Genomic DNA, 121786 nt, shown 5'->3' on the forward strand with positions numbered 1-121786 from the left:
AAGGGAGGGAGGAGAGAGAGAGAGGGAGGGAGGGAGGAGAGAGAGAGAGGGAGGGAGGGAGGGAGGGAAGATGGATAGAGAGGGAGGAAGGAGAGAGAGAGAGGGAGGGAGGGAAGATGGATGGAGAGGGAGAGAGGGAATGGTCAAAAACCCAGAGGATAAAGAGAGAGGAGAAAGGTAATTGTGGAAGACACACACAGGGATTAATAATAGTCTTTGCATTTGACCTCAGAAGGACATCTCAAAGCCAATCGGAGATCACACACCTGTTACTCAGCAGTAGGTATTTGTTAGTGGATCGGAGATCGCTTTCCAGGGTAATAATCCCCCCAACACCCACAAAAAATTTTGGTCACTCAATCCATGACTTGTTTGTTGGACACTGTTGTGGGCAATTAGCTCCCAAGTTTCACCCACAAGTACACAGTCAATCCACTTTAATATATTCTGCGAAGCGCTTGGAGACATCTCAACAGAGATAATAATAATAATCCTCGCATTTGATATAGCGCTTTTCACGTCGGGAGGACGTCCCAAAGCGCTTCACAGAACACACTGTAAAGTGAATTGACTGTATATTTGTGGGCGAACGCGGCAGCCAATTGCGCACAGCAATGTCCCACAAACAGTCGTAGATTAAAAATGACCAATTTATTATTGTTTGGTTTTGGAGGGATTATTATTAGGCTCTGTGTGGAGTAAGGAAACTTGCCCAAGGTTTCGCCCTCTGCCTGGAATTGAACTCAGGTCTCTCACTTGCAAAGCGAGTGCTCTAACCCTGAACTACAGGACTCCACAAACACAGTCAATCAAATCCACTTTAATATATTCTGTGAAGCGCTTGGAGACGTCTCAACAGTGATCAGGATTGTAAAGTGTAGTTACTCTTTTTTGAAGTTGAATGAGGCAACCAATTTGCATATAGGAACACATTATTAATCCAATACCTAGTTTGATAGCAGTATCATTTTATTTTTGATGCAATTCATGGGAATTAAATTAGTGACACTGATAATGCTGTTTCAGATGCAATGTAACAACATTGTACTGCAAGTCTTAAAGCATCAGAAAGCATTGAACACACAAATAGGCCAATACAGACAATGTAATATCCACCAGCCCACCTATTTCATCTCCTAAAGAAATGATCCTCATAATTACTCCCTTGCCCTCAAACATAATCAAACAGAACTCTAGAATATCCATGTATTTTTGCTTTTGACCCCTCTCCCAGCAGGAAATTCTGCATTGCAGAATATTTGATTGTCAGTCCATTCTTAATCCTATTATCCTCAATCTATTTCTCTTGGCACTCAACCAATTTGTTGGGAATTTATTCCAACACTTTAAGGAACAAATTCAGATCCCTCATCTAACTTGCAGCTGATTTCATTTTAAACTTAAAAGCTGCCCTGGAGAGATGAAAAATCAAGAGAAGACATCAGGAAAATTGAGCCCTCGAGAAGCAGCAAAGTGGAGGGCAGGATAAGGAACGCAGCAACGACTGATCAGTTGTTCAGGACTTGCATATATATTTTTAAAAACTTGTTAATTTGTCCCTGTTGTTAAAGCTCACAGGCAACATTAACTGTTGAATACAAAATGCGTTAAGTGATTTTTCTAGTCTTAAATGTACACAAGAATTCACACAGCTTTACTTTCAGATATGAAATTTCTGCTGATTTTTCTGTTTTACCAGTGCCAGCAGGTATTAAACACAATATTGTCCTCTGAAAATGGCTGCAACTATTTAGATAATTGTCCACCACAGTATTTAGTGGTCCTCTGCATTTCACAAGCAATAATACTGAACTAAAATTAATGACCAGTAGACTGAAACATTCAGTTCACAGATCAATTATGTTTTGCATATCTGCTGTCTTGGAGAGATGATGATTGCTCATAAAATACTTGTACCTTTTGTTGATTTCAAAGGACCAAATGTGGAATTACAACTAACCGCTCACAACGTTGTCAAACGTGCTGACCTTACAGTTTCTTGTTTATTTCATTTGTTCATTAGCATTTCATTCACTCTGGATTATACTTGCCTTCAATAAATTATTGAAAAGCTTCTGGAAAGAGGACATTAGTCAATTTAAATGTATTATTGCTGCAACAGACAGTGGCGCAGAGGACATATCCATATTGAATGAAGCAATGTCTGGAGGTTTTGTGGAAATATGGTCTATTTGGGAATTCATACCTTTCTGCATCTACCCCGCATTAATAACTCAGTAGTAATCCCACAATAGCATCCCCACAGTAGTTCTGATGCCTGGGATTCTCAAGCTGATGACCACCAATAAGCTGTGAGGCTAGTTGCTGATTTATTAAGGATAAATTAAAATGTTATACTGCATATTATAGTAGCTTGTTCTATGACAACACAAGTGCCTTGGGTGTTTTAATTCATACATTCTATGTTGTGTTGAAAGTTCATAGATGATAATTGCGAACATTTTTTATTTTCTGTTTCAGGTTTTATGTTTTTTATTCAGCTGCTGAAATGTGACTTCAGAAGCCGTATGATTTGAATACGTTCTAGTCTGACTGTTGAAAGTTTAAATCAGGTGACAAAATCAATACCTTCTTTAAAATATGTTCAAGATGTTAAGGAAAGGTTATCCTAAAAGATGAAGTTGTGGTGACATTATAGTACATCAGAATTATCAGTGTCATCTGGGGAAAATAGGCTAAGTACTATGCGGCCAATGGGTAAAAGCCTTAATTATAATCTTCCTATTTTCCTACACTTATTCAAACAAAGTTAGCTTTAAGTCTTGCTTATAATTAGACCTTGCTTTATGTCTTGCCAAAACCCTCATGCATGCGTTTGTCACCTCCCGCTTGGATTACTCAAACGCACTCCTCGCCGGTCTCCCCAGCTCTGCTATTCAAAAGATCCAGCTCATTCAGAACTCTGCCGCCCCATACTGACCCAGACCAAACTCCGTACCCACATCTCACCAGTTCTGGCCAGGCTCCACTGGCTCCCCATCACCAAATGGATCAACTTCAAGATCCTCACTCTCGTGTTCAAATCCCTTCACTCTCTGGCACCTCCCTACCTCTCCGACCTCCTCACTCCCCAATCCACCACCAGGCGCCTCCGCTGACTGGTACCGGCCTCCTGCTCGTCCCTCACACCCTCCGCCGCAGCATCGGAGGTCGCACTTTCAGGCCACTACGCACCGAAACTCCGTAACACTCCCTTTCAATCCTTCTGCATTGCCCCCTCCCCTTTTTCAAGCCGCGTCTGAAAACCTTCCTCTTCGACTGTGCTTACAACCACCCCCACCACCCTGAGTCTGAATCAGGCTCTGCCAATGTTAAGTGCCCCGAGATGCTCCCCAGCAGGGAGGGCACTATATAAGTGCATGCTGTTGTAATTAACAGCAGGCAGTCAGATGTAACACTTTTGTGACCTAATTTCTCAAATATTTTACTTTTTCACACTTCAAAAAAGCATTGGTGCTTCAAATATCCCCCGAATTCTATGAACATTAGAAAGTCTGATGTAAGCACTCATCTTTGTCAAAAAAAATCAGCAACTTCCTGGAAAGTAAAATAAAACATATACTAGAAAAACATCAAGAAATCGGCTTTGTCAATAGAAAAACATTTATGATCCGTCAGCTGATTTCCTTAACATTTATTTTCTCTTCAGTCTCTGCACCCCATATAATAACATATTATTTGAAGTGATTTGAAGCCTTCTGCTTTCTCAAATGTTGCTCTGATCAACCTCAAAGAGGAGAGTTCCCATGAAGTATTACAGATGAAATTATACCATGAGGCTAAACAGTGGGATTTAGCCCAGGGAATCAAGATTGTTTTTGTAACAATAATTGAAATAGATTTCCTAAATAAATAGTTGTAGGCTTACCCAACTGAGGCCAAAATTCAAACTATTTTTTAAAAAAAGAAACAAACTACTGTGCAAGTGGCATAGCTTTCATAAAAACCCATCTAACCAATTTTTTTAATAATCTATATAATATTCGTTAAAAACAATACATCATTTTTATGTCTCCTGCAAAAGTTTTGCAAAGCCTTTTAATGAAGGATTAAGGTCTAGTTCTAATTGCTTTTAACACTTAGCCCTCAACTAAATGTAAACAGGGACATTAATCACCATTGATCTGTAACTGATGTCTATTAAATGCCAGCAGAATTCTTAAGCCCTGTAGGCAATTGGAAAGCGTGAAATATATAGTAACTGTTTATCTTATATCTCATATCTCATCAATATTTGTTGAGATACTCCAACAATATTTTTTGCACCCAGAATTTTATGTATTCTAAATAATTGGTTGCATGAATAGTTCCACACATGGGGGAGGGGGGGGTGGTGGTCATATATTACAAAAGAACAAACTTTAACTCAGCTGTCAGATTAAGTTAGTGAATTTAATTAGCTACAATCGCTCCGAAGTCTGTAGAATAAAATCCTACTCATTATGTTCAAATGTTTAGTGTTAAGAGAAAATGTTATCTAATATTTTGCTTTAAAAATGAGTATTTCTCAGCCAAACATCAGAACAAATGTTGATATTAGACATTCATTGGTTTCTGTAATATGCAACTTATGAAAGCACAAAACAAAAATGCTCATCACAAAACAGGACAGGATGAAAATAGTCTTAAAAGATCTTTTACTTTCTTCTCCCCTCCCTCAAACATAAACACAATAAAAAAAATGGATTCATTATAGTACCCTTCACATAGAATAATATCTGAGTGCTTTAAAACACTAGAACAGGGGATGTTAAGGCTACAATCATGGGATTTACGATCATCACTAGTTCTCCAAAGAAAGAGCATTTTATTTCTTTAAACCACAAGTTTGGAAGACAACAGTAAACATTTATATTCAACGCAACACACCGTGTTCTGTAAAATCTGTAGCAAATAGAACAAATGTTAATTAATGATTGCTTACATAATTTACTGAAAACTTACTGTTTTGTTCATTGGCAACTGTAGCCTCTCACTAAATGAGGGGAATACTATTACTATACTATAGCAAACATTGGGGTAAAAAACAGGAATACATTCAAAAATAAAACAGAAACATAATAGAGAATAGGGCACCATTTATATATTCTAGATTTGCTTAGCTAAGAACACGCAAGCAACAAAATCCACTCAATTTCTTTTAAGAAACTACTAACGTATTCCAAACATTTACACATCATATGGTTGAGCACTTCTGAAATAAGATACCTCCATTTAGAGTAAAAGAACAAGATATTTCATGCACCAATGTGTGTTTTATAGCTGACTTAGTATATATGCTTGCATTTGCTTATAGAAATACCTGTAAACTAGCACTGTCTAAAAAAATTAGTTAACTGACTTTCCTGTATTACAATTTAAGAAATTATTCATAAGGTTTTCATACTGGTGACACTACCATTTTTAAATGATTAAAAGATGCAATGCAATTTACCTCTAACAAGACATACATCCTATTAATTATCTATTCTCTTGTACTAAATTAATCCAGAGTACATTTTCTTTTAAACAGTCGACTGAATCTTCAAACGTAAGTTCCTGAAACGTCAGACAAAACAACAACAAACTGCATTGATATAGTGCCTTTCATGTTGGTAGGATATCCCCAGGTCCTGGACAATCAAGGGTTTGCATCCGAGCTGGGGGTTGGATTCGGGAGGGGTGGGGACAGGAAGTTGACCGAAGGTGCGCTCGAGAAGGAAGGAAACACTTTGTCTGGATGTTTAGTTGAAAACAATAAAACACTTTATGGAATAATTAAGTGGAATTAATAAAATTGTTTTATGGTTATTTTGTGGAAAATGATCTGGCACACCACAAATGTGATTTAGAAATCCGTCACGTTTATTCCGTTATTATTACAGAATTTGAAGTCCCTAATGGCGGTTTTTAATTCTGATCCAATTGCGCAGTGATAGCTGATGTTATGTAATTCAACTTCACTATGTCTTTCTTTACATCTACCTAATCAGAAAGTTTTTTTGCCAGATGTTAATATCATTTTTTTTAAAAACTACTATATCTAATTCAAGGTTGTAAAATAGAGTTTACAAGACCAAGAATATTTTTTTCTAAAAGGAAATAAAACATTGCTTTATATTCAATGGGCCAAGAATGTTCAGTTAAGACATTTGCAAACAAAGTTAAAGCAGATATTGACTAGATTATAATAATAATCCTCAAATGCAAGTATTATTATTATGGGATTTATGATAATCACTAGGATTATTATTATTAAAAACGATCATTAAATGAAGATTGTTTAAGGCATATCCTGGAAAGATGGTGAGAATGAGACAAAATACATGAGGAAGAAAAACATTTTGAAAAAGAATGTGTCAAACCACAAATGTATAGAACGCAAATATTTTCGCATTTAATTAATGGAAATAGATTTGCAAATACAATTTAAAAAAATCTCAATCAATCATCATTGTATATATGATAAGAACATAAGAATATTATAGAAAACAGGAAAAGGCCATTAGAAAAAGGCCATTTGATTGATTTCAACCCATCATATTCTTAAATCCTCCACTTTGCAGAAGTCCACTCAATCAATGCACAATTGATGTTTCACTGTATGCTGTGTTCTCCACAAAAACCAAATCTCTTTTCAATGATACTGTAGTTGGAAGTGCCAGATAAAAGTTCTGTCATGCATCATCTGCTTCAACCGTTTCAAAGTCAATAAAGCTAAATTAAAGTTATAAATTATGAAATCTAAACTGTAGCTCTCTGGCAAAACTAGATATATGAAAATACAGTATGTAGAAAAGTAAAGAATTTTAAAGTTCAAATTTTAAAATGGTGCAAAACCATCAAGACTACAAGTTGTCAATAAAAGTATTTATTCTGGATATACAGCCTTTTGTAAAATAAGTATTATAAACGTCTCTTCGTATAAATAAATGCAGAGTTTTTACAATTCTATATAAAACAAACAAGTTTTACATTTTACAGCAACTAGGCGACTAAAAAAAGCAGTTATAAATGTAAACACAATAGAAAGATACATAATTTTCAAATATCTGAAGTCTTCGAAAATGACTTCATTTTTCGAAAATGACTTCCAACAAAATGAAAACCAGATACTATGGTGTAGGTAACAGCAATTTGGACATTTTCCATCTAAATGTAATAATATTCTGTTGCAAAAAAGCTGTACAGTATTAACTTACATATTCATGCTTCGCTATTAGTACTATGGCTGTGCCATACAATTGACAGCCCAGTTTATCCTATTCCATCAATTTCCAAATCCAGTTAACCTTACTCAAAAAATAAAGCTTTCAGTTTTACAACAAAATGATTAAAGGGTATGCTACTGAAATTACACAACATTAGCGTTTGTACAATTAATTGTCTCTCAATCCTTGCTGATGTAAAACGCTACCAAACTGCTGATCTGTAGCCTCCAGGGGCTTCTTCTCTAGCGAAATCAAGAGACAAAACCGAGGCAAAATCAACTGATAATGTCACTGGGAAAGATATCTGCCCTGAAACTTCACTCTTGTAATATTTTAGTCTGCAATCTCAAAGCAGTACACACTGCGTCAAAATAAGTCCAAAGAATAAAATATTAAATAATACTGCATTTTAAATATAATGACCTAAGCACCCCTTTCAGATGAAACAGGAATGAATATTTAGAATACGTGACATGCATTCTGCTTCTAAAAAGTTAACCATCTGATGAAAGGGAAAGAATCATTTTGCAAACTGACATTCTAATTTTAAACTACAAAACATTAAATATTCATCTTCTTTTGTTCCGCTTTCCAAACATTTTACATATTTTCCTGGAAAAAAACATGAATTTAAGTCATGCAACAATTTTCACAGACAACATACAGGCCAACTGTTAAATTGTAACCAAACTGAGAAAATGATGTATTTTTAGTTCTGAATAAAAACATACTCTCCATACCATGGGTAATTTCTGCAAACTGGAATGTACAGTACATATCCAGGAAATTGATATTTTATTCCTATACTATTCTGCTTCAGTATTTCGCCAACAGGAGGTGTAACTAACATAGAAGAAAAGTAAACTTGTATGCTTAAAATGGGATCTCTCTAAATAGGTTTCCAAATCCACTTTATTTTAAAAATGACAGTAATCTACAGGAACTGATAAAATATAATCAGAACTTTATTTCACTCATAAGATTCAAATAGGCTAGTACAGAAGAGGAAGGAACAGTGGACGCTGATCATTCACTTAAAAGATGCATTAAGCAAAGCTCTCTCCTTTGATCGACTCCACATTATTCCAAGTGACTGACCTCTCCCAAAATAGTGCCTCATTAAAGAGAAACCTGAGATCAAAGCAATTATAAGCACCTCTTGGCCAACTACAAAACAGTTCAACAAACAATTGGACATATGTATAGGCATCAAATAACAAGGATAGGAAAGAACAAAATTTCATTTAATAATGCCTTATGTCAAAACGTCTCACTTCACCTCACAAGTAACTGGTCTTGTAAGCACATCTGACAGAGCCATTCAGGCCAGCAAGGTCCCACATAATGCCATGAAGCAAATAACAAAATAAACATGGAAGATTGTTGGCCAGGATAAATATTTTTCTTTTCCAAATAACATTACGGGATTTTCAAAATCCAATGGAACAAGAAACAGTTTTACATCTCATCTGAAACGTGATACCAACACTCTCGCTGTACTGCACTGGAATATCAGCCTAAATTCCATAGGTGGAACTTTAAACCACAAGGATACTTGACCATTGGACCTAAACTTGGCATTATATTTTTCTATGCCCTTGAAGTTGGGTTTCCCTTTCCATTACGTATACCAAAAATAAAAAATAATTTATAGTAGTGCAGGTTTGGATTTCTAAACCTTTCCTTGCTCATATTCCATTGTCAGGTACATTAGTTTGAGAAAGGAAAGCTTTCCTTGCTCAAGTTAACATATCTGGCAATGGAATATCATGTCTATCTTTGTTATTTGAAAAAATGCATTAAAAAAACGTAATAATTTGGTCACTCAATCCACAAATGTTTATGGGACACTGCTGTGCGCAATTGGCTGCCACGTTTCACTCACAAATATACAGTCAATTCACTTTACAATATATTCTGTGAAGCACTTTGAGATGTCTAGAAGACGTGATAAGGCGCTATATCAAATGCAGGGATTATTATTATATTATTTATCTTCTGTGGCAGTCTCAGTTGTCCGATTCTGAGCCAGGCAGGTTCTCAGTACTCAAGACACTGTTGATGAGACCAGTCAGCCTAGATCTTAAGCAGGAATTGGAATGGCAGACCAGTCACTTAGGGCAGGAATTAGGGGGGTGCTTAATTCCAGAATTAAATAAACAGGATGAGTCCCTCTAAAGAAAGTGCTCACTCCATTCCAGACTAATGGGAAATTTCTAGGAGCAGTCAACCTGTGTATGTGGAACTCTGTTTTTTTTGTTCTTAAGCACGGAAATTGGTTCCTGCATGTGTTCGACCTCCCCCCAAAAAAACACTGGGGTGATTTCTGTAAGGAGGCTGCCAAAATGCAGGCTGTAACAAAACATTTCTCAGGGATTCAAAAAGTAAGCAACAAATATCAATAGTTGGAAAACAACAAGGTTCACCAGAAATGACCTCGCACGGTCCTGGAATGGAAGGGTATATCTACCTGGGCTGAAAGGGACAGTACTCCAGTTTCCAATTTTTTTCTTAGCTTGTTTGACTAATTACCCATGGTATGCAAATATCAACAATAAAAAATAGGTTTAGACATTTATTGATTGTTATTATAGTTCAGATCTGGCTTAGTATTCAATACCTTTGAGTCAGTTTGAATTAAACCAAAGTGAATATCCCAAACTAAGCTGGTTCTGCCTAAATACTTAACAGGCGAAACATAATTGTATAAACATAGCTATGCATTAAACAAAGTAATGGCATATAGTAAGGATTTTTACATAATCCATTTTATACCAAGAAGCAAGACAAAGTTATATGCTAGCTATAATGGCCGGTTATTTGAGCTGGGGAATGAGATTTTGTGACAAGATATGGTCCATTCAGGCGCTATATATACAAAACATTTAATAATTGGAATTATATCTGCTCCTTAGATGAACCTGATCCATCTTTCAGGATTGCTATCCACAATTTCTTAGTTCTGCATTAATACCACATGGACTACAGTATTATTTTCAATCTTCCTCAGAATTTGTTCAGAAGGATCTTTCATAACAATTGCTTTATAACAGTCTTACTGAGAGAATATAGTTTGAAATTTTTGACATAGCATGTTGGTTTCTCAAGTTGGCATAAAATGATTTTAATAATAAAACAAAGTAGTTGGTAGCAGCACACACTAAATACACTAAATCCTTGCTGTACAATTACGCGCCTTTTTGGTACAATGTGATAATATAAAGCTCTCTGCAATGCAAATTACAGATGCATATTTGATATATTAAGACAATAATAAGATGTAAGTTTCTTTTTAAGTATAATGCTGTGAAGTGTGCAGGCACATGTAAGGGATGATTTACAAATTTTATTTAAGTCCCAAATTGCTGAGGTGCCACTTCTATCATGTCCTGCTGTTCTGTTGAAAGTGGTAATATCTGGATGACTGAAGAAACCCTTGTTCCCTTTGATCAGCAGAAAGAACCAATAACTTGTTTCCATTTTTATATTTTGATCTTCTGAGTTTCTGTGGCAAAACGTATCAATTTACAGTATCCATAACACCTAAATGTTTTCCTACAGAGATGTCTCATTTGTCTGAGGCCTGGAGTTTTCTTCTTCAAGCAGCGCTATTCTCTGTTTTAGCATTCGCACTTGTGTTTCATGTCTTTCCACCATAGCCATCATTTGTGCCTCCAGCTTTTTCAGTTTGTTTTGATGCTTCTTCTTTGCCTTTTCATAAGCTGCTACTAGATTACTGTGATTAAAACAAAGCAGTTAAGTTATAAGCTGTAAATCTGTCCATCAATCCATTTTGCAGTTTGTTATATATAAAACCACCCACCTTTCCCTTGGATATTTTAGGTTCCTACGCCTAGGCAATTCACACAGATCTTTAGATAGTTTTGCTTTAAATTGCATATTGTGTTGTTATAATAGGATGTAACCCTGAGACGACAAATCTTAAAATGTTAAACAATCAGCAAAATATTTCAAACAAATGCATAAATATTGATGCTTAATTGAATAGTTTAAAATAGACATTGTTCCTAAGTTTAAAATAGATTTAGGTTGTTTTGAGATCAAGTAGATTTAGTCCCATTAAAGTACAATTAAATGGAAGGAATGGTGAAGCAAACCTTCAATCATTGTCTTACTCCTTTCTCCATTCCAAAGAATCTTTCTTAGATGTTTCTTATTTACCCAGGTAGAATATATTACTTAATTAAAATCTCCTGCTCTTACATGATACTTTTCCCTACTAAAATCTATCAGATTGTATGTAAAACATCACCCACTTCGCAACAAGTTTTATTCTTATTTGAAAACAATGTTAGGAGTGAGCAAGCTTCATACAGAAACTAATACTTTGTTTGGTCAGCCAGGTGTCTGACACATGTGGAAACCCATCAACATGTTTAAGAGAATCCAAACCACATTGAGAGCTCCACATATGTATGTCACTTACACATGCCTGGAATAAAATGTGGACTCTACTTGGAGGGACACATCTCGCTTACCTAATTCTGGGAAGTGTTGGGCATAGGTTGACAAGAGTCAAGGCTTGGGATCCCCAGATTGTGATTTGGGGTATTATAATATCATAATAACTGTACTGGTACAGTTTAACAAGCTAAATTTTGCTTGATACTTGCAGAGAGAAGAAATTAAAAAATTAAAATTAAATCATAGCTTGCCATTGAAAGCACTATCGTGCTATGGGACTATGGGACGTCCTCCTGACGTGAAAGGCGCTTTATAAATGGAATCTTGTTGTTGTTGTTGTATCTGGCAAGTTTCTCGTTGCTTATACAGCTAGGACTACCCTACCGTTAGAGCACAATGGGAACAATCCCTGCCCCCAGTGACTAGCCTGCCCCTCCAAGACTACCAATAAGCCAGGCTGGTTGGGATGTCATTAGCAATGCCCTGGAGTTCTACAGACCCACTCAGCTCAGGAACCAGACTCCTGAGATCATTACAGACCACCCAATTCCAACATTCCAGTGCCTGGCACATCACCGAGCAGCCAGCTCAGCTCCCCCAGCTCTCCCCGAACAATAAAGGGGAAACTAAAATCTGCAGACACAGTTTACCCAGAATTAATACCAGATGAATAATAAGTTGGCAAGTGTATGTTATACCTGTATAGTTTTAAAAGGAATCAACAAAATGTAATCCAACTTTTAATAACAATAACTCACGTTTTAGTTTCTTTTAAGCTATCTATCTTTACACTGCTGTGGGAAATTGGCATTTCGCCTACAAAAACAGTCAATCCACTTTACAATATTTTTCTGTGAAGCGCTTTGAGGTCTCGATGACATGATAAGGCGCTATATCAAATTGAACGATTATTTATTCATTATTTATTACTAAAATGATAATGTAATATGTTAAGTAAAACAAATCGTGGTCTTCACATAATGAGGGCTTTGAATCTTTTGAAATTCATTAATAACTTTGCTGCTTACCAAAACAATGGATTAGTGCTCTTTACATTGTAATAAAACATTGAAAAATAGTTCTTTAAAATATTCTGTTTGCTGCCACAGACAAGTGTTTTTTTTACTATTTGTTTAATCATTTTAGCACAAGGCAAAACAGAGCCAGACTTCATGTAAGTCATAATGTCAACCCCTTTTTGGTGCTCTGGAATAGGATACGTATGTCAAAGAGTAATGCTGATGGGAAGGAATTTTGATGTGAAACACAGCAAACTGGCAGTACTAAAGGGCAGTACTCATGGCACTGCAACACAGTTGTTACAGCATGGATGAGTCAATGACTTGCAAGTTTTTCTTTGCATATACAGGATATACATTTGAAAGAAAAAATTTAAGACCAAACAAAAGCAATCATATTAGAATACAATCCACAGCCACAGTAAAACAAATACCTGTTTGCTCTTTTGAGATCATTAACAAACTCTGCAGACTGTTGATGTCGCACTTCACTGCTTTTCGTCATTCTTTCTAAAGCAGTTACCAATTCCTGCACGCGAGATTTTAATTTCTTCTCTCTGCAAGTATCAAGCAAAATTAATCTCTTCCAAATTTATTGTCATATCTGTGTGAACACACAGATGATTTACAATACCTTCCTTCAGATACATTACATCAAATCCTTATTTAGCTTCAAGATATATTGATATATTAAGTTTCATAACTAAGTCACTGAATATCACACAACAGCACATGCAACCTTTAAATCAGCCAACAGGGGTCAGACCATGTCTTAGTTTCAAAACAAATGACCGCAAAATGTAACCATCTTTGCACAAGGTAAAATGGCTATTAATCGTTACTAGTATTAGAATACTGAAGTAGACCTAAATGATTTTTGTTTAAATTTAAAAGAAGAAGAATATGAAATAATAGGCTCAATTATGTGTTTGCTACAAAACTTTTAATTTTAGAATTTTCAAAAAGTTGATTATCTTATTTAGTTAGAAAGTGGTGCTTTTTGTAAGGACTTAAAAATATTGCAGCATTTGCTCATTATTTTGCACCAAGCTGGTAATATGTAGTTGTAGTTACATTTGCAGATGACACCAACAACAAAATCATGAGTGAAGCTAACAATAAAGATTGTAAGCAATTAGATGGGGACGCACAGAGCTCAGAAAACGCCCTTGGTGATTTGTCATATTTCTAGTATTTCAAAACGCAAACACCATGAGACATGGTATTTCCACTCCATTAAATCTAAAAGAAAAATTGATGAGGCGATGACTGAACCCTGCATCATATCAGTTTCCGTGCTCCCCTCCCTTTTCTCCCGTCACTCCAAAAAATGCCGCGGGAATAAAAATGGAGTGAACAGAAAAATCACTTGCAATGTGGAAAGAAATCATTTGCATCATGGGATGAATGTGCTTTGCCCTATATTGCAGTTCTAGAATTGACTGGAGAATTCTACTTACCTTCTCAGTGCATTTGTTAACTCAACAGCAAGTTCACTATCATTATATGTTCTGAGTTCAGCTAATGTTACAGCATGCGTTACTCCTTCACCACATTCCTGATAGACAAACAAGGAGATAATCAGAAATCATGCATTTTTGGGGATATAAACTGTGAAGCGATTATATCGAAATACATGCTCAAGTCAAGCTATGGCAAATGAAACAACATAGGTCAGAACTTCTATGTGAAAGGTTTATATTGTTGTAGTGAAGACAGGCACTTCACCATTAAGCATATTATGCCAATAGCTGTTTAAGAATATTAAAATGCTTCACTTGCTACTAAATCAATTTTTCTGCAATGTTCCAGGGAAATGTTGTCACGACAATGACAAGATATCCTTAATTTATCAACCAAGGGGCTGTAAAAAGCATGCAAGCCGAAACTCACGTTTTGACACCTCTCCAAGTGCCAATTGTCCCCTTTTCTAAACCTTTCCATCCAAAAAATACAGAATCTTTACCTTCCATCCCCCAAAATAGTGCAGATATTAAAAGAAACACCATTTCAATTCACACAAAAAACTCTGAAATAGATTATCTTAAATGTTAATTTGTATAAGAACTTACAAAACCTGTATTATAAACTCAAATAACATTAACAAACAATATACCAGATCATAAATAAATAACGCAAACAGTTTTCCTTTCCTTCATTGTGCAAATGACGAGAAATAAAATAAATACTTTGGATTTTTTTTTCCTCCTCTCTCAGTTCATTATGTTTAGTAAAAGTATGAAATGAAATTATACAAAATACATGAATCATTTCAAATGAAATCTGTCTTCATTGTGTACACTTACCCAGTAATTTCAATTGGACTTCATATTGCAGAAGTCATCTCATTCCAGGAGCAAAGAGCATTTACAAAATTAAAAGTAATTTGAAAAATTGAACTGTATCATTATTTTGAAATAAAAAAATTGAGTAATTCTAGGAAAACATTTTCACGAAATTATGACAATCTCAAGATAAATAGTTGGAATATTTGAAGCTGCACTATGGACATATTTCTAAACCTTTTGTATTCAACCTTTTGTATTCAGCCAGTAAATCTGAAAATGATTTTTATTGTGGGATCACAATATGAGGCTATTATTGTCTTTGAGAGTGCACAGACAAACAGCCAAGATTATTTCAGTATAATGAATGCAAGTTACAAGTAAAGAGGAAATAAGTTGTTTTTGTTCTCTTTCAAAAAAGAGACAGCAAGGTCATATAATTGATGATCATGAAGCAGAATAATATTGATCCATGAATTGTTCATTAGAACAGAAGGTTCAAACACAAGAGACAGAAGTTAAAATTAGCAGTAAGATAGAAAACCAATAGACTTTTTATGCAAAGGACTTGTGAAATAAAATGCCAGGGGGCTGGCTGATAATGATCAATCAATACTAGCAAATCTCCATTGGCCCCAATTAAGCAAATAAATGATAGGTTAAGTCATCTTGTCCATCTCTTCACCAAAGGAAAACTTGTGCACGAGAAGACAGCTGGTGCCAAGAACAATTCTATGCACTCGTCAATATGAGCTTACATGGGGTATCTTAAGATGTGAAGAGTTTTTCAAAAGAGTTGTGCCCAAAAAAATGACATTGGCTGTCCATAGCAATTTTATAGCAAATAGGAGCATCAAACGGAGATGGTAGGGCCCAAGACAGAAATAAACTATTGTTACTTTTATTGATGTCCTTCCAACTGTCCTTTAAACCCCACATCCATTAACTGACACAGTCATCTTTCCCCAACATTATAATATCGCCCACCTCCAATCACTCCCTCTCCCCTCGGGCCACCTTATCCACGCATTTGACACATCCACAAAATATATAGTTAATCTACTTTACAGTATATCCTGTGAAATGCTCTGATTGTCTCAACGATGATAGTAATAAGGCATTATATTAAATGCAAGGATTATTATTATCCAGGCTTGACTATGCCAACTCTCTGCTCGCCAGATTACCGATCTCTTCCCTCCACATGCTTCAGACCATTCAGAATTCTGCAGCTCGTATCCTTTCCACACAAGTTCTTCGAGCCTACAACCCTGGCTTCACCCAGCTTCAATGACTCCCCACCCCCCAGATTGAGTTCAAGATCCTCACCATCAGTCAGACTCTCAGCCCATCTGTCCCCATTCTCTGAAAGTCCATTCAGGTGTCCCTTCACCTCAACCTTCCCTCACCTCCTTCGCGGTCCATCTCAAGACCTTCCTCTTTGAGCGAGCCTTTGGTCTCCTTCCGCCCCACCCCAACCCCTCGGATCCCATCCCAGCTCGAGTGCAAACCCTTAACTGTCTAGTGCCTTGGGACATCCTCCCAATGTGTAAGGTGCCATATGATTGTAAATTTGTTGTTGTAATGCTGAGACATTTTTGTACCCAAAACCCTTGCTGAGAGGCACTAACACCCACAGAGCAAGCAGAGCGAGGAAATTTGATCTGGCAGTTGGCACAACTCTTTCGGAAAATCTGACTTTTCACATCTTACCAAGATTTCCTAAAAACGGCAATATACCATGTTAATAATTACTTAATGGGACAGTGCACAGTTAAAGAGGTAGGTTTTAAGGTGTGACAGATAGGGAGGGGGCAAGACCGCGAGATAGAGAGAGCGAGTTCCAAAGTTTAGGGGCATTGTAGTTGAAGGCTTGGCCACAGTCAATACTATGAAAGGAAGGGAGAGGCACAAGGAGCAAAAGCAAACAGCTTCTCTGCCAAGCAGAGAATGTGAGAAAAAGAGTAGGGTAGGAGATCAGAGAGATGGGTGATGTTGGCGTGTGAAAGGGATTTATAGGTGAGGGCCTTGAAACTGATCAGCTGGTAAATAGGGAGGCAATGGAGTTTGGTGAAGGCAGGAGTGATGGCCTATGGAGTTTGGTGCAGGTGAGGATATGGGTGGCAGACTTTTGGATTAGGTAAAGCTTACAAATGGTGGAGCTTGGAAGACCAGCAAGGATTGTGTTGGAAGCGGGAAGTAATGAAGGTGCAAACAATTGTTTTGCTTCCAGTTATACTGTCTATTGGAGCATTACACTGTATTTAAATAGTTTCCACAGGTAATTTAATGATAAGACACTTTTGCTCTCCCTCTCTTTGACAGCACCTATAATCATCTCTTAGTTTTTTCCCCCTCCCTTGCTTGCCATCTGATCTCATCCTTGTAACGTGCTCCAAGACATTATCCTAAATGAAAGGCACTATATAAATGCAAGTTGTTATGAATTCTGAAACTGCTTATCAATTCAGATAACAATATCTTCCACAACATTTCTCCCAGGAAATAGTCTACCTTTTTAACTGCATAAATAAACAAGAACAACAAATCACATTTGTATAGCGCCTTTCATATATCCCAAGGTGTTGGGACGAATAAAGTAGTTTACTGTTGGTGCTTACTTTAGCTGGTTTGTCTTTTCCTCCACTACTAGTTGAGCTGAGAGACCGCATACGTTGCTCTTTTTGCTCTTCTACTTCTGATTTCAGGTGTTCAATGTGCACAAGGTAAGCTTGTTCTTGGGCTTCTCGAGTACTCAGCTTTAGCTCAAGCGCTTTCTTCTCTTTCTCCATCAGATAAAGTTGGGCCTTCAGTTCAGCCATTTCCTCCTTTGAATGGCAGTAATAAAATGTACATTGTAAATGTTACGTACATTTTTAATATTGAATAGCTTAACAATTTCCTCAAAGAAAATCAATTTGAACTTCAAAGGCCAAGAGAACCTCAATTTGAATAAAGAAATGCGATACAGAAAGAATGAGCCTTAAATTGAGAAAGGATATGAAATGCTTTCTTTTGATATCCATGTAAGAATTCCCTAAATTACTTGATATAAAAAGAACTATCAAATAAATTGCAATCAAACATTAAAAGTAGTTTTCATAGATTAATAACTCCTCTCCAAATAATAAGTAAATCTAATCATGATAGTGATCTTCTGATGAATAAATAAGTAAACCTAATGATGATAGTGACCTTTATGTTTTGAGTTTGTTCCATAGATCAATCAATATTAAAGAATACCTCAATGTACTTTTTACCAAGGTTCACTGGAGAGATTTTCTTTTGGTTTACCAGATTTCTGACATACAAGGAAACCCATCACAATGCTCAGCAGTATCCAATTCAAATATTAAGAATTCCACAATATGCATTGAAATTTGCATTTGTCTGGAATAGAGTGAGAACTCTCTCCACAGCGATGTGTCCTGTTCACCAAATTGCAGAAACATTAGATGCTAGTTGGAAAGAGCCAAGGCTTGGGAACCCCAAGTGGGTAGAATCCATGCTTTCAGATTTTTACAGTATACCCTGTGAACAAGCTTTGAGATGTCCTCCTGACGTGAAAGGTGTGCTACCAAAAACAATAATTATTAGTATCATTAAGTCCTGCTGATGAGCCAGGCGGGCTGATCGGTTAACAGACCTCTCTGGCTCCTGAACCAGACTTCCAAGACCACTGAAAAGAATCGATATTCCATTGACAGTCATGTCACCTTGGAGCTCAAGAAGATCTTGCTTACTTTCTCCCATGTTGGATCGTAACTGGTTAGTGAGTAGACATTTGACAAATGTGCTTTTCACTATGAAGTGTATAAAATTTTAAATGAGATTGAAAAAGTAAACGAGGATCACTACTCTAGAATGCTGCAAGATGGATGAACAAGAGGAGCCTAGGTTTAGAGTTGTAAAGCGCAATTTCAGGACAGGTACCAGAAAGGTTTTCTTTATGCAGATTGTAATCAATGATTGGAGTAGGTTGCCAGGAAAGGTGGTAGAAGTCAGGACACTGGACTCATTTAAAAAGCAGCTTGATGCTGCGATAGGGAGGGGGCGACAGTAGGTTGGGTGTTCTGGAAAGATAAGAAAATATGGGCCAAAGGACCCTCTTCACCCAGAGCAACATTGTGATCCTGCATAGTTGGATAGCAAGTATTTTGCTGCTTCATTGCTAAGCAGTGCAATACAGCATGGAATGTACTGCCACCACCCCCCCTTACCCACAGCCTAGACACAGGCCAACCCAATGAGCATTAGTTCTACTAGTTAAAAGTTTCGACCTTTTAACAGTAATTTAGTAAGTACCAAGCCCTGGCTGCACGAGCTTCAGTTAACAAAACTTCAGTTTCCTCAACAGATATTCAAGGACATCTGCCTTCAATGTGGCAGAAGAACTTCTACAGGACAACTTGTGATGTGCCAACCACCTTGATACTCCTCTAGAGGTCTAAGTTCAAAGCCATGTACCATGTTTACTCAACATACAACTGCTTAATCCAAACTCCATTGGCTCCACATCACCGAATGGATCGACTTCAAGATCCTCACATTCATGTTCAAATCCCTTCACACTCTGGCACCTCCCTACCTCTCCGACCTCCTCACTCCCCAATCCACCACCCAGCACCTCCGCTCGACTGGCACCGGCCTCCTGCTTGTCTCTGGTGCCCTCCACTCCACCATTGGAGGTCGCACATTCAGCCACTACGCCCCAAAACTCTGGAACACTCTCCCTCAATCCTTCCGCCTTGCTCCCTCTTCCCTTTAACAAGTTCCGCCTGAAAACCTTCCTTTTTGACTGTGGTTACTGTCACCTCCCGCCCCAGCTCGGAGTCAGGTTCCACCACTGTTAAGCGCTCTGAGACGCTACCCTGCGCAGAGGGCGCTATATAACAAGTTGTTGTTGTTAATCCACATCCTCATGTGAGGGGAATCAGACTATTTCCGTGAGCTACTAACCAACAGACCAGTATTGGCTAGATCTCTTTCTCCCATTAGTCACAGCCACTTTTTATCATAAATCCTACTAACATCTGACTGGATAGAGATTTAGAGCAGTATCAGAGTTGAATTTCCTCTTCCCTAGCCCAGGCCCAATTCTTCTGGCTGAGAACAGCAAACTGGGCAGAGATTAGGATTCAAACCTTGAGATATATTGGTTGATGTTGGTCCTTACCCATCCGGGGAATCCACAATCTGCCTTTGACTGTTTAATCTTACAGAAGATTTTTTTTTAAGTTTTTAAAATTGGCTTTGATAATTTCACCATCTCGAAAATATATTACAGCATTGAAATCATTTACATTTTGCAAAATTTCTACCACTGCCCAGAGGGTAAAATAACGTTGGTCATGAAGCAATAACTACAGTATGTTCAATTGCAACACAGTTAAGATTATAACAATAATGTATCACATCCTATTAAAATTTTATGCTCTTTATTCTTCGTGTCAGCTATTTAGATACTGGGATACAAATTATTTTAGACAAAATAGAAATAAACATAAAGGAAGGTTACCACCTTCTTCCCTTGACAATACCCTCTGGATTACCCTTTGTGGAATGCCCTTTAGTATCCTTGTAGTAGATGCATTTAGTCTGTCAGGCAGTCAAGCACTGCAAACACAACTGCCGACAAAGCACATTTCTCCAGAGGTGATGTTAATTAAGGTAATTTCCTCGAACTTGAGTATACCGATCCTTATAACTAGAATAACAACAACAACTTGGATTTATATAGCGCCCTCCACGCCGGATGGCATCTCAGAGTGCTTCACAGTAACGGGTCCCGTGGCTGAGCCAGGGGGAAGCTCGAGGAAGGTGACCAAAGGTGCGGTCGAAAAGAAGGGTCTTCAGCCGAGACCTGAAAATAGGAAGAGAGGGGGCAAGGCGAAGGGAGGGAGGGAGGGAGTTTACTCCTTTCATTAAATATCATATTTAAATATTAACTTGACTCCACCTATGCTCGGTTGGTTCAATTGGAACACTACAATTTGCTCCACAAATCTGGGCTAGTTAAGGGAAGAAAAAAATCAAGCCAGGGTTCCTGATTGCTATCCAATAACAACCCCATGTTTCACTTTGGTAGGAAGAATTAAGATGTTCACCATACTCCAGACGGTAGGAATTTAAGAGAGGTAAAGGATCAAATGTCTCTTATGATTTAGATTCACAAGACTATAAACGTAGCAATGTGGGTGGACAAGGCCATGAATATGCAAATAGAGTCCTTAGTTTTATGTCCAGCTGATAGTAAAAAAGTAGATAAATAAGGATACTGTTGCATTGGAGAGCGCAGCACAGATTTGCTAGAATGTTACCAGGGATGAGAGGATACAGTTATCAAAAAAAATTGCACAAGTTGGAACTTTTCTCTCTGGATTCCATTGAGAGGGGACAAGATAAAGGTGGTTAAAATTACAATGTGGACAGTAGTAGTCTGAGTACAAAACAGGGGGGTATAAACATAAGATAGCCAGTGGCCGACCTAAAATAGTTTAGTAGTTTGCTTCTTTACACTCGGTGGTGAGAATGTGGAACTCATTGCTGGAAGCTGTGGTTGAAGTAAAAAGCAAAACATATTTAAAAGTAAACTTACATGAGGGAGAAGGGGTATATGAGAGTAGATTAGGAAGGTTGGAGGCTCATGTGAAGTACAAACAACAGTAAGGATTGAATGGCCTGTTTCTGTGCTGTAACCTTCTCTGTAATTTTAATGTAATTTCAATAGAATTCTAAATACAATTGGTTGAAAACATGGCAGATTACTGATTTACATCAGCTGGGTATCACTTTGCACAAATCACATTGTCAAGTCACAGATATCAAAACTGTATCTACTCAAGTTACACCAGCAGAGACTATTGCTCACTAGTAACTAGCATTGGGAAAACAGTGCCTGTTCAGGTGGATGTTAAAAGATCCATGACACTATTCAAAAAGATAATTACAATCTGAAAAATTAAATTCTCCAGCTCACCTTCATAGCCATGAGCTCTTGCATTAGAACCGCATTCTCCAGATCAAGTCGCTGACTGTCGCCCCGAGGCTTAACATCATAACTTAGTGGGTCAATGTGAATGCTTTCCAGTTCTAACATGGTTAGCTTGACTGCTGCTCTGTCATTCTTGAGCTGCTGAACATAATCCTTCAATCTCTGCTCATCTTCTTTTGTAAATTCAGTATCGCAGCTGCTGGCAGTTGAGCTTGTGGTGCTACAAAGACACCAAATTACAACCAGAATTGATCATGCATGTGTTAAATATTTGTACTTAATTATGATCACATATCAAATGCAAGAATCAATAATAACACCCTCATATCTCAAGTACAAAGTCATGGAGTCCTGTAGCTCAGTGGTTCGAGCCCTCGCCTCCAAGCGAAAGGACCTGGGTTTGATTTCCTGGCAGGGCAAAACGTTAGGCAAGTTTCCTTACTCCACACGTTTCTGTTTACCTAACAGTAAACAGGAACCCGATTGTTAGTCGGATTGGCAAATCGCTTTCTGGGGGGAATGATACCTTCAAAAAGAAATGTGGTCACTCAACCCACAACTGTTGGTGGGACACTGATATGCGCAATGGCTGCCGCATTTTGCCCACAAAATACACGATCACCTTGCTTTACAGTATATCCTGCGAAGTGCTTTGAGATGTCTAGAAGATGTGATAAGGAGCTTTATCAAATGCAAGGATTAGTTTTATTATCATTATAAAACATCCCTACTTAGCAAAACTAAATAGTATTAAATAATATATAGTATTGCTCATCTATCTTAGTATGGGATGAGGGAGGGTCAAAGTCAAGTAACTTTGTTTCTTGCCTGGGCATTTCAGACATTTTTCCTCCTCTATCTTGGAGTGTAGGTGGAGACTGTTTCTGCAGGAGACACAATTCAAGTAGCTTTCCTGTTATGTACAATGTTCCATCTAATTACCCAGCTCAGAAACAGTAAGGTAATATTTTCATCACGAGTTAATTGTTCCACTGCTTGAACTACAGGGTACCCCCGGATCAACGTCAAGATCCTCACAATCGTGTTCAAATCCATTCCCTCTCTGGCACCTCCCTACCTCTCCGACCTCCTCACTCCCCAATCCGGCGCCTCCGCTCGACTGACACTGGCCTCCTGCTCATCACTCACACCCTCCCCTCTACCATTGGAGGTCGCGCATTCAGCCACTACACCCCGAAACTCTGGAACACTCTCCCTCAATCCCTCCGCCTTAGCCCCTCTCTCTCCTTTTTCAAATCCCGCCTGAAAATCTTTTTTGACCGTGCTTACGGTCACCTCCCCCAGCACGGAGTCAGGCTCCGCCACTGTTAAGAGCTCTGAATCGCTACCCTGCATGCAGGGCACTATATCATGACCCAACTGTGCAGCGCCTTGGGACGTCCTCCTGACGTGAAAGGCGCTTTATAAATGGAATCTTGTTGTTGTTGTTGTATATAAGTGCAAGTTGTTGTTGGTGTTGAGATATTAAAATAATTATTTCTGAGCAAATCAGATGTTATCTATAATCACCTGGATTTCTAATATTGTTTAGCATATAATAATAACCCTTGGATTTGATATCCGGCCTTATCACATCGTTGAAACATCTCTAAGACTTCATAGAATATACTGTAAAGTGGGTATGACTGTATATTTGAGGATGAAACGCAGTAGCCAACTGCACACAGTTGTGGATTGAGTGACCAAATTATTATTATTTTGTTTAAGGGATTATTACCTCAATTATTACAATCGATTAACAACCAGGTTCCTATTTATTGCTAGGTAAACAGAGGCATGTAGAGTAAGGAAACCTGCTTAAGGTTTTGCCCGGGAATCAAACCCAAGGCCTCTCGCTTGTGAGGCAAGTCCTCTAACCAATACACTACAGGATTCCACGAATATACATATTAACAATGTTTTACAAATACTGTACATTTCTAAATTTTGTAAAAGCTTGTAAATATCTTCAGTAATCAAAGGGTTAAGCAACTGAATTTTTTCTGATCCAATTATTAGAACAATTTCACTAGACACAAATGCCAATTTATAAGTATAAACATTGCAATCCAAAGGCATAAATACCATTACCATTAAAACAGCATTCAAAGCTCATTGTGTATAATTCCGTTGTGAATCTCGTTCCAGGACTCTTCAGGATTTTGTTCATTTGTAAGTGTTCTATGCATGCACCCTTATTGAAAAAACAGTCAAAGCAATGCATGATAAATTCCCGGCAGGGCGAAACCTTGGGCAAGTTTCCTTACTCCACACGCCTAATAATAATCCCTCCAAAAAAAACAATAATAAATTGGTCATTTTCAATCCATGGTTGTGGGACACTGCTGTGCGCAATTGGCTGCCGCGTTTCGCCCACAAATACATGGTCAATTCACTTTACAGTATATTCTGTGAAGGGCTTTGAGACGTTGAGAAGACGTGAAAAAGCGCTATATCAAATGCAAAGATTATTATTATGAATCTTTGGTAAAATTATTTATTTGGGTAAAAATAATACTTCAAGCTAGGTTCTACATATAAGAATTCAGAACATGTTTTGAAGGCTGTTTTTTCTGCCACCTAAAGTTGAATAATATATTTTCACCACCATTTAATATTTATAAGCATTGCAGCGATTTATAATTGGTAGAAATGTTACAGACCTTGAAAGCTGAAATCTATATAATATGTGTGACATTATTAAATGTACCAGGATGATAAAACTTTAGATGAGTCACGTTCAGGGGCAGATAAATGAATATTAGAAATTGTCTAATAAATTAGAACTGTGGAAGCAAACTGACTTTTGATAGACTTCATGAAAAAATGTTAAAGGTTAAGAGATTGTGTTGAATAATATAAAATGCTTTCTAAGTTGCATACAGGCGTACTGTAATTGTTCATAGTTCAGGGGCAATGCATTTACCAAGTGGAATGTTATACCCATTTTTAAAGCTCTGAAATTGCAGCTGCAACCTCATTCTTGGAAGAAAACCCAGTGACATTTAAGGGTGACACTCCATAAACTCAAAGCACTCTCATCAAATCAAGCCTTGTGCTGTGCACTCATGATATGAAAATTATAACATGCTGCAAATATTCAATCTTCTCGTGATCCTTAGCAGCCATCAAAAAAAGTGATTATGAGTCAATTCCATGCACTGAATTTCAACCTTTCTTCTGAGATATCATGTTTATGACAACTAGAATCATATTACATCCTAACAAACAAGCAGAAGCTTAAAACTGGTGCTGAAAAACAATATGTAATTACCTTAAATGAAAAGGGAAGTCTAAGGATGTACTTTCATATTCATATTACTGACGCTGCCCATACACGGAAGAAAAATATTTCCGTTTAATCGAATAGCATCTAGAATGAAATTCTTCAGTACCTAGAACCAACCAGTGTCTTCTGCTACTAAGCCTTTCTTCCAGTGGCATATATTAGGGGTGCCATGCATCTCAATTAATTTCATCTTTAGGAGGGAACACTGTTTCGCCAGCATGGAGTCCAATCGAGACATGTCTTGACCTTCGGAAAGCACGGTACTGTCTGAGAATTGTTCTATACACAAACCAGAAAGCTGTAGGTTCTAATCCTAGTCTGTGATGTTAACCATCTCTGCCAATCTATAGCAGTGAGTGTACTACATCAGCACACACACTTCAGGGCCCGGGAACCAAAATTAGGAAGGATTCCTCAATTGCTATCCAACAAACCCTGCTGAAAGATGCATGTGTGCAGCTATTGACAAAGACAGAATCAGGTTAGGCTGTGATGTCCAAATGTACCTGTTTCAGCTACTGATTAAGATTTTGTAAATAAATATTTCATGGTGTCTGTCTCAAACATGCCCTTCACAATCCTGATCTTGTGCACCACATTCTACTACTCTGTTGTTCTTGTTTATTTGTTAATGCTGAAAGAAAGTTAATTTCATGCATATATCTTGGGAGAAAAATGAAAATCTTGTGGTTCAGTTTATATGACATTGAACTCTAAGAAGGTGAGATCAATGGCAGCCATGTGACACCTGAGAGAAAATGTGACAACAATAAGGAGGAGGCAATATGTAGGTATTAGATTGGAAACATTTAAGATAAACAAAACATAAAGCACTTGATGTTGTTCCAAGTTAAATTCAGAAAAATAGTAACTTATACGAGTTTGGTTTTCATACTTTCTTCTTTAATATTAGATAGAAGATTCATTTAAAAAAAGACAAACACACGATCAATGTGCCACTTGGACCACCCCTACCATCTTCAAGATTCACAGTTAATCAACAGGTTGGAAATTGATCTTTTGGGTCTGAACTGACTCAATATAACCAATAACAGAGAACCTACCTGGTGTGACTGTGTGAAGACAGACTTTCCCAAGGTTGTACAATACATCCCGTTACAGTACATGCACCACCACAACTACCATCGAGTTTCATTAATAGTGCTTTTGCAGCATTCTCTGCAGTTTTCCTGCAGTCATGTGCCCGCTTTAACATCAATGTTATGTTTTCCTCACCATTTTCATCACCTAGATAGTAGAGATAAAGTTTGGATTTGTTGAAGGCAATACAGAGGAACAATTACACAAGAACACAGAAATCTTATTTTCAGTTCAATTCAATAAAACATCAAGTAAGATAATTAATTAAACAAAATAAAATGTAGATTCAAGCATGCTTTACCAAAATAAACTAGAAGCTAGAAATGAAACATTCTGGTTTTAAATATCACTGCAACTCCAATTTTAACTACATGTAACTCCTAAACTTAATGTTGGAGTGGTGGGGGGGAGGGAGCAAGGAAGGAGAATGAGATAATGAAGTGCATAGCACATTGGAGCCTCAATGTCATCCGCTAGACTGAAAGAATGCAAATCTGCACAGGGCCATCTCTCCCCCTCCCACCACCCTACCCAACCAGCCATACTAAAATCAGAGGGTATGTTACCCAGGCTGTTGTTACCAATCTCCCAGTGGCGAGCTTCAAAGCCAAATTGGCAGAGGCCCAGAATAAATTACTGGCGCTTTTAATTAGCGATGGTAGGTGGTACATGATCTTATATTAATTTCCTCAAGCCACTGCACCACCCGAGGAAAGGTTTTGCTAAGTTAGTCATTTGGTAAATTAAGCTAAGCAAAACTCCAGACCACCTATTTAGTCCAATAACACCCTTCCAAGGTCCCAGCAGCTCAGGAATCATGTTACAACTATATTTGATTATTGCTATGACTGCTTTATTCATATAATCCTCAATCATATTCCTAATTACATAACGATCCATCTCTTTCTTAGAGTTGTCAATCAACCCAGTATTCATTTCTTTAGCTGGCTGTCTATTTCACACATTCATCACTCTGGGAGAAAAAAAATTCCTGATCATCAATTCGTTGCTTGTGACCTCCAGTTATGTGTTCAGAATCCAAATGAAATAATCTGCTTCATCTACTTTATCAATTGCTCTCAGCATTTCAAACCCCAATCAGGTTGCTCTCAATCCTCTTTTCACCAACTTAAAAAAAACATTCCTATAAATTCATTTCTGAGCCTTCCTTCATAAGATCTGAGCGCTGGTCAATAAATCATCCTGGTCAATTTCAACCCTCTCAGATATAAATATCCTTTTGAAGATGGAATGGTTGGAACTACACATATTTGAAATGTGGTCTCACTGTGATCTAAACAAGATGATATAGGTGTTTTCAATTTCAGATAGATATATGTCCTGAAATATCCTGTAAGTAAAATTTTTCGCACTGACTGGATATATCCAAAGAAAGTCACTAATCACACCCAAATTATTATTATTATTAATAACTACAAGAATAAAAATAATAATCCTTGCATTTGGTACAGGCCTTTCACATCGGGAGGATGTCCCAAAATGGTTCAACTGATTTATTATGAAGTACCATGTCAAATACTGTGTATTTGTGTGCTTTCACGTGATTACTAATGTATTTCAGACTGTATTGTCTGAACGCTCCGTGTTTAAGGTTTATGCATACCCTTACATCTACCTATCTATATTAAATTCTATCCACCATTCCTTAATCCATCAGTCACTTTCGATGCTAAACTATGCATCCTGACCCATCACCTAAGTTCACTAGTTTAGGAACAGTCAATGGGTATACTTGTGACCCCATTTCTTCTTTGAACACCCACGTTTACACTTATCCTTTTATTAAAAAATAAATGGGGCTAACCTTTATAATTCTCCAATCAAGTACAGTTCACTTATGAGAATCTAAAATGTAAATTCCTTTCTCATTTCCTTAAGGAAGCAAGGTGCACGTCACCAGGTTCACGAATCCTATGCGCATTTAATTCTGAGTTTCTTTTTAACAATGCATAAAGCGTAAGCAACAGTGACAGGATTCATAAAGCCGGTTTCTAAATCTGGTTTGCCTTTTGTCAGGGATTAGTAATTATAGTATAGAATAACAAGCAATTTGCTTTATTTAATCTAATTTAATATAAAAATATGTAATGTTATGAATGAGTCCAGAATGTTTTCTTGACTTAAGTACAGATTTCATTGATTAAACTGCTAGGCAACAGTGCACAAACTGCTATCCAAAACCACACCATTGAATTAAATGTCATGTATCAGTTTTATTCCAGTATATCTGATATCTGGCTTATTTCCACGAAATCTAGTTTGTAAAATTAAATTTAGTTTTAAATATCCTTCATTTACAGTACATTGTCAGGATTCCTAGTTTAGAAGCTTTGATGTCAAGGAGTCCTAACATATTGAATACAATAATGAAACATTCTAATTTCCATGTGCCAATAAAGTCTGAATAAAGAATCTGCAAAAGTGAGAATAATAATATTGTTGACTGCCAGTAGTGTAGAAGCAAAATAATTCATCACTAGTTAAATTCATAGCAAGAGTTAGATTTAATATGTCCAACCTGAACTGGTTTACACACTGAAGCAACGACAGTATTTTAATCAGCCACAGATGACCTACAGTAAATAGACAGAATATCCATATTGCAACTGGACTAGAACTTTGTAATTTATAACCAAATGATATTACATTTGTTTCTGTCCTATTTAATGAATATGTATGTGCCAAGGTTAGAATCAGATGTTCAATGAGGCAAATTCATGGAGAGATGTTCACAATAAAGCAATTAGTTACCATGATGGGATAAGGCAATTTTATAACCAACCACCTTCACTACCAGTAACCCAAGTATGAGGAGGAGAATTGAATGATGGTTCAGAATAGGGCTTCATCCAATGCTGCTAATGCTGAACGAGCGTGTGGCTTGGTGAACATACAGTGCTATTAGATGCAAGATAGGATCGAAGATGGGCAGTGGTGAGTGGACATACCCAGTATAACCCAAGGGAAAACCCTCAATCTGTGCATCATGTCTAATGAATATGCATGTGCTAATGTTAAAATCAAAGTTCACACACCCATCACCCTAATCCTCACTCGCTTCAACTGATACTCTGTTGCCGAACGGATCAACTTCAAGACCTTCACGCTCACATACAAATCCCTTCACTCCCTCGCACCGCCGTATCTCTCTGATCTGCTCACACCCCACTCCTCTGCCAACTCCTTTCGCTTAGTTAACCCAGGCCTGCTGTGCACCCTTGTACTCATCAACAACACTATTGGTGGCCATGCCATCAGCCACATTTTCTATTTTCCTTTTTTCTATTCCTATGTTGTAGACCGTGCCTTTGGTCACTCGCCCTCCTCCCTTGCTCTGCATCCAACCCTGCCATTCTACAGTGATCTGAAACACTACCTCGTGTGAAGGGCGCTCTATAAATGCAACTTTGAACAAGATTTTGTTCTTGTTGTCTGGTGTTATGGACTGAAAGTCTGAGGTAAAGTTATCGAAGGCCTCATCTGACAGAATGGAAATCTCATATCATGAGACTTAAGCCCCATAAATGATTAGGACAGATTAGAAGTTACGATCTATTTTACTGGACCTCCTGTATTGGGCAGCTCTGAGTAAGTAGGTACTGAGACTGGATGGTAAACTCAGTTGCTCTAAGATTATGGATTCGTTTTGTTCCTTTTTTTCTTGTAATTGTACTGGTATGTGCTTGCTAAACAACTTTCATCTGACTTTCATAACCACATGGCTGAATTGACACACCTAGAAGGAGTATAATTAGAGCTTTGATAATTGCATGACTCTAACATCATTGTGTGCATCATCAGGTTATTGGTGCTAATAATACTATTTTCAGTTATAAGCAATACAAAATCTTAACTATTTCAAATTCCTTTTGAAAATCAGTTCACTTATGTAAATCGTCTGTTTGAGGTTTCTCTCTTCCCGTTAATATACAAAATTTTTAGAAGCCAACAATTTATACCTACCTACAGATCCAACACCAGCAGCTCTGAATTGCCCCAGAATAAGCCCTTGTTCACTCTCAGCCAAGGCCAACAGTAATTCATAGGCTTCAATGCATTGCTCACTGCAAACATAAGGTGCCATCAAATATTAGTGATTATATTTTATAACTGAAAACTGCTGACATGACAATTCAGTATTACACAATGACTAACAACTTGCAGTACAAAAGTAAATTCATAATTAAAGCAACATTTCTTCATGAATGTGTTCACTTCTTCATTCTGTCATTGTGAAAATGATCCTTTCCTCTCCCCAAACCACGTTTCTGGTTTGGGGAAAGGAAAGATCATTTTCACAAAGACAAAATATTGAAACATATTTTGAGATTAATTAAGTAATAGTATCATATGATTGTCCACCTTTAACAAGTTTCACTCACTCCGTATTTGTATTAATGCATGATATTACACAGAAAACTACCTGAAATATCAATAAAACACTTAATATTTATTGTGTTTACCTGTACTGCAATGCAAGCCTTAATGCTGTGCTATTGGATTCATATTTACCAACCAGCATACTCATTCTTTCAGCATTGCTTTTGCATTCTTCCAATGTTATAGTTAATAAGTCATTTTGTGATTTTAAGTGTTCAATTCGACTGCAGGAGAAAAGGACACAAAGTTAATATAACAGAGATCGTATAAACTAGATGGTTTAGCAGAAGGTCAGTTTATAAATAGGGAACAAAGAATTAAGTAGGTTTTTTTTTACAATTTTGATGTTCACTAATCAAATAACTTTAAATTTTAAAACAAAATTTTACTTCACTCTACCCCCAATAGTGCAGGAGCATGATTCCACAAACACCGGCAGTCAGAGGGCTTGGCAGGCAAATTAGCTCTAGGGGTATGATAATAATAAATAATCCTTGCATTTGAAATAGCACTTTTCACGTCTTCTAGACGTCTCAAAGCGTTTCACAGAATATACTGTTAAGTGAATTGACTGTATATGTTGTGGGCGAAACGCGGCAGCCAATTGCATACAGCAGTGTCCCACAAACAATCGTGGATTGAAGTGACCCAATTTTATTATTTTTTTCTTGAGGGATTATTCTTAGGCGTGTGGAGTAAGGAAACTTGCCCAAGGTTTTGCCCTGCCGGGAATCGAACCCAGGTCTCTCGCTTGCGAGGCAAGTGCTCTAATCCCTGAGTTACAGAACTCCTATGATAGCAAAGACCAATCCTATTCTTATCCAAAAGTCACAACAATAGAATTTGAACAGGATCGGTTTGCATTGTACTTTTCATGTTGTTGACTACGATACATGCTCAACAATAAATATACTCCTTCCAACAACACATGAGAGGGCATAACTTATTTCAACAGAATTTGTACAAGCTCCCTTTGGAAAACCCTTCCCCTATTTTATAAATCTGTGTGATCCCAGTTCATAGATCCCAATATAGCACACCTACTTCCTGGCTAAAAAGGCAAGCTGCAGGTTCTCACCATGCTGAATACCGATGGTGGGGAGAGGGGATGATACAGTTCCAGAGTGAAAAGAGCGGTCATGGGAGTAGGATTGCCAGTGATCTTAGGGAATAGCGCGTCTGAAGGTGAGGAAGAGGATCTTAAAGTTGATGCACTGGGGGATAGGGAGCCAGTGAAGCTGGACGAAGATGGGGGTGATAGATTCCCTGAGGTTAGTGAGCGAGAGGATACGGGCTATGGAGTTCTGTATGGTATGAATATTCAGAGGTGGAGCTAGTGAGGCTGACAAGAAGAGCACTGGCAAGATCAAGTCTGGGGATGATAAAGGAGAGGAAAAGGGTTTCAGCTGTGCAGGAGATTCTCACAGTTGGAGGAATCCAGGGAGTCGATACAGTTAGCATTTAAGGAATGGAGGTGCTGACAGGAGCCAAGCAGGAAAGCTTCAGTTTTGTCGATATTGAGTTGGAGAAAGATATGGCTCATTCTGGATTTGATGTCTGCTCGGCAGTCTGTCAGAATAGCAGTGATTCTGGAGTCAAGGATAATAGAGGTAGAAAGTTGGAGTTGAGTGTCATCGGTTTTAATACTGAAGTGACTCCCATGACAAGGTAGAAGTCTGCTGATCTTTCTTTGTTGGCTCTTGGGAAAGTACAATGCAGGAGGAACTATAAGGAACTCATGTAGAATGTAATAGGAAATGACTGGCATCCTTCCAATCCATCTTTGGTCACTGTGGTTAACTGAAGCTGTTCAACCCGCCTGTTTAAAGCTGTTATTGTCAGTTTTTACCTGTTTAGCCTTTCAGTTTCCACTTCAAATTCACGAATTTTGCTTTCAGAGATGGCTGACCCATGGGAATAGAGTGTTTGAAAAATTTCTTGGATATTGGAACAGTCCTGCAAAGAATGGGCCAGGTGTTCTGCTACACTACTGGACACCTATGGAAGGAGATGACAATGCAGGTTTCTGTGAGATTTGCTGTTATATGCTCCAATGTTAGTTCTGTTAATTCTTACATTAATGCACATGAAATAATAAAATACAATGTTATAGTTCTGGGACACTCAATAGCCACTTATGGAATGTTCAGAAAAACAAACATCACAGGAAACAAAAATAGCGAACTTCCAATTCAAAGAAGGCGGCCAAAGACAAACAGAAGATTTGGCAGTTAAAATTTAATGCTAAACGTGTGAGTTTATACAATTTGGGAGGAAGAATAAGGAGAGGAAGCATATGTTATCATTTTAAAATGAGTAAAACGACATTGGGAGACTGCAAGCTAATGGAAACTACATCATTTTAAATCATGGCAAAAATCTTAAATCTGTCAAAATCCAATTTCTATTTTGACATAAATACCTCGCTCAAATTGACATAAAATAAATCCCATCGAAGGGTCATTACCAAAACTATTTTCCTTTTTCAGATAGTGGTTAGGCTGCTATGAATTTCCAGGATTGTTCGTTTTATTTGAAATTTCCACAATTGTCACTTTTCTTTCTATTCCACTTCAGAATCAGATCTCATTCTGTTCATAAAGATCATGCCTATCAGACATACAACCCAAATTCTATTTTTACTTGACCCTTACCAACTACAGTAAATTTCACATAAGTCTGAATTTTATAATAAATCATATAATCGCCTAAGTCGTACATCTGCCAAGTCCAATTGAATTTCCTATAACGTATGCAAGTTTCACATAACTCATACTTTGCACAAATCATATTAAATATATGGTCTCGAGATATGATGCGAGGTTATTAAAATGGAAGCACCGAGTGGTCAGAGATGACCTAGTGGTCAGAGGGTCTACCCAATACATCACAAATCCACACAGACATTGTAGTTGTAGGTTCAATTTACATTACATGCTTTGTTAGCTGATCTCAGTCAGCAAGTAGTTCTACTTCCACAATTGTCCTACCCACTCTTGGATTAAAGAAGGAAAAATCAACTAATGTTCCCACTACACATCACTTTCCAGTGATCATGTTGTAAAACGTGTGTATGTGGATGCCAGTGAGACAACTGATTTCTCCACTTGAATCTCCTACAATTAATTTAGCTGATACATGTTTTGCTTCCTAACCCCTACTCTCTAATGAATTTAAAAGATTTTACTGAACAAAACATCACATTATTCAGAATATTCGTGTTTGCTTTTATTTTATTTACATAATGGAGGCTGATATTGCTTTAAAGGCATCTGCAAAGTAAAGACTGCAGGCCAGTGCAGGCAAATTAGTCAGTGTATAAATTAGAGTAAATCTATTGACACTGCAATGTATACATAAGTGACCTCAATTCTTTACTAATGTGTCTGTCAAAAAGATACATGAATTGTTTAGTAACTTACCAGTGAGTGGTTTGGGAAATTGAGGCCTGACCTGCAAATTATGAACCATTAAAATTGTTGCTTCTAATGGGGTTTAAATACTTACACCAATACTGCTAATCTCTGAACCAAGAACTGGCCGGTCTGAAGAAGACGAGTCTGACCTTGTTTTAGACAGCTTTACCCGTTCAGCAACCTCGTGATCAAGGAACAAAATGCTAACATTAGTAATTGCTTTGCTTGTGCAATAGCATGAAAAAATATTTGCAAAAGCTGCATTACATCACAAAATTAATTCTTACATTGATTAATGCAGGTTGACACCCTTTAATTTTACCTAAAAGCCTCCAAATTAATATTAATTTATCTCCCTCTACAATACAAGTTCATGCGCCCTTTATGTTTGCCCTAAAATACTCTCAAGAGAAAGGCAATACGATTTCCAGGCTAATTATGGAGCCTCCACAGCAGCTGCACAATGACGGTGGCTGTTATAGATAATGCAATGAGATTGCCAGAGGCCACAGAAACTCACCTTTGCAATAGGGATATCATTGCTGCTGCTGCTTGTGCTGAGCTCACCAGTACTTGGGTTGATTGGTCGATTTGCTGCAGTCAAGCGGCTTGGACTAGCTGGACCAGATGCCTGAATGCTTTGCAGACGTGTCTGCAGCTCTCGCACCTGCATTAAAAACACAAACCACTGTAATTGTATCCAACAGATATCATTTTTAGGAAATGAGTAAAATTATGCAGACTATCAAACAGATGCAAAACAAAATTACAATAACATCAGGAATAAAAATATTCAAATTATCTCCAGCTCATCAAGCGTTCGTACAAACAATTTTAGAATATTACATGTACAAACACATTCTAAAGTCTTAACAACTTCCATTTATGTAATGCTCTTCACGTAAAAAATAAATGACTTCATAAAATATAATTGATTTGAAATGAAAGTGAATGTTGTTATAGAGGCAAATGTGGTAACTAGTTTGGATTAAGAGGGGAATATAAAACAGGATAAGAATTTTTTTATCTTTTTTATTTAGCCTGCAGTGTCTGTAGAACATGTTTCACGCTTAAGTTTGCTGGCATGCTGTGCCTACATTAGGCACTGCGCACATTTAAAGATTGAGGCAATTTGTTTGATTGCAGCCCTTGAGGTGGAGTTGGGCTGCGTTGGGGATGGGGGAGGTGGAGAGAAGTGAGGTCTATATTGATTATTAGTCGTAGAAGTAGTCGTCTTGCTGGATGAGGTATTTTTGAATCAGACTCTGGTAAGATTATCTAAGTAATCCTTGCTTTATCTCTGACCTCCACCTACTCACTCTTCAATATTTCACTTTAAGAATTCAAAATTGTTTCTCTATTGCTGCTTCCAGCCTTGGTCAGTTGCCCCTCTGAGGGAGAGAGAGATTGTGTACTCGAGAACCAGAAATTCTGCTTTTGTCAATTCACAAGATCAGTTTGGGGTAAGGCCTATTTGATCGCATTCTTGCACAATCCCAAGCCAAACGTACTCCAATCACAGTATCGAGACGCTTTTAAAAATTAGTCCAGTGTCCTGACCTCAGCTCCCTTCCTGGAAACATGTTCCAGTTGTGAATTACCATTCTCTGCCAATTAGGGTTAGGGTTAATCCTCAATTGTGGTTATCGCCAGACTGCGCCTAATATTTTCCAGAGTTGGGTAGGCAGGATGCATCCATCCAGGAAAGAAGAGTGCACATTCCATTCGAACAATCTATCTCGGGAATCTCCAAGTGTAGGTGGGATGCATGGAAATCTCAGTTGGGTTTGGAGACTCTTAACCATGGTGATGGGTTTCCACATGTGTCAAGACACCCAGCTGACCAAAAAAATGCATCTGATCGACACCCAAGGGGCAGAACTTGGAAGAAACAAAGCCTGAAAAACGTGAAGGAAGGAAAATGGGAGCAGGGGGGGTGATTTTCTCAATCTTATCATCATTTGACCATAGCAGAAACCTTGAATGTTTTAGCCAAACTGAGAGCAAGTTTCATTGCCGGGAGACTATTCAATAATAAAAAATAAAAATAATTTGGTCACTTGAATCCACGACTGCTTGTGGGACACTGCTGTGCACAATTGATTGCCGAGTTTTGCCCACAAAATATACAGTCAATCCATTTTACAGTATATTCTATGAAGCGCTTTGAGACGTCTCAATGACGTGATAAGGCGCTATATCAAATGCAAGATTATTATAAACAAACTGCAGTATTGATTTGGAAAAAACTACACAATTAACACAATGCAAAAAAACTACAAAAGCAGACTCAGTACTTTGAGTTAAACCAATTAAATTGAATTGATGGAAAACGGTTGAATACCACTATTCACACCATCTGCTTTTCTAAATATTTCACAGAAGTGAGTTTTATGCCCTAAATTCCCCGTTGATGATCATCAATGGAGCTTTATCAACTCCAAAGTCTGCCAGCTAACAATCTCACAAAGAAAACAAAAACATAATTTTCCAACCAAGCAGTTTAGCAACAAATGCTTCCAGTAAAATTGTCTAAACAATGACAGAGGGGATTCTGTGTATTTTTTGTTGTTAGATTTTGAACTCTAGGCTCATTTAACAAAGGCTAATTTAATTTATAAAATTATGCCAAGTATGTCTTTCTACATGTCACTAAAATTGTACCTACAACTTTTGATAGCAAAATTTAGAATAATTTCAATGCTAATTTTTGTCTTTTATAATGGCTTGTATTCTTAAGATGTTCCTGGCTGGGTAATAGATCATAAAATCTGAACAATTGTAGTATTAATGATGGCATTAAGCCCAATGAGCCCAAGTTGTGCTCGTTCATCACTGGTGCTAACAACTCTGATCCCGATAATCTGGTCTATCAAACTATCTCTTAAACATTCTGATCTCAAACTCAAGTCACATGTGACAAAGCATTCTATGTTTTACGAATCCTATGCATATAAAGGTTTCTACTAATCTACAAAATTTACAAAGAATGTACCAAAGCATGGAAACAGGCCACTTGGCACCATCAGGCCGCTTTGTATACTCTATATGAGTCTTCACCCATTCCTTACTCCTTCACACCCTTGTATTCCTCTCTCTCTCATGGGAAGGTCTATTGTGCTCTTGAATGCATCTGCACTATCTACTTCAACCACCGCTTTAGGCAGCAAGTACCACAACCTCACTGTTCTGTGTGAATTTGTTCCTCCTAAAATTCTCCTTTTTTCCCTCTCTCCCTCTTAATTCTTCGGGTGACAATCTTAAATTTATACCTTGTTGTTGCCGATTAACCAAAGAGTAGGATAAAATATAGGAAATTATAATTAAAAAAAGGCAAATTCTCTATCCCCCAATCGTTAAAAAAATTAAATTCTGAAAAAGTATCAAGCACAGAAAATGTTTCTCCACAGGAAAGAAAGCAATGCAGATGTTCATTTACTTTACTAAATTTGTTAGTAACAAGCATCAATAACCTGGTCTTAAACTAATTTAATCTTAAGTACTCCAGAATATCCTTCAGAGAGTACTGAATTTAATTACAGAATCTTAAAGTAGATTTATTGATTCAGAAATCTCTAATCAATATTTTGTAACGAATTCAATCAGAATTAATCTTGAGGAAATGTGTAATGAAGCACAAGACAAAACAAAATCAAAATATTGTTTCTCGAGTCTCTCGCAGCCTTACTAACCTAAAATATTCTGTTCTGCAACCTCATCACCCACATTCTCACCAAGCTCCATAATGTGTTGACTTTAAGTTCCTCATCCTTACTTTCAAATGTCTCCACAGCCTTGTCCTAGTTCTTTACTTAGAGGGTAAATAGCAACTGGAGCAGGTTCCAAAGAAGGGAGGTTAAGGCCAGGACACCGAACTCATTTAAAAAGCAGCTTGATGTTGTGATGGGAGGACATTAGAGTGAGTGTTCTAGAAGGCCTTTTTCATCCAAACCAATGTCGTGATCCTAACTCTGAACTCCTGAAACCCAAATCCCTAGTCACTCCCTCTATTGTAAGATATTAAAAATTATCACATGGTATAGCAAAACTGAACTATAACATTCCCCACCAACACAGAAAAATAGCAGGATACCCAGATTATTCCATTCACCGTGCCCGCAAACACTGCTACTAATTTACAATTAGTGATGAATAGGATTTCAAACAGATTCTTACCCTCCGTCGTAACCGGTCTCTTTCTTCACGTATAGCATTCATGGTGGCCTTGGTTCTGTTCAGCTCTTCTTCTTTACTACACAACATCGCTGTGAGGCTTTCATTTTCTTCCCTGAGGCCCGCTAACTCCTTCTCCCATCGAGATCTCTCCTCGGTGAGGGTGGGATAAAAGTCACGTCCTAATACTCCCTCAATTTCCTCAACAGTCTATTAAGAATGCCAAAGATTTCAGCAAAACAATGTTTGCAAGAAAGGAAGTTAAGAAGTATTACACTTCCTAGAATTAGTGAAAAAGATAGTTATATATAGCATCTAATCCTTAAATATAGAAGCACTGAGAGCAAGTTTAGAATTTGAAATGCATGAATGCTCTATTAAATTTTTCAATCAATTAATTTCTCATTGCAATCGTGAGCAATTTAACAGAATACAAAGGTCATCTTCAATAAAAAGTCAATACCTCTGTTAAAACAAACCAAGAGGTTTGAGAACGATAAAGAAGGAGACATTAGATGGATGAGAATAGGTTATAATCAAGAAATACTAGGAGAGGTAGGCAAGCATGAAATCTAAAAGTCTCAAGTCCATAAATCATTAAAATCTATTTTGCAGGTGCAGAAAGCAATCAATAATGGTACTGAATGTTACGGTTTACAACAAGAGATCAAGAATCAAGGAAGTGTTTTCCAGTTATACAGCAATTTTATACAAGTGTTAGATGCAGTATTAATAACATTGTTTAAAAGAGAGAGAGATACTTTGGAAAATGGGGAAAAAGGAATCAAAGAGCTGGCATAATCTAGCAAACGGGCAAAACAGACTGAATAACCTCCTCCTGTTTTTAACATTAAATGATTGAATTATAGAAAGTTAGTAGAACAACTAATCACTGCAATCCAATACCTTAGTATGATGAGCAAATGCATACAGTGAAGTAGTATCACATACTTAATTAACCTTATAGGAAACCTATCAACAGGTTTTCCTAGAATATTTCATGTCAATTATTTATGATGAAATGCCTGTTGTTGCTTCACTTTAAAGTTTCTCAACCTTTGCAGTTTGTGATTTATGCCGTCATGGACTGAGTTTGGGGGGGGGGGGGGTGGTAAGTACAAATAAATACCACAAAATAAATAAAGAGGATGAATTGTACGTTAGGGATTTGAATGTCTTTTTACCATTGTACATTCAAAAATTGTGGAAACAAATCAATTGGATTTTAGTGAACTATAACAATAATAAACTGTAGTCTCTTAGCACAACTAGAGGTCAAAGAAAGATTCTCAAGACCATTTGTTGGTCCAATCTGAACTCCAGCTAACAGGATATAGTTTGCCAGTGTAACAGAACTGAACTAAACTTGTACATTTTGATATAAGAACACATGGATTACATGGATTGAATTTTCAGAAAAACATGGAAAGTATTGTTTTACGACAATGGTTAAACTAGACAATCCAAACAACAGACTAACTCGTACAAATACCTTTATGGCCAGGTCGCAGTGCTCACTGGCAGTGGTGAGTTGTTCAATATGTCTATCTACCTCTGCCACTGATAAATTGCAGCTGCTTTTCTTCCTTCCACATACCACACTCTCCAGTCCAGTTAATACCCTCTGCAGCTCCGAGTTAAGGTCACTGCATGTATCTAACATAAAACAAAGCATAAATAAACACATGTGAATTACTCGTGTCTACAAAAATTACTATATTAACAACTATGACCAAAATTTGAAAAACTATTCTACTTCAAAAGAATACATCCATGTGAAAGGTGTATACAAATGTCAATCCTCAAATTTCACAATCAACAGACATTCAGAAAATTAACTCTGAAAATAGGACACAGAATAACTAAGTGATCCGGCATCCAGTTTACTTTCTTTATGAGAAATGAAACAAAATATATGGCAATTGATTGGCAATTGGTGCTCAATAGTATAAGTAAATATGCTGCTGTTTGGTTAAAATTAGTGTGAAATTTTCAATATTAATCCGCCTCTGTTCTGTGCACAAAGCAGACGAAAATGGACAAAACTATACTGTGTGTGATTTCTCCGTACTGGATATTGATGTAAAATGCAGAAGTAGGTTGTGGGTGGAGGCAGATAGACAAGTAGGGAAAGAGCATGTGCAAGATAGCAATTTCTACTGACATTTACACCAAGATGCATGGAAATAATGTATTCTCATTTGTCACAGTAAATTACTTACATACTTTGTTATTTTAATGCTAGAAACTCTATAACTACTCCCATTTTCACTTCCCTTTTTTCTCCAATTGAACCTCGGATCTCAAGCCAAAGTATTTCAAGCAACGAAACAAGGTTGAAACAGGATAGAAGAGAACCTGCATAATAAATCTCATATGAAAGTAGAGAAAAACAATTTAAAACTTCTATTACAACATTTCAGTGTTAGGAGAGTTACTGCACTCTAAAGTAACTTAATAAGTAGCAGCAGCTGTTAACCCACATTGATGGATCACTAAAAAAATGGAAGCGACATCCACATCTACTATCCCTTGGAGAATACTGTCACATTGCATTAATGATTAAGGGACAATAACCTTATAAACAAGGAGCTTGCTAATATGGAGTTATTCTAAATTAATAGCATTTTCAAAAAAATAAAAGTGAAGATATTTCTTTAGTCTTTAAAAAGTTCTAATTCACACAATTATGTGAATAATGTGACAACACAGAATAAAAAAGTATAATAATTTGACCTAAACAGTAGCATTCTTTTAAATACAAATGGTTTTCTGTAAGGTGAAAAATATTTATATCTGAGGTGACTGAAAGCCTTGGAGCCGCTTTTGGAACACTCCACCCATTCACCAGCAGCTCCAGTTGGTGACTCGCGATTGACTCCTTCCATCTCCATCCTGGAGCCACTCGAGATACAGAAGGCACCAGTGAGTATATCCAACAGCAACCAGTGCGGCATTTTATCCGGATTAACCGATTGTTGTACGAATTAACAGACTTATTCAAATAGGTAAGAATACAACAAGTTGCACTTATATAGCGTCCTCCGCACAGGGTAGTGTCTCGGAGCACTTAACAGTGGCGGAGACTGACTCCAAGCCGAGGGTGAGGTGGTGGGGGAGAGGAGTTGACCGAAAGCATATTTGAAAAGGAAGATTTCAAGGTGTGATTTGAAAAAGGGGAAAGGGAGCAAGGTGGCAAGGTGGAGGGATTGAGGGACAGTGTTCCAAAGTTTTAGTGGCTGAAGGCACGACATTCAATGATGGAGCAGAGGGTGCGAGGGACAAGCAGGAGGTCAGTGTCAGTCAAGCGGAGGTGCCGGGTGGTGGATTGGGGAGTGAGGAGGTTGGAGGTCCCAGGGAGTGAAGCGATTTGAACACGAATGTAAGGATCTTGAAGCTGATCCATTTGGTGATGGGGAACCAGTGAAGCCTGTCCAGAACTGGTTAAAATGGGTGTATGGATTTTGGTCCGGGTCAGTATGTGGGCAGCAGAGTTCTGAATGAGCTGGATTTTTTGAATAGTGGAACTGGGGAGACCAGCAAGAAGTGCGTTGGAGTAATCGAGGCGGGAGGTGACAAACACACGCACGAGGGTTTCGGCTGCATTTGGGGTAAGGTACGGTCTGAGGTGGGCAATGTGGTGGAGGTGGAGGAAGGGACCGGATGTGGGGGAGGAAGGACAGCTGGAGGTCGAACCGGATGCCTAGATTCCTCACTGGTTCGACGAATCTGAGGGAGAACCCAGGGAGGTTGAGGAGTTTAGATCTGCAGGAATGAAGACGTTGACGGGAGCAAAAGAGTATGGCTTCTGTCTTGTCCACATTCAGCTGCAGGAAGATTGCATTCATCTGATGTCTGCCAGGCGGGTTGATAGAACATCGGTGGACCTGGAGTCGATACTGGAGGAGGCAAAATAGATTTGTGTGTCATCTGCATACATGTGGAAATTTACCCCATGTCTGCTGATGACATCGCCAAGCAGGAGCATATACATTAGGAAAAGAAGCGGGCCAAGGATGGAGCCCTGGAGTACCCTGCAGGTGACCAGACAGGAACAGGAGGAGAAACCATTTGCCAGGATAAAATGGAGGTGGTTGGTTAAGTAAGACTCGAGTGTGGTGCCACTAAGGTGGATGAGGGAGGAGAGGTGGTGGAGGAGGAAGACGAAGTCGACTGTATCGAACACAGTAGAGAGATCCAGCAGGTCGAGGAGGCAGAGGGAGCCCTGGTCACAGATAGAGAGAACGTCGTTTGTGACTTTTATCCTGCCCACAGCTGTCTCTGCTGTAGGCAGGACGAAAACCAGACTGCAGTAGCTCGAGGAGGGAATGGAGGGAGGTGTGACCGAAGTTGACCTGCAACAATGAACTCCAAGACTTTAGCAAGGAAGGGTAGGTTGGAAATGGGACAGCAGAGTAAGAGATTAGAGGGATCGAGCGTGGGTTTTTTGAAGAGGGATGTGATAACGGCTCGAATACAAATGATTAGGGCCGGAAGTGTTATCCAATTTACCCAGCACCCAGGGTTAATCGGCATTCTGTTAAAGTGGCCTCCACTGTGTACATATAGAAACCTCATATATATGCACCATGGCCCTTGTGTGTAAAACAAAACACAGCTTCAATTTTTGAAGTTTTACAGGAATAGATCGTTACAACGCGCCCCAGTTGTGTGCAAGTTCACTTAGAGCATAGTCCGTTGTGAACTGAGTATATGGGTCTACTGCCGTACCAAAAGCACGATATCCCAGATACCCGGGTCATCAGGTAACCACTGGCATCACTTCCTGTGTATTGTGTGAGGTTCGTTCCGCACAGGAAGCGTTGCTGATGTCGCTTCTTGTGTGTTGTGCATGTACATTATGTGAAGGAAGCCCTGCTGATGGCCCTATTTAGAAAAAGTGGGTCCACTGAAACGAATTTAGCTCCAGTGTGAAAGCATTTCAATTTTAAATTTTGAACATTTTGCATCCATTACATAAAGGTACACAAGAATTGTTTTACCCTTTAACAAGCCCAAATTAATATAGTTTCCAACATGAAAATTATTTAAACTGTATTCTGTAAAACTCAAACAGAATTAAATTAGATTTAGAGAATTGTAGAGATTCCCTATTGAATGTTAAATAGTGCATGTGCTAAAACAATAAAACACTTTGCTCCCACTCCCACTGTGAGGAAATGCTGACTTCCTCGTGTCCAAAATTGAGGGAGTCCACTCAACCACTGCCCTCCCAACTTACACACTCTCCCAACACCCCCCCACACTCTGACCACTACATATCCCTCCTTCCACACCTTTGAACCTGTCTCCCTCTCCTCTATCATCACCACCATATCGTCCATGAAGCCCACCACCTGCTCCCTGGACTCCATCCCCACCCCTCTCCTTAAATCCCAGCTCTACCTCCTTGTCCCACTACTCACCGACATCATCAACCTCTCCCTGTCATCTGGCACTGTTCCTACCCCCCTCAAAACAGCCATTATCACCTCCACCTTGAAGAAACCTTCCCTTGACCCACACAGCTATCGACCCATCTTCAACCTCCCTTTGCTGTCCAAGGTCCTTGAGAGCCGTTGCCTCCCAGCTTCGCTCTTTCCTCTCCTCTCACTCCCTTCATGAGCCCCTCCAATTGGGTTTCTGTGCTGCCCACAGCACAGAAAATGCTCTAGTCAAGGTCACAAATGACATCCTGACCATGTGTGACCAGGGGTCCCTCTGCCTTCTCATCCTCCTCGACCTTTTGTCACTGTGGACCATTCAATCCTCCTCCATTGCCTCTCCTCCCACCTCAACCTCCAAGCTTCTGTCCTTGACTGGTTCAGGTCCTACCTTTCACACCGCCTCCACTGCATCTCTGTAAACGCCTTCTCCTCCAGCCCCCGCACCGTCTCATGTGGTGTACCTCAGGGCTCTGTCCTCGGTCCCCTCCTCTTCCCCCCTACATGCTCTCCCTTGGTGACATCATCTGAAGACATGGGGTAAATCTCCACATGTATGCAGATGATACCCAACTCTATCTCTCTGCCTCCACCCTCAACTCCAGGACTACTGGCGTCCTAACCGACTGCCTGTCCGACATCAAGTCCTGGTCGAGGGACAACTTTCTTCACCTGAACATCAGCCAGACCGAGGCCCTCCTGATTAGCTCACGCCAGCTACTCTGCATCTCAGGCGCTGGCAGCATCAGCCTCCACGGCTGCACACTCAACCTCACTAAGCCAACTCTTCCCTTCACAAGCTGCAGATGATCCAAAACTCCACAGCTCGTGTAGTCTCGTGCACCAGGCTCCATGACCCTATCACTCCCAACCTCGCCCGACTCCCCATCCCTCAGAGGATCGAATTCAAGATCCTCGTCCTCACTTTCAAAGCCATCCATGCCTTGCCCCCTCCTACCTCTCTGACCTGCTGACTCCCTACCAGCCTGCCCACTCCCTCCTTTCAGCGGGTTCCGGTCTGCTCCATGTCTCGCGCCTGACCATCAGTGGCCGGGCTTTCAGCCTCTCTGCCCCCACTCTCTGGAACTCCATCCACAGTCCCTTCACTCTCTTCCTCCATTGCCTCCTTCAAGGCCGGTCTCAAGATTCTCCTCTTCGATCGTGCCTTCGATTGCCCTCCCACCTCTCTGCCTTCCCTCACCCCTCCCCCATGCTCGGATCCTGACCCCTGACTGTCCAGCACCTTGGGATGTCCTCCCGACGTGAAAGGCGCTCTATAAGTGTAATTTTGTTGTTGTTGCACTCCAAGTTCCACTTGTCTAATTGTTGCCTTTAAAAGCAACAATTGTTATCAAATGTTTGAAAAAGTACTTTTTTAAAATACTCTATTGAATATTTAGTATTTATAATTTGTATTATACAACAGAAAAAACAGTGATCGAAGAACATTTTGCGCATGTTCAACAATTTCTCAGATGATACTTGTCTCACCTATGTCTGCAGATACCATGATAGACTGATTCTCTGGTACTGAGGCAGATGTTTGATCCTGGTCCACACTCCTAGAATCATCATTTGCCTCCTGTTGACTGTGGCTAAGTTCTGAACGCAACTCTGAATACTCATCTTCTTCTCTGTGGAATAAACACACCACTTAGAATTCTTAAGAGATGATAGCATTCAGGATTTTCTGACTTAAATTAGAGACAGTGACGGATAGAAAGAAAGGGAAACCCAGCGGTAGGAGACACACACAAAGAAACAGAGAGGTAGACAGATAGAGTTAGTAACCCAGTCCAGACAAAATAATAATAGTTCTTACATTTGATACATTTGATACACAATCAATAATTGATAATTGATAATAATAATTGATAATTGATTATCACATAATCAAGACATCTCAAAGCACTTTGTATAAGTTACACTGAAATTTAGCAACAGCAAATGCAGCAGTCAAATTGCACACAGCAAAGTCCCACAAACAACCATGAAGTAAATGACAAATTTTTATCTGGAGAATTGTTGGCCAGGACATCGGGAGAAACTCCCTCGTCTTTTTGAATAGTGTCCTGCGATCTTTAATGTCTCATCCGAAGAATGGCAAATCTAACAATGCAGTGCTTTCTCACAACTGCGCCAAAATGAGTGTCAGCCAAGACTGATTTCAAAGTCCTGAAGTGGGACTTGAAACCACAGCCTTCTAATTCAGAGGGGAACACCAACTGAGCCAGGCTGACGAGATCAACAACAGCTTACACTTATATAGCGCCCTTCACGCCGGACGGCGTTTTGGAGCAAGATCTGAAACTAAAACTCACTATAGGATAGCAATGGCAGATGATAGGCTCTTCAAATTTGAATCTGGTGCCAATAAAAAAATTGAATAATGGGGTTATTCTTATTTTATTTTATTATTTAGGGTAAAACTAAAATTTTGCCTCTTTTCCAGTCTTCTGTTCGGTAAATATACAAAAGTTACAAAAACATTTTCCACGTGTTGGCAGTGAGTGAGATATGATGATTGTAGATAAAACGCAATTGACATGACACCCACGCACTTAACAGTCACCTCTATTAAAATGATAAAATATTAATTTTGACATTTCATTTAAACATGTTATAAATAGAACACATAATGGCTAGTGGCGACACAAACGAGAAAACTGAGGTTTAGATAGCAGCTGGTCCCTATACTTAATTGATTTGTTTTACTTATCCCAAAGAAAACATCTTATGACTAACCTCAATTGTGAATTTTTAATTATATTCTACTGCCAGCCAAAGCTCCTTACATAACTAATGGCTCCATACAATCAGCGAACGGCTTCACAAAAAAGAACCATTTGGTCATTACTGAGTAACAATAGATTTCTTATTTGATGCCATATTTAAGAGCTAAACACTTGCACGTGAAAGGCTGCAAACAATTTCAATACTGCATACACGCAGGCTCAGCCACATTGTCAGAAAGAGGCAACATATTTAGGAAGATTATGAAAGCATGCAGTAATATCATAATGACATAGTATGCATAGTGAATCAATAATGCTGTATTTAATTCAACAACAACAACAAAATTACATTTGTATAGTACCTTTCACATCGGGAGGTCATCCCAAGGTGCTTGAAATTCAATGATTTCAAAATGTAAAACTACTGGTGATTTGTACCAGTATATTCATATCAAAGGCAGGAAAATAAATGTAAAAAAGTCTGTGATAACTTCTCACAATGTAAAACAACAAGATTCCATTTATAGAGCGCCTTTCACGTTGGGAGGACGTCAAGGCGCTGTACAGTTGGGTCAGGACCCGAGCTTTGGGGGGGAGAATGGGAGGGAGCGAGGAGGGGGAAATGGTGAGGGGAGGGAAGGGAGGGAGCGAGGAGGGGGTAGAGAGTCGAGAGGGGAGCTGAAGGCACGGTCAAAGAGAAAGGTCTTGAGACCGGCCTTGAAGGAGGAAAGGGAGGAAGCGACGAAGGCACTGGGGGATAGAGTTCCAGAGCCTGGGGCTGAGAGGCTGAAGGCCCGGCCACCGATGGTAGGGCGGTTGGGGCGGGGGATGTGGAGCAGACCGGAGCCAGAGGAACGGAGGGTACGGGCAGGTAGTAGGGGGATAGTAGGTCGGAGAGGTAGGGGGAGCAGGCCGTGAATGGCCTTGTAGGTGAGGATCTTGAAATCAATCCTCTGGGGGATGGGGAGCCAGTGGAGGTGAGCGAGGGTGGGAGTGATGTGGTCCCGAAGCCTGGTGCGGGACAGTACACGAGCTGCAGAGTTCTGAATGACCTGCAGTGTGGAGGGAGGTGGCGGGAAGGCCGGCGAGGAGAGAGTTCCCATAGTCCAGCCTTGAGGTGATAAAGGTGTGGACCAGAGTTTCAGCAGCGTGAGGGGTGAGGTAATGCCGTAGTCTGGCGATGTTCCGGAGGTGATGGAAGGCGGTGCCAGTTGTGGTGCGGATATGAGGGAGAAAGGACAGCTCAGGGTCGAACAGAACCCCGAGGTTCCTGACTGTCTTTGAGAGGTGGAGAGTGCAGCCTTGGAGGCTGATGGTGTCAGCGCCTGAGGTGCGGAGGCGCTGACGTGAGCCAATCAGGAGGGCCTCGGTTTTTCGCACGTTGAGCTGAAGAAAGTTGTCTCTCGTCCAGGACTCGATGTCAGACAGGAACGCTGTCAGGACATCGGTGGTCGTGGAGTTGAGGATAGAGGAGGAAAGGTAGAGTTGGGTGTCATCCGCATACATGTGGAAGTTAACCCCATGTCTGCGGATGATGTCACCAAGGGAAAACGTTTCTTTAAGAAAATAAATCAGGCTTCCATTATAACTTCTAAACAAAGAGAAACAAAGGCAAGAGACAGTGGAAACATAAGTGAACCACAGGCAATTAATGATGCCAACAAAATTCCTTAGTCAAATTAACAAAACTGTGCTTAAGTGACACTTAAGGTTTACTCCCACGTTACAGTAATTGCTTAGATATCCTTTAAAGGGAAAACAAATCTGTAGTTAGGTTGCAAGAAAATTTCTATGATGATTTAATAATAATAATCCTTACATTTGATATAACGCCTTATCACTTCTCCCGAGACATCTAAAAGCATTTCACAATATATACTGTGAAGTGAATTGATTGTATATTTTTGTGGGTGAAATGTGGCAACCAATTGTACGCAGCAGTATCCCACAAACAGTCGTGGATTGAGTGATTAATTTTTTTTAAGGGATTACTACCCCCGGAAAAACGATCCACTAATTGACTAACAACCAGGTTCCAACTTAGTGTTAGGTAAACAGAGGCATATGGAGCAAGAAAACCTGCCCAACGGTTCACCCTGCCCGGGAATCAAACCCAGGTCCTCTTGCTTCTGAGGCGAGTGATCTCAACACTAAGCTTCAGGACTCCACAACTAATTTAATTGTATTTTCAGATATTGATATGACCAGCACTGCAAGTCACTTTCTTCTCAGGTTTTCAGGTCAGACTTCTACGTGGCCTACAATTTCTGGTGAAAATTGCATCACTGTGCCTTTGGGAATAGACAACTCTCTCTAAAACCCTTTCAAGCATTTTACCTCAAACATTGTAAGCACCAAATTAGTTGCAGCTGTTTACTGATATCAAGGCTATATAACCCAGACAAGCTGTCTTTTCTTGGTTCATTTGGGAGTTTAGACAATTAGATAATACTTGGCTTGACCTCTTAACCCTTATTACTTCATTTGTATCTTCTGCCCAACAGAAGTTGTTACAAATCTGTGGGTTATTTAATGCAGTATCTCCTAATAAGTTAAACCTGAAAGCAAATGTTCAAACAGAAAATACTGTCTGCAAGAGATATGTAATATTCATTTCAAGTCATTACAATCTTCTTACAATCTCAAGTAAGAGCTGCAGATGGAACAATCCATCTTCTTGAATGTAGCTTCGTATTCTAAATGAAGTATTTTGTATTTTTAATTTATTAATTCCATAGAATTGCATAGAATGCTACATTAAGGGAGCAGGCAATTCATTTTAACTAATCCAGGACAGTGTTTATATTCCACATGAGCCTCCACACCTCCTAATCCCCCTTCTCCCGAATGTATGCATCAAGTTCCCTCTTAAATATGTTGATGCTTGTCAAATGGACCATTTGTGATTACTCATTTGAGAATTGATGTGATAAGAGAAATTGTGGTGAGATTTAAGAAATTCCGCATGCCATTTTGCTCCTCTACACTTTAAACTAATAGTATTTATTTGCTTGGCAATTATGCTGTTTGGCAATTCTTGGCAATTCTCCTAAGTATGCTGTTTTTCTGAAGGTGTCAAAGTAAACAATATGTGAAATTCCACAGGAGAAAAATTGTGGTAGCGCTGTCCATTTGCCTCACCACAGATGAGGAGGGTAAGACTAAGAAAATGCACCACATTGATTTGGAATTTAGGGGATGGGCCAACTAAAGCATTGATGAATTTTTCTATTAACCAGGGCCAATAGAAAATTGTGGAAATTTTTGCCTAAAATTGTGGGAAAATTTGGCAAATCTTACTAAGGATTGCAAGGGGTTGGTGCTATTGAGAAGTATGTTTACTGCCAACCTATATTTTTTCACTTTATTAAGACTAAACATGAAGAAATATCACATATTAGATAGTTGCAAAAAGAAATTATTAATGCTTTCTTTAACAAAAACTGGGTGGTCCACCCGGGGGATAGGGGGAGCACTAGCGCAGGCCCGAATGGTGCATTTCCACTGTGCACTACATTTAAACGCCAATGTCCTGGCTGCGAGGCTCCAGGTCACAACCTCTGCCTCTCAGGCCTGTCACTGCACACAGCTACACACACTCACCAGCACAGAGATACACACATACACAAAGTGCTTCACAGAATATACTGTAAAGTGAATTGACTGTATTTTATGGGCGAAACGTGGAAATCAATTGCACACAGCAGTGTCCCACAAACAGTCGTGGATTAAGTGACCAAATTATTATGTTACTTATTTTTTTTGAAGGGATTATTACCCCCGGAAAGTGATCTGCCAATGGACTAAGAACCTGGTTCTACTTACCGCTAGGTTAACTTGCCTGGGAATCTAAGTCCTCTCGCTTGCGAGGCGAGTGCTCTAATCAATACGCTACGAAACATCATACATTCTATTTACAGTAACAGTCACTCCATTTTATAATTTATCTTGTGAAGAGTTCTGAGGCGACCTCCCGATGTTCAAGGTGCTAAATCAAATTCAAGCATTATTATAGTATTATTATTGACAGCAACCCTAATCCTGTTCTTAACTGAAGTCTATTTTTTTCCCCCTTACTAATTGAACCTGGGAGCTAAAAACTGTTTTGCTCAACTACTCAAATGAGTAAATGTACAGTTTTGGGGGATGTCCACATATACTGATTTGAAGGAGAGACACTCTTCAAGTGCTGTTGGCAGCAAAATTACCAAACGTGCTCGCAAATTAAATCTGTTCATTAATTTTTTTTTAATATTTATAGAAAAACTTGAGATTGTGTTGCTCTATCAAACGTACCAGTCAAACCTAAGCAGTCTGGAGACTAAAATTTACACTATACTATGAGATAGCTTAGTTAATGAAATGCAGAATCATTCCACAGGCTCACTATCATACAGATAACTGCATACTTAGTGATCTCTTGAATAATACTGGAGGAAGTACATTAATATCATAGAATTATAGAATCGTACAGCACAAAAAGAGGCCATTCATCCCATCGAGTCTGTGCCTGCTCTTTGAATAGAGCAATTAATGTCAATCCCACTCCCAAGCCCTTTCCCCATAACCCTGCAAACCTGTGCTCCTCAAATACCCGTCCACCGCGTTTTTAAAAGTAGTTATCGAATCGGCCTCGACCACCCTTGCAGGCAATGCGTTCCAGATTCGAACAACTCGCTGCGTGAAAAAATTTCTTCTCACCTTCCCTCTGCTTCTTTTAAAGACTAATTTGAATTTGTGACCTTGAGTCACCGACACACCCACCAGTGGAAACAGTTTTTCACTTTCTAACCTATCAAATCCCCTCATGATTTTGAAGACCTCTATTAGGTCTCCTCGTAACCTTCTCTGCTCCAACAAGAATAATCCCAGCCTCTCTAGCCTTTCCTCATAATCAAGGTCCCTCAGTCCTGGTACCATCCTCGTAAATCTCCTCTGCACCCTTTCCAATACCTTAACATCCTTCCTATAGTGTGGTGCCCAGAACTGGGCACAATATTCTAACTGAGGCCTAACCAGTGTTTTATATAGGTTAATTATAACCTCCTGACTTGTACTGTCTATGTCTTCCTGCAGTTGGCTACTATCCTTCTCACTGTTTACCACCCTACCTAACTTTGTGTCGTCCGCAAACTTGGAAATGGTGTTTGCTATACCCAAGTCCAGATTATTTATGTATATTAAGAAGAGCAGTGGTCCTAATACCGATCCCTGGGGGACGCCACTGTACACTTCCCTCCAGTCAATATATTCCCTTTTACACACGCGCACACACACACACTTTGTGAAGAAACTATCCAATGGAATAATAAAGGAATTCAGCATTTTGATTCAAAAATTAGTGTAAAATACACTAAATTTTGAAACAAATCACTCGTACAATTTACAAGTGCAAATTTTAAATGACAGCAAGTGCTACGGTTAGTATGTTTTAAAATGAATGACATTCCTGTACATTCTTACGTTCCCTCTGTAACTATGATAGATGGATAGATGGTTAAGCTTAATGATGTTTTTCAGAAAGGCAAGAATAGGAGATAAACTAGATCTCTCTTTATTACAACAGTTAATGGTGCATGACAGAACTGTATTTTATTCACTAAGGGTTTCATCTCCTCAGATCAGCTTCTTGAGAACTATCTAGATGTCACGTCTGAGAATAGAGTCTTACAGTATTACCATCTGACTGCTCACTTAATCATTTTCATTCCTTTTATTAAAGGCAAGTTTATCTATTAACTGTTTACAAGGATTTACAGGAATATTACCAGGGATGAGCAAACACAGCTATCAGAAAGATTTCTCTCTACAGTTGAGACAATTGAGAAGCAACCTGACAGAGATATTTAAAAGTATGAAAAGATTCAATAAGGTGGACATGATAGGCTGGTGGTGAGCCCAAAACTAGAGGGTATAAACATAAGATAGCCAGTAGTGGATCTAAAAGGGAGTGAAGCTTAGGAAGAAGGAACGTCTTCATGCAAAGAGTGGTGAGAATATGAAACTCACTCATGGAACCTGTAATTGAAAATAAAAGTATCAATGTATTTCAAAGTTAACTTGATGCATACATAGAGTAGGGAAAGGGAACAAAAGAATGTAGGTGAGAGGAATAGAAAGGTTGGGGAGCAGGGGTGGCTATGTGGAGTATGAAAACTGAATGGCCTGCTTCTGTGCCACATTATCTATGCAACTATATGGGACATCGCAGGGACTGTAAAAATTAAGAGCTTCAATGCATTCAATTAAGAACATGTGCATATTTTTGGATCAAATCCCATTTTAAAAAAATCATGCTCTTTTGAAGAAAATTCTACACACTTTTGAATCCTTAATCTCTACAAAATGTACAAAACAGGAAAATAAGCTGCTATGACCCTACCACCATAATGAATATCCACCACGAATCAGATGAATTGGTGCATATGCTAAACAGGACACCCATAACGTTTTTAGTGTGCAAATAATCTTTTGTTTTTTGACCAAGTACACAAGACAGGCCCCATACAGGTCAGTGCGTGAAGATAGTTCATGCAACTGAATTTAAAATAACTAAACAATTACTAAAATTAAAGATGCTGATTACTTTTTCACAATTTAAATCAAAGTAGTTGTTTACAGAATCCTTGCTTAAATTTTGCAACTCAACAAGATTAATAACATGCTCCATCTTTTCCTCAATTTATTCATAAATAATATATCGTACTCTTCTCATTTACAGCATTCACCTGCCGTTTCTCTCTTTGGATTATCCTGCTTTGGTTTGAACACATATCCATTCTCAGAAGGCAGACAGCAGACCTGTTGCTACATCTTTCAAATGCGTTTCCAATCAGTTAACAACAGATGCATGTAAACACCGGAAGCTTGGAAGTTACAATACTCCATTGTTTATTTATATCTTATTGTGAGGTATTTGACTTCCTGATGGCCTCAAGAACTACTTAATTCACAAACACAACAACAACAACAAAATTACATTTATAGAGCGCCTTTCACGTCGGGAGGACGTCCCAAGGCAATGCATTATGCCCATTATGCAGCACGTTGATAAACCAATCCACTGCCGTAAATGGAATTTTTTAAAATCATATCGCTCTCTTTGATTATAACTGGTGCATAGTTATGTAAGTATTGGCAATACAAATAGTAGATTGCTCAAATGGCTATTCATCATGTCTTGTTTGTTTACAATGGGGTGAATAAAAGAACATTTCTAGCAGTGATGACAATCAAGAATAAGAGCTTCAAACCGATTTTCCTCTCTTGTTCAGGGCCACTGAATCTAGCTCTTGTCCTCCTAATGTTTCCCATTCGAGATCGGCTAACTTGGCACAGACCAAGGAAATCTCCTGGTATTTAGGATTTGCCACAAGCAGCTACTGAAGCCATTACACTTAAAGGGGATTGGATAAACATTTAAGAAAGAACAACATAAAAGGTTACAGGGAAAGAAAACAGAATTGGAATCGGATCAATTAACTCCAGTGGAGGGCTAGTAAAATCTCACTGAGCCAAATTGTTTTCTCCTATGCTGTCATTTTTATGATTCTATATTGTTAGGTACTACATCACAAAAGCAACAACATGCATTTATATAGCACCATTTATGCAGCTTGGAGCACATCGGTGGGGTTACACGCCGAGCAAGGAAGAAGGGATCAGTGGAGGTGATCATAGATGGGGACAAAGAAGATTTAAAGATAGAGAGGGCAAGGCACGGAGATACAGAGGTCCAGAGGCTAGGGGCATGGCTGAAGGCATGGCTTCGGATGGTGGTGTGGAGAGTTTGGGGAACTCACAACAGGCCCACACAAGTGACGTATGAGCAGGTCAGAAAGGTAGGGAAGGGCAAGGGATTTGTATACAAGGGTGAGGATCTTAAAATTGATGCTTTTAGAGTGAGGGAGCCAGTGGAGTCTGGCAAGGATTGGGGTGATGTGCGGAATTTGGTAAGGGTTAGGATGGGGCAGCAGAATTTTGGATAAATTGAACTTTGTGGATAATAATAATAATAATACTAGCATCTAGGGGAACAAGTGAGGAGAACAAATCGGAAATCAAGGTGATAGGTGACAAAGCTGTGGATGAGGATTTCAGCAGAATTTGGGGTGAGATGGGGTTCAGAGGCAATGTGTTAGAAAGCAGCCTGAAGTCCACATAAGCACACCATAAATGTAACAAATTCAGAAAATGGTTTACATTATTTATTATTAAATATCTATAAATAGCAAAAAAAGTAGCTTTAAGAAATAAACAACATGCCATCCACTCAAACGTTCAATTAAAAGTACTTAAATGATTTTATCAAGTACTTGAAATCATTTCAAACCTGTGAGACATACGCTCTGTACTCAAACTAAAGATTCTGATTTCAATACAGTATAGTTTCCTATTCATCTAAAATTAGTAACAAAAATAGTTTTAAACTCATGAGCTGCATTATTGATATTGTTTCAAAAGTGTTTATTTCCCATTTTCACTGTCATGTATACACAAAATTCTATAAATACACAATACAAAAGAAATCATGCAAACACAATTATTCAATGTGTACTAAAAGGCAGCTGATGCAATCATTGAAGAGAAAAATCCATAGGTTTCCTCTGGGAAATTGTAGTAATGATCAAATCAACTGAGGCCACCATGAACGCAGCTCTTTGTAAAGGAACACAATTTGATTAATTGTAGATTTTTGTCAAAGATCTGCAGTTGTCAAACGCACTCTCAGAAAATGAAAATTTGTCCTCTACACACTTGATTTCTATAATTCACATTTCCAAGGTTCTAATCCCATGAGTGGAAGCTATCAGCAACTTGTCTGAAGCAATAATTTTATAATTAAGATTGCACCACCATTCTGACTAAAAACTCTGAGAAAACGAAAGCAGCTTGATGCCACAATTGGTAATCCCAAAATTAGGAGTTACCTAGAAATGTTCATTTCGGATAAAAGGTACAGGAAGAATCAGTTCAATTTCACAAAGATTATGTTTTATTTAAAAGCGGTTGCCAAAAGAATAGAAATCAGCAATTATGGAAAAAAGAGACATGGAAAATTCAACTGTTTGAAAGAAACAAATACACTAAAACCCCAGCTAGCAGGACTAATGGAGAAGTAGGGAGAGGAAGAGCCAGAATTTCCATCTTAGTGTAATTACAATAATAATCCTTGCATATTGATATAGTGCCTTATCACGTCTTCGAGACGTCTCAAAGAGTTTCACAGAATAGACTGCAAAGTGAATAGACTGTACATTTATGGGAGAATCACGGCAGCCAATTGCGCACAGCAGTGTCCCACAAACAGTTGTGGATTGATTTATTATTTATTTTTTGAAGGAATTATTACCCAATTAACTAACAATCGAGTTCCTACTTACTGCTAGGCAAACAGAGGTTTATGGAGTAAGGAAACTTGCCCAATGTTTCGTCCTGCCCAGGAATCAAACCCAGGGTTCTCGCTTGTGAGCCGAGGGCTCTAACCACTGAGTTACTCCACAATGCCAGTATCTGCATTTACCAGCGTTTTTCAGTGCCGCAAAATGCAAGTAAAGGTATTATAATTGTTTGAATCCTGCAAGCTGAAGATAGCGAGGGCTATCTGAGTACAAATTCTGGATACCCGGTGTCCAGTAAACCAGGAGTTTACTGTATTTCATAATGAGGAGAGGAGGAACTTTGGCATGCAATGTCTTCAGAATTCCAGAATTTGGAAAAATATAAAGTAAATGTCGGGTTTTCATTCTTTAATTGGTAATATGTTCCATGCATCGCATAGATTTCTTACGTGGACTCATTTAAGAAACAGCTTGATACTGCATTGCAAAGAGTTTAGAGTAGGGTAGTCATTGCTAACCTAAATAGAATCTTCAAATTCTAAACTGTGCAAGCCTGACAAAAATGTTCTATGCCACAGACTGAAATTAAGCTTGATAGCAACCCAATATGCTGCTACTGATGCAGAAAAAGAGGCTTGATTATCTCCAAGGTTCTTACTTCCGATCTGATACAGCAAACATCAGGAAACACTCATAACGTGACTTAAGTTTTCACCAAGTTAAATAATTTCCCCTTAGGGGATAGATCTTGACCTTCCAACAACAATTATACTTTACCCAAATGGGCATGTTCTGAAACTTCCAATTAAACACTTCCCTCAAGCAATGCTCAACAAACTCCAAAATCCATGGCATACCTTTTCAGTCCTAAATACATCATTAAACACATCTCTGGTCTGTACAATCACTGATTTCAAATCCCTTCATGCACTGGCACTTTCCTAGCTCTCTGACCTGCTTACTCCCCAACCCAATAACCGCTGCCTCCGACGCTTGATTGCATATCCCTCATGCCCTCCGTTCTACCATTGGTGGCAGGACTTTCAACCACTATGCCCCAAAACTCTGGAACACTCCTCCGCTATCCCATCGCTTTGCCCTTTCCTTCGCCATCTTCAGGTCACGACTGAACACCTTCCTTTTCGACCATGCCTCCAGTCACTTCCCCCCAGTTCACGTCGTCAAGCGTTCTGGGACGCTACCCTCTATCAGGGTCGCTATATAAATGCAAATTGTTGTTGCTGCTGTTGTGTTGTTGGGTTAGCTAAGGAACCACGGAAGATCAATGTGATCTTCCCCTCCTGAACCTAGAGGTCAACTATAGAGCTCCTAGTTAAGGAAGAAAAATCTAGTGCCGGTTCCATGGCTGAGATTTGCTAACTCAGCACAGACTAGGATTTGAATTTGCAATCTTCAACCTGTATAATTTATTGCTGACCTAAATAGTATCTTTATCCACTGACCAGGTTATCAAGGGAGCCCAAAATCAATGTTTTTAATCAATATTATTAATTTCTGAGTTGATATGATCCATGAACCATGTTTAATGACTAGGATTGATGTTGACAAACATAAAAATGTATTTCATGGTGGAATAGATGTTATTCCACCATTCTAACACAATGACAACAACTTGCATTTATATAGCGGCCTTCACGGTTAGCATCTCATAGTGCTTAACAGGGGTGTGGTTTGACATCGAGCTGAAAAGAAGGGAGGTGACCGAAGAAATGGCCAAAGAGGAGAGTGCGATTTGAAGATGGGTAAAATGGAGGCAAAACAGAGGAATTGAGGCAGGGAGTTCCAGAGATTTGAGGCATTGTGGCTGAAAGTGCGGCCACGATTGGTGGAGAAGAGGGACGAGGGGGTGTGCAGAAGACCTCAGCCATCTGAGCAAAGGTGGTGGGTAATGAAGTGGAGTGTGAGTAGATCGGACAGGTAGGGACCTGCCAGGGCGTGAAGTGCTTTGAAAGTGAAAGTGAGAATCTTGAAATCAATGCATTCTGCAACAGGGAAATAAAAATTGGAGTGATGAGGATGCAGAGCCTGGCATGAGTGAGGACAATGGCAGCAGAATAATACATTATACCCTTCAAAAAAATCTTGTCCCAAGGTGCAATATCTTGAATATAAAGACTGAATGTACCCTCCGGTCTGCTCCACATCCCCCGCCCTAACCGCCCTACCATCCGTGGCCGGGCTTTCAGCCTCTCAGCCCCTAGGACCTGGAACTCCATCCCCCAGTGCCTGCGCCTTGCTTCCTCTGTTTCCTCCTTCAAGGTCGGTCTCAAGACCTTTCTCTTCAACCGTGCCTTCAGCTCCCCTCTCGACTCTCTACCCCCTCCTCGCTCCCTCCCTTCCCTCACCCTGACCATTTCCTCCCTGCTCGGGTACCGACCCAACTGTCCAGCACCTTGGGACGTCCTCCCGACGTGAAAGGCGCTCTATAAATGCAATCTTGTTGTTGTTGAAGAGGACTTCTTGTTTTTTGAACAAAATATAATTTAACTGCAAACGAAAACAGAAGTCGCTGGGAACACTCAGCAGGTCAGGCAGCATCTATGGAGAAAGGAAAGTGAGTCAACGTTTCGGGACCATGACCCTTCGTCAGAACTGGGGCATTTTGGGAGGGAGAGGCTTTTAAGGGCTAACAGAGAGGAGGGAGGCAGGGCAAGGAAGGCAAAGAAAATATGGGGTAGAGGTCAGGGATGATGGGTTAAAGAGGTGTTAATGATGCAGAACAAAAAGGGGGGGGGAAAAAGAACTTGCAACAAAACAACAACAAATTTACATTTTTGAGCACCTTTCACGTCGGGAGGACGTCCCAAAGCGCTGAACAGTCAGGTGTCGGGGCCCGAGCATGGGGGAGGGGTGGTGTAGGGATGAGGGAAGGCAGAGAGGTGGGAGGGAGTCCAAAGGCACGGTCGAAGAGAAGGGTCTTAAGACCGGCCTTGAAGGAGGCAAGGGAGGAATCGAGGGGAAGGGACCTCAGGATGGAGTTCCAAATTGTGGGGGCAGAGAGGCTGAAAGCCTGACCACCGATGGTAGGGCGGGTCGGGCGGGAGACATGGAGCAGTCCGGAGCCCAATGAACGGAGGGAGCAGGCAGGTTGGTAGGGAGTCAGCAGGTCAGAGAGGTAGGAGGGGGCAAGGCCATGGATGGCCTTAAAGGTGAGGATGAGGATCTTGAACTCAATCTGCTGGGGGATGGGGAGCCAGTGGAGTCGGGCGAGGGTGGGAGTGATGGGGTCACAGAACCTGGTGCGTGAGAGTACACGAGCTGCAGAGTTTTGGATGATCTGCAGCTTGTGAAGGGAAGAGTTGAGAAGGCCGATGAGGAGGGAGTTTCCGTAATTGAGACTTGATGTGACATTGAGCCTGGATGTGACAGGCATATCAGGGAGAGAAAAGGTGCGTCTGGGACCAAGATGATGTGGTAATGGTCACAGAAGAGGGCGAGGGTGAGCTGTTATGGTCTGAAATCGCTGAAATCAATAATGAGGCCAGAGGGCTGTAAGATCCCTAGCAGAAAAATGAAATGCTGTTCCTCGAGCTTGCACTGGGGCTCATTGGAACAGCGTAGGAGGCCATGGATAGAGAGGTCAGAGTGCGTGGTCTCCTCTACACCGGGGAGACGAAACGCAGATTGGGCGACCAATTTGCCAAACACCTTTGTTCTACCCGCAAGCACAACCCCGAGCTTCCAGTTTCTTGCCATTTCAACTCTCCCTTCCATTCACACTCTGACCTCTCTATCCACGGTCGCCTGCGCTGTTCCAATTTGTTCTGCATCATTAACACCTTTTTAACCCATCATTCCCTGTCCTCCACCCCATTTTCTCCTTTGTCTTCCTTGTGCAGCCTTCCCCTTGTTAGCCCTTAAAAGCCTCTCCCTCGCAACATGCCCCAGTTCTGATGAAGGGTCGTGGACCTGAAACGTTGACTCACTTTCCTTTCTCCATAGATGCTGCCTGACCTGCTGAGTGTTCCCAGCAACTTCCTTTTTTGTTTTCAGATTTTCAGCATCTGCAGTATTTTGTGTTTTGGTTATAGCTTAACTGCCATCTTTTATACAGCTTCATTTGTTTATTCTTACAGCTCTCTAGCAATACAGTATATTACAAAATAACCTTTTTAAAAACAATTGAAGAATAAAAACAAATCCCCAAATAAATTCAAAGTAAACTCATACCAATTAATCTTCCAATCCAAGTGGCATTTGCAACAGCCAGAACCTACTCTATTAAATCCTCAAATTAATCCAATGTTTTTATGGTCATTCACGCTCACCTTATTGTTGTTCCCTGTAGCCTGTCTATCTTTTTATTCAGCTCTGCAATTATACTATGGAGTTCAGTGATGCGTTCTTCATAACGTAGGGTCGTCCTTTCCTGAACCTCTTCATGTTCCCTCATGAGATGCGATTGTTCACACTAGAAGAAGATGTTTTACCATAAGTGAGGGGAAAGAAATATCAATAAAGTTAAGATCATTTTGTTTTAACATCCTTTGTGAAACAACAGTACACAACCTGCATAGAGATATCCCAAAGAGACATCAAGTGAGGGCTAAGCATTTCCCACAAGTAGAGAGGGAAAATCTGAAAGAGTCTCACCTCGGGACAATCTTGTGAACCTCCTAGCAGCCAATTATATTGTGGCATTGGCAGTGGCCTGGGAGCAGGCGGCTTGCCCTCTCCACTTTGGATGGTAAATGGGGAGACCTAGAAAATCGGGGAGGGGAAGGGCGAAAATAAAAATAACTTAGATTATCTCAGTGGACTAAAAACTAAAGTACAGTACAGGACACACATATTGTGACTATACAAATATAGAGATGTGTGTTGGGAGAGTTAGTATTTGGAAGATTGATTAATCAAAGAAAAAGAAATACTGTACCTAAACTAAGCTTCCTTTCAATTCATTACCTTCTCTTTACCACATGGGGAACGGTTCTTAATGTAGAACATACAGAACCTATCTATTTATTATAATCCTTTCATATGTTGTCATACTAAAAAATAGTTTGCAAAATGGATACAGCTCCAGTAAAACTTTCAATGAAAGTTGTCTTCCATGCTGCCTTGTTTCAATTGAGAATGCACTCTAAAACCTAATAAACTATTGCCTATTTGGTAGCAGATTCACCAATGAGTGTGGTTTACTAATGGAAATACACTACTTAGAGCATCAAAATGTAAAGGTGTGCACATAGCGAAGAAATATGCAATTTTCTCCCCAGTTCCCAGATCATACGGCCTAATCACAAGTAATAATAATAATAATAATCCTTGCATTTGATATAGCGCTTTTCACGTCGGGGGGACGTCCCAAAGCGCTTCACAGAACACACTGTAAAGTGAATTGACTGTATATTTGTGGGCGAACGCGGCAGCCAATTGCGCACAGCAATGTCCCACAAACAGTCGTAGATTGAAAATGACCAATTTTATTATTGTTTTTGGTTTTGGAGGGATTATTATTAGGCTCTGTGTGGAGTAAGGAAACTTGCCCAAGGTTTCGCCCTGCCTGGAATTGAACTCAGGTCTCTCGCTTGCAAAGCGAGTGCTCTAACCACTGAGCTACAGGACTCCACAAACTAGTAGCTAGGGTATCTGGAGTTTGTTTAGCTTTCTGATATATAGAAGCAACTAGAAAAACTCTACTGCTACGGTGGTATATAAAACTCTACTGCTACAGTGGTACAGAATAAAATGTTTCAAAAAGAATTTATGTTCAAATTAACTTAAATATTTATTTAGTTAACAAGTTGAAAAGTTACAAATACAAACAAATAAAATAAAAGGTAAACAAAAATTGCAGAAAGTAAATGATGTAGAGAGCTGGAAAGATGTCAACAATGAAATTCCACTGGTGTTTTGTTAATCCAAACTTGCAGGTTATTCTTACACACTTCATGGTACTGCAAGATTCATTGGATTGTTGTAATGCCTAATTACAGCCACTGAATAGGATTGTGCATAAACCAGCACCAGCAACATTCAACTCAGATTCTGATGCTAGAATCAGATTTATCAAAAAAACTTGTTATATTAAAATCAGCATCAAGATCCATGACCTACAGAAAAATATTAAAAGAAAATGTGTTCATTAAAATTTGGTAAAAATAATTATAAAGCAACAGACGATACTGTATTGAGTATGTGAAGGAAAATATACTGAGAAAGGAAGATGCAAACATCTGCTGAGCCATACGCAGCAGAATGGTGACAGATTTGATACTAGGCCTTGCAGAGTAATCTGATGCACAACTTTGGTGGTACTTGATGAGCTTTACTGTCCACAACATTATCCACAGACGGAAGGGAGAAAATCAACAAGAAATCACACTCATCATTAAACATTGGGTGAGGAAAGGGTGAAGCTGTCACGACTTTCGTGTTAGCCTAGCTCAGCACAGTCACTTACATAGTCAGAAGGCAAGTGATTTTCTTTCTGTAACTGGGAACTACCTTTTACCAAGTTACATTTGGACCTCTAAAATTCTACCCTTCCATCCCCGTACTTTTCCATTTCTAGAACACAAAACACACACTCACTCAATTTACAGTATATCCTGTGAAACTTTTTGGGACATCCTCCCAATGGAAAGGCACTATACCAAATGTAAGCATTATTAATATCATTTTAAATGTATGCTTGTCCAATATCAAATTATACTGCATCACACTTTATGATGTTGAAACTATTTGTGCTTCCCACTCAAAAGTCTGCCTTTGCTCAGTTCTTATCAGCCTGATAGACATTGGCTCAAACTGTCCAAAAGTGACAAGTATGGAGAGCAGGCTTTCAGCCGCTTGCCACCCCCTATCTGGAATTCCATTACCACGTCTCTCCAACTTGCTCCCTCCCCTCTTTCAAGGTACGCCTCAAACTTTGACCACGCTTTCAGTTATACTTCCCCTCCTCATCCCCCTCAGCTGCAAATGTAAGTTCTTGGACACAGACAAAATGGTCAAGCGCTTTGGGACATCCCCCCCAATGTGAAAGCTGCCAGATACTTTAAGTGTATAACGAAAGGTCATCAACCTGAAACGTTAACTAATTTTCCTCTCTCCATAGATGCTGCCTGACCTGCTGCGTGTTCCCAGTGACTTCTGTTTTTACTTTAATTGTATATTGTACTGTATTGTAAGTACAGAGATAAGACTGGATGATTGGTAGATTTTAGGGCAGTGTTTCATTTAAAATTTCTCTATATAACCACATCAGCATTTTGTATTTTTAGTTCAGTAACAGTTGCACTTCTATTTATGATAGTATAAGAAAGGTGCTATGTTGTCTTGTCAGAAGAATGTTTTTACAACTGTGTAATTATTGTAATGGGAGGGTGCAGGGTGGAGCAATTTAAGGTCAGTATCTCCAGAGAGTACACCTGTGAATGATGAAGCAGAGAAGGTGAATTATTTTGCCCACAAAATATACAGTCAATTCACTTTACAGTATATTCTGTGAAGCGCTTTTAGTTCATCTTGAAGACATGATAGACACTATATCAAATGCAAGGGTTAGTATTATTATTATAGGTGAGAGACAAAAACAGGCCTAAATTAGCAGAATGGAGGAAATGGTGGGGGAGTAGAAATAAAGAATTCATATCACTATGCTTGCAAACTTAAGTCAGCAGCAGCAGAAACCAGAAGATATAGCAAACTGATCCTGAGGAACCCATTATCAAATGTATATAATTTTTTTAAATCTCCTTTTCCAATAGGCATTTAGAAGGCAATCAATTTAAATATTCTGCTCCCCATTAAAAAGTTATAAAAAATAAATGCAACTATAATTTAGTTTTAAAATAAATTTGGCAGTTTGGCAACACAGACCTTCTAGTTAGTTGTGATCTACAACCTCTATTTACAAGTGAGGCATCTGATGAATCAGATTTCTCATCACTCAATCTTGTATAGATTTACAGATACATTTTAGATATAATTGACCCATAATCTGTTTTAATAGGCTGTAGAATAGACCACAGAGAAACTGTTATAGTGCTGCCTCATTTATTGTGTGGTTCAATTGTGGACCTGCACTAACCAATAGTGTACCTGGGTTCCAGCACTGACTTGTCAGTTTCTTGTGCTTATAAAATGGGTAATTTATTTGTCGTCAGGTCATCATTAATTTCACTTCCTACGCTCACTCTATGCCTGAAGAGCTGTTGATGTCACTTTGAAAGAATTTCATTTATGTTCTGCTTTTTACTTACCTGAGATTTTGCTAATTTCTTTTCCAACAAGTCCCTCTCCAGTTCTGTATGCTGTAGTCTTTTGTTGAGGTCCACTATGTCAGTTTTTAGAGATGCCAGGGCTGCTAAATGTAGCTGGAAAAGAAAGACCAAACCAATTAAGTACTAAACAACAGAAAATCAGATGGCATTTATGAAGTTCATTCCATGAATTGGCTTATTTTGACCAGGTAAATTAGGAACATCTGTTTACTGACTTGTAGCATGTGAACTATAATTCTGCACAATTAATGGTTCAGACTTCTTGAACCATTTGCTTTACAAAATTATAACTTTCAAACAACACCACATTTTTACATGGGGAGGGGAAAGAAAAGAGAAAGAGAGCAATTATTTGACCTACATGTCAATATAGTGCAATGCAAGTGGTTGAAGGATTACCATACCACTCTGAAATGCCTGGTAATTCAGTAGAACAATAATTGTTTGCAAAAGTGGATTATTTAGACATCAGCTTGAAGCTGAAGTTAAACCAGAAAAGATTTGTTCCATCAAAAATACATTACAAGTTAAATACTAAGAATATGACTTTTTCCAAAGGTACATTTTGAACATGCTGCTGTTTAAATAAAAATTGAAGTTCTTAACATTCAAATTAAACAATCTTCCACAGTGGGGTGTGTGTGTGGGGGGGGTCATTTATTCCCTTTCTACCATTTTATACAACTATCAGCACCTTGGGATGTACCCCCAACATAAAAGATGACAAGTATAACAAATAAATGAAAATTTGTATTGTATTGCTGTTTTTATAGTTATAGATCTCTTGGTCATCAAATAGCATCAATTAAGCTGCTGGGGTTAAACAATATTACAAAGCATACATTGCAATATTAGGACTTTGCAATATTAGAAAGTCCTTCAAGGGCCTAAAATAATATCCATAATAATGTTTTCAAGAACCCCAAACTACCTACATTATTCTTTGCTTCCCACAACACTGCACCACTGGCCCTATTTTTCAGATTTGTCCCCATGCCATTGTATTTACAATTGTGGTACTATACAGTTGCAAACAATCTTAGCTTCAACTATGCTTCATCGTTGCCACAAGGAATCTTATTTATACTGTTATGGTAAGATTTGTTTCTTTATTATGTAGCTGATAAATACTATGAAATTGATTTACATTTAGTCAAAGCAGCACTATTTGTACTCAAGCAAAAGAGCTCGTATTAAACAAAACAATAATATTTCAGCAATAAAAAGGAAACAAGTTTTCAGCAAGCTCATAATGCTCACGGGAGTTTTACTATTCCAGGTAAAAACAAATACAACACAAAATCAATTTTTTTTATAGCGCCTTTCACATCAGGAGGAATTGGACCCAAGCTGGGATCGGGGAGTGTGGAGAGCAGGGAGGGTAGCCAAAGGCTCTGTCGAAGAGGAGGGTTTTGAGGCGGGTCTTGGAGGAGGCAAGGGAGGGAGCGAGGCAAAGTGAATGTGGGATGGAGTTCCATAATGTCAGTAGATTTTGCTGACATTATTGCTCATTTTTAAAATTGAGAAACCTAAATGATAGGCTAGACCAAAATACAATACACCACAATGCGTAAAAAGACAAGTCTAGAAAAAGTTACATGGATTTTTTTGGCACAAATTGCAGATTATAGGAAGAAGGCTTATGGATAAAGTCCCAGATTTTTTAACAAATGTATAAGTATAAAAATGCTAAGATCCATTTAATTTAGGTTGCAAATTCAAATGTCAACAGTTTAAAATCTGAATTCAAACTTAAACCATCTACAAACAAAATCCTCTGAAAACTTTTGAGAGTAAACAAGGTTTGCGTTATTTAATTTTGTATACAAAAGCTAACAGTGTAATACTATTGCTATGCAATGTATTTTGGGAAGGTCGCCTAATTGTAGGCTGCTTGTGAGTTGTAGCTGGACTCAGACTTTGCAGAGAACTTTGGGTTCCAACTCATGACCTTTCTTGGCTTCAATTTATTTCACAATAGTGGTGCTGCATAAAGTAGAAAATGAAGACCTGAAAATTCTGACTAGACGAATGTCTCTAAAAAGCATAAGAAAATAGACAAAAAGGACAGTCAGTCCATAACGTTTTTCTGCACACTACATATAATCAGTTCAGACCCATTAAAACTGATAAAAAAGGTTTTCTCTTCCACTCTTAAATCCAAGTGAATTAAATCCTTCAACCAACATTTCCACAGTTTCTGCATTAAAAGAACAACACATTTCAATGCAATCAATCATCTTTATTTGTACTTCTTCCCCCAATCTTTTACATGCTCCAAAAACCTCTTTTTAAAACTAACAAATTACAAGACACAAAGGGTTGAAACAAATTAGCAGTGATCTCAATACAAAGGACTAGGCTATTAAACCTACAGTAGAACAAATGTTACTGGTTTCTTTTTATCTTCAAACTAAAAACAAACTGCAGCTTTCTCACAAGTGACTGTGCTGGCTGTCAGTACTGCTAGAAGCAAAGCAATTTTTTTAAACTTCCTTCGAGTTATTGCATTGTGGGAGGTGGGGGTTGCTGAGAATATTAAACTATTAACACCCAATATTGGAAATCACACGCCAGTTTAACAGTAAGAATGGCAAGACCACGCAACAACCTTTAAGGAACCATGTAGAAATGGAACTGCAAATGACCCCCAGTTGCTGCATTTATATTTCTGAAGTGAGAATCCAGAATCCGACCCAAAACAGCTCCAATTTATGTTTTGCACTAGATTTCCTATGAAAAACATAATTTACTTAGGGTAAACTGTCATTTTAACTGACAATTCCACTTTCTGTAAAGAAAGTACATGAAATGTATAAAAAATCAGATAATTTTGACATATTAGAACTTTGTTGCAATGTTATCAACAGAAGGAAAAAATCATGAAATAAAAATTTCAGAAATGGCTAAAATTGGTATTTTAGCCATTTCTGAAATCCAACTGGCATGGATTTCACTGGAAACAAAAACACCGTATCCAATACACTGAACCCACTTCAGCAGATTTTAAAACATTAGTGTACAAAATCAAGAAATAAAAAAATACCAAAAGAAATTCAAAATCCAAGTGGTTGATCCAATCTGTAATGTTTCCAATATGTTAGAAAACCACTAGTTTTAGAGAAGTGGAGGTAGTTGGAAAAAAAGCCACCCTTTTAGAACCCCTGCTCACTTGACCTCTCCTCCTCTTGCTCTCACACCTTAACTTTTATAATCAAAATAAGCCAGTTTCCTTCCTGCTGAGCATTTCAAAATAATTCAAGCATTACCACATGATAAAAAGAACATTTGCTAACAATCTTAAAGATGTCTAAGAGGTAACAACTCTCACAGCACACAAAAAAAATCAGAGAAAGGCAGAAATTCTGCTCAGTGACAAGCCTCCAGCTGATGTGCCAGGGTTGATATTTTATTATATTGGATTACTACTTTCAGTGCACATTCCTTGAGGTTGAGTGTGACATCAAGCCAATATCTGCCAAAAATTCACAGCTTCTAGACTTTACAATTAACAATTTTAACAAACACAATATGAGACCTCACATTACCGTCTAAGGTGAACTAACTGTTGTTATTGCAATAGTGTCTTCCTGAAGTTATTTATCCTCTTACGAAAGGCCACAGGAAATGTTTACTCTAACCAGACTTTCAACTTAAGTAAAATCAATCAATTTACCTTCACCATAAAAAATGTGTTCCCATGCTAGACTTGTGCCTCTTCATGCAACCAGTTTTACAAGTGATCAACTCGTTTGGTTTGAAGTCTAGAAATGCACTAAACCACAACCCGAGCAAGAGATTTCCACACCTACCTTCCTGCTCGAAAGACGACTCCTAGCAGATTTAAGTGGTTGCTCTGTTAATGGTCACAGCTGGGGCTTCTAAACACAAACCTTTCTCTTCCCCTCCCTTTTTTTTCCATGGCCCAGATTTTCAGTCTGACTAACCAAGAGCAGCTGCAGTTTTCCTTGCAATGATAAACAGCAGTATCTCTTCAAGCAGGAAAGGAATGCAGGAACTGAGATGAAACTAAACTCTGTCAGGGGACATCAGCTGGGAGGGTAAACACGTATATAGCAGGATTTCTAGCATAGTTATTCTGGTTTACTTCAATGTAAGGAATACAAAATTTCAGGACTGCATAATCACGATACAAGATCTGAAAATATGTTTTGCTTTAATCAAAAAAGTTATTTAGACCAATTATATGAAATCTGTATTAACTTCAAGGTACCAATTAGTAGAGCATGTAATTTCCTATTAAACGCTACAATATATAGGGAAATTTTTTAATATAGTTTTAAAAATATCTGAATCATCTCACTGATCTGGTCCAACTCTTCAGATATACTGAAAAAAGCAGTAAGGATGATAATATACAGCATACATGTTCAGCAACAAGAATGATAATATAAATACAGCAACACACAACAAGCCTCCTACTCCAGAAGATTTCATAATAAAGGCCAGTTTAATAGCTTGGGTATACAGCAATGCAGAAATTACAAATATCTATCTAAACCTTTACATAACATTTTCTTACTTAAACCACCAAAATTAAACCTCTTTTATGAACAGTTTAAAACAAATACAATAAATTGAGCATCAGCCATTTACATTACTTTTGCAGGATTCATATTTAACAGTTGAGTTGACAGTAACATGCTCCCCACTCCTTTGAAAACAGCACTTCCTTTAGCCAATGTGATGTGCATGTGATAAGTACACAAACCAATAGAAGTTTGGAGCAAGGCGCAGAAATAAGCACAACTTCAACATAGTAGCTACTACATGAGCATTAGTATTTCAAGTTTTCCAAATTTTTCTTGTCACCTTAATTTATTTTAGATACTACAACAACAACAAAATTACATTTATATAGCACCTTTCACGTCGGGAGGACTTCAATCTTCAGACTGTGGATATCTGGGACTCAAAAAAGTAATACTTTTTTTTATTATGGAGCATGAGTTACAGCCAATTTATACACTATACGTGCGTCTCATCTTCAAGCATTTTGGAATTTCCTTGATGTACTTTGACTAACACCAAAATAACAGATGTCTCAAGTTCAGGTAATTTTTACTGAGGAAAATGCTGTCAAAGCAGTCAGCCAACCATTATAGTGGTTTATTATAATGATAATAATCCTTGTATTCGATAAAGCGCCAAAACACACTTTCGAGATGTCTAAAAGCCCTTCACAGAATATACTGTAAGGTGAATTGACTGTATATTTTGTGGGCGAAGTGAATTGTACATTCACTTGACAAATCTAGCCAAAAACTGGCTTATAGGGCAACCTTAATATTCAGTAACCCAGTGATCATTTTGGTTTCCTCATTCATAATAAAGTTTGCACATTCCTTAAGACTAAACAACCATATCCGCAGGCATCCTGTCTCAGCATGTATGCCTCCAAAGGGTATATTTCCCCCTTTCAGACTGAAGTACAGCCTGTCCTTGTAAGAAGTTGACTTCCCTTCTACACTGCAGAAAAAGTTCTGGTTTTGAATCCCAATTTTAGTCACAAAGTTATGTTTCTTGTACCTCTCAATCATGTGTTTTATCGAAAAATTAATCAGATTACTCTTGAATTTGCTGATAGTTCTCGCCTCCCTGACAGTCTGGTCCATATATTCATCACTATTTGAGTAAATTATTAAATATCAACTGTCTTAACCTCCTTTGGGGGAGGGGTAAGTGAGGTCTCTTTGAAGCTGAACTGGCTCCAAGGTGACATGCCTGGCGATGGAGTGTCAAAATCGAAAGTCCGCTGTGGTGGTCTCAGTAGACCGGTTCCTGAGCCAAGCGGGTCCACAGTATTCCAGAGCACTGCTGGTGACAGCACAGCCAGTCTGGCTCATCAGCAGGACCTGGAAGGGCAGTCCAGTCACTGGGGGCAGGGAGTCATCGCACTCAACTCCTGTTAACCCTATAGCCCAAAGCTCTAAAGGGTAGGGTAGTCCTAGCGGGACAAGCAGCGGGAAAGCTTGCCAGACAGCAAAATCAATGGCAAGCTATGCGGCTTTAGCTGGTTAGACTCCAGGAGTACCCCAACACACTCTCTGAGGTCCCAAGGTTTGGCTACTTGCCAACCTGCAACTAATACTTTCCGGAATTAGTTAAGCAGGATGCGTCCCTCCGGGGAGAGCACGTGTATTCCATTCGAACAATCTATCTCTGGAATTTCAATGTGTAGGTGGAATGACCAAAAAAAAATCAACTGTATGTTGATCTCCCTTCTTAATTTGAGTTCATTTCCCCTTTTGTAATTAGTTATATCAAATGTTATTTGGGTTCAGTGTATCTCCGTCAAATGCTATCTCAAACTAAAGTATTATTGATATTATTATGTTCCCCCTAAAGCTAAATCCTGATCTATTGCTTTATACATGTTGCAAGACTTTACAACAACAGGTTACAGATTATATAGCGCCTTTCACATCAAGAGTCACAGATCACCATTCTTATCTTGTGCAAACAATAGTATAACTTGTCCCACAGCCAAACCTAGAATACACAGAGGACTGCAGGGATTTAAAGAACATACTCCAGCATGAGTCGCCAATCTAATGTGGAGGGATAATTGGAAGGTAAAACACTGACATTTCTCCACTAATGGAAGCGCTATAGAAAATATTAGGCACCATGCTATGAGAAATACATTTACAGCAGCATGTGCAGACAAAGTATGAAGCTTGCTGTATGATTAGTTTGCACTGAGAGAAACATGCATGGCTCACTATCAAGAAATGAACATGGAAAATTAAAGCTCAAATTGTCAAAATGTATGCGATGACACCCAACTCTATCTCTCTGCCTTCACCCTCAACTCCAGGATCACTGCTGTCCTGACAGAATGTCTGTCAGACATCAAGTCCTGGGTGAGAGCTAACTTTCTACAGTTGAACGTCAACAAGACCGAAGCTCTCCTGATTTGCTCCCGTCAGCTCCTCCACACCTCAGGTGCTGACAGCATCACCATCCAGGGATGCACACTCCACCTCATTGAGTCAGTCCAGAACCTTGGCGTCTTGTGCCCTGACTGCTCTGCCTTCTCCCACCTCCGCAACATCGCCCAACTCCACCACTGTCTCACACTGCAGGCCGCCAAGACCCTCATGCACACATTAATAACATCCAGGTTTGACTATGCAAAGTCCCTGCTTGTCGGCCTCCCCAACTCCTCCATAGGCTGCAGATCATCCTGAACTCTGTCGCCCGTGCCCTCCACCGCACCAGCCTCCGTGACTTATCACCCCGATCCTCGCCCGACTCCATTGGCTTCCCATCACACAAGGGGATACAGTTCAAGATCCTGGTCCTTATCTTCAAAGCCCTCCATGGTCATGCTCCCTCCTACCTTTGCGACCTCCTAAACCCCTACCAACCTGCCCTCGCTCTCCGATCAGCGGGCTCCAGCCTGCTTCACGTCCCCCACCTCACCTGCCCCACCATTGGAGGGCAGCCCTTCAGCCACTCTGCCCCCACCCTCTGGAAATCTATCCTGCCCCCTCCCTTGCCTCCTTCAAGACCTGTCTCAATACGCTCCTCTTCGACCGTGCCTCAGATCACCCTCCTTCCCCCACTGCCATCCACTCTCCTGGTTTCCGACGTCCAGCTCGGGTCCGAAACACTGATTGTCCAGCGCCTTGGGATGTCCTCCCGATGTGAAAGGTGCTATATTGTTGTTTAATGGGCTCCCAGCAAAATTTAGAAGGATGACAGATTTAAAGATCACGAGTAGTACATATTAAATTCTAAATTTATTACAGTTGAAATTGGATGGCACAATAGGCTGATTAGTGTACATCCCAAACTAATGGGAAGAAATTCTCTTCTCTCTACAAGCTGTAAGGACAAGCCAGAAGAGGGATAAACAATTACTTTGGACAGTCTAACCTTCATTTCCTAGTGCATATGATCGCACAAGGAAAACTGCCCGAAACTAGCATTCTCATTCAGTCAACATTGGCTGGTATGAAAAGCAGAAAAATTCACATTGGTACAAGATATGTTCTTTTGAAACTAAAGCGTATTCCAGCTTTATTAAAAAATACTTTACACAGTTCTACCTCACGTGGTGCCATCAAATCCCTTTAGCATCTCCAGCCTAGACTTTTCAAACTTTTCATTGGCCTCTCCAATACCACCATCCATTTGTGTGTCAGCCTAGTTCAGTTAGTAGCCTGAGTCAAATGGTCAGGTCTTGGATCTCATATAGTCTGTGCTGACAATCCAATACAGTGCTGCATTGTTAGAGGTGTCATTCTTCGAATGAGAAGTTAAAACTGTTCAGGTGGACATTAAAGATCCCATGGCACTACTCTAAAAGAGAAGAGCATTTCTGCTGATGTCTTGGCCAACAATCCCCAAATAAATTTGGTCATTAAATCTAAATTTGTGGGACACTCGTGTGCAAACTGCCACATTTGGCCACAAAATACACATTTACTATATTTTACTATCTTTTCTTTGAACCCTTTGAGATGTCTCAACCACGTGAAAAGGTGCATTATGAATATAATTATCATCCATAAGCTTTTAGCTAACCAAAACTGTTGCCCATATCCTTACCCGCATCAAACTCTACACACTCTTCACCCCACTCATAACCAAGCTGTCTTCCTAATGCCCAGTGAGTCAACTTCAAAGTTCCCAATCTCATCTATAAATCCCTTTACCCCTCGCACCTCTCTCTCTGATCTTCCCTTAACTCATACCTCTGCTCACTCTCAACTAACAAACCTGCTCGTCTCCTCCCTCCACTCAGCTAACCAGCCTGCTGCTCAAGTTCGTTCTGAACCACCCCTAATCTCTGAAACTCCCTTCCTCTACCAGCTCGGGTCCGAAACACTGATTGTCCAGCGCCTTGGGACGTCCTCCCAACGTGAAAGGCGCTATACAAATGCAATTGTGTTGTTGCTTCTCACCCCTCTTTAATTGTTTTTTAAATCCTGCCTTAAAAACTACCTCTTCAAGCACTTCTATGGTCACTTAAATTCTTTTCCAACCCCATCATTTTTAAGTGCTCCAAGATGTTATTCTACGTGAAGGGTAGAATAAACACAAGTTATTGTTACCTTATTCATTAGGAATGCTTGGAACTCTTCATTTTCATTAAAACCAGTGTGCATGAAATGAAGAAAATGCTCATCGTATCTTATTTGGAAAAATCTTAATGAAGCTACTGAATAAATGTTCAGTAAGACAAAACAGAATATAAATACTCTTCTCCCTGTGACATTCATGGAGAGTATGTTGAAGTGAGAAAAGTGCAACACTTGAAATGTTTAAAACTATTTTTCATCACCGTTTGTGGATTAGGAAATCAATTTTGTATTTATACAACTTATTTTAAATAAAAATTTGTTAAAAGTTATAAATGCTGCATTTTTATAATAAAGCTTCTAGATAAGACCCAGGAGATTCAAAAACATTACACCATTGACAGTTCTGACAAGAGTTCCTAATTTATACTATACAAAATAGATAAATGTCAAAATAACAAATTACATGGATTGCATTTATGTATATAATTAGACCCTATTTATTTTTCAGAAGCAATAAAACTACTACAAAATGCAAAACAGCATTATTATATTGAAGGCCCTTAATAGCCTACCCACTTAAAACTAATCAGAGTAAGATGCATTTAAGGCAGTCTACTTTTCAAATTAAGATACCGTAATCCATCAATACAGCTGTATAAACCTGCAAGTATTCAACCAATTTAGATAATTGCATTCAGATATGGATTTGAAAAACTGTTTTTAAATAAAACATTTTTAAATTACCAACGACTGTGCTGTTTATCTGCCAATACAAGTGTTTCCTTTGGTATTATATTTGGCACTTGTTCACCTTATGTAACAGAGGTAATTCACTACAACATTCAAACAGCTAATGTGGTTACCAAAAAAAAAGCAATGGTGCTATGAAAACCACATGCGTTCGTAGAAAGGAATACACAGTAGATTTTCAATTCATAAATCACAGTCAAATATTTCATAGCACGGATTGGACCACTCAAAGACCCTGCAGGTTTGTGGTAAATTAATTCTCATACCTGTGGGGTAGATTCCAAAATGATCAAATATTCCACAAATTCAAGACAAAAGTCAATATAAAAAAGATTGAATTATATTTGTCCCTCACGCCATAGATTTGAATGCTGGATATCTTAAGCACATTCAGGTTTATGGAATATCCAAAGACTCCAGGAAGTATCACAATACATAGACCATCTTCCAATTAAACTACAATAAGTGGCAAAATTAACTCAAACCTTTTCCTTCAACATCAGTGACTATCCAGGAAACTATGAAACAAAACTGTTGATGGTTTAAACTCAGATTAATACAGCATATGCAGTCTATTTGTAGACAGCACTATTGATAGCACAGAACCATGTACAAATTTTCATCCCAAGAAGATACAAAGATAGAGTATAGTTTACTTCATTACCTGTTCAAGAAAGGGACACTGGATTTTTTCAAGGTACAATCAGTCTATTCGTCCTCCCAGGTCTCCATAAGCAGATAAAGTGCAATAAAACATGATAAACTGCCATCAGAAACTTCTGCTGATGTTGCTAACTAGGAGCAGGAAACTACTTTTGATAAAAATAAATCGGACTGCAAAGAAAGTCGAGGAACAAAACATGATCCTGAACTTCAGCATCTTTTGCAGAGCTAAGCTGTTTTTCAAGGACAGTGCAGTGTTTACTTTGGTCTCAAGTGCACTGGCTTTCTGCTTCTCAGATAGCAGTTCCTGGCTCAATCATTTACCCTGTTAACTTGAAAGCAGAGTCATCTTGAAAAGCTCAAAGCAATTTTATTTTCCACATATTTGAGAAATAATTATTCTTTCATCAGAATTCAGATGTATGTCTGCAAAAATACAATGTTCCAATATTACTTATGCAAAATCTACAATAGATTGCTTTTTTCCAGTGAATTTTCTTTCTTGAATCATTTAGAACCCAATTTCTTTGATTTTTAATTGAGTATCTGAAACCTCGCTCAGATTTATTAAGTAATTAATTTTAAAAATTGTACTAGAGATAACCCCCCCCCAACCACCCTACCATCGGTGGCCGGGCCTTCAGCCTCTCAGCCCCCAGGCTCTGGAACTCCATCCCCCAGTGCCTTCGCCGCCTCCTCCCTTTCCTCCTTCAAGGCCGGTCTCAAGACCTTTCTCTTTGACTGTGCCTTCAGCTCCCCTCTCGACTCTCTACCCCCTCCTCGCTCCCTCCCTTCACCCTGACCATTTCCCCCCTCCTCGCTCGCTCCCTCCCTTCCCTCCCCTCACCCTGACCATTTCCCCCCTGCTCGGGTCCTGACCCAACTGTACAGCGCCTTGGGACGTCCTCCCGACGTGAAAGGCGCTCTATAAATGGAATCTTGTTGTTGTTGTTGCAGAGCAGGCATCAATAGAAATAGGATTAATCGGATATTAAACAGTGTACTAAAAGAGATTACAAGACCACCAAAATAACCATCTATTTGGGGGAGGTAAGCAGGAATTGCTGAGGTTGGAAATATCAAACGTGTTTGGTCAACTGGGTGTCTGACTCACACAGAACTCCATCACAGGCAAACAGTATCAAAATTTTCCCTTTGACAGTATTCTCTCCCCAGAGGCATTAACCTTGCTTACTTAGGGAGAGGGAGAAAGGGGGCACTCAGGAATGAATGTTTAACAACAATCTGGTGAACCAGAAGTCTGCCATCTTTTTAATGCAGGTAGTAAGCCAACCAGTTATGCACATGTCATTGAAACCAGCTATTGCAGTCTCACCATAAAATGGGTTGGGATTCTACAGACCCTAAACAACTACATTATAACAAGGCTCTACTGTTAGTTCTTTTCCATCTATCCTCTTAAACCCTTTTATTACCATAAACATTTCCATCATATCACACCTCAACTTTCTCTGTTGCGATAGAAAGTGTCCAAGTTTCTCCAATCACTTTTCACTACTGTGCCCTGATCTCTGTATCATCCTTGTGCATGTACAATGTACCATCTCTATAGATTTAATATCCTCTCTAGTGCAGCATTCACTACTGCACATAATATTTCAGCTGCAACTTCACAGACATCTTGGTGAGGTAAGGTTGTAGGTAGTGTTGTACATCACATTTTATTATGCATGATGACTTGATATCTGCACTGTTTTCATATCCACAGTGGGACAGTCCCAGTTAGTGCGCATATTGGGAGTTATACTGTTCCATGAAAGTTATCAGTGGTTTATGAGTAAAGTTCAATGTTTATAATTATTATTCCATCTATTTCATGAAAGAGAATCAAACAACCACCATCACCACAACAACTTGCATTCATATACCACCCTTCACACAAGTAGCATCTCAGAGTGTTTAACATCGGCGAAGCTCGAGACCAAGCCAGAAAGAGAGGGTGAGAAGTGCAGAATCGAAGAGGAAAGTCTTCAGGTGTGATTTGAAGACAAGCAAAGAGGGGCTAGACAGAGGGATTGAGGCAAGAAGAAAAACAGGAAATATTGTGAACACGAAAGGGAAGACAAAGTTAAAGAACAAGAACAGAAAAGAAGAAAATAAATTGAAAATGCCAAGCAGGCAGAAAAAAAATGGGAAGTCATTTCCAAATCATATACTTGTGTTTATACTTATTAAAACTCCAGTTACAATCCTGCTCACAGTGAAGTAGCTAGTCATCAACAGCGTCCTGGCTCTCACAGTAGGAAGAGGATGCACTAAAAACCTGGCAGCTGTGAAGACAATCACATCCATATGGGATCAGAATGACTGCAGACACGCATGGTAATCTTCTACCTATATACATTGTTAAATTGTGGATCTAAACAAATTTCAATGGATTTATACTTATTTAATCCCACAGAGGAATTAAAATTTCCATTCCCGCATATAGACTCCTACCGGCCCACTCTGCTGCCATGGCCTCACTTTGTTTGTTGGCCTTCAGTGGGTAGGTATATGACTCAGTTTGAATCCCACAAATAGAAGATAGCTTATTCGCAATCTTCTGCTCACGAGATTCAAACAGTTCCAATGCCGATATCGGCATTTTTATGATTTTCTGATGCAATACGTATAACTAAAACAGGAAGCAATGACAATTGCAACCAGTTGATCCAAACCATTCAGCTATTTCAGCTTCATTGCAAGGTTTTACCAATGTCACTTCCTGCTTCAACAACAATAACCAAAACAAGGACTTGCATTTATATAGAGCCCCGGAGCTCAGAAAAGCGCCCCGGAGCGCAGGGCAGTGTGTTGTTTAAAATCAATGACCATGATGAGTCAACAAGAACGATGGAGAAATTTAGTGAAATTCCTTCTTCCTCTGCTAGAGGGTATAATTCACAGGAGACTTTCTTAAATTAAGTCTGCAGGCTATTGCATACAGATAGACCTTCACAAATTTAGCCAATCTACATCTGACCTGGAAACGAGCCAATTTCTCCCGACGTCGTGCTGCAGTGACATGACACTGAAGCAGCATATATTCATGATTTTACATGATTTTATGTAAGTGTACAATTTACTTCTTACAAATCAAACCCCACACTAGTTATGGTTTCCTCTAGTAAATACTTTATTAAAATCCAAAAATAATCTTTAAATCAACATTCTATTATATCCCAATACATTTCAGTCATATTGCTTTACATAAAGCACATATATTTCACCTTTGCAAGTACGTTGGTAAATTGAAGTCTCCTGATACTTATTTTACATTAGATTACAGTTATATTGATTTGGATCATTTACAATTCACAGGGAGTTTATATAATCCAACACGAGGTACGCCCCCCTAATGCAGGTTTATTCAGGTTTGATATACAGGTTGAGTGGTGGATGTAGTGTACTGATTGACATTATTACAGGTTTTGTCAATACAAACATGCTTTTGTGTGGGATTGTCCTTGTGTCCTCATTTTAGATTCATGGCTGATGCACCAAGCTTCATCACATCACTCAACAGTCTCAGACTATAGAATATGCAAATTCACAGCAGGTAACCCTGAACAAGTGCTTAAATCAGGTTTCAAGCAGAACAAAAGGTATTAGACCAAGATGATTATTCCGCAGCAACGCTCAGTGTGTACCCAAAAAATAGTATCTCAGAACCAGGTCCCAACAAACTTCATTATTTCTGCATAATTATTATATTATCTAATTATAATGAAGCCTCCATAGCTAGATGTCTATTAATAGGCAAAGTACGGTTTGCCTAGAAATAATATTTCCGTTATTGTAGTCAAAACACAACACATCCTTAACCCCTTCCCGAGCTCTGAATAGCTCTGTTTTGCCTCAGCTCTGCAACATCATCCACTTCTGCCTTTACTCACTTGCCATCCTCTTCCCCCTCCCCTCCAATTTGCTCTGGTCCTCATCCACACCAACAGCAAAATGCATTTACATAGCACCTTTGTAATTAATAACAATAATCCTTGCACTTGATATAATGCGTTATCACTTAGTTAAGATGTCTCAAAGCATTTCCCAGGAGAAACTGCAAAGTTTATATTTATAGGCAAAAAAATATATATGAAGGGTGCCCTATGAGATGTCTCTTGCCAAGGGTGAAGACCCCAAGGTTATCTAATTGCTGCTCGAAGCTTATTCCTCATTGCTTGTGTCTGTACTTCCTCTGGAGTCTGGACAGCCCCCTTAAGTCATGGTAGCCAGAACAGTACACAATATTCCAGACGTTCTTTGAGACACCAGAGCTCTGTACATCCCAGGCACATGTTGATCTGAACTCCACTAATTGGGTAGTATAACAGCATTCTGTTGGCTTCATTTGCTGCTGCCTCAGTCTTACATTTTTGATCACACATTCAGTCGCCTTTTCCTTTCCCTCCTCACTGAGGTCATGCTCGCAGTCAGCTTTGTGAAGCACTTTGAAAAATCATCTCAACATGAAAGGTGTTATATAAACAAAATCTGTTGTTGGATCATTGAATCTCCCCATTTACAGTGAATTGTAGGGTTACAAGTTTCAGATATTTTATTATTCATTTTTAGCTAAGGGCTCTCTTTAGTAGCATTGGCAAATCATCTCAATAAATTTAGATGTTTGGGATTGTGATGTTCCCAACAAATGGTGCACAGTTGTATCCACAAAAAGCAGGTTTATGTAGTAACTGGTCTGCCTTCAATTCATATGGAATGTTAGCAATAAAAATATACTACATGAACTGTGCATATTTTGGTGAAGAAATCAAAAATAGAAATGAGCACAAACTTCCTAAACATTACACACTATGAATCCAAAAATTTGGCATTTGGTGAATTCTACATTTACAGGAAAATTATATTTATGAGAACTTCCTGTGCATTGGGTTTTGTTTCATGTGGAAATACATTAAGCAGGAATAAACATTCATCTCCAGAGGTAATATTTTACATTTCTTAATTTTGTATTCACTACCAAGCATGCTTACCAACTCAATTTTTTTCTATTTAAAGTTAATTATGGAAACTGAAAAATATTATGTACAGACTATATATTATGTAATGCAAAGCAGAGAAAACCTGATGTATGAAATAGGTAAACAGTCAACTGAAAGGAAAATAGCAAAATTAAAACCTATACATTTACGAAACATTTGCAGTGTCTTTGTAAACTTGAAGTCAACATATAAGGTAGGGAGAATATTCAAATTATTTTTTCACAGGATTAAATCAAAATTAGAGCAGTCATAGAAGCATAGATGATATCCATATATTGTACAGCACAGAAACTAGCCATTGGCCCAGCTGGTGTATGTCACCTATACTATATTAGAATATCCAACATAAAAAAAACACTCCAGTTAAAATTCTGGTGGAATATTTTGATCTTGCTCTTCCAAAAGTGATTGCAAACAGTTTACATTATAGGTTGAAACATGGAATTTATTTAATATTCTTTGAGACTCAAATTCATTCAAATACTCAACCTTGCTTAAAACAAGGGAATGGAAATGGAAAAGAAACACAGATGTTGTAAATTGAGGTTCCACAGCAACAATCAGATGTGGGAGATCCACTGTAAAATTATACTGCAGTTTTTTTTACAGCAGTTTTCCTCAGACNTTTTTTTATTTGGCACACTGGCATCCGACTACAAAATGACAAATCTTGTTACCACGTAATAATCTGTCTCCCTTTCGCCATTCAGTATTATCACTCACAACTAAATATTTATTGTAGAGTTTAAACACAGGCATGCGCTGGTTGAATGAATGGCTAGTTTCTGTGTTGTAATCAAGAAATAACAATACTATGGTTCAGCTAATACGTGTTGTGTTATTGACTCGTGTCCACAAGGAATTTGAAACTGCCTAAACTCGTTTACTACCATCTGGGAGAATACTTTCATCCAATTAGTGGAGGCTCAATTTGAACCCAGATGTAAGATAAGAGGTCAATGTTCACTGCATCACCCATTCCCTCAAAAATAGGGTCGAATTTTGAAACAAAATACTGTATGTCAATCACCAAATTTCATTCCTCCATATACAAATAAGTTTACAACCATTTGCAGAGACATTGAAAATCCTAGATATTTAAATTGTAAAGCAACGATGTTTAAAGCAACAACAGAGCATAAATATCCACCACAATAAGATGATTTGGAAACCCTTCATTAATGTACAACTGAATATATGTCTGTACAAGTAATTAGCATTGTGCTCCTCTTTCCTCCTGTGCTTTTACTTTTCCTCTTGATTATCCATTCTACTGGTCTTGTAAAGTTGATTAACTACTGCCAAACAATCTATAATTTACTCACTTAATTATCACCCATCTCTACGGTTTACTCACTCAATTATAAGCCTCCTTGATTATTGGTATGATTTTCTTCAGGACTGTTAATCACTGCTTACAAGTACACAGAAAAGAATAACAGAAGCAAAGCAGAAATAAATATAAAATCTAGGTAGAAAAGAAATGTGAGAACATATAATTCAGTTTCAAAGGTATCCATTTTCCCTTTAAATCTCACTGCCTTTACCAACATCCTAGCAACACCTCTAACAAGAGGTACAGTTGTGTGCAATTGGCAATCACTACACTTTACAGTGTATTAATCCTAATAATAATCCTTGCATTGATATAGCGCTTTTCACGTCTTCTAGACATCTCAAAGCGCTTCACAGAATATACTGTAAAGTGAATTGACTGTATATTTGTGGGCGAAACGCGGCAGCCAATTGTGTACAGCAGTGTCCCATAAACAGTCTGGATTAAAGTGACCAATTTTATTTTTTTCCTTGAGGGATTATTATCAGTCATGTGGAGTAAGGAAACTTGTCCAAGATTTCGCCCTGCCGGGAATCAAATCCAGGTCTCTCACTTGCGAGGCGAGTGCTCTAACCACTGAGCTACAGGACTCCTACAGGAATTGTAATAACAGTAATGCATTTTATAGATCTAAAAGAAAAGAACTTTCATTTTTATAGCACATTATAACATCAAAACATCATTAAGCACTTCACAAGTAATTACTCACAAGTAATTGTAGGAAAAGGTGGCAGCCAGTTTTGCACCAAATCCCATAAATAACCATGAGTTCTGGGGATACAAAGATCATATGTTCTAATGCATGAACAATATTCTAATTTACACAGGTTTTATTCCTATTGGCTTCTGACAGAATTACCTACTTTGTTGAGCTGTTACTAATTAAAAATAGCCATTATGTAAACAAGAAAATTACAACAATGCAGATTGATATCTCTATTCCAGAACAGTAAAATTAGGCCTTTCCAAAATATTACACAGGAAAAAGCATGAGGTAGTTCGCAAAAATAAATGATGGCAACCTCAGTCTATAATCAAGACAAAGTTTAAAACATGATTTTAAATATCTAACTGTTCATTATTTTCAATGTTGACTTGCCAGAATATAAATTTGCTCAGCCTGGTTGAAAAACTATTTTGTTTTCCTCTCATGCTTTTGAAAAAGGGCTATAATTGTAAAGGTTTTCCTATGTTTTATAAAATGTAGATATTCTTCCAGGGGGGTTCACTGTTACAGTATGACATACAAATTGACAGAACTATGCACATTGATCAACACAGTCGATACAAAGTCTGAAGCTAAAACCCTCCTGTTAGCTGAGATTGTGCAAAAGTCCATTAAAACTGTCACAGAGAGCATATCTAGATGGAAGAGTATTGACTAAGAGCTTATTGAAGACCGGAGAGCAGCTCCCTAGAGGTTCTAATCAATTGTACAAAAGCAATCTTTCCATAAAGGGTAGGCTGCTGCAGTCAGCCTCTCAATCTCCCACTTTTGATTCTGGAGAAAAATGCAATATCAAAGCTTCAGTTTTTATGCTTTCAAACAATACACTGCACTATGAACAACAGTAAAGATTCCACAAGTGCCACCGGCTTTTATAATTCTAAGTGAAAATTAAGTAATTGTGTACAAAAGTATCCACATTTTAAGAAGTCTTTGACCTGCCGAAAACATGTTATGAGTTCGATTTTGTTCCAGTATCTTTCTCGCAACAAATGTTACAAATCAATTTTATCCAGATAAGATGTTATTCATATGAATATCCATAATCTTTTTAATGGGAAAACAAATTTCCCAAAGAAGACAATTCTGCAACTCAATCACCTACAAATTAAAGATCATATACCCTTCCCCCTCAACCCCAAACTAAACTAAAATAATATCAGTCATGAATTTTATAGTTTTCATTAGACCGTAGAGCACCCTGCTGTTCACTCTGTACATCTATTATCCAATATTGGTTGCAATAAACCTTTTATATTTATAATGTGTGTATATTTGGATATAATGCAAAGCCCTACTATATCCAGTCCTTACAAGTTAATCAGACTCGAGAGTAGCTGTAAATTGGACTAGAAAATGTAATTTGTCAAACTGCCATTAAAAGTTGGAATTCCTACCTTAGTGTCTTCTTCAGTATGTGTTTTAAAACATCTTCCTCACGCATATGCAAGATGTTTGACATCCATATATCATAGTATCACCCATGCAACCCTCTCTGCACAGAACAAGTGCAAGTTCTGAGGAAGGAGCCTCATGTTCATTCTGAACCTGAAAAATATGAATATGGAGGAATGCCATAGGTAGAAAGGAAACCCCTGGAAGGACTGATTTGGTAGGGTCGTATTTTGATATGTGGAAGAAGAATCAATTCAAAGAGTAGATAACTATACAAGGAACTTATCATTCTTCATTCTTCACATATTCCAGAATGGGACAAGAGTAAGAACATTTTACTTGGTTCAAATGAGGCATTTAAAGTCACAATGAATTAAACCAGCTGATAAACAATGACTGGCAGATAGATTCAAACAATAATAATCCTATAATCCTTGCATTTGATATAGCGCTTTTATGTCTTCTAGACATCTTAAAGTTCTTCACAGAATATACTGTAAAGTGAATTTACTGTATATTTGTGGGCAAAACACAGCAGCCAATTGCACACAGTGCTTAGTAAAGATATTAGAACAACTGTGGGAAAAGTGTAGGGAAATTGGAATAAAATAGCTCGCTCTGGTAGGAAAGCCTCCCAATCGGAAAGGCACTCTATAAATGGAAATTTGTATTGTGTATTGGAGTTTCTACTTTACAGATACCTTTGCAGTTGTTTGTGCAGAATGCTGATTTAGACCTTCTGGAATGGTCTACAATTCTCATACTATTTACCTGCCAAACGATAAAGACGAACAATCAGAGCGACAAAGATCCTTGAATGGGAGTACGCTCCACTGCAAACCAGCAAAGCACCCAGCAAAAAAGAGTGAAAATCTGATCCAGCAGCAGTCAGGTCTGAGAAAATGACTACATCAGCACAGCACATTACTAGAATGTCAAAAAAGATCATTCCCAAGACCAATATAAAGATGAACAGCCCACATAGTATAAATACCATCAAGGAAGTGCTAATCGGCAAAGAAAATATGCCTTATTGTAGATATTAAAGTAGCATGTAAAGAAAAACTAGACAGATTGCACATTTGGTACTGCAACACTATTTTAACTCTTGACACATCATTGACAGTTGGGAAGTGCTTCTTCTTCTACTCATCATTCACTTTTTGCCTTTTTGTGGGACACTGCTGTGTAAATTTACTGTTACGTTCTCTTTCTCTAACAAAACACAGTTATTACATTTTACAGTATATCCTGTAAAACATTTTAAGGATAAACGTGGTAAACTTCCACATGTATGCAGATGACACACATATCTACTTTGCCTCCTTCAGTATCGACTCCAGGTCCGCCGATGTTCTATCAGCTTGTCTGGCAGACATCAGTGCCTGGATGAGTGCAAACTTCCTGCAGCTAAATGTGGACAAGACAGATGCCGTGCCATACTCCTTGGCTCCCATCAACATCTTCACTCCTGCAGATCTGACATCTGTCATACCTTCCCCACATCCGGTCCCTGACCAGGACTGTCTTCCTCCACCTTCGCCACATTGCCCAACTCCGACTGTACCCCAAATGTGCCTGGATTACTCAAACGCACTCCTCACTGGTCTCCCCAGCTCCACTATTCAAAAAATCCAGCTCATTCAGAACTCTGCTGCCTGATGGTCACGAACCAAACTCCATACCCCCATCTCACCAGTCCTGGCCAGGCTCCACTGGCTCCCCATCACCGAACAGACTGACTCCAAGATCCTCATACTCGTGTTCAAATCACTTCGATCCTTGGCACTTCCCTACCTCTCCAACTTCCTCACTCCCCAATCCACCACCCGACTCCTCCACTCGACTGGCATCAGCCTCCTGCTTGTCCCTCGCACCCTCTGCTCCGCCATTGGACGTCTACTGGCATTAAACACGGGTTTGCATTCCCAAAATTAACTTGGGTTAAGATATTGAATAAGCATTGATGCAATACATATCAGCCTGGCTAATATTGTACTGAATTAGCAGGTTGTGTCCCTCCAAGGAAGGAGTATTCATTCCATTCAAGACAAAGGGACATTTCCATTTGTATACGGCATACTATTGCCGTGGAATTCTCATTCCTTCTCAATATGTGGAAGTTTGAATACTTGTAAACATGTTATGGGTTTACGTATGTTTTAGACAGCCAACTAACCACAAAACACAGTGTTTGGGGTTCATAAAATTAGACATTTATAACAAGATTATGAAAAATTGTCTGTCAGTCCCGCTTCCACCTCAGCGGAGTGCGATTGACTCCACTTTTAGCGCAAGAAACAGTCGTGAGAGTAGTCATACTTTACTGGCCAGTTTCCTATGCACTGTACATACAAACTTGGCCAGACCATACCAGAAGCAGGAAGTGTATCATACTGAACATCTGAGTTGTAAGTGGACTTTCACCATGACATTTGTTTCAACAGGGTCAACCTGTAGTCTAGATGGAATCATAATCCTCATAAATGAGGTGTCTGGGCATCTATTTTCCTCTGCCCCTGCTCTAGTAGTCAGGAGTTGACAAATTCTGAATAACTCAATCCTTTATTTGTAACACTACCAGAAATGGGATAATTAAAGCACTGAACCCAATATGTTCTAAAACATAACATTCAAAATAAAGACATTAAACTGAGCAGTACAAGACCTTCAACCACATTTCATTAAACACAAAGTAGAATTCATCAAAATTGTTTCTGCATAGACAAGAGCATTATTCTAGAATAATACTGTAGTAAAATTGATTATATATGCAGATTAACATTGCATTTCCACTGTGATATACAGATGGCACGAAACAACTATAAAAGGATTAACTCTTCAAGTGCAGAAATTAAAATATGTTTTTCAACAATCGAGCCCTTGGTTCAAGCACTCCAAACCATATTATAACAATGAAGTCAACAAAACAGAACCAAATTCCCAAAATCTAGGCAATACACAGGATGATAAAAGGATAAAGTACAGAACAAGAATTGTAGTGTACTAATTCAAAAGTAAACATGAAATAAGTTAATAAACATTTTAAAAACAGATATAGAACCTACTGTAAAACATTTCTAAATCAAATAACAATTCTATGAAAATGCTGACACCACTTTCAGTGGTAAAAACACTTATTATGATCAAATTATTTTTGTGCACTCCAAACAACACCCTAAAGCAATGACCATTATACATAGAACATGAGAGCATGCTCCTTCCACAGTGTACACAATGTACCACTATTCCATTTATCTAATCTCCTGAGTAAAGTTCTGCAAAATTTCTCCCTGAATTCCCAAAAGTAATTAATGGATTTTTTTGTACTGCTGGAAACAATGTACTATCATTTCCAGCAAATGAGTGATTTGAATGGAAGTCAAATTTGTAATTCGCGCTCTAAATTGCTAACACAGCAGAAGGGGAAGCTGAGAAGTATAAGCTATAAGATGTCCAGGGTTCCACTAAGAACAACTTGTCAGCTGTTTGCCAGTAGTATAATAAATAATATTATTCCTTGCATTTGATATGTAAGGTTATCAGGTTGTTGAAACTTCTCAAATCGCCTCAGAATATATTGTAGAGTGGATTGACTGCATTTTGTGAGCGAACAGTATGGCCAGCTGTTTGTATAGATGATATTTTCTTGCAACCAGTTTGTCAATTAATTATTTCTAGCCTTTCTTCAAAAGCATTATCCCAAAATATGTTCAATCCAGTTCCCGTACATTTATCTAATTTAACTTTGAATCAGTTATAATGCCCTTCACGAGGGGGAGATCTCGGAACGCTGAATAATGGCATAGTTTGATGCCGAGTTGTCAATTATTAAATTATTAAAGAGCTAAGAGTTCATAACAGCTCTTTAATGACACTAAAACACTTACGAGCCTTCCTTCCCAAGTGTTCTTTTTTAGTTTAAATATTCATTAAATTGGCTACAGTATAATCAGATTTATTCTATGGCCAATGGCATTGATTATGATTTGGGGAGTGGAGTTCAAAATGAGTCATTAGTGGCACTCCCCGGAGATCTATCCATCCCCATATCTTTCCAATTCAAAAAGGGCTCAACTGTTTGCGCAGTATAAATGATATTTTCTTGGCACCAGTCAACGTTCTATTAATTATTTCTAGTCTTTCTTCACATTTATCAAAAAAAAACTTTCAATCCAGGTCCCATATATTTATCGTTTATTTTTGAATCAGTAATTGAACACAATACCCATCCTTTTCCCTTATTCAATAATTCAATTGAAAACAATTCTTCCCATATCTTCCCTGCAGTTTACTAATCTTGCTTTCCAACGCCTTGGGACGTCCTCCCGACGTGAAAGGCGCTATACAAATGTAATTTTGTTGTTGTTACATTCTAGTTCCAGTCACTGTTCACGTTACATAGTTTGTCTGTGTCTATATTTGACATATTTGTTTAAACCCCTACATTATATCCACAGAATTAATAATAACATTAAATTACAAAGACTGTTACAGCATGTAAATAGCTTATTTGGCCCAACTGGTTCACGCCAGTATTTATACACCACTTTAGCCTCTACTCCTGCAAATCTCTTCTCCCATACCCGTCTATTCCCTTCTCCCCCATGTTTGCAATTCCTTCCACTTCTTCTTGTAATCTTGTTTTTCTTCAAGAAAGACAAATTTAGCTCTTGCAAAGCTCTCCCCAGAACTTGGGAGTCCTTTCTTCAACCTCTCATAATTTTAAAGACTCCCCTTAACCTTTTCAGTTCAAGTAAAAATAGGGTTCTGCCGGAGTCTAACAGAGTCTAACACTTCCTGGCCGGCTTTCCGTCCATCTTGGACCAACCGACCCATGAGGGCTTTGGCTTGCAGGGTTAATAGGAGCTGATTTGAGAAGAGTCCCTGCTCCTAGATAATAAGACCATTAGACGTAGGAGCAGGAGTAGGCCATTTGGCCCCTCAAGCCTGCCCCACCATTTACTAAGATAATGGCTGATCTTCTAACCAAATTCCATTTACCTGCCCCATCCCCATATCCCTTAATCCCTCTATCCTTTAGAAATCTATCAACCTCAGTCTTAAATATGTTCAAGGACTGAGCATCCACAGCTTTCTGGGGTAGAGAATTCCACAAATTCACTACCCTCGGAGTGAAGGAATGTTTCCTCAACTCAGTTCGAAAAGGCTGACCCTTCATCTTGAGACTATGACCTCTAGTTTTAGATTCTCCACTAGGGGAAACAGTTTCACGGCATCTACCCTGTCAAGACCCTTAGGAATCTTATAGGTTTTCTATAAGATCATCTATACTTCTATATTCTAGTGAATATAGGCCTAGTTTACTCAGCCTATCCTCATAGGTCAACCCTCTCATCCCAGGAACCAACCTTGTGAATCTACTCTGCACCACCTCGAAGGCGAGTTTGTCCTCTTAAATAAGGAGACCCACTCTTGTAGTCTAACCCTTTTGCAACGAACACCAACATGGCATTAGCCTTCCTAGTTACTTGCTTTACCTGCATACTAACTTTTTGTGACTGGTGTACAAGGACACCCAAATCCCTCTGATCACTAACACTACCTAGTCTCTCCCCCTCTAGAATATAATCCGCTTTTCTATTTTTACTACCTAGGTGAATACTTCACACTTCCTCACGTTATACTCCATCTGCCACCTTCTTGCCCACTCACCTAGCCTGTCTATTGCCCTTTGCATTCTTCGTGTGTCATCCTCACAGCTTACTCTCCCACCTATCTTCGTACAGTCCGCAAATTTAGATATGTTAAGTTCTATTTCCTCATCCAACAACAACAACAACAACAACAAGATTCCATTTATAGAGCGCCTTTCACGTCAGGAGGACGTCCCAAGGCGCTGCACAGTTGGGTCATGACCCGAGCAGGGGGGAAATGGTCAGGGTGAGGGGAGGGAAGGGAGGGAGAGAGGAGGGGGGAAATGGTCAGGGTGAGGGGAGGGAAGGGAGGGAGCGAGGAGGAGGAAGAGAGTCGAGAGGGGAGCTGAAGGCTCGGTCAAAGAGAAAGGTTTTGAGACCGGCCTTGAAGGAGGAAAGGGAGGAAGCAAGGCGAAGGCACTGGGGGATGGAGTTCCAGAGCCTCGGGGCTGAGAGGCTGAAGGCCCGACCACCGATAGTAGGGCGGTTGGGGCGGGGGACGTGGAGCAGACCGGAGCCAGAGGAACGGAGGGTACGGGCAGGTAGGTAGGGGGATAGTAGGTTGGAGAGGTAGGAGGGAGCAAGGCCGTGAATGGCCTTGTAGGTGAGGATGAGGATCTTGAAATCAAATGATTGATATAGACTGTAAATAATTGAGGCCCAAGCACTGATCTTTGTGGCACTCCACTAGTCACATCCTGCCAATCTGAGAAGGACCAGTTTATCCCTACTCTCTGTTTTCTTCCTGTTAGCCACTCTCCAATCCATGCTAATTTATTACCTTTAATTCCATGGGCTCTAATCTTATGCAACAGCCTTTTATGTGGCACCTTGTCAAATGCCTTCTGGAAATCCAAATACACCATATCTACTGGATTCCCCCCATCTAACCTGCTAGTTACATCCCCAAAATAAGATTTGTTAAACATGATTTCCCTTTCGTAAAGCCATGTTGACTCTGCATTATAACATGTTATAATGTTTTAAGTACCCCATGACAACGTCCCTAATTAAGCACTTTAGAATTTTCCCTCCCACCAATGTCAAGACTAACTGGTCTATAGTTCCCCATTTTTTGTCTCCCATCCTTTTTAAATATCGGCATTATGTTTGCAACCTTCCAATCACTGGGAACCATTCCAGAATCCAGGGAATTTTGGAAGATCAAAAACAACCATCCACCATCTCTGCAGTCACCTCTTTTAAAACCCTAGGATGTAGGCCATCAGGTCCAGGGGAGTCTATCCTATCAATTTTTCTCTTGTAGTATTGCTTTACTGATGTTAATTTCTCCTAGTGACTGGTCTCCCCTTCCAAGTCCTGCCAATGAGCCAGGCTGGCTGTGCTGTCATCAGTAGTGCCCTGAAGTACTGCAGACCCACCTGGCTCAGGAACTGAATCTATTACTGTACACAATAAAAAATACCTGCTCTTCCTGAAAAATGTGGGTCATTATTAAAACCTTGTGCCCTTCTGTTTTCATGCTGCAATGTTAAAGTAATGCTAATTGATTAGGGATGCATGCATGAAAATAGTGGTTATGTTAAAAGGTCTATAGATGTTAGCAGACCCTAGAGAGATTGCGCCACAATTTGTATTTGTGCCAATATTGACAAAAGATTTAGAAACTTTTCTGTAATTGAATCTCTACAACTTTGATATCTAAATTATATTGATATGATGCACCTTAACTCAATTGCATTGTGCAAATTAAATGTATGCACTTTTAGATAGTAACCCATTGGGGTACTGTAAATACACCTAGCCAATTTTCTTTTGAAACAATCAACCATGCAATAAAGCACTATTAGCACAAAATATCCAATTAATTTGTTAATTTCAAGTTGAAAAGGAAATCAGTGTTTCCTGTAAACTACATTGTAGCCATAGACACCAACACTTTTTTTCCCAAATTCAGCTTAGCATAATTTACAAGTGATAAGATGCTTTATCAAAGACTAATATATTAATTAGCTCTCACGGGCTTTTCTGTGGATTGTTTTTAAAGAAACGCTAGTTGGGTAGTATGGTATGCTGGTGCTTGATCAATGAGCTTTTCATCTCAGTCACAAGGGAAGCATCAATGGCTAGCCTAACATTTCCCCACAGGTGGTTAGAGACAGCCATATGAGAGATGGTGGGGGGAACAAAACACTTCCAACTTGGGATACTCAGTATCAACATTAAGCATTTGCAGGTCAGTTATAGTATCCAAAGAGTTCCTGACTACCCCAATCACAACCTCAGAAAAGCACCACAACACTGCCTCAGCACTGTACAAGTGTTGATTTTTAAAACAAAAATCCTGATGGCTTGACTGAGATTGACAACATACAAAACCTGGTCACTTATGCACATCTCCAAACAATCGTTTCAAGGTCGAGATGCTGTTTAGAGTCGATACTCTCCAATGAGGTGATATGCAATATTTTAAATAAATGGATCAAGAGTATTTAACAACAACAAAATTACATTCATAGAGCGCCTTTCACGTCGGGAGGACGTCCCAAGGCACTGGACAGTCAGAGGTCAGGACCCGAGTATGAGGGAGGGGTGGGGTAAGGCAGAGAGGTGGGAGAGTGACCGAAGGCACAATCGAAGAGACATTTTACAAAACAGTGCATCACTGTTGAAAGAAGGATATATCTAGTAAATAGGGCTAGTCTTTCTAAAATTCCTTATACAAGTAAATCTTTTGAGCAAAAAGTCCCTAGTTATTTTAAAACCATTAAGAATATATTGCATTAAACTGAAGATAACCCCACATTTATCTATCCTCATTAAATTCAAAGGCCAATAATCATTTTCAAAATTACTTCCCAAACAGCTGGAAATATTTAATCTCACATAGAAAGGGATCACAGACTGCAGATATTCATTAGAAGCCTGGAGATCATTACAAGACATTTTTTCTTCATACTGGGTCAGGATAATTTACTGCTAGTTTACTTCTACATGACAGAGCATTCTGCATCTATTTAATGTGCTCTAACTTCATAGTAAGAACTCAGGGACTTCAATTTAAATTATTGTTTATGGTAAATGTAACAACAGAATCAGTGAAATGGCTCACATTTTTATTTGATTGAAACAGGACATTAAAAATATAAATCTCTGGTTAAAAAAAGGCTTCCCCATTTCCAAAATAATACTACAAATAGGATTTGTTTAAAATCATGTTAGAAAGTGAAAGTGGAATCCACTAAATGATTTGTGTGTAATCATTGTGTGTCATCTCTACCCACACCCTTTGGAACTCCATCTCAGTCCCTTTTGCCTTGCTCCCTCCCTTGCCTCCTTCAAGGCATGTCTCAAGAGTCTCCACTTTGACCACGCCTTTGGTCACCCTCTTACACCCCTGCCCTCCACCCCACTGCTCGGTCCCAAATCCCTGACTGTCCAGCGACTTGGGACGTCCTCCCGAAGTGAAAGGTGCTATACAAGTGCAATTTATTGTTGTCGTTATACCATTTCCATCTAACGTTTTTTGTATGATATCATATTTCATAAACAGAAAATTTGAAAGTTATACAGAATCATGAACAAAGCCCTAGCAATGCCATATTGGATTGTGTTTCAACAAAGAGAATACATTGATTCATAACATTTAATGAGCAATGGGACTCTTAAGTTAATTATAAAATATCTATTGCAAATGAAATAGAAATCATATTCCCTATTGTGTAACCCATATAAATAAGTTAAAATGCTTCACAAGTAAATTAAACATTGAATATAATAAACCTATCCTATCTGCCAGACACAAAAATAATAGTTGTTATACAAATTAGTTAAATTATGATATCCATTGTTCATACCGAAAGACTAAACATTAAATCAACAAAACCTTTCTATGACAATATCTATAGTTTGGAAATGAAATGTTCTGGTACTTAAGAGGCCATATAAGGAAAATGATTCTCAGTCACAGCTTGCAGCAATGAACTCCCCCACAGGCTTCACTTCCTGACCCTTCCCCCAGTTAAGAAAACAATTAAATCCATGCCTGCATCTGGAATATCATTGTCTTCTAACTGGAATAAAGGAGTTTAAAAAATAGAGGTTGTCAGCATTTACAATGTATTGCTGACTCTGATTGGAAGTGTGTTACTTTATGAAACAATTAAAAAAAGCAGAAACTTTCGCATCTCTGAAAGATTTGCTCTCTTACACAGGAAAGCTGTCTGTAGTAAGTCTTTAGGTGTCTCCTTATTTAACAACTTTCCTGACCACTTGACCTTCCTGACAAACAAACTCATGCTGTGTTCATGCCAAAATATGCTGTTGATCAATGATCTATGTCCCAGTCATTTCCTGGCTGAATAGTTCAGCTTTAAAAGCTAAAAGATGCAAAGTCCATTAAAGTTTATCTACCCCCAAATCCGATTTACAGTTATTCAGCTCTCACCTCATTTTTCTCGGTAGTTGAATCAGTTCCACAGTTTACAGCAACTTCAGAGCTCATGGTAGTGGCTTTTAGCATGCAGAATGCATAGATCCCAGAATAAAAGCCATTTAATACAGTGTAACTGCTTCCAGCTTCTGCTTGCTTCCAGCTTCTCCTGCCTGCTACATTCCAGTAAAGCCAGCCATTTTCAACCCAAAACAGACTCGCAGCCTGAATTAATGATGCAAGCCTGCTGACATTCTCCACCAAATATCTTTCACTTCAAAAACAATTCCGTGAAGAATAACGCATTATTTTAGTCCTCAACAAAGGTTGAACAATTCACGTTCTATTGGCTTGAAAACTGTATACAAGTTGTCCAACCTCAGCTGTCATGCTGTTTTAGAAGACAAGTCAATGTTATACTCCCCTCCAGTTTATGCTGCCGTTCAGCTGCTGGGTTGACGGCACCTCCCAGAGGGAGTAAAAGTACTGCCTATTCAGTGGGTTTATCACGCATGCACAATACCAGCAGTTCTTCCGGCAGGACACCCATCGTCTGGCCAAAAGGAATGTGATGCTTTCATAAATTCCATTTCTACCACGTTGGATACGTGTTTGCATCCAGAATGCTTTTAAAAACAGTGACATAAGATGGTTTATGCATGAAACACAGCTCTGTTTTTCTGTTGGCTACAGACTACATAGGAGGGGTTGTGTGACCGAATCCACCGCAGAATTTAATGTAATGGATACTGCTTTCTTAAAGAGTTTTAGGTCTATTTCGAATACAAGTTTACCCACAGCAATCCACACAGAATTCAGAATTTCAGCAAAAGTATCTATATCCATCATGACTGCTTTGGCTCTCACCTGAAATCTTTCATAACATCCAAAGCAAAGCTTTCTGTGGTGAGGGCATTTAATGTATTGTTTCGCTCGACCAACATATTTCCAGATAAGCAAACAAAACACAAAATCTAAAAAAAACTTTCCAGTTCTGCACTAGAGTTGTTCATATTTTTTCACTGAAGCTTCAAAGAAGCAGTTTACCTTAACTGCACACGTACTGAATGCAAAATGTAACTGCACTCTTTATCTTTTCAACTGTTCAACCAAAAAGCATTTACAAAATTAATCACAATAATAAGATATCAGCAAAACTATGCACATTTATTTTTAATTTTTCTAAATCTAGCAAAACAGAATATTTTAGTTAAGTGCAGTTCTGCAACATCCAACCTCTAAAGTTACTTCACACATAAAAGCTCATTCCATCATATTTGTACTTCACTTGTAACTGGCGTATTTCACAAGATCGGGTTAGATGAAGAAGGCCCTTTGGCGCATCTGAGCTCATCCTTCCAGAATACCCACCCTTCCCATTCATTGAGTACACAAGTTTCCTATTCTTACTTTGAATATGTAGTACCTTGTATTTATTTGTATGAAACTTAATTTGCCATGTGCCTTTCCACCATGGAGAAGGTCTTTCTGGTGTCAAGCTGTCTACATGATGGTGTAGCTGGCTAAGGAAGAACACTTTGGGTTAAACGACTGTTTGTGGGACACTGCTGTGCGCAATTGGCTGCTAGGCACAAAATATACAGTCAATTCACTTTACAGTATATTCTGTGAAGTCCTTTGAGACATCTCGAAGATGTGATAAGGCGCTATATCAAATGCAAGGATTATTATTATTATTGCGGTGAACTCAATAACCCAATACAAGCAGATCCTTAGCGCTCCATGGCACTCAACTGACTTGCCTGATTGAGGTTTTTAAAATAAAGGGATTTGATAGGGTAGATACAGAAAAACTATTTCCTCTAGTAGGGGAATCCAGACAAGGGGTCATAATCTTACATTTGGCTAGGCCATTTAGGAGTGACATTAGGAGGCAGTTTTTCACCTGAAGTGTAATGGAATCTGGAACTCTCTCTCCCAAAAGACTACAGATGTTGGATCCAATCACATTTTCAAGACGGAGTTGGATAGATAATTGTTAGGTCAGGGTATTGAGGGACATGGGGCAAGGGTGGGTAATTGGACTTGAGGTACAGATCAGCAATTATCGTATAGAATGGTACAACAGACTCGAGGGGCTGAATGGCCTACTCCTATTTCTATGTTTCTATTGATGCAACATCAACGGGAATTGAGGGATAGACGTGTCACAAAGAGACAAGATTCCTTCCCTTCAGCTCCTGAAGAACTCTACTCCAATAGACAGGTTGGTCCTCGATGGACGAGCAGCCAGACTTTCAACTGTGCCTATATCACTCAACTGTGTATTTTCAGCAGTCTTGGCTAGTCTAGAAAAACTGAAGCCTAGGCTCCAGATTCAGTGAGCATCACCAATGATCCACATGATCATATATGGTTAAGGATGTGAAACAGATGCCAAATTTCTAGTTATTACTATATATTGTATATTAATTTCCAGAAATATCAAATAAAGAAATAAAACACACATTTACCCAGTTAAATTGTAAAGCAAAATATGGAATTCAAATGTCAAGATGAACTGGTAAATATTTAATTACAGCATCAGCTAAATTAAACGTTAAGCTTTAAGGATTCAGGTTAGAAATTTTCAAACTGCATTTTTATCAGTTTATCCAGCTGGACAGTACTTGAAATTACATTTCTCTTAATTGAATACTTTGAGAATGCCATTTATAAAATCTACCGTATGAGAGAGAGAGCACTCACCAATATCACATCATCACCATTTGTTTTCTGACATTCTATTTGCCAGTTTTATACACTGGACAATTTGACCAAATAATACTCAGAAACTGCACCAAAACAACACAACAGAATTCCGAAAGCACCATTAACCCGAGCAAAAGGTGACAGTCACTTTTTCAGTGGGCTGTTTTTTTAATGTTAGACCAAGCCAACCTAAGGTGCCAGAAAAATGCAGCTACAATTTAACCATACATACAATATTAAATCAATATTAAAATGATTTTGTAAAGAAGTCCATCAATCTTTAAAATGATACACTGAAGGTTCAATTTGAAAATAGTCATTCACTTTACAATATGAGATAAGGTCCTATTAAAAATGGAAGGATTATTATTATTAACGTAACACTCCCTTGTGAACACAATGCCCCTTCTATTTCATGCTATTTCCCAAAAGTGTACGTGCACAGAAAACTTCACAAGTGAAATGGTGGCACAGTTGTTATCCAGGGAACTGGCTTCATGGCCAAACTAATGGGACGAAAGTATGCTTCCTCTATTGACAAAAACATCTTATAATAATCCTTACATTTGAAATGAGTCTTCTAGACAACTTAAAGCAATCAAATTGACTGTATATTTGTGGGCGATACGCAACAGCCAATTACGCACAGCTGTGTCCCATAAACAGTCGTGGATTGAAGTGACAATTTTATTGTTTTTTTGAAGGAATATTATTAGGCGTGTGGAGTAAGGAAACTTGCCCAAGGTTTCACCCAGCTAGGAATCGAATCCAGCGAGTGCTCTAACCACTGAGCTCCAGGACTCCACAAGAAATCACTTCAACAGCATATGAAAATCAACCAAAATGGAGATCTTGATTTAGTAGAATAACCTTTAATACTTTCACTTCCTGAGTTAATAGTTCAGTATATATTCTGACATGAATTTTGACAACCAGCTTCATTAATAGCACTCAAATTATGTATTCATAGAATTAAAATAACAGCTGACAAAACCTATTTTGTCTTCTTTTTCTCCCCCTCCCATTTATAGCAATGTAATGTTTAATATTGACTAAATTAAAATCACTAGAGGTGAACAAAGTGCAAATATAGGATTGTAATTTATTTTGTGAAAGAAAATCAGACAAAGTGTTTTCTGCAAAATGCCATTTTAAGTCAGGCTATTATTGCCTGGAACTAACCCCTGAACACCAAAGCATATATGTTACAGAAATGCACAGGTGCAAAATCCCATTGCAAGTTTGGTGGGAAACAAGAAAGATTTAATCTCAAAACTCCTTCCATGAGCGAAAAACAAAATAAATATTCCACAAGTATTCTACATTCTTGTGAAGAATCACAAAATACAGAAATAAGTAAAACATGCAATGTCAAGCTACTTGATTGTAAAAAAATCAAAGCAGTTTCACTTAACCCGAAATGAGTAGAATCCCAAAGCAAAGATTCAATCCCCTAGTTAAGTTAATGAAGACTGCAATATGATATAAGACAGGTTGATAGAATGGGCAAATTGGCGACAGATGAACTCCAATTTGAAGAAATGTGGCGATTCTCTTTTGTAGGAGGAATAAAGAAGCTACCTGTACAGTAAATGGTAAGAACCTCAGAGGGGTAGAGAGGTCTTGGGATTCAAAGCCATAAACTCTAAACGTAGCAAAACAGGTGGACAAGGCCATTAAGAAAGTCCTTGACTTTATGTCCAGACATAAAAGTAACAAAGTTATATTAATTTAATAAAACATCTTTGATAGACAACATTTGGAGTACTATGTTCAGTTGTGATCTACTGTACTATACCTTACTACAAAATGGACACTGTATAAAGGAGAGTGATTTATTAGGATGTTAACAGAGATGATAGGATACAATTATTGAGAAAGACTGGACAGATTAGAAAGTGAACCTGATATTAATGTTTAAAATGATGAAAGAACAGTTTGATAAGGTGTATATAAATAATTGTGGAGTCCTGTAGCTCAGTGGTTAGAACACTCGCCTTGCAAGCGAGACACCTGGGTTCGATTCCAGGCAGAGGGCGAAACCTTGGGCAAGTTTCCTTACTCCACACAGAGCCTAATAATAATCCCTCCAAAATAAAACAATAATAAATTGGTCATTTCCAATCCACGACTGTTTGTGGGACACTGCTGTGCGCAATTCACTGCCGCGTTTCGCCCACAAATATACAGTCAATTCACTTTACAGTCTATTCTGTGAAGCGCTTTGAGAAGTCGAGAAGACGTGAAAAGCGCTATATCAAATTCAAGAATTATTATTGTTATTATTATAAGCTATTTCTACTTATTGGTAAATCCGTAACAATGCAAAATTTAGAAAGTTTAGAAGGAACTTTTTAATACAGATGGTGGGGAGAATGTGGAACCACTGCCAGCAGCTGTGGTTCAAGAAGATAGCATGACAGCAAAGGGAATTTTGGGGCATGAGAGGAGACTCATGTAGAACTTACATTGGTCATTCACTTCATGGCTGTTTGTAGGACACTGCTATGCGCAAATTCGCTGCCATATCTGCCTACAAATACACAGTTTACCACACCACACTAAAGGCCAGTGAATTGCTTGTGGCATTTTGACAAGGCACTATATCAAACACAAGGATTATTATAAAGGAGTGTAGGGAGGGGGGAGTGGTGGGGTAGTGTTGACTGCCTGGGGCATGCGGAAGGGGAATTAGAGGAGGAGGATGCAGCTAAGTGGATATTTTCAATCTTTGATACCAAGAAGTCGAGGATGGAGGCAGCTTCTTTATGTCAAAGATTGAAAATATCCACTTAGCTGCATCCTCCTCCTCCAATTCCCCCTCTGCACCCCCAGACCATCTACACCACCCCTCTTTCTGCCACAGGAGGTTCACGAAGGAAGTAATGGATGGTGGAGAACAGTGCCTTTCGGTTATTTTTAGTCTCCAAAATGATTTTGGAGTAAAACGCAGTTTTAGCCTGCAAGAGGGAAAAGCAATAGTTCCGGAGGTCCTCGAGCCACAGGTGGCAGTGGATTGTGAGGCCAGATTTGTGCCATCTGCGCTTGAGCATCTGGGTTTTCGTTTTGAGGGAGCGGAGGTGGCTGTCATACCAGGGGGAGCAGGCAGGTTTGGAGGTAGCCCTGGATTTCAGGGGGGCAAGGGAGTTTCTTGAGCCCCAAACTGACCTCACCTCTATGTCAGAAGGTTTGGGGTTCAAGGCCCACATCAGAACTTTGAGACACTCCAGTGTACATTCAAATGAGATGTTAAACTGATTCAGTCTGATGTTCACAATCCTAAAATACAATTCCAAAAAAGAAGCTTCTCTTGGGGCACCTAGTAAATTGGCTATTTGACCACAAATACACCTTCACTGCATTTGATTATGTTTGTAGGCTTGCAAAAACATTACATACTTCAACTTTCACATATAATCTTTAATAGGATTGAATATCATAAGATTCATTTTTTTTCGTACTAAAAAGAGAAAGAATCCAAAAGGTACTTAATTTTCACAGCTCTAATTTTCTTCGACCTCTACTCGGAAACAAAAAACACAATTCTAGTTGTCAAAAGGCTAATTTACAGTGGAATCTTAACCAAAGGTAACTAAGCGACTACAGTAAGACAGAGATGCAATATAGATCAACACAATACTATCTTCAACTCATCTTCAGCCACATTAATATAGCACCATCTGTTGGGTGCGCAAAGCACAACAATTAGAATCTTATGAGAGAGAAAAGAATATTCCCGATAGTTTTAGTGTATAACATTCAGGATCAGATTACACGTGAATGTTACGTGATGATAATTATATGCATTTCCACATATATCCCCATATAAAATAGGAGTGAGGAGAGGGGTATTACAATGAAATTCTAAAGACATGACATATATAAAAAATACTCTCCTTTAAGTTTCAAGCTCATATTGTTCCAAGTACAATTTTCAACTTAGTCCATAACCTACCATTTTCTTTTATCATCAGCCACATTCAGTTTCCTCATTTGTGTGTTTTGAATTTTGTCCAAAGGGTTTGAATCTTCCAGAAATAGGTACGGCCTGACCAGAGCTCTATCTAAAGTGAGTTTGACGACACCCCTTCATTTTGTACGTGGTTGATGTTTTACGTGCCAATATGCATTGTCTTCAATTTACATCATCTGTCAGTCACTTCAGAACCATTTGCTGAACTTACAAATTACATACAGTTCATCTGTGACCAGGGCTCTGTTTCTGTCTCCTCGTCCTCGATCTCACTGCCACGTTTGACACTGTTGACCACTCTACTCTTCTTCACTGTCACTCCTCTCAGCTCCACCTTCACAGTTCTGTCCTCCCGTACTCTCTTACTCTCGCTTCTCCCCCTGGTTCACCACCCACCTCCGCTCACTGAAGAGCCAGGTACGGGCCGCTGAACGCACCTGCCTCAAATCTGGCCTAACTGTCCACCGACAAATCTGGCTGGACCTCCTCAAAATCTACCGCTCCACTCTAGCCTCGGCCAAGTCGTCCTTCTACTCCAGGATAATCCTGGAGGCGAAGATCAACCCCAGGCTTCTTCTGTTCTCTACCACATCCTGACTCCTCGTTCCCCCCGCCACCCCGCGCAGGTCATCTCTTCCAACCTTCACTGCGAGGAGATGCTGGATTTCCTTGAATCCAAAATCAAGGGAATCCGCTCCGCGGTCACTTCCCCTCCAACTTCCACCCAACCCCCACCCCTTCCCTCCCACACTCCGACTCCTACCCATCCTCCCCTGCACACCTTCGAACCCGTTTCCCCACCCTCTGTCACCAACCTCACCCTGTCCCTGAAACCCACCACCTGCTCCCTGGACCCCATCCCCACTCCACATCTCCCAGCTCCACCTCCTTGCCCCACTTCTCACAGACATCATCAACCTGTCCCTCTCCTCTGGCTCTGTTCCCATTCCCTTAAAAACTGCCACCATCACTCCCACTTTGAAAAAACCCTCCCTTGATGCGTCGCAGCTATCAAGCTACCGACCCATCTCCAAACTCCCCTTCCTGTCCAAGGTCCTTGAAAGAGTGGTCGCCTCCCAGCTGCGCTCTTTCCTCTCCACCCATTCATTATTTGAACTCCTTCAGTCGGGTTTCCGTGCTGCCCATAGCACAGAAACTGCCCTGGTCAAGGTCACCAATGACATCCTGACCATCTGCGACCAGGGCTCCCTCTGCCTCCTGGTCCTCCTCGACTTATCGGCCGCATTCGATACGGTCGACCACTCTATCCTCCTCCACTGCTTGTACTCCCACCTCAACCTTCAAGGCCCTGTCCTTGAGTGGTTTAGGTCGTACCTCTCCCACCGTCTTCATTTTGTCTCTGCAAACGGCTTTTCCTCCGGCCCCCACACTGTCTCGTGCGGCGTCCCTCAGGGATCTGTCCTCGGTTCCCTCCTCTTCACCCTCTATATGCTCCCCCTTGGTGACATCATCCGCAGACATGGGGTTAACTTCCACATGTATGCGGATGACACCCAACTCTACCTTTCCTCCTCTACCCTCAACTCCACGACCACCGATGTCCTGACAGCCTGCCTGTCCGACATCGAGTCCTGGACGAGAGACAACTTTCTTCAGCTCAACGTGCGCAAAACTGAGGCCCTCCTGATTGGCTCACGTCAGCGCCTCCGCACCTCAGGCGCTGACAGCATCAGCATCCAAGGCTGCACTCTCCACCTCTCAAAGCCAGTCAGGAACCTCGGGGTTCTGTTCGACCCTGAGCTGTCCTTTCTCCCTCATATCCGCGCCACAACTGGCACCGCCTTCCACCACCTCCGGAACATCGCCAGACTACGGCACTACCTCACCCCTCACGCTGCTGAAACTCTGGTCCACGCCTTTATCACCTCAAGGCTGGACTATGGGAACTCTCTCCTCGCCGGCCTTCCCGGCACCTCCCTCCACAAGCTGCAGGTCATTCAGAACTCTGCAGCTCGTGTACTGTCCCGCACCAGGCTTCGGGACCACATCACTCCCACCCTCGCTCGCCTCCACTGGCTCCCCATCCCCCAGAGGATCGAATTCAAGATCCTCATCCTCACCTACAAGGCCATTCACGGCCTTGCTCCCTCCTACCTCTCCGACCTACTATCCCCCTACTTACCTGCCCGTACCCTCCGTTCCTCTGGCTCCGGTCTGCTCCACATCCCCCGCCCCAACCGCCCTACCATCGGTGGCCGGGCCTTCAGCCTCTAGGCTCTGGAGCTCCACCCCCCAGTGCCTTCGCCGCTTCCTCCCTTTCCTCCTTCAAGGCCGGTCTCATCTATCCTTTCATTATGTCCAATATACTAACTCCCTGCTCGCCGGATTTCCCAATCTTCCCTCCACAATCTGCAGATTATTTAGAATCTCTGCTGCTCGTGTCCTCTCCAGCACCAAACTCCATGAGCCGATCACCCCCATTCTCGTCTGGCTTTACTGGTTCCCCATTCCCCAGAAGATAGAGTTTAAGATCCTCGTCCTCACTTTTAAAACTCTTCTTGCTCCTTTTTACCTCTGCAACCTGCAAAAACTTTACCAAAAGTTGCTGCTCGATGGACGCTGGTCTACTCCATGTCTCCCCCAACTTACCCCTCCCACCATCAGGCCTTCAGCTTCTCTGCCACCACCCTCTGGAACTCCATCTATCTGATCGCCTTGCCCCCTCCTTTATTTTGTTCAAGACCAGTCTCAAGATCTTCCTCTTTGACAATGTCTGTGGTCATCCGTGCACCTCCATCCTGCTTACTATCCACCCCTGAAGATCCGACAACCGATGGTGGGGCAGGGAGGCTGCGGGACATGGAGCAGACCAGTGTCTAACGAGCAGAGGGAGCAGATAGATTGGTACGGTTTTAGCTGGTCAACAGAGGTGGTTTGGGAGGGCAGGGGCTTTTCTGGGTGTATTAATTCCTTAAAGAAATAATAATTTGGTAACGTAATCCACGACTGTTCATGGAATACTATTGTGCGTAATTGGCTGCCGTGTTTCATCCACAAAACATAGTCAATTCACTTTACAGTATATTCTGTGAAGTGCTTTGAGACGTCTTGAAGATGTGATAAGGCGCTATACCAAATGGAAAGATTATAATTATTATGGAGCCAGTGGAGCGAGGCACCATGGAGCCTGGTGTGGAAGAGTACATGAGCTGCAGAGTTCTGAATAATAGCTGCTAGTTGAACTAGAGCAGTATCCCAAGGTACACTCTGGAGACCCAAAGTCTTGACTCTCACCAACATGCGCAGAAGACTCTCTGGAATTAAGTAAGCAGGACGTGTCCCTCCAGGAAAAGAATATGCATTCCTTGGAGGAACACACCCTGCTTACTTAATTCCAGAGATGTGAAATTCCATGTGCAAGTGTCAAGCATGGGCTTCCTTCTGATTTGGATACTCACGGGTTTCGACATGCATCAGTCATCCAACTGAACAAAAAATAGGGTTTCCTCTAACATTAAAGAGTTACCGAGAATAACAATCATGCTCTGCTTAGAATAATTTCTGCATTCGAGAAAGTGAACTGAGGGCAGGAGATTGAAGCTGTTTAGTGTTGACACTCAATACTCTATGGCTCTCTCCTTACAACCAGGCAGATATCAGCATAGCTAGTAATAGTAGAGGAGATTCCTGCCATTGTCTTGCCAGAATGTCTGAAGATCTGCAACTAATTATGTTGCAGGAGACTGTGCAGAGAGCAAATGTGGAAGCTTCAGCTATTTTGACCTTACAAAGTGCAGAGATCCAATGCACCCAGTTCAAATTGAAGGAATTATGAAGTCTCCTCTCTGAGGTCTGCAGGGATCTTGTGTGAAATAAATCTGGGAATTCTCAATCTATTTTATTACAGTTTTTGAAGGTACAACTTGCCACAGAAAGTAAGCTAATATCCCAGAAAATGTTTCAGCCATTCTTTTTAAAAAATATTCAGAGTGGCTAGAACCATAATAAATTATTGAAATCAGAAGGGTGTGTTTGTTGTTTTCTATGACTGACTGGGTGGTCACCAGTATTACTTTATTCCTTATATCCTTTAATTACAGAACATTACCTCAACTCTATATAATTCAGCTCTAGGCTGACAAGGCAACAAACAATGATTTCCAATTACATAACTGCCTTCATATAAGATAATGTCTCAGAGTGCTTCACAGGCAGAGTTGGTCAAAGGAATAGGCTTTAAGGTGGAATGATGCAGTGGTTGGGGAGGGAGAGCATTGCATTATCTGACTTGCCATCCTTTGGATGAGACATTAAACCGAACTTCCATCTGCAAGTTCAGACAGATGTTAATAATCCCATGGCACTGTTCATACATATTTTTTTCTTTGTATCCTGGCCAAAAATGCACCAAATAAAATTGGTCATTCACTCATGGTTGATTGTGGGACATTGCTGTGCACAAATTTGCCACTGCACTCACCTACAAATACAGTAACTACACTTTACTATAAAATCCTGTGAAACTCTTTGAGATGTTCTGACAACATGACATCATCCGCAGACATGGGGTCAACTTCCACATGTATGCGTATGACACCGAACTCTACCTCTCTGCCTCCACTCTTGACTCTAGGACCACTGCTGTCCTGACAGAATGTCTGTCAGACATCAAGTTCTGGATGAGAGCTAACTTTCTTCAGTTGAACATCAACAAGACCGAGGCTCTCCTGATTGGCTCCCGCCAGCGTCTCCTCACCCCAGGCGCTGACAGTATCACCATCCATGGATGTACACTCAACCTTGCTAAGCCAGTCCGGAACCTTGGGGTCTTGTTTGATCCTCAACATAAATGTAAAATAAAACCTTGAAAATTCTGTTCTTTTCATTGAAATTGATCTGAAAATACCCAGCTATCAAGACAGTAATCTTATTTCACCAAGACAGTTACCATTAGCAAATTACAGTATAAGCTCCAGGTACGCATTCAATAAAACAACAAGGTTTTGGTGAAAAAAAAGCATGCACAAGTTTTTTTGTTGGGAATAAGGGGAGGAAGAGAGGATAAAATACATAACAGAACTGAACTTACTGTGTTAGCTAATTCCAGGTAACTACCCCCCATTGGAGTACTTAAGTTAGAAGCTCGAGCTAAAAGTTTTTGCAGAGCAGTTTGCTGATCCAGGTTGCCTCCACCATACTCAAATAGTTTCTGAAGAGTAGGGTGGGATTGCAGGTCTGGACTTTGAAGATCCCGAGCTCCAGAATCATATTCCCAGCTCTCCCTGGCTCCTGTCAATGCACCTGAAATGAATTCGAAAATTTAGAGGTCAATTGTGGTACTGGATATTGCACTACTTATTTATACTTGCATTTGATACAGCACATTTCATGTGGGGAAGAGATCTCAAAACACTTTACAGCATTTACTGCGAATTATCCCACATTGGTACTTGGAATTAAGTTTCATTTAGATGAAGCTAGAATAACCATTCTTCTGCATTTCAAAATTCTGTCTTTGTGATCTGGATATGAGACATCCACTCTACCACAATAACATGCAGCTGTCCCTTTCCTTCTTGTAGCAATCAGTTAGTTTCACTGAAGTGTCTGGTGCTTCCTTTTCGGGGAATGGGGGGGGATACATTTATTTTGGAATCATTGCTATTGCCCAACAGTTTCCTTGATTAAATTCTTAGGCGCTGATTCCTCATCCTATTTTGTGTTCACTATTCACCTTGAAAAGAAGATTTATCCAGGTTGCCTTCACTTGGAGATGCACTATTTTGCCGTCCTTTCTCATTCTCTTCCACAATTACAATGGAGGATTCATTGTTGGAGTCTCCAGTTGATGTTAGATCTTGCAATACAGAAGGTCCAGCAGCATCTGTTAAAACAAGGATAACAATCAGAAAATTTAACTGTGATAAGACAATTGACATTGAACTAACCACATACTGTTTGATTGACTAAATCTGCATAGTTTGAATAAGCATCAACATGTGCTTCTGCAATATCATAAATTATACACAAAGAATACACATGAGGTATATTGCTTTTAACCTTCAAACCACTTTATTTCAAATAACACTATATACAAATTGTGCTTTAATGATTGTACCTTAAACATCAAAAACTTTTTAATAATTGAAATAAAAACCTAAACAACCCATCAATATAAAGATGGCAACACAATATAAAGCACAAAGACTGCTCTCTCCTTACTCTGTGGATAAACTAAAGTAATATGCAATGTGGTTTTCAGGGTGATATACATTTAAAATGGTAAGAAACAAAGGCACCCAAACAGGCGATACATAAATCTGAAGAAACAAATTACATCATAGCTGCCGTTGAAACCTGAGTAGATTTTTACAGTAACTCTCACCTGCCCTGCAACTCTTACCCCACCCCCACCCATGGGAACAACCTTATAAATTGGGCTAATTTCACAGATGGGTTAATAATCCTGTGTTTTTCAAGACTACAATAGAGGTGCAATGCATCAGTTTTCCTAACGACAGGGATTGTCTCCGGAGTGCTGCTAACAGAAGCCTCGTTCTTCACCTACAAACTTTTAATCATACACAAGAAATAATAATAATAATTGCATTTGATATAGTGCCTTCTCGCGTCATTAAGGTGCTTCAAAGTGCTTCACGGAATACATTGTAAAGTGTATTGACTGGTGTTTTTTGTGGCCGAAATGTGGCAGCCAATTGCACACAGCAGTGCCCCACAAACAGTCGTGGACTGAGTGATCCTTTTTTGAAGGGATTATTAGACCGGAAAGCAATCCACCAATTGACTAACAACCAAGTTCCTACTTACTACTAGGAAAACAGAAGTGTGTGAAGTAAGGAAACTTGCCCAAGGTTTCACCCTACCTGGGAATCAAGCCTGGGTCCTCTCTCTTGCAAGGCAAGTACACTAACCACTATGTGACCAAGTAAACTACCCTATTCCAAATTGGAGGGGCCCTGGAAAGGGGGTGAACATAAATCATGCTTTATGTTTCTATAACCCACACCAATAAATTTAATAATTTCAATTTATTCACAGCTGAATATTTTTGCAATGTAGTAGTAGGATAATATTACCCAAATGTATTGACTGAATGGCCTTTTTTCCTTCTAGATTTCATAAGTGTTTGCATCAGCTGACTGGAATATGCACAATACGTTTGCTTACAACAACAAAATTACATTTGTATCGGGCCTTTCACGTCAGGAAGACGTCCCAAAGCACTGGACAATCAGTGTTTCGGACTGATGTGTCATTCCCTATTCAGGAAAATAGCCTAAGGTTTCGCCCTGCCGGGGAATCGAACCTTATATAAGAGACATTCCATAATTTGTTTACAATGTCATGGAGACTTGCTATTGCATCTTCCAACACCACCTAGTTCTTTCAACATTTATATAGTAATTTGTTCAAAATCCTACAGCTGGCATTGCTCCAAATCAAATGAAGACATCCTGGATGAATCTTTTCTGATTTTTAAACCAAAAATCAGCCTTAACAATTGAATAATCACATAGCACTTGCTAATCCTTATAAAATCACCTTATAAATTCAGAATAAAATGAACCCCCAGGATTTTTTGAAAAGACCAGACAATTCATGAACAGATTTATATTGAGCCTTGCTCATTGGGAGGATGTCCCAAGGTGCTGGGACAGCCAGAAACTGTATCAAGGTCAAGAAAATTAGCATATAATGAAAAGGTATGAAACATGGAAAGAAAACATATATCAGACATCGTATTTACAATGATGGTGGGTTTACGACTTTTCTACTTTGTTTGTCTCAATGCTGAGCATCAAAAAAAAGAACCATAGTGCTTCTTGTAGTTTAGGTGATAAGACATTACTGTGCTACAATCCTGAGGTGGGGTGGCGGGGGGGGGGGGGGGGTAGAGAAAGAGCAAGTGAGTAGTGTCTCCTTGGGGCAAGAGGTAGTAGGCAGTGTCTCCTTAAAGCTGAGCAACATGTTTGGAATTGATTCAATTCTCTGTAGCAGGTTAGGAAGTCTGCTTCCCAAGTAAGATGGGACTGCTGCTCTTCAGGGCCTGCTGATGGGTCCAGTCTGTCTGGATCGTTGGTAGAAATGTAGGAACAGACTGCCAAATCCCTGGTTAGGATAGTCCTCGTTAGACAAGCAATGGGAGATTTACACAACGCTCTCAACGGCAAGCTAAGGTTTTAGCTAAACTCCAGCAGTTACTCACACGCAACGTACACCTAAGTCTCCAAGCCTTGGCTCTTACCAACCAGCTCCTAAAATTCCCTGAAATTTTCCAAAACACTGACTGTCCAGCACCTTGGGATGTCCTCCTGAACGTGAAAGGCGCTATACAAATGTAATTTTGTTGTTGTTGTTGAAATTAGGCAAGCAGGATGGGTCCAGAATGACATCCCATTCTAGGCACAAGGAACATTGATTAGGCAGCGCATATGTGGAACTCTGTCTGGTTTGGATACTTCTTATGTATTGTGATAGGTTTAGCCAGTGTCTGACACCCAGCTGACCAGAGAAAATTAATGCAGAGTAATAAATCTGCTGACATAATCACAATCTTAAATTGAAGATTTGTAGTCAATGACCAAAACAAAGTCAGTAAATACTGTCACATCCACAAACAAATTTAAGAACCTAAAGCACAATGTAGTGGATGCTATGTCACACGAATAAAGCAACCAATCAATGATATGTGACTTGAGAATATATAAGACTAATGTAAACTTCCTTTCATATTGAATCATCAAATTTTATGAAGTTTTTACTAAATTAAAAATTCACTTTCTTCATTACATCATTTACATACCAAGACTGTTGTCACTGCTGGTTGGCCACGAAGCTATTCTATCCCGTAATTTTCTTTTCTTGCAAGAGTCATCTGACTTTACTGAAAGTTCCCCTTCCTCTTTTCTTATTTCAGACACCAGCTGCATTCGACATCGTGTAAAATCCTCAAAGGAGATTTTCCCATTCTCATCTGCTCCCAATTGATGCATGATTTCAGCTACAGATTCCTCCATGTTTAATTGGCGACACACCATGAGCAAATCATTCCTGAAGAAAAAGAAATGTCATCACAAAAGTAAGCATCAAATCACCTCTTTCATATTTTAATTTCGTACATTTTGCAAATTTTAAATATTACCTTACAACCATGTGGTAACCAAGAATGAGTGAATACAGCTACCAAGAAAGACTGGATAGGTTAGCGTTTTTTTTCTTATAAGACGACTGAGAAAAAAAACTTGATAAAGGTGTTTAAAATTATGAAAGGATTCGAGAAGTGAGTCTAAAACAAGGAGCATAAATATGAAATAACTACTAGCAGATCTAAAAGAAAGTTTAAGAGGAACTTGTTTACACAGTGAGTCGTGAGAATTTGGAATTCCCTGTCCAGAAAGCGATGGTTGAAGCAGAAATCGTTAAAGCGATTAAGACGAAAAGCAATGTATACTTGCAAGAAGGAAACGGATAATAGGGAGAGGGAATTAGGAAGGGTGAAGACTGATCGGCACAGACTAATAGGACCAAATGTAATTCTATGCAACATTTACTGTAATCTATCAATCATTTTTGCCTAAAACTGCTCATATTTCATTATACGTTTTGAAAATCAACTTTGATGACCTGTGTTTAAATTCACAAACTACAACAATGAATCAGAATAAAGCCCAATTCATAGAAAGGATATACTGTATTATTTCATGGGTTTGTTCGGCTTTGGAACTGGCCCCAAGCCAACATCCACTCCCAACAAAACTAGTTTTAGTGCCAAATTCAACAATTGAACTCAATCCATTCAAGCACTCAAATGATTCATTGCTATCAGAAGCAAATGCAGTTTTTCAGATTCTGTTCAACATTAAATATTAAAAAGATGAAATTACGCTATGTACAATTCTGTTTTGTTTGGTTAACAATTTTCTCAAATCGTAAAGTGGACATTATTTTCTTTGACAAAGGTTTCTCATTCTGCGTGAACATACAGTATTTAAATGATACCCAAAGGTCATATTCTCCTATATGCACAAGAGGAATTTGGTCATTGTGTGGTATCTGTATTGTTGGAGCAGGGAAAGAAAATCTTCAGTTGCTGGCCTTATGCACGGAGCCATCATCTTTGTAGAAATGCAAGAATTGTGAATGTTTCAACCACAAACCGACCCAATCACTCACTCAACCTCACTACATAGCTGTTTGTGGGACATTGCTGTGGGGATAAGGAATAAATTTCGATCAGTAATTAGATAACCTGAGTCTCTTCAGCCTTGAAAAGATACAGCGCTCTGAGACACCCCCTGGTGTGGAGGGCGCTATATAAGTGCAAGTTGCTGTTGTTGTCTCATATATATTTTTTGCCCACAAATATATAGTCAATCCATTTTACAGTTTCTCCTGGGAAGTGTTTTGAAGTGTCTCAATGAAGTGATAATGCACTATATCAAATGCAAGGATTATTATTAATTACAATAGTGGTTTAGGTCCATAAAATTATGGACATAATTTAATTTTCATAAATGGATCTTCTACACCAAGTATAAATGGTTTTAAATAAATCTTTTCTAAACATGCTGCATATTTTGCTAAATGCGCACAGCAGTGCGGCCAGCCTCCAGCGAGTGCCCGCACCAGTCACAGGGTTAGGGCGGGAGGCCTCCACGATACAGGACTGTTATCTGGTCAATCTTACCCTATAAGAACTTACAAGAACTTCTAGAATGCGACAAGCTACGTGTTAAATGGAGTAATAGGTAACACAACATCTCTTATTAATGTTTTGCATGGGTAGCAGCTGGGAGGTTGACAGGATGGTGACTTAAATGATAATGACAAGTTGTTCCAGGGGCAAGTTATCAGTTTACTGTACTTGCATGTTCAACAAACATCTATTTGCATTTGACAAGTGTTCAAATGACTTGATACAATGTTAAAATTAAAATTAAAAATTTGCTTTTTTAAAAAAGCTGAAATTATTGAAAAACAAACATCCTCATCAATCTACAGTTTTTGGAGCAAAGCAAGATTTTTTCTCATGCAAGACATAAGTATAATACAGGACCAATATGCTTGATAAATCTTCAAAACAAGTCTTGCTTTGCTCTTCCCATCAACCCAGCAGTTGCAGAATAACTAGTTATTATAAATAACAGATAACTTATCTTAAAATATATTACCTTGAAATAATATCTGTATAGGACGTAATTTTTCAAATTACCCCATGTCCTACACAGATATTTTACCTTAAAATAGTCAACTTCTCAATTAAAAGAACAATAAAAGCATCAGCATAAAGCTGCTGTAACTATAATCTATAAAATTCATTTATTGGAGGGTCTGAAGACAGAGCAAAGCATTGCACCCAAGCAGCATAGCTGTCCTTTTTAAAAGTCAACCATCAACATCTTAAAATTTAATAAATTCCAGTGTTAAACTGAATATCAACTACTAAAATTTGCACATATGCATAGCTACCAATAATGCAATAGTCCAACCCCAATAAGATTACATAAAGGTAGATCAGGTCTCACAACAGTTGACAAACACGCAACAATGTCCCACAAACAGCCAGGAGGTGAAAAGCAATCTATTTGAAAATAAAACCTAGAATGGGCCACATATAAAACCTAGATAAGTGTCCAGTAAACTCTTGATAGCTCATCACTCCAAGGGAAAAAGGCTGTGACAAGTTTTCCAGAGTGACAAGTTAGGCATATGTATAAATGTATATAAGTTGCTGGGATATTGCCAGCACGATGACTTAAGTGGTCATGATAAATTAAGCCAGGGTTGAGTTATCAGTTTACTGTACTGTGTCCAATTCTGGTCACCTCCCTCCAAAATGGAAAATGTACAGAGTAAGCCTACTAGAATGATACCAGGACTGGCAAGTTACTGCTATCACGATAGACAGGGTAGGTTAGTCCTTTTTCACTAGAGATGAGCCCATCGGCAACAGTGTTACTGAGTGTTGATGAGCTTCGAAAGGGGTATTCTTCATTCATAATAATGCTTCAGCTGCAGAACTTTCATCTGGTGGACGAAATAAAGTATTTTTTGCAATAAAAATGTTTAATGTCACTTTTAAAAGCAATTTAACTTTGAAAAACAAATTTTATTCTGCAGTTAAACAATTAAAGAACATTTTCAGACTTTTTGATCAGTACAAACCAAAAAGTTTTGGGGTTACGATTTGGTTTAATTAGCATAAAGTGTGCATTGTCTCCTTATCCACCACCTGGGAGAAAATACTTTTTGAGTTTTTATGCATTTACTAGGTTGATATTCAGTGATCATCTAACTGCTTTTGTTAAAATTACATGGGACAAATTACCATAAAGAGGAAATATCATTACAACAACTTGCATTCATATAGCACTCTTCACGCTAGTAGCATACTAAGTGCTTAAAAATGGCAGAGCTTGACGCCGAGTCAGGGAGAAAGGGGAGGTGATCGTAGGGATGGTCAAAGAGGATGCTCTTCAGGTGTAATCTAAAGACAGGCAAAGATGGGGCAAGGCAGAATTAAATCAAAAGAGTATCGTAATTTAGAAGCACAAGCAGTTTTTCTACAGACCAAGCAAGAAAAATACAAAGCGAGCAAATTAGACATTCACATTAAAATGAACCATAAGAATATATATTACAGTATATTGTGAACAATTTCATTATAACTGAATGTTGCGAAGAGGGGATAACCACATAACCCAACACAGTATAATGCTTTGATAAATTACCATAAAATGATTTATAAATCAACAAGTATGACAACAGTTTCTTTTCACATGCATCTTTCCTGGTTTGGCCATCTGCCCCACTTCATCATCTAAAAGTGGTACGAAAGCAAAATCATCTGGTATTGTAATGACTTGTTTGCATTGCTATCTATAATTCAGCACTAGCAACACAACACTACTGAATGCAACAAATCACATCTACTGACATGCCTATTATCTTCTTCCTCAATATCTTAAAATTCCAAAAAACAATGTAATCCCATAAGTGCACACCATGTTTATTTCTGTTGTAACATTAACAGAATACATTCAGTACTCCAACCCATATATAATAATAATAATCCTTGCATTTGATATAGCGCTTTTCACGTCGGGAGGACGTCCCAAAGCGCTTCACAGAACACACTGCAAAGTGAATTGACTGTATCAGTCATCTACTCTCATGACTTCTGTCCCTGCTTTCCCAAAATTGAATTATATTTGAATTATATATTATATACCTCTCTCCCTGTCCACCGGTTCAGTTCCCACCCACTAAAAACAGCTGTCATCACTCCCATCCTGAAAAAACCTTCCCTGGATCCATCCCTCCTCTCCAGCTACCTCCCCATCTCTAATCTTCCATTCCTCTCCAAGGTCCTGGAACGAATCATCGCGGCCCAGCTCCGCTCCTTTCTCTCCCGCCATTCTCTCTTTGAACCCATTCAATCCGGCTTCCGCGCTGCCCACAGCATGGAAACAGCGCTGGTGAAAGTCACTAATCACATTCTGAACATCTGTGATCAGGGCTCTCTCTGCCTCCTTGTCCTCCTCGATCTCTCTGCCGCCTTCGACACTGTCGACCACTCCATCCTCATACATCGCCTCTCCTCTTTACTCAATCTTCACGAATCTGCACTTGCCTGGTTTGATTCTTATCTCTCTCACCATCTCCACTTCGTTGCCTCTAACGGTTTCTCTTCCAGCCCCTGCACTGTCACATCTGGTGTCCCCCCAGGGCTCCGTCCTTGGCCCTCTCCTCTTTAATATATACATGCTCCCCCTCGGTGACATCATCCGCAGACATGGGGTCAACTTCCACATGTATACGGATGACACCCAACTCCATCTTTCTGCCTCCACCCTCAACTCCAGGACCACTGTTGCCTTGACATGAAGTCCTGGATAAGGGCAAATTTCCTATGGTTGAATGTGAACAGGACTGAGGCCCTCCTGATTGGCTCGCGCCAGCGCCTCAGCACCTCAGGCTCTGGCAGCATCAACCTCCATGGTTGCACACTACAACTCACCAGCCAGTCAGGAGCCTGGGTGTCTTGTTCGACCCTCAACTGTCTTTTCTCCCCAACATTCAAGCCATGACCCGCTCTGCCTTCCCTCACCTCTATAACATCGCCCAACTCTGCCACTACCTCACCCCTCAGGCCGCTGAAACTCTTGTTCATGCCTTCATCACCTCCAGGCTCAACTATGCAAACGCCCTGCTTGTCGGCCTTCCCGACTCCTCCCTCCACAGCCTGCAGATAATCCCCATCTTCCCCATTCTCACCCGACTCCACTGGCTCCCTATCCTTCAGAGGATCCAGTTCAAGATCCTGGTCTACACATACAAAGCTCTCCATGGTCTCGCTCCATCGATCCGCTCAGCGGGCTCTGGCCTGCTCCACGTCCCCCGACCCACCCGCCCCACCATTGGGAGAGCAGAACCACTCTGCCCCCAACCTCTGGAATTCCATCCGCCTCATCCCCTCCTTAGCCTCCCTCAAGTCCCGCCTCAAGACCCTCCTCTTCGACCATGCCATCGGCTACTCCCCTTCCCCTCCTTTTCCCTCCCGACCCCAGCTCGAGTCTTAAATGCTGTACACTGTCGAGCGCCTTGGGACGTCCTCCCGATGTGAAAGGCGCTATACAAATGTAACCTTGTTGTTGTATATTCAGATATCTTTTTACTGCTCAAACCAGACAGTACTCAACACAATATGAGTGGATTTCCTTAAATATTTTAATTTATGCTATTGACAATTGGACAATTTCAGCCAGTCCATGTCAGACACTGAAGTAGTACCATTTATGAATTAGTTATCAAATGCAAGTAACTTATTTTGGCTAATCACATTTGGAAGCTCATTCCAGAAGCTGTCACTTAAATTAGTCATCAGGTTTAAGTGCCAATGTTTGGTGTTACATTAATGCTTAGCAGCTGCTCACTGAATTTACAAGGTTCTGCCTATGTTAGAGGCAAATATTTACAATTCAAATCAAACATCAATTTTCTTTAATCCCCATATTGTAATTCAGTCATTCCCACAAATTAAGTCTAGCTAGCTATGCTTCATCCACATCATCCCCAACTAAGAGGATTAGACAATCCATCAATGTTGCAATCTCAATTGATGCAGTTAAAGGCACTGTCTGGTCAGCCCACCAGACAATGCATATGGACTTGTTTAGGTCAGCGTAATTTGCTAAAAGTACATAAATTTAAAATACAATTCTCAAATTCAGAAACTCTTTATTACTGTGTTAAGATTGTTCATAATTGTAGAACACCTTGCATTTTCTGCTTGGTCAGCAAAAGAACAGATCTTTATGTTTCCATTCTGTGCATTCTTACATTTTCCCCAAACTGGATTTGTGGAACCTTTACTTTGTATTGGGATAAATATGTAACATCACACTGAAGAATGGAATATGAATTAATATATAATGCCTTAATTAATCCCGCAATTGAATGCAAATCGTCAAAATCCTGATAGTAAAAATATAATAATCCTTACATTTGATATATTTGCATTTATCACATCTTCAAGACATCTCAAAGCGCTTCACAGAATATACTATATAGTAATTGACTGTATATTAGTATGTCCCAAAGATGTATTATTTCCTTCAATAAAAACAAAATCCTATCTTTTTAAAAAACAAACGACTATAAACAAATTCAAATAGATCCAGTTTATCTGCGCTTCATGTAAATAAATTTCTATTCTTGCAAAACAATGTCAGGGGAGAGATAAGGCCATAAAGAATGCAATACAACAACAACAAGATTCCATTTATAGAGCGCCTTTCACGTCGGGAAGACGTCCCAAGGCGCTGAATAGAGCTCTTGGCTAGATGTCCAACGCTATAAATTATAAAAGGGAAGCCATGTTAAATTCAGGTAAAATCTTTGTTAGACCACATTTGTTGTCGCTATTACAAGAAGGATATTGTAGAATTGGAGAAATAACCGAATAGATTTACTTGGGACGAATGGAAATGTTACCAGGAATGAGTGGATACAGCTATCAAGAAAGATTGGCACTTTTCTCTCTAGAGTTGAGAGGATTGAAAGTAGACCTGATAAAGTTGTGTTTAACTTTATTATTCAATAAAGTTGACATTGAAAGGCTGTTTCCATTCTTGGTGAAGTCCAAAACAAGAGAGTATAACTATAGGATAACTAATATTAGATATAATGTGGAGTTTAGGAGAAACTTCATGCAGATGGTGCTAAGGATTGGGAACTCGCTGCTGGAAGCTGTGGCTGAAGCAAAAAGCATCATTGTATTTAAGAGAAAACTTGATTCATACATGAGGGAGAAGGGAATATGAGAGGGGAATATGATGGGTAGGGGCTTGTGAGAATCATAAACCCAGCACTTACTAGTTGGGCCATATCACTCTATGTACCAATGTAATTTCCACCTGGGTTTAAAATTGCATCTCTGAAATTCTAAGAAAAAAATCAAATTCTAGAACAAAGTTGTATTTATATTACCTCCCCCAATTCTCAGAATTTTTTTTGTTATAAATGTACAGAATAATCCCAAATCCTTGGACTACAAGCAATAATTGAAGTAATGTGATGGCATTAAACCCGTTGTTCTTTGCTGGATCTGTTTGTATTTGTTTGCTCAACCAGAACAGCTGTTCAGTAGGCAGAACTATCTCGCAGTTTCCCACAAGACTGCAGGCTCTAAGGGAGAATGGCGGGAGAAATTGTTGGCCATGTGGAAGCATGCTCATTCCAAGATTTCTCAGAAACAGCAGCTGTATGTCTGGAAGCTGAGCAAGCCTACTATATGAACAGAGGCAATCAGCATGTATACATTATGTGTTTAGCTTGGTATCAACTTACAGTTGATACAACAACAACAAGATTACATTTGTATAGCGCCTTTCACGTCGGGAGGACGTCTCAAGGCACTGCACAGTGCACAGCATTTCAGACCCGAGCTGGGGTCAGGGCAGGAGAAGGGAGGGGAAGGGGGGTGGCCGATGGCATGGTCGAAGAGGAAGGTCTTGAGGCGGGACTTGAAGGAGGCTAAGGAGGGGTCGAGGCGGAGTGATTGGGGGATGGAATTCCAGAGGTTAGGGGCAGAATGGCTAAAGGCTCTCCCGCCAATGGTGGGGCGGGTGGGTCGAGGGACGTGGAGCAGGCCGGAGCCGGCTAAGCGAGTGGGTTGATAGGGGGTTAGGAGATCACAGAGGTAGGGTGGGGTGAGAACCAGGATCTTGAACTGTTGAGATACCTGGAGAGACCAGAGAAATCTCAGCAGATATATTGAATATGAATCTGTCTTAGCAAACTCAATATTGAGACAGCACTAACTTCATGGGTGAACAAAGTGAAATATTTGGGTGCCAGTGTTTGATATTACATTTGCAACAAGAAAGCAGTTATGTACAGCTGTACAGGGACCTGAAGTTCAGTGGACCCTAAGCAGCCATGGGATTCTCCACTGGCTCCCAATTCCCCAGTGGACTGACTTCAAGATCATCATTCTAACTTTCAAATGCCTCCATTCATTTTCTCCATCCCTAAACCCGTAATCTCCTGTAATTCAACTGTTAACTCAGAGCTGTGTGCACTTCCATCACCAGTGAGGTTTCAGTCATTTTGCCCTCCTCCCTAAATTCCTCCTCGCATCCTCCATCTGAAAATCCTTCTTAAAACCTACCTTTGGTCACTTTGCTCCTCTTCCCTACTCTGGCTCCCACTCCATCTCTGTGAAAACACTTTTTTTTTGGTTAGCCAGGTGTCTGACACATGCGGAAACCCATCACCATGCTAAAGAATATTCAAATCAAACTGAGAATTAAATGCATCCCACATTTAATAATCCTTGCATTTGATACAGCGCCTATCAACAATGCCCTGGAATACTGCAGTCCTTCCTGCCTGGCTCAGGAACTAGACTACTGAGACCGCCAGACGGCTGGCTCGATTCTGACGTTGCCTAACATATCACCTTGAAACCAGTTCAGCTCCAACTCTGTGAAGTACTTCAGAGACAATTGCCTACTTGAAAAGAGCTCTGTAAGAGCAAGTTGTCAGTGACACCACCATTTTGTTGATGCTATGATGGACATTTTAAAATACAGAGACAATAAAGGGGTACAACAACCAATACTAAGGATCAAAGAAGACTTCATTCTCAAGTAGAGATATTGCCCTTTTTTAAAAACTGTTAGTTTATTGGGTGATTTGTCTCCTTATTGTTCATATTCGATATGCAGTTGGTTTTATGCTGGTTAGGTTTTCTTTTTGCTTTAAAATTAATAAAGCAACACTGGTTTCTATTTCTGATTAATTAATATGATGATTTTCAATCCAGAAAAAAAGTTTTCAAATTATTCATATAAACAGGTCTGCCTGAACCTACTTTGAAACACAATTCACTTGATCTTCTGGTGGGAAGATTGGATTTGGGAAATTTCAGATATTCGTTCTGATTGTTTTTAAAAACATGAAATTAAGCCGCAATTTTAATTTGGCCAAAAGTGGTACAAAAGAAGAAAGAACTTGCACTTTTACAGCATCTTATCATATTCAAACATCTTAAAATAATTCACAGGCAATTATGGTCAAGTACTGCAGTTACTGTTTTTGCAGTCAAATGAGCCAGCAAACAATGACAAACAGCCATAAGGTGAATGACCAAATAATCTGAAAGACTTGCTTCATTTTAAAAATTCACACTTGCACAACCACCTTTCATGTGGAAGGAACACCTTGAAGCACTTGAGATATAATGAAAATCACTGAACAGGGAATAGGGAGATTTAAGGAATGAAAGAGCCAGGGCCATTGAAGGGCTGGCGTGAACTGTTCGCAACTTCACAGAAGAAAAAACGCCAATTTTGATGACTTTGAAGGCTAAGAGAGCAAAAAACATAGAAATTTATGGAACAGTAGAAGACCATATAGCCCAACATCTCTGTGCCAGCTCCCTCAAGAAATAGAGAAGAGGAAAATTTTAGAAGAGAGATCCAGAAGACCAGGGTATTGTGACTGAAATTTTAGTCACTGATGATTGGGCAGAGCGAGTTGAGAACAGAGAGCAAGGAATACACAATAGACAAGAATTAGAAAAGCAGTTGCAGCAGAAGAATAAAACAAAAAAAAGGAAACGATTGCCTGTTAGGAAGAACTGAGACCATGGAATGATTTGAAGGATAGGATGATTTTAAAAGTTGATCAACTGGTTTACTAAGAGCCATTCAGTGGAGCTTGGGGAGGAGGTGTGGAGCAGAATTGCAGCTGCAGTTTTGAATGAGATGTAACCTTAGCATTGTCTTAGATAAAATTCAGCTGCAAGGGAGGGCTTATTCCTAAAAGCCATTTATGCAATTTTATGATTTGATGCTCTAACCGATTTACCCAGTCACCAGTGCAATCATCACATAAATGAGGCAGATTCTAAAGCATCACCAGGTCAGCATATTACAGACCCACTTATACTTATTGGCTTTGTATGACCCCAGCTCAGGTCTGAAATGCTGTACACTGTACAGCGCCTTGGGACGTCCTCCCGACGTGAAAGGCGCTATACAAATGTAATCTTGTTGTTGTAATATAAAAGCAGCATACACAATTAATTGAAATCTCTAAAACCAAACCAAAGTGTTAAGACAAAGAAGATAAGAGCTGCTGCCCACAATCAAAACATTTGGACTGAATACCATCAGCAAAATTTCACACCCTGTTTCTCCTGCCTGGAGAACTCTTCTCCCAAAAGTTTCATCACGTGGAACTTAACGTGCTTTGGTATACATTCCCTAAAATCCAAAAAAGCGCCGGTGATGTCACATGAACTACATTCAAGCTCACTCCAAAAGGCTTCTGTAAATGGAACAAGTCATAAACTGCACAGCATTTTCAAACATGTGAAATGCAAGTCTGATCTGTGATTTGCTGTTCAGCAATGGTACCAGTGGTACTGAAGAACTTATTTAGGGTAGGTAATATGGAGCAAGGATGACAAGTTAAAAAATAGCCAATGAAACTGAAAAGTAGTGGTTGCTTTTTTATGTAAACAGTGGCCATCTGGCCTCAGTCCCTGTCCTCAGGAACTGAGACCACATGGACAAAGGAAACATAGACCAAGGTACCACATACTGTTTGTAAATCTATCCGATACACATCAGATTTAATACTTATCTATCTTGGGAAAAAAACGTTGACACCTTTCTGCTCGCAGCTATCGAATAACCCTGGGTATAGTCAATACAAGTTAAATATCTGCGTGTGATGATATAATGGGTCGCAGTAATATTACATCTACAGAGAAAAGCTCAAGAAACCTATTAAACGTCAGAATAAAATACTATTACTAAATTGATTCCGCCTGAAAACATTTCTCTTCGACCGTGTTTACGGCCACCTCCCCGCCCCCCCCCCCCGGCTCTGAGTCAGGCTGCGCCCACTGCTAAGCGCTCTGAGACGCTATCCTGCGCGGAGGGCGCTGTACAAAGTGCAAGTTGTTGACCAGTCAGAGGTGGCTGCAGACCTCGCAATTTGGTCGCATTGCAACCTGATGCTCGTCCGAATGGGGAAACCTCGCTGCTCCTTCCTTCCCCGACGGACCGCAGCGTTTGTCCCGACGGTTACGACAGGGCTTTAAAAACTTTTTTTTAAAAGAAAGAGGCGAAACAAATACTGTACACAAAACACGTGAAAAGTCGGGGTGGGGGGGGAATAGAGGGAGGGGGACGCTCTTCTCTTCAAAAAGTGCCGCTTTATCTGCCTGTCCTGCAACCACATCCAGTGAGTGAACGTTCACAGCAGATGTTCTTGCTTTGATTTTTTTCCCCGCCCCCGGTGTTGAGGTTTTTAAAACACTTTGCGTTCAAAAACAAACTCCCGACATGGCTTCCAGACGGAAAAAAAATAGACTCAAAACGTTGAAAGGCAAAAAAAAAAAAACTTTTTTTTTTGGAATCTAAAAAAACCTGATTTGTAGCAAAAGTTTGCTCCCCCCTCCCCTCCCCCTCCCCCCCCCCCCACGGCTGCAGCAAACGACGGGAGAGGGAGGAGGGGGAGAGTGGGGTTTATTGTCCGGGATCCAGAGGGGGAGAGTGGGGTTTATTGTCCGGGATCCAGAGGGGGAGAGTGGGGTTTATTGTCCGGGATCCAGAGGGGGAGAGTGGGGTTTATTGTCCGGGATCCAGAGGGGGAGAGTGGGGTTTATTGTCCAGGATCCAGAGGGAGAGAGAGAGTGGAGAGGGATGGTCTTGGCTCCTCTCTGCTACTCTTTCGGGCGCAATAATAAACAAAAACGTGATGTAAAGTGTTTCTGATTTACGGACACCTTCTCTGTAACCGACCCACTGCATCTCATGGGCTGGGGGGAGAGGGGGAGGGAGGAGGCAGCAGCGCTGGCAGACAACGGGAGTCCTACCTGCTGATATAGCCGTCTCCGTCCCCATCGCAGGTCTGGAAGAGGCGCCTCATCCGCTCCTCCTCGCCGGTGCTCGAAGTGTCGCTGCTGCCGCTGCTGGCGCTCGCCGCAGCCGCCGCCGTCGCCATCTTCCTCCCGGCTAACGGCACCCGAAGCACGTCACAGCTCGAGAGAGAGAGAGCGGAGGTAGGGGAGGGGGGGGGAAGAGCTGCGCGAGGAGCGACCGTTGCAAACAAACGGTTAAGTGTGCGCGGACCCCCCCCAACCCGACTTCCGAAACTTCCTCTCGTGCTCACACAAAACCCGGCGCGGTCTCCGCTCGCCCCTGCGCGCGCCACCCGCACCAATCACAGCAGCCGATTCGGAGGAGCCCAGGGCGCACCGCGCATGCGCGTTCATTCCCCCCCCCCCCCCACACGCACACCCCGCGCGCCACCCGCCGCGCATGCGCGTGCGCACTGGTACCACTCTACGGGTTTCGCTGGGATTTCTTCTGCCGCCAATGTTGCCAGAGGTTGGGCGGGTTCACGCCCAATTGGGCGGCCTGTGCTTTGTGTTGTTACTGGACGTGAAGAGCTGCTTTGGGCGAGTTGCCTAACTTTTACATATTTAATTAGAAAAACGTGTTTTTTCCCTTTCAAGATCTCTTTAAGTTT

The 121786-nt window shown here is 39.6% G+C and overlaps 1 protein-coding gene across 3 annotated transcripts; it reads right to left on the reverse strand.

Moving 5' to 3' along the window:
• Nucleotides 1–9210: 9210 nt before the first annotated feature.
• On the reverse strand, nt 9211–121292 carry mcc (MCC regulator of WNT signaling pathway). Of its 3 annotated transcripts, XM_007897388.2 has the most exons (21): nt 121131–121292; nt 108537–108784; nt 105447–105596; nt 104802–105013; nt 64063–64176; nt 60449–60556; nt 60124–60266; nt 45250–45392; nt 39807–39970; nt 38318–38524; nt 34662–34808; nt 34233–34322; nt 32575–32723; nt 30809–30949; nt 30309–30409; nt 26288–26471; nt 21920–22154; nt 17562–17768; nt 14116–14213; nt 13090–13212; nt 9211–10947 (listed from the first exon to the last, which is right to left on the reverse strand). In XM_007897388.2, exons 1-21 carry the CDS (start codon nt 121256–121258, stop codon nt 10767–10769), a joined length of 3273 nt encoding a protein of 1090 aa, XP_007895579.2. In that variant the 5' UTR covers nt 121259–121292; the 3' UTR covers nt 9211–10766. The 3 variants fall into 3 exon arrangements, with proteins under 3 accessions (XP_007895579.2, XP_007895580.2, XP_007895581.2); XM_007897389.2 differs by lacking the exon at nt 60449–60556; XM_007897390.2 differs by lacking the exon at nt 17562–17768.
• Between the last annotated feature and the right edge of the window lie 494 nt (nt 121293–121786).

Source organism: Callorhinchus milii, unplaced genomic scaffold (assembly GCF_018977255.1).
Source record: "Callorhinchus milii isolate IMCB2004 unplaced genomic scaffold, IMCB_Cmil_1.0 Scaffold1, whole genome shotgun sequence".
NCBI lineage: Eukaryota > Metazoa > Chordata > Chondrichthyes > Chimaeriformes > Callorhinchidae > Callorhinchus > Callorhinchus milii.

What these genes read in the sequence shown, in the direction of transcription:
- mcc (XM_007897388.2), bottom strand. Translation starts at nt 121,258, where the DNA reads ATGGCGACGGCGGCGGCTGCGGCGAGCGCCAGCAGCGGCAGCAGCGAC. An exon ending in ATGATATCCCTATTGCAAAG is followed by an intron (nt 34,323 to 34,661) that starts GTGAGTTTCTGT and finishes CTTGATCACGAG; the next exon opens with GTTGCTGAACGGGTAAAGCT. An exon ending in AGGCTTGCATTGCAGTACAG is followed by an intron (nt 30,410 to 30,808) that starts GTAAACACAATA and finishes TTATGTTTGCAG; the next exon opens with TGAGCAATGCATTGAAGCCT.